The sequence below is a fragment of the Trachurus trachurus genome (genome assembly GCF_905171665.1).
Source record: "Trachurus trachurus genome assembly, chromosome: 21".
NCBI lineage: Eukaryota > Metazoa > Chordata > Actinopteri > Carangiformes > Carangidae > Trachurus > Trachurus trachurus.
The window spans coordinates 447513-584134 of NC_139899.1; the positions used below are offsets into that span (position 1 = coordinate 447513).

Below are 136622 nucleotides of genomic sequence, written 5' to 3' on the forward strand. Positions count from 1 at the left end.
AAAACAAAAAGGGATTATTCACCAGAAATCATGACTCCAAATGGATGCTAACAGTGTCCATGTGTAGACAATGCGTGGATGTGATGGTGATTACCACTGTATTCCATCAGAGCTGAATTTACAGTACAATACAAGCAATGCTATGCCTTCAGGGCAGGATGGAGGATATTACTGGAAGGTGACAAGATGGGTGTGGCTAGCTGGTTAGCATGCTGACTTCAGTAGAAGAAAAGACAGCTCTTGGTGAATAAACAATTCTGTGATGCTGAAATGGCAATGTTCCCTTTTGTTTTTTCAAGGTTTAATGTGACAGATTTCTTTTTTGACATAATTTTTTTGTTGCCTAGTTGATTAAAGGAAAAAAAAGAAAAAACTGTCTCCTTACTGTGTCAGAGGCGAATTTCAAGTCATGGGAAAATACTTGATGTGTGAACATCATTGGCTGAGTATGAAAATCAAACAGCCCGAAGCACTTTTGTAAAAGATATGACAGCAGTTAATGAGTGAAAACACAACTGGGCAAGCCGAGGACACACAAGTTTGTTTTACTGGTTTTCTCATGACCATCTGACTACAAAGGTCTCTCATCTGTTCGGTATCCAAGTGCATCATCAATGCCTTTCAACCAAGGCGATTGGTGCTTCAGCTGTACAAATAAAAATAAGCATGCTCCATGCTGGCCTAATGTGTTTGAGTTCTCGTATGTTTGTGGTCTGACACCTGTATGGAGTGAGATAAGGGTCAGAAAAGCAGTTTAATCATAGGAACGCTGCCTGGTTCCTGGATGTGAATATCTCCTTGTGATTCATTTTTTTTAAGTGATAGAGGGAAATGATGTGGCACCTATGATGAAAGCTTAAATACAATTGCTTGAATGTTTAACAGTCTTTTCAAGGCGAGCCAGCTCTTGGTTTTATCTGCAGAACAATAAGCAGCCAGGCAGCGTTTGACTTTGAAAATAATGAAATAAATCATTCCTCCTAGCTACAGCGATAGGGCTGAATTGTAAATTGGTGGCTGCACACAGATGATTGTGTGTACGTGCAGCTGTGGCTCAAAATGGGATAATGTGAGACTGAGGCAAAGTTTCAAATGTCAGTTCAATTGAGCCATATAATGTAGTTAGGGGTTACACTGAGAGGTCAGGGAGATGAGGCTATCTATAGCAGTATGGCCATCTGGAAGATATGATAAGGGTAAATTCTTTGGTAACCTCGCTTTACCCCTTTGTACAGTAGAGTGTCCCCTCTTTGAAGCACTGTTTAAGGGCCCTGCAAGGCATGAATGTTTTTAATAACTATAACTCCCATCAGAGGAATATGTGCATGCTTGTTTCTCATCATTTAGACCACTCTCTGATAAACCATGAGGTACTGTGTGCAGATTGTTGATTCATACAGTCACGTAGGTCTCCAGTCACTAAAAAAAAACATGTCAAACGATCCCAGCTTGTGAACCTCACGATTATTTATGTTGTATTCTTAATTTCCTGAACTGACCCAGGTTATTCTGACAGATATTCCAATGCCTCTTTCTTTTGAGGACACCGTTTATGGGTAATCCCTAAGTACCTGAGAGAGGCCGGCAGGAAAGGTAAATAAGCGCGAATAGAGGACTGCACAATTTTTATTACACAAATAACAGTAAATGAATATTTCATTTTCCAGTTAAAGGAAAACATTACTCTGGTTCCCATCTGAGACATTAAACAGAGAGTGCTGACAGATCAACAGGCTAGAAGGCCAACGGGATGTTTCAATAGCTGCATCCCTTGTGCATTCCTGACACGGAACAGAGACAAGAAATATTACAGGGTGGCATTTTTTTTAAAGAATTGGAATCAAAAATAATAAGGGGCAACAACAATTAGATAGTTTGGACCAGAACACAAATGCTTAACAATGAGATGATGTGCTGTTTCAGATTCTCACAGTTTACTGTAATGTAGGTGAAAATTAGACTGCACAGCTGTTCTCCTCAAGTTGTTTTACTGCTCAATTCATCATCTGTATGCACTCTCAGTCTGTATGTTTACTCTGCTGAGCACATCCAATCAAGATGATGACCCCTGCATCATCTTTTTATTTTAGTTATGATCTAAGGATGATGCCTGAGAACCGGAAAGACTGTTGACAGCTAACATCCATTTTAAACAACACACAAAAAAGCAACATTGGCCCACAAAGCAGCATCTGGCAGCAAAACCTAATCAACATGTATGACCTGACTGATCTTAAAATGTTTGTGGGGTGGGGTGGGGGCTATGTATTATGAGATAGATAGATAGATAGATAGATAGATAGATAGATAGATAGATAGATAGATAGATAGATAGATAGATAGATAGATAGATAGATAGATAGATAGATAGTTAATGTTTCACTTGACAAACACTTGGAGATGACACGCCTGTCTAAAGAAAAAGCAGAGGCCTCATCTTGAATAAAGAGCACGAGCAGAATAAGTGAATTTAACTTACTAGGATGGAGAAAATAACAACACTTGACATGATCCCTTAAGGGAGCTGAATGAGGTGGATAAAAGAAGAAGAAAAAGAAGTGTGTACTTTGTAATATTCCCCTTCCCAAACATTTAGCTCCCCAAAGACAAGAGGTGATGTGCACTGTTGGCCTGGCTGCAGCTCTCATTTCACAATCTGACTCCCCCCTCTCCTGTCTGGTATCATCACTGAAACACTTGGGTGTAGAAATGGTTGCTCTTATGTAAGTCTAATGTTAGCCAATGGTGCATGTTCATAAAGCATGTCAGCCTCCCAGTGATCTCATTCAGCCCCGCTCAGGGTCAGACTGACCATCGGGCACACAGTGGGCCCTCACAAAAACCCATGAAGTGTTAAACTGACCCCAAGTCTGTAGGTTGAATCTCTGCAGTCCAAAGCTGGTGCTCCCAGCCCTGCCCTCAATACAAAATCAATACAGCCAGTAACTGTCCTCTTTTGCAAAACAACAACTTTGGTGAAATTACAGACCATTTCAAATGGAAAATATACAGAAACAGCATTAGGTGAGGCAGTAAATAGGCACTGATATGCTGACTACACAGTAGGAAATTTTGCAACATCAGATTTTCTCCTCTCGCCTCTGTCTCTGTCACCTCCCCCCTCCCCCCTCCGGTGACAATGCCATCTCCCAGACTGAACTGTACCACTGTTATCTCTAGGCAGCAGGGGGTTGTTTGAGAGGAAGAAAAAAAAGGAGATACACTCCGAGTATGAGCAAAGCTCAAGTTGAGCATGTTTTACTGCCCCTTGGCTCTTTTTGTTTCCCTGCCAAAGCCAATTTTTCTTTTGGAATAGCCACCACTGTCTTGCAGGAGCCCCCGTGGATGCGAGACATAATGCAGCAATCAGCACGATGAAGAGATGTTCAGCTTTGTCACAAAAGGCCGTCTGAATTAAATAAAGCAGAAAATACCAGAGCTGAAACCTCTTTCTGTCCCATGTGTGCCGCACGCTGTTAATCTGCCATGTTCACACATTCATCAACACAACTGCCACTTGCAGACATTCAAGCTCCACACAAATGGCTCAGATGTGATATTGTAATTGTTGGATTTGCGTCAGCTGTCTTCCACACTTAATGTTCCGACTGATGAGAATCCACTAATGGTGATTTTAAGATCATTTTACATAATTAGTTCTGACCTGGATTCTCCAAGGCCATCCCTCAGTGTGGCACTGCTACTGCAGCACTGTGTCTTCATGACAGTCATCAGTATAATCCACAAGCTCTGTATGACATCATGGAAGATCTCTGCGGTTATTGGATTTGAAGATCTTTATGTTGCCCAATATTTTTTGACCTTTCCTATATTTTCCATAAATAAATTAGTGGTTCTGAGAGCCAAAAAATCATCACAATATCTCCTCTCTGGAGATCTATTAACAGGACAGTGTCAGCCAATCAGAGAGAGGCTCTGAGCCTTTGTTCTCTTCAGATCTTTATGTTTCAGGAATAATAGCAACCATTCACAAAATAATGAGAAGTTAAAGGGACAACAAGGAGTTTCTATTTGGTTATAAAAAAGTCTCACGTTAATGTGGATGAATCTACGTTACCACTTGTTAATGGGCCCATTTTAGATAAATATATGGTTTTGTCTCTATGGTTATTTTGTTATTATTAGTGGTGGCGGAAATGCTGGGCGAGCCGACCAGCGTTTCTTTACTTTTGGTTTCGTGGAGTCATGAGAATAACGCCGCCGAATCGCCGTTTATGGTGGGAACTACGACGGTATGTGATCGTCTTCCAACCTCTGACTTTAATTCTTGATGAATGAAAACATGAGTCTGTCTTGCGCCGGTCAAAGAATTTCACGGTGCGCGGAGGCTCATAAATCGCTTTTCCAAAACTCCTCGTTGTCCCTTTAATAACATAGACACATAGTTTTGAGTGACCTCAGAGGTTCTGAGTGAATGAGGATATTCAGTGCATGAGGGCACAATTGTCATTTGGAATATCAACTTTTCACATGAAAAAACAAACAGTAGATGCATAACCTAAATGTAACATTTTCAAACCAAACTCAGGGTAACATCATTCTTAATTCCATTGTCTGAACACAAGAAGAAAAAAAAAATATATATATATATAGGAGAAGACAAAATGAGCATAATCAAACCAAAATCAGGGATTGGGCTATAAATTGTGAAAGTCAGAGTTCAGAGACAGGATGCCAGGCAGCATAGCAGACAGAGCACAGTTGAACAGCTGGAGCCATTGACTAACTAGAAGTGCAAATACAACCTTGAAACCAAACCGGGGAAGGACTAGGTTATATATACACACAGAAGACTGACTGGGTGATGAAACACAGGTAACAAACTAGACTGAAAACTGGCAAGAAATACAAAGGCAGGTGTGATGGGGCGGCTCCGTCACGGACAGCGCACAGCGTGGAGAGACACACGCAAACACACAAACACACACGCCACACTCTCTTCTATTTTCATTCTACACTGATAATGAATCTCGCCAACAAACCGCTTTTCCCTCCCACGCGCGGCCAAGGCTGCACACCTGGTAGCCCGACTCATTTATGCAAACATTGAAACTGATGTTCACTTACCTGTATTCCAGTTGTCTGAGCGTCCGGCCAAACACCGAAAATCTCGCGTGTTTTTTTTTTTTTTGTGCCAGTGTGTCATGTGACCGGTATTCCTATTTTTTTTTCTTACTTGAAATTAATGTGTATCAGGAGGAAAACCCCGCCTGCAATTGATGGAAATATGACTTTGTGAATTAATTTATGAAGGCCAATTAAGTCCGGATTTTTTAATATATATTGATTGTTACTTCTGGGTAAATATCAGGCAAAGTGGGAGGAGCCATACCTGGCTGCAGAGGAGGAACCAAATGCCCCCTGAAGAGATAGTAAAGAACTCTTTTTCTTTTCTTTAATGTTGTTTGTACATCATTAAAGGACCCCATGGCCCTGACAAGAAAATCAACATTTAACACATGAAACAGGAAAAAACACAAAGTCCAGACACAATGTCACAGTAAAAGTCTCTATGTGTAAGTAGTTAGATGCTGCAGGCAGATGGTGAAGTAATAAATAAACTGGGTGACAATACCATCCACAGGGCATGAGGGGTCACTGATGGTTTGATGTGGATCATCCTCTCAGTCATCAGATATCATCCTAGTTTATCACCTGTGGGAGATTTTGGAAGTGTTGAGCACCAATATTCAAAACTTTATGAAAAACATAAAATTAGGGGATGTGTTCATCCCTCCAATAGAATTCAAAGAGGTTTGTTGGTTGTAGGCTATGGTTGATTTATGATAAGTTAGACCATATGCTGATCACTAATATAAAGTGTAAGAATGCATGTCTGAGCAGCAAATCTCCTCAGGTACAGTTTGGCCAAAAGTTTGAGTTTGAGTTTTTGTCTCGTATTTAAAAGAAACCCCAAAAAACACACAATTCCCCTAAGAGACTACTATGGGAGTACCACCACAATACATTAGTACAACTCATTAGCAACTCCTCAGAGCAGCACAAATAAACAGTCTCATTGTGGTTTACATACTTTCATCTGACTGAGTCTTTTTTGATTTCTGTTTGTTTCACATGAAAAAAAGCTTTCCGTTTATAAGTATTGTGAAATATGGTATTCATATCCCCTCATGTAAGCAGTTAGTAACCGTCTTTAATGCGAAGCGGTACCCTTTGCCCTTAATATTGTGCAGGCCACTCAGAGCCTGTAGTGTAATAGATTCCCTCCTCAACCACCCTCCAAAATAAAAACCAAAGGCCTCACAGGAAGCAGCAGGACAAAGGTTCAGGCAACACATGTGAGCAGGTCATCAGTTGTCCTGGAGTCCACCTGTGCTCCAGGCTGTCGAGGCTCCACGCGTTGACATTTACTTTTCATTCTGTTTATTTGTTTTCCATTTTCAGAAAATGAGTGAGAATGATGTAAAACCTGATATATCAGCACTTGCAATAATAATGTTATCCTGCTATAGACTCACAGTGCAGGAGCTTTCTCTGGAAAAAAGAAAGAAAAGAGAAAATGAAAAGAATGAAAGAATGTCATGTCACATCTTCTCATAACCCTAATGGCTTCTGATGTTTCAGCCAGCTGCATATGCATTAGTTATGGTATTTTCCTATATGGCTTTGTTTTTTCCCATGTAATGCATACTTTTTTCCCCCATCTGTGAGAATTTTCTGGGATAACATCTGGCATTCATTTTCTGGAGTTTCCAAGACAGGTCCAGCTTCCCTTTTCTGTATACATGTAGATGAGGGATAATTCTCATGAGAAAGATCACATTGTAAAAGATAGAACTGTCTGGTTGCTATGAGATGGTGTGGGAATTGTGTCTGACATACACACACTGTGTATTTTTACTTTGTGATATCATACGAGATGTCTTATGATTTCAGCAAACATTCAGTCACAGTTGATGGTCTCTGAGCTGAGCGGAAAGAATGAGTTTGCAAGAAAGTGAATAAATGTTTTTTTTCAGAGAGTGAGATGAAAGAATTGCCACCACTGACATGTAAGTGCATTAATATGGTATATTGGAACCAGAAGCCAATAGCTTAGCTTTGCACAAAACCTTGAAACAAATGGGAACAGCTATTAAAGCTCCACCCAAAGGACAATAAACCAGCACTTCTGTATTTCTAAAGCTTATCTCCATCTGCACTTTATATTTTGTTATATCACACCCAAAAAAAAAGAAGAAGCTATTTTACAAAAGGATATGTGTCAGAGTATATCCAGGATGCTAACTAACAGCCATGTTAGTTGGCAAACTCTTTTGTTCACTCTCAGGAAGGTTCTTTAACCATTATAATTTCTTATTGCATTTAATGGCAACACAAAGTCCTAGGAGATATGGCTCATTAACTAATATTGATCTAAAGTTTAATTTTACTTTAAATGCTTTTAGGAATTTAAGTCTAAGATTGAATCATTATGAGGGATGTGCTGTCAAGCAGTAATGAGCTAATCTTCTTAATAATTCATGTAATTGAAGAAAAACCACATGTCTGTTCTCCAGCCTGTTTGAGAAAATATTGCCTTGCCAGTCAGCCAGCAGACTAAGACTTCCTTCCTCTATCGACTATCTTCCCTTTCTTCAGCCAGACTGATGGCGTCTGCAACGTATGTCCACAGTGTGGTTTTGATTAGCCATCTTCAAAGTGAAAGCATTCTGGAGTTCCGTCTGGGAGCTGACACGGTCTTACTGGCATCCCCAGAAAAAAAAAAAAAACTAAACCTTTGACCATTTCCTTCTTTCCCCCCATTTCCTGTGTTCTCGAAAGCACTGAGTGTGGGTCTTCAGTGCCTCCAACCCCATTTCCGATTTTAAGTCTCTCTCTCTCTGACTCCCACACACACACTTTTGCTGAAGGAGAGGATAAAAACAGAACAGGAAGGACTTTACCTTCCACACTTTCTATTTCTATTGTTCTGTCTTGTTTTCTCTTTTGCCTGGTCAGAGACAGACTGGTTTATTCATAATGCAAGCTGCACCTTGAGAACTCACAGTACCTCTGTCTGCTCTTTCTTTAGAATAAGCAGAAAGAACAGATGTGTTTAAATGGGTTAGTAAATCTAGGAAAGACTATTTTTGCAATTAAAGGAGAATTGCCTTTTTTTTAACAATCTGGACCTTATTTCTAGCATAAAATATAATAATTTACTCACCCAGATAACTTTGGTATCATTACAAGTCGTTCTGACGAAATTAGATCCAGCCAAGAGCCGCGTATATCCATATAATGCGAGTCTACAGGGCAGCGCAATGCAAATGATACGCTAGTGCTATTCCCCTCTGAGTCCGGGGTTAGCTGTTATCAACATCCGGGGTCTTTAGGTTGACCTATTGACCTCTGACCTGGATGATGTCATCTCCGACCGCTGCCTGGCTCATTCCAATAATAATCATTCCGCTTCTGCATTCAAGTCCATTTTTATCTCAACTAGCCGGAGCTTTAGTGAGTCCAGGTTGAGGAGAGGAAGCCTGTGGAAGCTGAACTTCATCCAGCTGCTCATTTTGTTCTGAAGTTGGAAACATGCAGAAACGAACCGTAGCATTAGCGGTAGCAACAAGCCGCGCGGCGCTCAGAGATGATGTCATCCAGGTCAGAGGTTCGTAGGTCAACCTACAGACCCCGGATGTTGATAACAGGTCACCCCGGACTCAGAGGGGAATAGCACTAGCGTATCATAACTAAATATTGGTGAAATGAAGGAGTTTTGCAGCGGATAATGTGTTATTTAGAGGCTACATTCCGCTGTCCTTAGACTTGCATAATACGCGGTTCTTGGCTGGATCTAATTTCATCGGAACAACTTGTAATGACAACCTGGGGCTATAGTTTCCTAATGTAGTAGTTCAGTCTCCCCCCGCATGGCCACGGCAGCATATAATGTGAGCCGACCGATCTTCCCTGTTTAGGCTGTTTACATCCCTCAAAGCTGCACATTTTTTCCACAGACAGCATCAGATGGCTATTCAAACATAAACCCAGGGGTTTGTTTACTTGAAGCAAGCAGACATGTTTGTGAACAAAACTATAGAAATTCTCGTGGAGTCTCGTGAGAACTTGCCAAGTTGACGGCTAATTTACAGGTCATCTGAAGCTCTCCTGTTTGTTTTATCAACAAAGGAATATCAGATATTGTTTATTCTGCCTGAGCGTGTCAACTTGATTCTCGCGCAAGACATTCTATTAGCTTTCTATTGTCCTTTAATACTCTGAAGTCCTGGAGAAAATTCTGTTGAAATGTTGTTGGGGACCACAAGTCATATTGTATTTTACCAATGAGTGTCTAAACATAATGTTTCATAATCCCACATGGATATTTTTGGCAGTTAAAGCTTCTTGCGTGCTCGGCCGACCAGTGGAAACAGGTTTCTTCCGAGCATGGCCAAAGTAAGTGTCTATGTTTTCAGTCATGTTTTCCCTCCAGAGCTGAAAAGTTATATTTAGGGTCCGGGCAGCACAGCTGCCAGGACACTATTGTATTCCTAGGAATTCTTCTTCTTCTTCTTCCAAGGAAGTCATACTTCTCATGGGCGAAAACTCACCAAAGTTCACAGAAACATCCAACCCCATGCCAGATTCACTCAACTCCAAGGACATGTGCCCCCCCCTCCTAGGGGGGGCACAATAAGCGTTTAAATTTAAAAACTTAAAAAAATTCCTACCAAACCAACGGTAGATGCTACAGTTTTGAAACTTCACCACAATGTAGCCTCAATACTGCTGAAACTTTTGTCCACTTAAACTTATTACAAATTATGAAGTCCATCACTCTGTTTTTTTCAATAACTGTAAAACTTTTAAAATGTATCTCCTCCCACAATTTTTGCTCAATTGACACCAAACTTGCTACAGAGCATCTCCAGACCGTCCTCCACAAAACTTGTTTCTCAGATTTTTGATTAAGCAAAAATTGAGCCAACAGTGCATAAAAACGTTTGACTGTAAACAGTACTGTAAACATATACCATCAAATTCTTGCTAAATACATTTTCAAACTTCCTGAAAAAAAATGACAATATTTTAGAGTCATGTTTGATGAAGTTTATCAAATATCAGAATTTTTATTCAAAAACTGAATTTTTGAGAACATTTTGAATTCTGCTCTCATGGGAACAACTGCAGTCAATGTGAGTGTGGAATTTTTAAACATCAGATTTTCTCTTATGAAGCAAAACACTTATCATTAAAAACAAATCCCCAACATTTCCATGCTGTCAAGATGCAATTTATGTATTATCAGACTTTTGTTTAGATGACTGAATTTCTGACATTTTCACCTTTTCACCACAACAGCTGCCCGGGCACTGACTCACCTGAGTGGATAAATGAAGCTACACAGCAGGTCTCACTACCAGCCAATTAGCTCAGCGAGTTAGGAGCTGGTTCTTGGTGTCAGTGGCTGTGCGTTCGAGACCCAGCAAGGGTGATGATGATGATGACAGATCAAAATGTCAGTTGTCCTCAACACGAAACACAAGACAATTGTCCTAATGGTGGCATCACAGCAAGCTTCTAAATTTAAAAATCCAAATAGCTTGGACTGGACCATGTGCGAAGGCTCCTAACATCTTAGAGTCACAGTAGATGTTTAACAAATACATATCATTACCTCAAAAACTGATTTTTCTTTTTACTGTGGTTTCAAATCTGCCTACACGACAGTGAATGGCTTACTCAATTTGTGAAGCCACTGTTGAACTGCCACTTGTCAATTAGCTCAGTGCGATAGACAACGGTCTTTGGTTCTCGAGGTTGTGGGTTCAATCCTCAACTAATGCAAATTGGACATTATAAGACTAACTGTCTTGTCTTCCTATTCTCCTGTTTGTTGCTCAGAATTGCCTAAATTTGCCCAAAAGTAGCCCGGACCCGACCCATCGCTGCGCAGCAGCTATAATTTAGGTTTAGGTTTTCCGTTCTCCGTTCCCAAATATTCCCATTAACATCTGTGTTTTTTAGCGAGAAGCAAACGCACCTGTTGGTGTCCAGTGTGAATCTGAGGAAGCTGCGGATATGAACAGAGGGTGATAACACATATAACGAGAGAGACAGTGGCTTCCTCTTCGATGTTTCCTAAAACCCTGAAAGACTCTTCCTCTGGGAAAAAAAACCCAACGCTGTCTATTTTTGACGACTGGTGTCATCAAAACATAATGAAATCAGAGCAGGCTGAGTGAGAGAAGTGCCAGTTTGGCTTTGTGAGATAAATGAGGATGGACAAATGGAAGCCACAGCACTGTGAAAAGTGCACTCATTATGCTCCATTTCATTTGATCATTTTTAAGTCTGATCTCTAGTACAACAATTTTTCTCAGTTACTGTGCTCCAAAGGTAAAATGTAATTTCCTATCTCTATGATTATTATATTGACCAAAATGTATATAGGCTACTTTCTCACGCCAAGCAAATAACTTCTGCATCAGAATTATGCATGCACTTTGCACTATATGTGAATGAATATCCTATTTCATTTTAATTATTGACATATTCATATTCCATTAAGTGAAATGTGATTTCTGTGTTCTTCTGTATGCATTGTCAGTTTTAATTTAAAGCTGATGTAAACTGAGTCAGAACAACGTGATGCAACATCACTCATCTTAAAAAAGGATCCATTCATTATTTCAGATGTTCAAATTAGTTGTGATGGCTCAACAAACCAGCAACAGCTGTAAGAATAGCTGGAGCTCTTCATAGTACAGTTTTGACACGTGTCTTAAATCACTATGAGAGGTCACTGCTGCATGAGAAGTGCGATGAGCCAAGCACAAACATCTGGGGGCCTCACAGCTCTGGGGTCAGAGGTCACAGAGTCTACAGCCCAGCACAAAGCTGTGTGGAGTACAGCTGTCTCAAGACCACAAAGAAGATACAATAGATTAAAGATGTGGGTGCCCCATATGCCATAGGCCATTTGCTGCATGTCATTCTCCCTCTCTCTGTCTCCCCATTTCCTGTCTCTCTACAGATGTCCTGTCAATAAAAAGGCCTAAAAGACTGTTAGGAAGACCACGATTACGGCTGGACAGTACAGCAGAAGAATACCACCACACATCATGTAGCAACAACAACCCAATGATCACAAAGTGGCGCCTTATATAGGATGTCTCGCTAATGAGAGAGAACCCATTCACCATGCTGACATGCTCTCCTTCTTCTGACAAACACTTCTTATTTATCGTTATCTTCCTGCTATATACACGTACATTTATTTACAAACACAACCTCATCCCCAAGTCCAGCACATTACAATAATAAAATACACCATCTTCCAACACCCCCACTAATTACTACTTGGGTGCCCCCGGAACTATAAATATGGGTGTCTGTTTCCTAGGGAAGCCTTTTGCCCGAGACAAAGAGACTGGTGAGTACGCACACACACTTTACCATTCCCAATATACTAACACACAATATTCAATTGTCACGTCAACTTAGCGTTCAATTACCACACAAATGCACATTAAATCTCATGTCCCTCTTTTGCAGGTGGAACCATGTGGCCATCACAGCATCTACCAGCACAGATAAGATTTAAAAGGACAATAAATATAGAAACCATCAATAAAACTATATGCATATCAAATGTGCAAATATGCAATGTGCAAACTGTGCGAATCCAATAAAGTGCAACTGCTTCATAAAAATGCCTGTACAATTATTAAAGTGCATGTATCCTGGTTAAAGTGCATGGTGCCATATTCCCCCAACCTCATCTCAAGCTCCAGGGAACAAAGTCCTCTTTGTTACAAAGACAAAAAAAAAACAAAAAAAAAACAATACAATTCCATGGAGATCTGCACAGTATTTTTCAAAAGCACAGCAAAAAGAAAGTTATTGGGCTCTGACAGTAAAGATTTTGGGGCCAGACAACTGCAAGTTGGTGGACAGACATTTTCAACCGACCTGAAATTTTCCTGTTACTCTGAAAAAAGGGGAAAGAAAATGTACTTCATTGCCAGAGATTCCACAGAATAAGTAGAAATGAGAACTAAAATACTGAATCCTGAAACTCCCAGACCATTGGTGAAGGGCTGCAAAGATTGCAAGTGAGGATGATTGAGCCTCTCATGGTTTCAGCCTCAAAGTATTTTGCACAAGCTGCAGACACGAGACTGATAAGCAATGGGTCGCAGCTGCAGAAAGTATGTTGCACAACCAGTGTCAAACTGTGTCTTTATTACCCAAGAGACAAACACAAATTTGTAGCTTATACTTAAGGCATCAGTTTTCATTCAGACACTGCTTACACTAAACGAGCATTGATGGCAGCGGTGCAAAGGTCACAGTAACAACTGAGGGGGAATCCAGATCGTGATCAAAACAACCAAAAGGAAGACGGGTCGTCTGACAGTCGTGGTTCAGACAAGATAGACGGGGGTGGGGGGGTGGGGTGGGGGGGGGGGGAGATGGGTCAAGCAATGGATGAGGGAGTTCACGCTGTGGGTACACACCCAGCAGACAGCAGACGTCAGCGTGACGTCAGAAAGACGCTAGGCTCTGTCAATGTTCAATTCTGGTTGGAAATGAAAATGGAGTTGATGTTAAAACCCAGCCCTCATTAGCGTTGTGGTTGTTGAGCAGGCGCGGGGCTTTTTGCTCATGAGTAGAAGGTCAGTGCGTTATGTGTTAAGATGTTGTTGGCACAGGATGCTTGGCAGATGTTGGATTTTGGTTACTTAACAACACAACAAGGCGAGATCAACAAAATATCAACGTCAGCTGTCGTCATGTGTTCGACAACAAATCGACATTGGCACTGGATGTTGTCCTTGACGCTGAATTTTGATACTGGGTGTCACAACATATATTCAGTTTAAACTTTAAGTATTTGAACTAACACCGTGTATTTAATCAGCCTTAATCCACAACACATTTTGTTCTTCACTGGTTGTCATTAGTCCTTACATCATAGACAGGGCAGATGTAGAAATGGTGAGTGTGTTGACATTGCGAGTCTCGAGACAGAAGATTAGGGGAAATCATTAGAGTCTAAGTCACTACCACTCTGTCACTGCTTTTATGCTTCGCCAGAAAATAAAAACGAGAGCTGCGAGACACGGGATGAGAAATGTGAGAACCATTAACCGCGATGAGCAGCCTACATCTTTGACTGGTGACTAATTCTTTTTTTTTATGGACTGGTTTCAAGGTAAAATGGAAAGATGCAGAAAGTTGTTGAGTGAATACAGACGCTCAGAGCTGGTCTGGAGTCTGGACACAGACTGTACGTTATGCAATACCTCTCTCACAGGAAGACGCTTAATGTCCCGTCGAGTGGGAATTCCTGTACGAGAAAGATGACCCTAACAAATGGCCTGCTATCCCTCTGTCAGCGCTTTTCTCCACCGTCTCTTCTTTTTTTTTTACATGAACACATAACTTTGGTGCATGTTGCAGCTGTGGCACGGATGCATTTCCCACATCTGTGTGCTGTTACACACATCCACAGCATTAGCCGGATTAACACTGACCCACTTTCCCTGGTATAACACATTTCAGGGGAATTTTAACACAAACACACCTAATCAACAAGGCAGGTTTAGATTTAATGTAAAATGATAATAATAATAATAATAATAATTATAAAGGGGTTAGGGTCAGAAAAAACAAATGTATCATTATTATTATTATTTTTGTTAGTTTTTGTTAGTTAGTGTAGGAAGTGGTGGAGGTTTTGCCGTATTTCAACTGCATTTGATTTAGTTTGTGTGAATATTAATGTTTAAAGAATAATAGTATGAGTTAAAGTCTTATAATATTCCCAGTTACAATACTTCATAGTTATTAGGTAATATAATTATGCTTGACAAGAAAAAAAAAAAAAATATATATAGTATATATATAGCACTGTGCTATTCTCAGTTTCCCATTAATCCATCCAACTGCTTATTATCTGTGCATGGTTGCAGGGGGCTGGAGCCGATCGCAGCTGACATATAGGCTAATGTCAGGGTACGCAGGTCGCCAGTCTATCACAGGGTCGACATATAGAGATAAATCACATTACATATGGGCCATTTAGAATCACAGGTCAACCTGGTGTGCATTGTGTTAGGACTGTGGGAGGAAGCTGGAGAACGAAGAGCAAGAACATGCAAACCATTCAGGAGCCTAAAAGAGTATTTATGAATCACCACCAGCACCATCACTATGTGCTGGCCCACACAGAGTAACACTCCAGCTCCCCCCGGCTTGTACTTGTGGTTTCACTGAAACAGGAAGCCCACTTAAAAAAACATGGATTAACCCCATCACAGTTGATATCAGAAGGGATCTGTTTTTTTTTGCCAATGCAATAAATGCTACATAGTTTAGACTATTTAGATTTTTACAATAGCTTGACTGTTTTCTATGTGACACAGCAAGCAGAGGTTTTGGCTCTGGCTAATCTTGACCTCAGTGAAACATTCCCTTCTCTCTGTATCTCTTGGTTTGATGTAGCTCCACCTTATCCTTCCTGCTCGTCCTACCAAGCACCTTCAGGACACATAATGTTCTCATCTTCACTCACCGCACCCACATTTCACAGCCAAAGTGTTTTCATATTTCAAGAGCTTTTGTATAGTTCAGAGTTTCAATAGTAGACACCTGAATAAGTAACTTGAAGCCAGTGAGACGCCTGCACACTATCTTGCATACTGATTTCTTTATTGTTTATAATGTTTCAGTCTGTCTGGCCTTGATCAAGTGCATGGGCAGCATCACAACACTTCCATATAAACTCCACCTCATGCCAGAAAACAATGAGCAACTGGAGGGAAAAACCAAAAGGGGATTCATAAAGAGACAGTGACTTCACCTTTGACTGTGAATTCAGTCTAAGCCGGACCTCCGGGACCTTCTTTTTTTTTTTTTTTTTTTGTCGGCACCGATGAAGAAGAGGTGCAGACGAGGCAAACAGACACTGAAGACAAAGACAACGCCCATGGACATAATGTTATTCAAGGACACGGTCATAAATATTTCAGATAAATAATTCTTCAGACATAATTATCTCCTTTGTCTACAGGTATGTCTTTGTATCTGGTGCTTACAGTGGATCTGTTTAGATGTTGTAGATGAATTAAAAGATTTATTTCCCTATCACACATTAATCTCACTATTCAAAACCACAGAGGACTTAATCTGGTCCTGTGAAAATTCTTCAGTGAATAGAACTGTAGAATTCCAGAGCAAAAGATCACATAAATATTTTTAATTTTAAAGGGGAATTGCCGTTTTTTTTTATAATCTGGACCTTATTTCTAGCATAAAATATGATTATTTACTCACCCAGATAACTTTGGTGTCATTACAAGTCGTTCCGACGAAATTAGATACAGCCGAGAGCCGCGTATATCCATATAATTTGAGTCTACAGGGCAGCAGAATGCAATAACACATCTGCTGCAAAACTCGTTCATTTCACCAATATTTTGTTATGATAAGCTAGTGCAATTCCCCTCTGAGTCCGGGGTTAGTTGTTATCAACATCCAAGGTCGACCTACTAACCTCTGACCTGGTGATGTCATCTCTGAGCGCCACACGCGCAGCTTGTTTACCTGAAAGTTGCTACTGCTAATACTATGGTTCATTTCTGCATGTTTCTGACTTTTCAGAACAACATGAGCAGCACTAGCGTATCATAACAAAAATACTGGTGAGTTTCGCGGCAGATAAAGTGTTATTTAGAGGCTGCATTCCGCTGTCCTTAGACTCGCATTATATATGGATATACACAGCTCTCGGCTGGAGCTAATTCGGTCGGAACGACTTGTAATGATACCAAAATTATCTGGGTGAGTAAATTATTGTATAGAAATAAGGTCCAGATTGTAAAAAAAAAAATGTCCCCTTGAAGATAATGTGATGAGACCTGCTGATCCACACTTCCTGGATGATGCTAGGGATACAAGGTTGTATCCAGTCATCTGAATGGAAGACGGGATATATGAGGCAGCTTGTATCGATGGAAATGATCACACTCAGACCATGTACTTGATGGCAGCTGGACAGAGTAAAAACTCATGATCAATAAATATTTCAGAAGAGAGCCAGAAAGTTTGTGTTTGATTTCTAGTTCAGCTCATAATTCTTTGATTTCCTCTGACACAGGACCTTGAGAGGGCGCGGGGAGAAAGGCCATCATTTCGGATTTATGGAGTACTGGAAGAGAACGGACATCAATTAATTATGTGAAACTTTTTCTGAAAGCCAGATTTATCCATTCTTTTGTTCCCACTGTTCTACTGTAAAAATGTGACAGAGCTTCAAATAGCAGCGGGTCCTCGGTGCTGTTCTCATTCCTGATTATCATTTTGTTTTCTCGTGTAACTTAAATTTAGAACATGCCAGCTGGGCACATGCAGACTGGGTGACATAGTATGGGTAAAATAGGCAGTGCACCAGGTGGTGATTAAAATGACTTGTAGAACAGGGGCAACATGAAATCCTGCTAAATGGGGCCACACACTGACAAATATACTACACAAGGATGGATCAAAGAGGCAGTGTAATATCTATTAACTGACGTCATGGTGATACATAGCACACCCAAACTTTGGTCAAATTAAAACTCATGCATAAATTAAGAAAATAAAAACAGCATTAAGGTGATGTTTTCATGCAAACAAATACCCCAAATTAACCTAAGTATCTACAACAATCTGTAAATAACCATGAGACTGCATGATGTGCGAGTGAGAGACCCACACCGAGCACATCATTTCTCAGATTAAATATTGAGGCCGTCAAATCAAGAGTACCACTATATCATAATCACAGACGCAGGAAACAGATTGTGACACAAACAATGAAGCTGACTAGAAATCTTATCATTGCCATCATTTGTGACAGAAAAAGGCATGAATAGGCTCTTTGTTTTGTGTCCCATTCTGCTGCCTTGACCTCTATTTGTATTAGCATTGTCTGATTTGCATTTGTCAACATTAGCCTACTATGGTAAATATTTTTCTTATTAGCTATACATTTGAATGTGTGGATGAAAAAGAGGTGGCCTATAAAAAGAATTATCACCCAACTATTAGGGAGCAGTCTAGCATCTTTCAGTCCTTTGTTTCCTCATTTGGTTCTTGCTGCTCCACGGACATGGGTGACTGTACGTTACAGTAAAGAAAAATAAAATAATTGTAATAATAATATGCCGAGATGTATAAAAAAAATAGCCTACTTCAGTTGTCATTACAGAAAATAAATGCTATAAAAAAGTGATCTAGATTAATTCTGCTATTGTTTATAGCTTCTACTAGCTTCACACAAGAGGTCAGATACAATTAAAATATGTTTGAGTCAACACAATGAAACAATAGTGAGGAAAGACCTTGTGCACGATTTATGTTGGGATTAGCTTCATACAAACAAAACTTTTACCAGAAGATAGCATGGGAATGTTGTGATTTGTGTGGTCAGTCCAACTTCAGCTAGGGGAGTGCTACTATAACAAATGAATGTTTTTCCAAATCAAAATATAGAAACATTAAAGAGGCACTATGCAAGAATTGCATCTTAATTTAAAGCAGAAGTAAGTGGTCCGGTCGTTTTCGCTAATGCTGCGTTCCAGGCAGGCTTTTGAAATCGTAAATTACAGCTTCAAGTCACAACTTACGACTTTGTAGCGTTCCAGGCAACCCACTCGTGTTTCTCCGACCTGTTTTACCTGTGAAAGTCACTATAACGGCCACTCGTAACTTCCGACCGGTGAACTCGTACCAGATCGAACTGGTACGACTTCACGGAAAAATACGAGTTTCCTTGAACGCACCATAACAGTCCTCGTCCCTACGTCGCCACATTCACGGCGTCCCTTGGCTGCACACACAGCCCTGCATGCCGTTCTCTCTCCTCATTGGATAAAAACTGTAGGATACGATAAATGTTTTCTCCTCGACTCAGAGCAGAGCAGAGGGACTGACAGACCCGTGTTTCAGACCAAACACTCTATGTAAGTGATTGCTGTCGGAAGATATAACTATTTAAGACTTATATTAACACAAATATATCACTTACTTCTGCTTTAAGTTTCAGAGTAAATGTGATGGTTAAATGACTTGATAGGGGGAGAATGGAGGCTCTCTGCCTTCCACTTAGTGTCTCTTGGCCGAAAATCAACCTTGCATCACCCGGTGACCCGGTGTCCCAGATCTCGTCTCATGAGGCACATGAACTGCTTTACGGCACTATGACACAAACTCGCCTGGTAATATGTAATCTCTTGGTAATGTTACCCACCTCAGTAGACATCGCTTGACTCCTCGCCGGCTTCACTGAAAAGTGACCAAAACAGCAAAAAATCGACTAAATAAACTAAATACACTAAATGTCGGCCTCTTTTGGTGCCCCCTGATGGCAAAGAAGCTCAAAGCAGCTGCTTAATTCCTCAGTGCCCTGGGCCAGCTATGTAGTCAAAGAACTTCCTTTTTAAGTTCAACAGCAGTGTAATATGAGGAGGCAGATGGTTAAACTCCAGATGAGCCTGACTGTAGCCTCAGGTCCTCTGGCAGAGTTTTTATTAGTTTTCTGGATGGAGATTAAAGACAAATGATCTGGCCTTTCCCATTAGGGCTCGTCAATCTTAAAACAACTTGCATGAGAGGTTCAGTCAGGCTAAATTTGTTACTGTGCCCTTGACTTATTAGATTTTAGTTTTATGGCCTGCGTTTTGTCACATCCTTTCTACGGTAATTTAGTTTTTTTTTTCCTCAACCATGTCCTTATTGCTTTAGTGTGTTTAATTTTCTACTGTTTGTGAAGACCACTGTCTGTTTTGTAAAGCGCTATGAAAGTGGAGACAATTATGATGACTAAGTCTGTGATTATAAGTTGCAAATGTATGAAAATATTCATAAAACACAGCATTAGTAAGCCACTGGAGAAGCAATGTTTCAGCAGGGAGCGGCATCAAAACAGTTGAACTGTTCCACGATAATGACGTACAGCTCATTATTCCTCTTGTCAAAATATTAATGGTCTAATATGCATCATGTCTTGGATACCGACGCTTGAAGCGAGAGACAAGTCAATGTTTACCAATCATGTCATGTTGATTGCTCATGTCAAAGACCAAAAATCAAGTGGTCTGACTCTCTTTATGCACATGGGCATTCAATGTGCATGAGCAGCGAGTGGAGGTGGCTGGACTATTCCTGAAACCCATCAAAACCTGTGTGTTGAGCACTTGAAATCGTGGGTGTTTGCTGTTGCCTTGTTTCCATAATGTAGAAGTGTGAGAGCAAATTCTATTTTTCTATGAGTTGACTGTCACTTGAAGTGGGCTCACAGGTCGCGTTAGTCATCCTGATGAGTCATTCATGCTGCAGTGCTGGAACAAACGGGACAAGAACTCTGCGTCAGATACAGTTTTATTTCTGCCAACAGTATCAAGTTTTGATGTCGTCTAACATTCAGAGGCTCGAAAAGATACAGTCAGTGCAACGCTTTCATTGGGCTGATATTCTATATCTGACAAACGTTGAAAGGAAAATCCAAAGGTAAATGTTACCATTACCTTTTTTTTGGAGCTTTCAATCTACATAGTCTTCATGGTATACTGTAGAGTTGCCATGGAGCTGTAACTGCTGAGATTCAGATGTTATAATTTCATCTGTAGGACCATTGGGATCATTTCAGCGGGCCTCTGTCCACTGATTAGTGTGGTGGATTCAGAAAGTGGACCTTCAGTTGGGGTTGCTGTGTCAAACCATCAACTCCAGCAACATAAATGAATTTCAATGTATGACAAGCCTAATACTTGTTGTAATCTAATAACCAGTATTGATTATGTCATAGTTTGTACATTTGTCAACCTCAGACTCATACAGATGTGTTCTCATAATTACATTTATTCCTAAACTAAATTAAATGTTTCAAACTGACTTAGGATCAAAGCTGCTTTGGCAGTAAGAAGTACTACAGGGCTTTATAAAGTAAAAAAAAAAAAAAGAGTCCACAATGCACTTCAAAAGTCAACACAGGGCTATAATAGGTTATCCTGAGTTGTTGATAACTGAAAGTCTATTTTCTGTGATATTTGTCTATTTTTTGTCTATAACAAAATTGGCGCTAGATACATTTTCTTTCTTGTAACTCCACAGTTCTGGTCATTAACAGATAAAAAATGGATGATTGTTTGTCGACGCTTTTAGTCACAGATGGTAAGCATAATATAAGTTTGTTTCCAAAGCGCCTCGGTCCAACTTCTTGTCTGAGGTATTAAGCAACACTGAAATTAATTTATTTTGTCTTTTGCTGAAAGCATGAATTCAATATCACTTCCTTAATTGCATTCAATTATGGGCAAAGGGCAAACGAGGGAGAGGAGTTTTTGTAAACAGTCCATCCTGTGTTTACAGAGAAGTCTTATCTGGGGATGTGCAGGAGATTAAACCAAAGGAAGATGTAGTCTGTTTAGACGAGGAGAAGGAAAAGGCAATTCAACACACTAAATAAGTTGTCACGTCCGTCAATGACATATAAACTATAGTGGCGTACGGTCGGGGCAAGCAAGGCAAGTAGCGCTTGAAAAAAGAAAGAAAAAAGGAATACTACCAAAGTGAAAGCAATATCTCTCCATACATCTGATTTACACAGCCATCTGTCTCGTACAGGAGCTCATATTGCTGCTTGTGAGTGCTGCCTCTGTTGACCGGAGTGTGCTACTCTCTGTCTGACAGTCCTGGGATTTCTTTCTCTCTTTTTTTTAAAGTATATTTTGGGTGCTTTTTTTGCCTTTAATTGAAAGGCCTGTTGAGAGAGACAGGAAATGAGGAGGCAGAGAGAGGGGGAACAACATGCAGCAAACAGCCACCCGTTACAGGACTCGAACCGGGCCGGCCGCAGAGAGGACTGTAGCCTCTGCAGTCACAAAGGCCACCCGCTCAAGCCACTGAGCTGAACGGCACCCCAGTCAGTATTTGGATTTCTGACGGGTGATGGCCTATAGCTGGTTACCATAGCTACAGACGAGTGTGCTCGGTCTAGTTGTGGTCAGCATAGAATAACTGTTCTCAGGTCAGTTAGGATATGCATGCATTACTGCACATGTGCAGATGTGTGGAAACTGTGCTTACTTCAACAATGGTCCTTTCTCAGATAGTGGTGCGTTAGTCCTGATTTTAGTCTGGTGTGTTAAGACTTAATTTATTCAGTTTAAATATTTAAGCAATATATCACGACAGGCCGTGGTATCTCATTATACCACGGCTAAGGGTCGTTCTTCAGCCCAACGCAAATAAGACGGTTACCAATAATGGCAATATGAAAGTATGCAATCAATTTAATGTAGTTTTTATTCAACCAGAAATACATTATCCAATAAAATAGCCCCACTGTCAAATAAACAGTCCCATCTCGCCGGACGTTAGCTCCAAGTTAGCTCTGCATGCAATCAGATTGCTGGATTTCTCCTTTCCGTTTGTACCATGTAATATAATTCTTAGCATTTTGATGAAGTTTTGCAGTTACCATATTTATTTGCTTCCAATGCAGTAAACCTGAAGATGTCCAGGCAGAGGAAAGCAAGATGTAGGAGAGAGACCCTGGGCTTAGGAGGAAAGACAGGAAGCACACAATGAAATTGTGTCTTTTAGTGTGGATGGTTTATCAAACAACTTAATCACACATGATTTTCTGGTTGTGGGGTGGAGGTCTTTCTCTGTGAAAGTCACTGCACACCAATGATGTAAAACCTGGTTTTTAAAACAATCATGAGGTCAGGGGTAAACATTATCTTTCTTCATTTATTTTATTGTTTCTTGACTACAATGATATAATACATTGTATTAAGCCTGAAGCTTCTCATATTATGACAATGGTTTCCAAGCTGTAGGTCAGACAGTGGGTCACAGGATGATAAATAATAGAGGAAGACAAAACATAACGGCAGTGGATAATGTTTGATTGATTAGTCTTTATTTCAAACATATTAAAAAAGTCCCATATTTAAGTCATAAACAAAGAATGCTTGAAAAGGAGCAGGAGGAAGCCAATGTTTGTTTATAATTTCTGGTCTTCCTTAATCTTGGCTTTAATTTCTTGTGAAATGCTGCAGGTCTCCTCGGTCACAACTGTTGACATTACTGTCTGGTTCAAGTGTTTGGAGCTCACAGACTAACCGCGAAAAGTACAGGTTCAGTTCAATGGTTTATGTCCTGCACAAACCTTTGTGGTAATATTTGGCTTTTTGGTGTTTATGACACATTGTGCACTGTAACATACATTTAAAAAACTAAACATCTCTAGAAAAGGTGGGTGTTTTTGTTACTTTTAGATACAATGCTTATATCACTAATTCTCTGCTTTACTGGAATGTTAATTGAAGATCTGAAAGGATTGTCATTGCCCTTAACCCTGTAACTTTAACTTTGACGTTCAGTTGCAGTGATAGTCCCAGAAACAGTTCTTGTCTTCTGAAAAGCAAAGGCGAATATCACACTTGCTGCATTGTGTGTTGGTGTACCCTTTACTGCAATGTCTGCAACGTCCTCTCTTTGTCTTCTTTGGGAAATGTCCAATTTGGTCCTTGCATACATCCACTGGGGGGTGTACACGTGCTCTCTTGGGCGGGGCACCGTTTCCACTCCCGTCACCTGAGGATGGTCTCTTCTGAGCAGTCAAAGGACCTGCTGTCACTGGGCTGGGGAAAGATGCTGTGCCCACCTGATGAGAAGAGAATCAATATATTAATTAATATCCATGTCAAAAATACATTAGGATACAATTCAAAGATATTACCAACATTTAAAAGGTTTAAAAAATGACAAATGTAATGTAAAGTAAATTCTTACCATAATGAGAGAAGACGCTAGCTGTGCCTGGAACTGTCTCAGGTTCAGTATCTCCTCCTTTGACATTTTGAGAGCTTGGCAATCCCGCTTGTAGAGGAGCCAGGCGTTGACCACGGCGAGGGTGATGGTGTGCCAGAAGACGTGCATGTACCAGCGGTAGGATTTCAGGGGCATCTTGTATTTGGCTGTAAGCGAGTCCAGCAAAGCTGCACCTCCTATGTGTTTGTTGTAGATATCCAGAATGTAAGGCCTTTCAACTGTAATGGTTTTGGTGGCTTTATCCCAGTGTTCAACCACCTCCACAGTTTCTGGTCCAGCGAAGGATGACACAAGTGTGACCACACTCTTGCCATACAATCTGACAGCACAGATGTTGTGGTTCCCCTCCACTCTGTAGTCAAGGCATCCTAAACCCTTCTTCTTGAAGCTTGCCTCCCCTTCAAGGCCACAGGTGGGTAGGTGTTTCTGCCTGGCTGTTCCCACATAATAGATTCCACAGTCAAGAAGCTTCTCTACCAATGGAACGGAGGTGAAGTAGTCATCTGCATAGATCTTGTAGTTCAGACCTTCTGGAAGTGTGGAGGCAAGCTTCATCACAACATCCCCTGCAAATCCAAGCTCAGATTTGACTGGTTTTCTTTTGTTGCTCCCTTGAGACACATCAAAGTCAAACATCATGCCAGAGATTCCAGTTCTCACCCATATTTTGAACCCCCATGGGCGCGGCTTGCCATGCATATATTGCTTGATTCCGCTGAGTCTCCCCTTGAAAGGAATCAGGATCTCATCCACAGAGTTGTGCTCTTCTGGTACCACCTGCAGACAGTTCTCTCTGAATGAATCGAGCCATGGTCTGAGTTTCCAGAGTTTGTCCTTCTTTTCAGTCTCTGACACAGTCAAGTTGTTTACGAAATGTAATGTCCTGGACAGAGCCTGGAATCTGTTGCGTGACATCACATCAGCAACAGGGGGGTGCCGTGTGTCCGTCTCCCAATACATACCGGTTCCAGGCATTTGTACGAGGCCCATCTTCAGGTACATGCCCAGAATTTTCTCAATTTCCTTTGGATTAGTGTTTACAGATGTCCGATTCCTTTCAATGCTGTACTCATTTGTGTTTGTTGTCAGAGCTTGAATCATTTCTTTGGACACAAACTTCCGGAAGTATTCCAGTGGTGTGCGGGGGGAAATTACATCTTCTGTGAGAGCTGGACCATGAAAATCAGTATTTGGACTGATAAAATCTTTTTTTTCCCATCGATACCTGTCATGGAGCATGGTGTGTTCCATTAGTTCAGACTTCGCTGTTTGCACGGCCATGTCCACACTGGTCGGGCTATCAGTGAGTTGTTGGTTTTCTGCTTCTGACTTAATATCCACACTGGCCGTGCAATAAGTGAGTTGTTGATTTTCTTGTCCACAGGCATCATCTGACTCCTCATCGCTTACATCAGTGTCATCTAAGTCCACATCGCTCTCTCCATCGTGGACAAAAGCAATCACATCCTGCACATCGTATCGAGGATCTCTCCTTGCTGGTGGCATTTCTGAAATGGAAAAAAGAACAAAAAAACAATTAAAACAAATGTATACAAAGCACAAAAGCTCATTAGATTCTAGATAACCTGCACAAAAAGAAGGGGCTGTAGCAAAACCAATTCCAATAGAAAGTGTTTACATTCCACTAAAATAGCCTGTTCACACTATACTGTCTGGCCAACCTATTACCAGTGCCCTTATGGTACAGGAGGAGGCTGAAAAAATAAGTGTTGAGAAGACTCTCCACCATGTGAAGGAGGTAGTGATAACCGTGTTAAGCAGGTATGTGCTTTCCAGAATGGTGTTGTAAACATTCATTAAAATACTGTAAATGGTCCAGAACAGTTGCTATGAACTTTACTTGACATAATAAATAGCTATAGCTAATAACTCTGGTGGTGTGGTGTGTTACAGCTAAATCTAGTTATCTAAAGTATTGGAAAACAATAACTATATTCATATACTATCCTGATTAATTGATTAGTTGCTTTTATTAAAGTGCCCTCACTCAAATTTGGTCATGTACAAGTATTTCTTGTCATGCTTCATTGTCTATACATTATGTTGAGCTGTACTGTCTTTCTAAGATACAATTAGTGTTTGTTCAGATAATTGTACTATTGTTTTCCATACTTTAGCCAACTAGCCAAAGTTCTGATTGCATGCAGACTCATTATGTGCATGTAATCTTGTCCAAACTTAACTTATTCCACACTATTCCACTACTTTGTTGTATATTGTATATCGTTTAGTAGTGGTGTTATTAAGAGCTTGTGTGTTTATGTACATCAACGGGGCTAGTTGACAAAATATCCGCGCGCAGATAGTGGGCCGGTCTGGACCAAAAAGTCCAGGGCCAAATTTCTGTCCCAGTCCACCCCTGGGTTACGGTGACAGACATCCTATACCGGCTGAGCTGAGGAAGCCGCCCCGAGGCTGCAGAGCAGGAGCTAATAGTCGGGGAGCCACAGGCTCAAAAATGGGTTGAACCTGACATCGTCCGTTATACTTTTTATTTGTGTTTTTTCTGGTAACTTTGACACTAAGGAACAATAATTGAGGGGTCTGCTCTGCCGGAAATATCGCGAAAAAAAATTGTGGCCATTTCACTGTATGCACCCTTTATTTTTCGACAGGAAATTGTAAAAAATGATTTTTTTCTTCAAATCCTCAGTAGCCTGGGTAGGCTGTCAATGAATGCATTTCAGATACACAGAACACATGTGGTGACAACATCCACTGAAAAAATAACTCTTAAAACACATTTCTACATGATTTTGTATCAATTTTATGGAAAAAAATTAGGCGTTTTCTCACTTTTTCCCAATATTTTCATCTTTACTTCATTGGCAATCAACTATGGGTCCAGGTTATGACATCAGTCAATGTGTCATCATTTTCAGCAAACAGTATACTCATTCCAGTGAAAAAATTATAAAAATCCAACCAAAATCATTGGTTCTATGATAATTTCACTACTAGCTGGCGATCAACAGGCTCAGAGCCTCAATAGAATTTTAGGCTAGGCCTACTCTCGAAATTCCAAAAGACAAACTGGATGTTTAGCATCATGGTACACTCACAAACACCAGCTTAGTATTTGAATGAGTTTGAAACAACCAACAGTTACCAGTGTTTCTAGTTTAGCTGTTAATTGAAATTCAACTCCCGTGGGAAACCCCCTAAATAAAGTAGTTGGGGTACGTGTAACCAGACTTTCAAAAATTCCGAAATTTTTAATTTGGCCCTAAGTAACTTGTGAGGGGTCAAACTAGGGGTTTTTCACGATTCTGAGTTGATTGCAAGCATTAGCTTTTCATCCAAAACACTCCTTGGTGTAAAAAAAAAACAGCCACACCCACTTTTCCTGTTCATCGGAAAGGAACAACCCCCTCCCCCCACCAATAGAATGTATTAGAAGTTATTCCTTAGCATGACACAGGTTGTCTGTCACATATCACTACTAAATACTCAATATAATATAACTTATATTCTACCCTTTCTTCTTTGTAGGACATTATACAGACCCTCCAGGATTTTGCAATGTCGCAAAATTTATTAAAATATTACAATAGGCTAAATGTAATTTATTACATTCGGGAGCAAAAGTGGAACGAAAAGTGAACGAAAGAGAAAAGACACTGGACATGCACCGGATTTCGCATACCAGCAAAAACTGAAACAAGTTTGCTAGAAATGAAGAGAGGACAAGCACAAAAAACACACAGTGCTGTCAGGTACCAGCTTTTGTTGTGGGGTGTATACATCTTTGCATCAACTAATAGAGTGCTAAAGATTTTGTAATCTAAGTAATATTATTAACCTTACTTTAATGTTATGAGTTAAAAACTCATAACATGTGTGCTGATGTATGTTGAGCACTGTACAGATATCTCCAGAACCCTCAACCTCAACCCTCAAGTTTGTGTTTGTCCTGTTTGGAAAACAAATTTGATTGGTCGTTATTGAGCGGGCGGGATATTCAATGTTTGGGGCGAGACCGAGCTCGGTGTGTGTGTGTTGTCTCAGACGTTTGATTGACGGATAATGGATCCAATATCAGTGGCTGATGAATTGTGAGCAGCGTGACGCATAATCCTTGCGTCTGCGTTATCCAATGCGGAAAAAAACTACCACACTTTAATCCCAGATTTACTCAAAAATAGAATTTTGCACAAAGTGTGAGTAAGGGAGGATCAGAAAGTGGAATAGATTTAGTGATGAGGAAAGTCACTGTCAGCTACACATCTTGCAGGCACTACACAAACTTTATTTTGTAATGTAAACAGTGACATGCCAGGTAGAACAACTGTAAAACACCTGGGGCTGGCAATCCAGTAAAGAGCAACATTGACTCCTGACATATGAGCAGCACGCATGTCCAGAACAGGAATATGATTTTGAACAGCTAGCATACAATCTTCTCAATAAAAATAAAATATGAATATAATGAATGAAAATAATATTAACTACGTTCTTTCATTAATGATGCCTTCAAGCAAAATGAGAATATCAGATATGATAAAGCTGGTGAAACCTTATTGTGATTCCAGAAAAAGATATTATTATTAAAATAAGGTGATGTTACAATGGTGTTAAAAATAAACAATAACACAGATGCACCGTGCCGTGTCACAGCCTCTCGCCGCGAAATGTGATGGTCTCTGGGCCAAAGCAGGTCAGGAACACCGGCCCCACCGGTGGTCGCGGTCCTTCTGTGGTACGGGTCGGTGGTGCCGGCCTGCTTTGGCCCAGAGACCATCACATTTTACCGCGGGAGGACACTGTGTTGCTCGAGATGAAGACCGGGCAGGACTGTCGGCTGAGAGCTTACTGTTTCGGCTCCGAGCTGCTGGAGCAGTGGCGTGCACAGACTTTTTGAAAGGCAGGGGCGAAAAGGAAAAAAAAGGGCACATATTAGCGCATCCTCACCACTGAAGAAGGCACTTTAGCACACGTTTTGGCTCCTAGAGGGCACTTTAGCACACGTTTTGGCTCCTAGAGGGTACTTTAGCACACGTTTTGCCCCCTATGAGGGCACTTTAGCACACGTTTTGGCTTCCATGAGGGCACTTTAGCACACGTTTTGGCTCCTAGAGGGTACTTTAGCACACGTTTTGCCCCCCATGAGGGCACTTTAGCACACGTTTTGCCCCCCATGAGGGCACTTTAGCACACGTTTTGCCCCCCATGAGGGCACTTTAGCACGCGTTTTGGCTCCCAAGAGGACACTTCAGCACACGTTTTGGCTCCTAGAGGGCACTTTAGCACCCGTTTTGGCTCCTAGAGGGCACTTAAGTGTGCGTTTTTGGCTCCCAAGAGGGCACTTTAGCACACGTTTTGGCTCCTAGAGGGCACTTTAGCACCCGTTTTGGCTCCTAGAGGGCACTTAAGTGTGCGTTTTTGGCTCCCAAGAGGGCACTTAAGCACACGTTTTGCACACATCCTCTCTAAGACCATGCATAGGCCTTAGCCATAGCTAGATAGCTATTGGGCAGTCAGCGAGCATTTAAGAAAATGAAATGATCATCAGATGCAGTTTGAGGTGTGTACCACATACATAGAGTTGGCTAATGAGCCATGATATTTACTGTTAGCCAACTAACAATTAAGCTAAGTTGACAATAGGTTTCTTATGCATGTTATCAATGTAGTGGCATGAAAAACGTCAAGTTCTTCAAAAAAGATGTAGATAATATTAATGTATCAGACGTAAAAAGTTGTATATTGTCAACCAACTAACTACCACTAAGCAACATTTAGGCCTATTTACCATGGCAAATAATAAAAAAAAAAGAAACCAATAAAGCAACTTTTTAATTTACATGTACAGTATACCCAGCAGTGAGAAGGGTATGTGTGTGTGCATTTCAGCTTTTACTGGTATGTGAAATCTGGTGTGCAGCCAGTGTTTTTTTTCTCTCTCACACTCCCAATCCGCATAATAGCTTAATATATGAAAACAATAATTAAAAATTATTATTAATTAAAAAAAAAAAATCACATAGCTATTGACAACATCATTAATTCCTGTGACCATAACTAGCCACAGTGGTCTATGATAGCAAATTTGCAGAGAGGTTGTGGTGATAAATTGCGTGGCGGATGAGAATACATGAGGACTGGTTGAATTTGCGTTAATAGTTGCAATTAAAACATTGTAAAATCCTGGAGGGTCCTACCAAGAAAAAGGGGTGGAATATAAGTTATATTATATTGAGTATTTAGTAGTGATATGTGACAGACAACCTGTGTCATGCTACGGAATAACTTCTAATACATTCTATTGGTGGGGGGAGGGGGTTGTTCCTTTCCGATGAACAGGAAAAGTGGGTGTGGCTGTTTTTTTTTACACCAAGGAGTGTTTTGGATGAAAAGCTAATGCTTGCAATCAACTCAGAATCGTGAAAAACCCCTAGTTTGACCCCTCACAAGTTACTTAAGGCCAAATTAAAAATTTCGGAATTTTTGAAAGTCTGGTTACACGTACCCCAACTACTTTATTTAGGGAGTTTCCCACGGGAGTTGAATTTCAATTAACAGCTAAACTAGAAACACTGGTAACTGTTGGTTGTTTCAAACTCATTCAAATACTAAGCTGGTGTTTGTGAGTGTACCATGATGCTAAACATCCAGTTTGTCTTTTGGAATTTCGAGAGTAGGCCTAGCCTAAAATTCTATTGAGGCTCTGAGCCTGTTGATCGCCAGCTAGTAGTGAAATTATCATAGAACCAATGATTTTGGTTGGATTTTTATAATTTTTTCACTGGAATGAGTATACTGTTTGCTGAAAATGATGACACATTGACTGATGTCATAACCTGGACCCATAGTTGATTGCCAATGAAGTAAAGATGAAAATATTGGGAAAAAGTGAGAAAACGCCTAATTTTTTTCCATAAAATTGATACAAAATCATGTAGAAATGTGTTTTAAGAGTTATTTTTTCAGTGGATGTTGTCACCACATGTGTTCTGTGTATCTGAAATGCATTCATTGACAGCCTACCCAGGCTACTGAGGATTTGAAGAAAAAAATCATTTTTTACAATTTCCTGTCGAAAAATAAAGGGTGCATACAGTGAAATGGCCACAATTTTTTTTCGCGATATTTCCGGCAGAGCAGACCCCTCAATTATTGTTCCTTAGTGTCAAAGTTACCAGAAAAAACACAAATAAAAAGTATAACGGACGATGTCAGGTTCAACCCATTTCCTTGAGCTTTTGAGCCTGTGGCTCCCCGACTATAAGCTAAATTAAGTTAAGCTAACGGCTAGGAGGTGGAGGTATCCTTTCCTGCCTATAATCCTTATTGGAAACGTAAACTCGCTCGCTACTCAACAAGTGTGACGAGCTGCTGACACTGACGAGGAACCAGAGACTCTGCAGGGAGTGTAGTTTCATTTTGCTTCACCGAGACGTGGCTGAATGACACCGTGCCTGACTCATGTGTGAACTTACCCAACTCCTCCATTGCTCGTGCGGACAGTCAGGGAAGCCAACGCGACCGGGTAAGAGCAGAGGTAGAGGATTATTCTATCTATCCTGTTCGTAAACAATAGATTGTGTCGTCCTGGGCATATTACGGTGAAGGAGATCTGCTGTCAGGATACTGAACTTCTGGCAGTCCCACGAAAGTTCTCGCACATCGTCGCCATTATTGTTTACACCCCACCGCGGGCAGCAGCGGAAGTGGCGTCATCCATGACGCTGTCGCTAGGATACAGACCCAGCAGCACCCTAACCTTTTCATTGCGGAGGATTTTTAACAATATTACGCTTTCCTCTCACCTGACTGGTTTTGTTCAGTGTGTGGATGAGGGAAAATAAGACACTCGACCTGTTTTATGGGAATGCCAAGGGGGCCTACGCCATTCAGAGATCCTTTGTCCCCAGTGCAATAACTGTTCAACTTGATAGGCTAGTGTGGCTGTTGTTACTTAGCCTAGATCTGTTAGGCCTACTTGTCTTTTAAATTTCCATTGAATAACAACGATTCTAACTTGGCTATTTTGACTACCATACTCAGCCAATGTTGTAACAGTAGGCTACAACAATTATAAAACAAACTCTAAATACAATTTGGTGGATGTCTATCACGATGACTAGCCTACACATTACACACTGCCTTAAAATAAAATAAAAAATACTATATATTCAAGGCATTTTACTTACTTCAATCTGATGAATCCAGTCCAATAAATCAGAGTGATGTTGCTTGACCAAAGATTTGGAGGTTGTGTGACTTCTTGAGGGTGGGCCGTATATGTAGGTGGGCCCATACACAAATAGGCTACGATCCAATAGCATTGAGAGACTGAACAATAGGACCTAATGGTTATGTTAATGTGGTTGAACAAAGGAGAAAAAAAGTTGTATTTCTGCAACTGTGGGTCTTACTGGGTTAATAATGTACCACAGCTGGAGCTCCTTGACTTTCATCTAGAAAGCTATGTTGTCTTGAGAGGTGATTGGTAACCTACAACTGCATCTGCCTTGTTGCTCACAGAAATTTGAGCACTACTGCATGCATCTTATAGGCCTAGTTGAAAACAAGGTTGAAATAGTTCCTGGTCTTCATCTTATAGGCCTACACATATCCAGCTGTGCATGATGTAGGATTGCCTTTAATAATAATAATAATAATAATAATAATCATAATTTTATTTATAGCCTATAGCACTTTTCAAAGTGCTTTACAGATAAAACACCAAAGAAAAGAGAACAAAAGAGGAAGGAAAAACCCCATGCAAACCCCCCTCCCTCTAAGGTCACAACCCACAATCATTCAAAAATCCAGTCAGTGGCACTGTGCCCACAAAGACAGTAAACAAATTCATAGGCTATAGCTACAAAAGTAAAATACAAATGAATTTATAAATAAATACAAATGCTCTTGCGGGGCACATAACATGTTAAAATAATAAAACAAGATCGGGAAATAGTTAAAAATACGCTATCCTATAAAAGTTGGTTTAGTATTAATTTTATTGATGAAAAAAGTAAGACATTTTTCAGTCAGCTGGAGATGAAGCAGCTACAGTTGTTTGTGGAGGATTAACCAGGTTATTAATAGTATTGAACAGAGCACGCAACTTGCAATCAGATTGGTAGAGATGAGCTGTGAAAAATATTGGCTTTGAGCTTCTTTTACTTTGTAGAGTTGTAATGGGTATCTTAATGACACCCAATGTATTCTTTACTCTTCATACTTGCTGCTTATGCTTTGCTCTTAACAAATAAAATCTCTTGAACCCCACTCAAATACTGCCCCCTGTACCTGTGTATCTTCTAGTTTAGTGCAGAGCTTCAGCATTCATCAGCATGACTCGTATGACTAACTGAAGATAACAACCAGGATGGAACAAATTGATCGTGCCATTTCCAATCAGCTGATAATTTACTGAGAGCTTCCTTCAATTATTTTTGCCATATGGCTCTGACTGTGGTGGGTAGGCTATAGGGTTTCAAGACAACAACTGCAATTTAATATATAGGCTAGTCAATAAAGTTTTTCTGACTGAAGAGGCAACTGCATAAAGGATACATATTATGCCCCCTTTCCACAGATTAAAATACCCTAACGATCAAACATCACAGCTCTTTTCATCCGCTCAAAACAGCCCTGTTCAGAACGGCTGGTTTCAGTCCCTGTCCCTTTAAATGCAAACGGCCAATGCTCACCCCGCCCGGTCCCCTGTAACGGCCACTACTGACAGGTAGACCTATTATGCAAATTTGAAAACTAATGACATTGTTGTATGACAACTGAGGGAATAACTCGTAAAACTACATGGATTTCAACCTCAAGAGCCTGCAAATTACAGCCAAATATAGGCTATGTTAAAGGGACAACGAGGAGTTTTGGAAAAGCGAAGCGTTTTCACACTACATTTATGAGCCTCCGCGCGCACCGTAAAATTCTTTTGACCGGCGCAAGACGGACTCATGTTTTCATTCATCAAGAATTAAAGTCAGAGGTTCAAAGAGGTTCACATACCACCGTAGTTCCGACCATAAACGGCGATTCAGCTGCGTTATTCTCATGACTCGTTGCGAAACCGAAAGTAAAAAACGCTGGTCGGCTCGACCAGCATTTCCACCACCACTAATAATAACAAAATAACGATAGAGACAGAACGATATATTTATCGAAAATGGGCCCATTAACAAGTGTGGGTAGCGGAGATTCATCCACATTAACGTGAGACTTTTTATAACCGAATAGAAACTCCTCGTTGTCCCTTTAAAGAGGCTTCAAAAAGTGATATTGTCCCCTCTAATACTGTGTAGTGCTGTTGACAGGTCAATCAGGACATCTACTGTGACATTGAGGCAACCAGACCGCAGAAACATTTGAACAAAAAGGTAACTTGTAAGTTTTGCTTTTCTTAATGTGTTGTTTTTCCTGAAGCTGCCAGTGGACTACACCCTTTACCGTGGTATGGGTGACATTTGGGTGGAGAAACACATCCATCTTTGCCACTACATGCAAAGAAAAGCACACACACTTCAAGTCAGTGCGGTTTCTCACAATCGCAGGAAGACTCCTTAGTGCTCTGCCCCTCTCAGTGGTGAACAACTTGAGCAGACATTTCCTCATATGATAGCAGAGCTCCACTCCGCAGTTCGTCTTGTTAGCAGATGTCCCGAGCAGTCGGCTCCACAAACAAGCTACCTCTTTCCCTTTTCTCCAATTAACAGAAGCGAGCTATGTAAACTGTTGAACATTCCAGCAGCACTTGCTGAATGACAAACTTCACTGGGGGGGGGAAACATGTTTTGTCTTCTTGACCCAAGACAAAGAAATAGCTGAAAAACAAATTAACAAATTATGGACAGTTCATTCTAAGCGACGCCCTCAGTAGAATATGCATACAGTGATTTACCACTAAAGAATGGAGATGCACACATCACATTGGTTTCATCAACTCCATTGTAAAGGTTTTTGTTGCAGCAAACACATTATGCATAATATCAACCAATTCTAGGGCTGTATCCAATTGAGGAGCCTGCACTGTGACTCTGGCTGTCTGTTTTGGAGACTCTTAGAATAAAAACATTAAATGTGGATATGTTTTCTCCCAAGATAAATTGCATGTTTGGTAATTAAAGCAAACGATGTTGTCAGAGAACCAGAAAACATACACCTACACTTTTAAATGGAAGCACTGGGTTAATGGACAACAAATCATACAACTGCTAAAAACAGTAAAAGGGTCTTAAAACCTACAGTTTTGGGCGAAAAAAACAAAACAAAACATAAAAACACACAAAAAAATCAGACAAACCACCCTGTATTGTTTGTTGGCAGATCTTTAATTGGTTAAGATTGGTCTCATTTGGGTTTAGCCTTTTGACTCCCACAGACCACAGCCATAGACTTTATTCTCCAAAGGATGCAGCTATTTGGTAGATTGGTGTTGCTACAGTCTGCAGGTTATCAAGAGTATTGAAATTCAATCAAATACATATGCCAACCTGCTGGTGGCCCTATTCACCTGGCAGAGTGGGGTAGAGCACTAAATCTACGTATTAGGATACATTCTTCTGGAATCATTAACATGGACTGAGATTGTGCCAGTTTATCAAATGGATGTTGATAGATAAAGTCACAAAAGCATCCTCTGGGAATGTTACACAATTTCATGTCAGTATATAGACAGGTTTCTTGTGTCCAAACAATACAACCAGGGGGCAAAAGACTGCTTCGGAGTGAACTGATATCAATGTAGATGCCGTATTGTTTGTAAGTTCTCCCTGACTCAATTGCAAAAGAAAATGTCATTTCATCGAAAAACCTCTTTGTCTTTCATTGCATCACAAACCAGAAAAGCACTTGATGAAATGTCCACGAATTTCACTCAACTTAGCAGGTTGTGATGGTTGTTTTGGATGTCTATAAAATCTAATCAAATCAAGTCAATCAAGCCAACGTCATACTAGGGAACAAAGGCCAAGGAGAAGAGGTGGGTTTTAGGAAGAGATTTAAAAACCGGCAGAGAAGAGGCCAGTCTAATGTTTTGAGGGAGATCCTTCCATAGTTTTGGAGCTGCAACAGCAAATGCACGGTCCCCTGTTATTAAATGACCTATATAATATTCCCAGTGATGAATGGATTTCAGATATGTCCAAATGACCTGACATTTACAGTTATCTCATAGAGAAGCCCAGTGAGGCCACTTCATGTGCATATAAATATTTATGTGGAAAACTTTTATTTATATTATTTATAAACTATTATTTAGTTAAATGACACGGGTGCTGCACAGACTCTCACCCCCTTTAGGTCCTTCGGGACCCCAGTCTGCCCTTTTAATGGCCTGGAGTCATAATCTTCTTCTTTTGGCAAACGGATGAGATCCCTCGGGATAATTTCCATCCATCCTTTTGCCGGTTTGTGTAGTTAACAGCACAACAACTCCTTTGCTGCTCGACTCCACTTGTAAACAACGAGAAGTGTCCCGCTTTCTGTCCCCTGGATGCACGCGCATATCTCCGCGGGCGTTGCACAGAAACCCGTCTACAGTAAAACCAACAATTACATTTGTGAGTGACATTTTTTGGACATGTTTAAATACTCCTGATTGGGCACAAACAGCTGCTTTGCAGGTGATTTTGCTTCTTACAGTGGAACTACTGCTGATCCAGTTGGTGTCAGTTGAGCTGCTGACCTCTTCCGGCTTCCAGGAGACATATTTAGCAAAGAGTTAAATCCCCAAACCTCTGGTGTCAAATCCAAGGGCACAGGAAGTATGACTGTTATAGCACACAGTGGGTGTATGCATGTTTCCATGGACACAAACACACAACACGCATTGATTGCAAAAATCACACAGCATGTGGATCTGTAGGAGTGAAACACGTCAGACCCTTTTCAGTGTGGGTTGCACTATAGGCTACACACTCTTCACAACATGCACCCACAACACTGCATTCATACAAAATATTTAGCATCACACACATATACAAAAGTACAAACACACGTAAAAAAGCCCTGTCACGGCTTATTCTATTCTCACTCTCAGCGGTGTCTGTGCCCCTGTTACAACACACCTGTCATCAAACTCTCCAGCGTCAGCTGCCAAACACATTCTGGCTGATGGGCATTAGCTGTTTCGTGGAAGCACTTCAAGCTGGATATAGATTCACAGACACAGTATAAAGCTGCCAATTGACAGATAAAAAAAAAAATATGGATGCATGTTCAGATGAAAGTATAGTACGATGGTGCTTGTGTGCATAGGCAAGGCAATCTCTTGTTTTCTCACTTCTATTTATATCAGTAAGTTTATCAGCTGGTTCATTAGTGTAATACTTATACTTACCTTTTTTTATATTTGGTTAACCAGCACTTAGAATACAGTTTATCTTTTACTGATCACTGTACTGTATGCACGTGCAGGGCCGTTGCTAGGAATTCTGGGCCCCCTCAAAGAATACTAAAGTGGGCCCCTGCCCCCTGACTTTTCCACTTTTTTTTCTTAGACTACATATGTATTATAATTTTTTATTTAGCCTACTTTGTTTTGATGCTACTGCAGCATTACTACGAGTATTAGTCAGGGTCTAAGCAGAATAATTCATTCATACAAAGATTAGACTACTGGGCGCTGGGCCCCTAGAATTATCATCACATTTCTCCCCTATTCAACGGCCCTGTGCACGAGGCTCCACTACTGTACCAACACCATCCTCCTAAAAAATAATAAGCCCTCTGCTGCATGTTTGATCACCTACTGTCCCTCTCAGTCAACCAATCCTCCTCTGACAAAAGAATCCGGGTCAAATTACTTCTTACCGACCAAACACCTCTCAGTAACATGTCCTCTTCTTTCCTTACTGGTCTTCTCTATCTACGGGGTCACATTAGCTCACTCTGACCTGCAGCAGCCATTAGACCTGCTTTTTCCACTCCACAACTTTACTGTGACTCTGTGCCCTGACTTCCTGACTTCACAGGTATTTCTCAGTGAATTAGACATAACTAGTATCTATATTTCCACAACTTTGTCTCACATTCAATTTTAAATAAGTGTCAATAATCAAGGGTTAAAGTAAGACAAAAAACAAACAAACAAACAAAAAAAACACCCCACATCAAAGTTTCATGTCTCATAAACAGAAGTCCCCTGGGTGTTCCCCCAGGTATTTACAAAAGCTCTACATACAGCCATGCAAGCAATAGGAAGACGAGCCAGGGGGAGAAGCCACAGCTCGACCCTCAGATATCTGCACCTGTCCACACTGTCATCCCTAAGGAGGCCCCTGCTGGGAAGTCACAGGGTATAAACAGGAGTTTGTGGGGGGGTCAGAAAATGATGTGGGGGGTCAGAAAATGATGAGATAAAGAGGAAGCAGAGAAAGAGTGCTGGGAAGAGGTCAGACAGAGTCAGGCAAAATTCCCTGTTACGTCATGCTGCTCTGGTAATGAGACAGCCTCTTTTTTTTGTTTTTTAATCAGTCCTTTACTGTGGTGAACACTAGCTGCTTTGGATTGAAGCGTGTTTGTTTGTTGTTGTTTTTTTGGTTCAGTGGGATAAACATTTTTTGGTTTAGGCAAGAGCATCATTTCCATAAAATGACCAAAGCACTCACATAACCCAGAGCAAATGTTCCCATGTGCAAATCCTCACTAGTGCTTTAACCAGTGGGAATCCACCAGCAGATTACGCAGATACTTTGGGTTTGGACATTAGGTCATAAGTGTTGCTTGATTGTAGTGACGTGTTTCATAAACATTTGGGACAAGGTACAATTAATGTTAAATGGCAGTGATCACAGCCAGCCAGTTGCGTCACAGACCCAGATGAACTGAAGTAACACAAACTGATCCAACAGAGATCTTAAAGCCCCAAGAAAGAGTCTGCAGTTCACTCCTAGTTTGCAAAAGAAAAGCTATAAAGAGATGGGAAACTAGCACTTAAATATACACTACTCACAAAAAAGTTAGGGTTTTTTGACAAGAATATCCCTATAAAAAGTGAATGCTACAGTGATATTCTATCATGAAAGCAGGCCTTTTAAGTAGAAGGATGCAATGGTCATTTCTTTATCTCAAACAAAAGCTAACAACAGTGGTGGTTATAGCACAACAAACATCTCAATGTCTCAATAACTTGATCAGTTTGATCAAAGTGTTGTCTTGGTCTCATGATGTCAACATGTGAACATGGTGGAGAGGAGAGGGAGAGAGAAGAGGACTGTCTACAAATTGTCATTGAACCAGAACATTTAGTGGTTCAATAACAACTGAACCACTAAATCAGACGGTGCTTGTAATTTTTTGTGGTTAATCACCTTGTTAGAGAACAGCATTTTATTCAGTACTGAAACATTGAACAATTGGACATGTGCATTCAAAAGTTTAGAGAAGGTTCAATTAAGTTAACCTGTAAAGGTTAGAGTGCATTTTAGGTGCATTCTGAAATTTTATCCAAAAGCCAAACATCTCTAACTTTTTGTGGGTAGTATACATATTTTTTAATACACAAGCACAAGTAGAGATGAGCCCATGCCCAAATCTCATAAACAATAGGTCATGTTATGTCCTCAAAGGGACTCAACATGAAGGATAATGCTACCTTTCCATACCAATAGGAAACAGTCCCATGAGATTCAATCACATCACTCCAATGCTTATATCCCTACTGGCTCCATGTTAGTTTTCAGGTTGATAACAAAAAAGTCATGTTGACTTTGAATGCATCAAATAAACACTTATATCTCAGATTTATTGACATGTTCCCACCAAGGCTAAGGTTTTCACTAATTGTTGACCAAAACAGAGCAGGCAGTTGGAAGGTTGTGAACAGACCGGGGGATCGAACTAGCAGAGTATAGGATAGCTTCCAGGAGCACTCACAGTGATGAGGTGTTTTAGGCACTGGGCTCTCAATGTCGCAGAAACAAGGGCTCACCAACCAGGAGGACAGATGAAACTTGAGGGTCAGGGACAGAAGGCTGTTGGGTTTGCCGGGGCAGAGATGAGGAGAAGTGGTCTAGGGCAAGCCGAGGCAGAACCGGGGGATCGGTCTGAGTGCTGGAAGGTCTGACATAGGTTGAGACAATCTGGTAAAGAGGGCGTGGACTGGAGCTGATTATCTGCTGGTTTAATTACAGATGAGGTGCAGGTGGGAACAACAGGTGGAATTCACTCATTTATTGTTTTATCCCTACTCTGCCCTACAAAGGCAAAGTGCAGTATCTGAAATGCCAAACTGAGAAAAACAGCTTTTTGTGTTTTTCATTGTCAAGTTTAAGCATCATTAATCATAATTATGAATAACTACCAAGTCTATAATTGATTAGAAAAAGGTGGACTGAATTAAATGTATTTAGTAGTTCGTCTTTCTGACCAATTTTGACCGTTTTATGGAAGATACTGCACTTTTGCCTTGGTTTTGGTTCAGATACTGCGCTTTGCTTTGCTCAAGTGGAATTATAGAATGTAGGGAGTACAGTAGTCTTTGCAGATTCTGCAAGAAAAAAGAAAAAGAAAAAACAAAATATGCAGATAGCTACTGCACTTTGCCTTTGTAGGGCAGTATTATCCTTACATTTCCTATTGTCAGGTCTTTGAAGGACCGGAATGAAGCTGGCAGTGCTCTGCTGGTCTGTTGCCACCATGAATTTGAAACTCTGCATGAATGAATGAACGTGGGGAAGGCTGAATGGGGAAGGAAACAGAAAACAGGAATCTAAAATATTCCAATGCATTGTCAAAGTGTGGATTAATGCTGAATCTACAAAACACTAGAGAAGTGAAAATGTGAGCATGACATTTAGTATAGTGCTTAGCTTCGCCAATTCTGTGCACATTTTGTTGTTATAAATTTACTTACTAACTAACTCAGTCATGAAAATGTAGCCTCCTTTGTGGAGGAAATAAACGTGTATTGTTAGGTTGGAGCTGACTAAAGTGTTGGTCTGTAAAGCAAAGCAGGGGAACGTTGATGAATTTCACACAAAAGTTCTTGCAATATCAATTCGACCTGTAAATGTATCGAAAAACAAATTCATATTCCTTAAATTGCACAACTTTCACTGAACGTCCAAGTAAACATGTAAAGAACAAGATGATCCTGATAAAAAACCCAATCCATGTAGTAACAATTAGGCCTGGTTCCCCGACTCTAATCTGCTTCGTGCTCAGGCAACATTCTTTAAAATCCTGCTTTGTCCGCTTGGACATGGCAATTTCCGAGATCCCCCCAAAGGTAAACAGTCTCACTCAGCGTCTTTCTGTTGAAGCTGGCTGCACTCCTCCATATAAACAACAGCAGCTATCAGTTCGAGACAGACTAAATGTTTTCATTAAGCTGTGGGCCTCCCCTTGTCCCCATTTCCTCTGCTGTCATGGAGGGGTAAGCTACAGGATGACGGTGATTAGATAGCAACAAGCACACACATTGGCGCCTTCTCATCCTTCCTTGATGTGGTGCAGTGGAAGGTTGGGTCTATATTGTCATGATGTAATTAATCAAACTTGTCACTTATCACTGCGCTACCGAGTGAGGGAGGAACTTTCATCCTCAGCGTGTAGCTCAGGCAGTTTTGCTGTAACCACACAGTGTGAGGAATGCAACAGCTCCAGTGGCTACAGTGCATTAGAGTCTAATTAAGTAGGCCTACTGGCAGCTGCACAAGTCTCGTCTTTCCCTTGTAGAACACTCATCCTGATTTCCATTGAGCCGTTTACAGAATAACTTTCTCCGTCTGGATCTACTTGACTCGCTGAGGATCCTGGTTTAGAAAAGTTCAGTTTGAACCGATGATCTTCTGTTGTCAAATGAAAATATCTGGTTGTGAGGAAAGAAAATGGGTCAAGACAATCTGCATATCTTTGTCGTATCTCCCTCGATTAGTTGACAGCATCACACGAATAGACTATAAGGTGTAATGTGACAAGAATGCAGCTCAACAAAGCAGCAATGATGTATACTGCATCACCGTTGGCAAATTATACAATCACAACGGCTGGCTTTTGGAGACGAAAGAGAAGCCAGCACAGTGCGAGTGTGTGCTTCAGTGAACTGAAGTGTTACAGACTTTACAGTATCTTGCATGGAAGCTGCAGTGGAGTAGAAAGTACAATATTTATTTCTGAAATGTAGTGGAATTAAATGTAAATAATGTGGAACGATGAAGTAGCACAAACTGGAAATACTCAAGTAAACTGTGAAGTTAAAGGGATAGTTCAACATTTTGGCAAATTGGCCCATCGGCAGAGTTGTTTTTGAGGTAAATTCATGCAAAACCGCTGATGCGTTTTTTCCTGTCTGGGGCTGTTTTTTTGGCAAGCAGTCTCTGCATTTACCTCGGAAACAACTCTGTTCCATTATTATCCCATAGCGTGGTGAATGTGCAGGTCACAACTTGTCCACCAGAGTGTTTTGGAGTTGTTGGATTGTGTTTTTGATGAGTTTGAAAGCAAGAAATCCCATAAGCCTCCGTAGCGTAGCTCTGAGCAGCTCTCTGCTCCGCCGTTCTAAAAATAGATTGCACCGACAATTAAAGGTAACAAGCCTACTCCTGGATTATGGCAATGGGCCAATTTGCCAAAATGTTGACCTATCCCTTTAAGTACAAGCACCTCCATGTATGGAGTAAAGCTGTAGCATCTTGTATTGTTCAATTAATCAACAAAAACTACTGAAAAGGGGGGCAAACTTTGCATATAGGCAAATATCAATAAGGTGAATATGCCAACTGTGCCCCATACACATATAAAACATGTTAAACTCAAAATAAACACAACAAATAACTCTCCATTGTATCAGTGCTCATGACTGAGCACCTAGATACATCAACATACAGTGCAACATTAACAACCTGACTGAAGTCCAAGTCTCCTGGCTCTTGAAAGAAATATCTGTCTCTAGCCGTTAATTGCTTCACTGTTTCCAGCAGCTAGTTGCTATTTTCCATCTGGGTCTTCAGCAGGGAGTGTTCACTGGGTTTTTCGAGGGCCCACTGAGGCTGAAAATGAGACAGAGCAGAGATCAGAGCAGTGTGAGCGAACCAAAAAAAGTCAAGCTAACCCACCAGATAATGAGCTGAAACTCACTATTGAGCCACTGGGCTGCAGAGTCAGGTGATAATTCTCTGTTCATCGGTTCATCACCGATGAACTGAGCAGCTTCTTTCACAGCCTCATTGTTTCCATATTGAAATATTGATTTTAGCTGTTTTAAATATCTTGGCCAAAATCAGCTTTGACGTCAGTGTTGTAGTGTTCTTTAAAGGAACACTACAAAATGTCATGTTTAACTCTACAGCACATGTCGGAATATACATATCTGGTGCTGTAATTCAGTCTAGAAAATGTTGATACATCTTCTCGTGAAAAATTCTACTTCACTCTAGTCTGAAAATGTAAATAAGGGAACAATGTAGTATCTCCTGTGTTGCACTTTGTGCAGTGAACAAATGTATCACTGCTTTTGAGGCTAAGTGCAGGCGACAGCGCCCTAAAGCAGCTTCTCCTCGCTATTTACCAGGCAGTGGTGTGCAGCCTTACTTATTCAGGTCACGTAAGAGGGAGACAAGTCACCAGCAGCAGAGAAAAAGACATGAAATGTCTGTTCACATAGAACTAGAGGAAACGTGTGCCTTAACCTTTTTCATCACTGAATGAAATCTTTCATTTTTAAAGGCTTTCACAAGGTGGCATGTTGTGACTTATAACTAAGCTTCTCCTACCACACGCTGGGTCATAAGAAATTCCGTATGTCAGCTCAGGCTGGTCGGAGGCAGTGGAGCGGCAGTAAATGAGCGGCACAGGGAGTTATAATTGGACAAAGTAGCGTACAGTCCAGGCTGGTGGTGAAAACATGTCTACATCCTTGTGTTGTTCCATGGTTAGAGAGTTGTGAATGAACTTTTGAACTTATCTGAGCGCGGTTCGGAATGACATTATGAATGCATTCTTGTGGCGAGAGATAACCCGACATCAAATAGGAGCTCTGCTTTCCATGTTGTGGTGGATTTCTTTGGTTTCAAAGCAGATGCTGAGAGAAAACAACAATTACAACAGATCATCAGGTCTTTTTGTGAATGAGCACAGTTTCTGACAGCTTCAGTGATCTGCTACTGGTGAATAATCTCAGCATCTCAGCATCTCTGCACTGATGTAATCTCATGAATAATAAACACTAATACACTAATAAAACTCCATTAAGACAGAATTCTTGAAATCTGCATTCATAATGCATCATTTGAGAGCAGCATCTTATTACACCACTAGTACTGGTGAATTGTAAATATTGTTAATCTAATTAAAATAACATACAGCAAGAGAAAATTCCGTGAGGCACTCTGTTTTCTGTTATTATTCAGGATAATGATGGCTGAGAAAGACAAGACTGTTAAGTTCATCACATATTCCATAAAAGAAATCACAAGGGAGACTTTAACTCAAACAGTAAGTAGGAAAAGCATTCACTAAATCTCACATGCAGTATTTATCTCGTGCTGTGATGGGATTTTAGTCTAGTCTTTCATTTATTTATGTATGCGAGCAGGGAAATGCTGCACTTAGTCATGACCCAAATATACAGCAACACAGTTCACAGTAATACTGTAACAGATTATCACCCATCAATAACATAGTCCTTAAAAATTCAAGGTATGATGGGTTGGTCATTATAGAACTGAAAGGTTCAATAAAAGGAATCGAGGGGCTGAATGACACAGAGACAAAGCTTGTTTGTTCCTTCTGTGGAGACTCTTTGCCAACATAGCAGACGTTCCTCATTCCGACGGCTCACCACTGAGCCACAGGTGTCAGATCACTTCCACAAGTGTCTTGCTAAAGATTTGGCATGGGAGTGGCTTGAACACTAAACTCATGAAGTGATATAATAAAAAAAGAGACATTGTATGTAAATATATAATGTATATGTATAAGTATATATATGTTTTTTTTTTTTTTTACATCCAAAGAATAAAAACACCACAAGTTACATTCAAACAGCAGTGTAAAGTCAATGTGTCAAGACTACCAAAGTTAAATACAGTACAGTATAAACAAAAATGTCAGACATTGTCCTTAATGCTTAAGTCAGGCTTTACAACATTACACCAAAGCGTCACTGGGCTCTTCACAAAACCCTTTGGAGAATCACACGTGAAAAATGATTCACATATTGATACACATAACATAAAGATACACAGGAGTTATTACATTTGCCAAAACTCTCCACACATTGTGGTGACATGACCGTGTCTTCAATAATTATCATGATGCATCGCTGCACAGTAAATTACTTTGATTTATGGTGCTGTCATGGTGCTGTCGCTGCACATTAATCACTTGCTGCAAAGCAGTACTTGACAGCCATTAAGTGTAGGCGGTACAGTTTGATTAAACCGAGGACCCGAGCTGCTGATCCAAGATTAAAAATTAAAAAAAAGTACTGACTGTATTTGTGATGGTGCAGCTTGATACTACTGTGAATCAAGTGACTGGCAGCAAAGTTTGATGCCTGTTCTGTGCATAAGTGCTAGAAGTTCTCACTGCTGATTTATAGATTGTTGAGAAAATGAATATGTACAGAGGTTATCATGAAAAAGTGAATCTACATGATAACTGTCTGATTTTAGTCTGTGTGTCTGAAACCACCAGTTGATCATCCACTTCAAACTTCACAAAAGTGTGGAAGCAGGATGCACATACTTGTTGTCAGTTCTCTCAAATGACATACAGTAGCAAAGAACACATGCCCATTGTGAGTCTTTACATAACCAGACTTGCACTACATCTTCATGAAACATATTTATGTCTGAGTGGTGATAACATGGCATAAGCAACTCACACAGAAGGTAGTGATACTTTCCTTTCTTCACTTTCAAATACAGGCAAAATAGAAAGATGACAAAATATAGATGAAGACAAAGAATACAGACAGACAAATACAGTAGCTTGTTGAAAGCTGTCAGTAACCCCCGGCCTGTTTCCCACCCCTCCCTTTTTGAAAAACACAAGTAGAACAAACAGATTCTTTATCAGCGTCCAACACACTGTCACATACGATGGTCGCTTCATGGATGAATGCTCTTGAGTATGACCTACTCATAAATACTGTATATATATAAATCATGCGCGCACACATCCACACACTCGCATCTTCAGAAATGATAGATTTACAAAATTATTTACACCATTCACGTTCCCAGCATTGTGGACAATGTGATAAGGATGTTTGTAAGGAAAAAAAAAGGAGAAAAAAAAGGGTTTGAATGGATGAAATGACAACATTACTTAATTGACCAGTTCTGGATACAGTCTGCTTTAGCCAAATGCTTTACACATAAAAAAGTTTTTGCATTATGTTTTTGCACAGCTTCTTGTCAGACATGATAATCACATCACATGCACTTCTGAATAAGGCTGTGTTCAGACTAACATTAGCACTATGTGGAAAAAAATGCAGCTCTCATTCATTTAAATGAGGTCAAAGCACTGTTGTGCGGGGGCTGCCCAAGTAGAACACTGGTGGTAAAAAAAAATTAAAATAACATGTGAAATTTATAAGTGCCCTGCTGTCTCCTACTGTTACACAAAGATAAGAAGTTGGTTCATCGAGATAAACAATTGGTTGCGGGAACTTTCCAGTCAGTTTCCATTAGACTGTTGCCAAGGGCACAACAAGATGACACAATGAAAAGAATGTCAGTCCAAACTCAAATAAATAAAGATTACATGAAAAGAGATGACAGTCTCCTCATCAACACTGGAGTGGAAGCCCCACTGCTTCAGATGAAGTCACTCACTAATTATGTTTCCATTGTAGTTTACTTTTATTGATATACCAACATTTCAAAACCAAGCATAAACACTATTTTTCTTTTGTGTTCAAAATGAAAATGACCATTCATTGTATCCATACTTGTCTTTAAGGGTCTTAACTGGCTAGTCACACTGTAAAAAACTGAATAATAAAATCAGCTTCAGGCCAACCCTATCTCGTTAACACTCTTAAATGCGAAATTTGACTGAAACAACAAATACATGACAATCTAGCATGAACATAAACCCTCGATTTTGCCAGTCATTGCTTGCTTTGACTGAAACAGAACTACAGACTTGTCCCTTGTTTCAATACGAATGAGCTAATAAAAAAAAAAAAATCAAAAGGAAATAGTACGGCAAATGTCATCTTCTCACAAGAGCCAGAATCAACCCTCAAGAAGCCCCCTGCACTTATTTTTTTTTCAACACAGTGCTGCTTTTGGTCTGAACACCCAGTCATGTGTACATCTCAACTATATCTAAGTAATTTGAGAGGAATAAGGCTAAAGACAGTAGTGAATGGGAATGTGATGTGTTTATGTTCAAACGAGCCAGGTCTTTAAACTTAACTGTTACATTCAAGTATAATGAGCAGATATGGAGCACATGCGATTTCATGATGGCTTCTTGGTGATATTGTTGTTTTGACAAGTCACAGTACAAAACCTACCATGTAGTTTAAAGGATACACATGTCAGTAAGGATCACTTACAGTAAACACAAGCTCAAACATTAGCATTAGCAACAACAAATCTCTAAAATGAAGCGTGCAAGCTAACGGTATGACTCATACCACCATCTGCATTAACTGCACACACAGAAACAAACACAGAAACAAACAAGAAATGCTTTTTAAGTCTATGTGAAGCTGGCAACAAGTCATATTGGTATTAAATTGACAGATTTAGAGAAAATCTAACGCCAACTTTAATAAATACTGAGTGGTATTTATTCTATTTTCAATCAATAAACAAGAATATATTCAGATAAATTAAGTTTAGCATATTGAAATATATGATATAGCATTAATATATTATTATGCACCTGTTACATGTCCTGACTCTGTTCTGATTCTGTAATGACAATAAAAAAATAAATGAAGCAGGCAGGATCTCTTGGTTTGGCACGAACCATGTCGAAAGATTTTTTTTTCTTTTTCTTTTTTTTACAGTGTAACCAAAGGCTTTTTGTGCACAACATGACTCCAGAATGAAAGTCAAGCAGTTAATAATCATCATTTTAAAAACATTTTTTGTCCGGCAAAAGATTGCGACAATACTGTGATTATCAGAATGCATCTTAGTCCAAGTGAAGCAGTTCAGTTGCAAATTGTAGACAAAAGACAGCGCAGCAACAGTTGTACGGAGCCCATCTTACAGTACTGGGTATGTAACCTAGAGGTGACAGTTTCCTTTAGGTGACAGCTTGGGGTCACCTTTCCCTGTTGTTTCCTCTGACATTGTGTGTTTAGGAAGAGGCAAGTTTACCTAGTTGCCACGGAGCTCCAAACACGCTGCAGTTTTTAGGGCTGGGATGGGGCTGGGATGGATACGAGTTTGAGAGCACTGCTGCTGTCAGGCAAAGGGGTTGTCTGATTTTAAGATAGAGACATCCGTGTCGTAGCCCTTGCCATTCATATGTTCTGTGTGGCTGTCGATGCTGTAGCAGCCCTGTACCTCTGTGATGGAGGAAGCTGTGTAGGAGGCTGAGCGCAGGGCGTCTGAGTTGTTTCCTACACCACTGCCAAACTGGATATTATACTGGTTCCAGTGCCTCCTCAGAACTGCTTGGACCTGAAGCAGAGAAAACCACATTCAGAGTAAGACTACATAGGAATCCCTAGTGCAACTGCAATTTGTGCATTGGAAATAGAGTTCCATACAGACTTTTTTTTCCTTCTTAGAGTAAAGTGAGATAATGTCTGGGACAGGATCAAACTTTATCTTAAAACTAAATAAAGGCAGCTGGAATTAAAAAGAGATCCCCATCAACACCTTCAAGATCGTTGACATGCTGGATCACTTTGTTCAAGCTTTACACAAACAGAAATGTAAAAAAAAAAACTCTGTGGTTTTAGAGGGATTTGGGTAGTGTAACTATTTCTTCACAGTTATTTCACCCGCCCAATACATCTGTGCAGTGTCTCGGCTGGTTGCCTGACAACTTTAGTTAGTGATAGCAGGAAAACATGAACTCAGCGGTGAACAACAGCCAAGTAAAATGTTGAGCTTTATCCAGAGCCAGGTTAGCCATCCCCCCCCGTTTCCAGTCTTAACGCTAAGCTACGCTAAAAGCAGCGTGTCTCCAGTTCTGTAATTAACACACAGACAGGACAATTTGCCTCGGTTGCCCTCTCTATTCCTTAATGTAATATCAGTCTTACGGCTGCCTATGTGTTAAAACATGGAGCTCAAACCGAGCCGACTAGCATCAAGTTAAGATCAGGCAGTTGTTTTAATAATAAGCTAATTGGTTTTATGTGCTGAGAGGAACATATTCATTTAACACAGACACCACAAATTAAGAGAATATAATAATAATCATAATAATAATAATTCTATTAGAGCACCTTTCAAAACAAGGTTACAATGTGCTTGACGATAAAAATGATCAGTGCAAATAAAATACGGTACATAACAATAAAATAACAATGAAATCCAGGAATAACGAATACAAAACTAAAAGAGTTGCAACAGTAAGAAAACAGAATCAGTTAAAAAGGCCAGATGATAAAAATGATATCAATGATAATAGAATATTATTTTTTTTCAGATAAAAGCTAATGCTATGCTAATGATGACTAAAAACAGCATGACTTCAGCTGGACAGAAAATGTACATCTTCTCACAAAACTCTTGAAAAGAGGCATCAAACCTAGTGCCTGATAGAAGTGTACATTTAAAATATTTCTCCAATTGTTCTCAGTCAAGAATAATGACAATTTCATGATTGAGCTTGACACTTTTGGCCTCCTGTTATTTGAGGCAAGAGGTTCCAAACATCATTTAATTCTTGCTAGCTAGTTACTCAGTAATCTTGTAAAATATTCACTTTAGGCTGAATACAAGCTATTTTGTATGCAAGTCAATTGTCTGCATAATTGATACCAATCAGCTGTTTAGACAGTGGCAGCTTGCGGTCAGTAAATAATGTTTCTCCTGTAAAGTCCTGTGGGGAATGTGCCTGTCAAGATAGCAGCCTATTACTCCACCATCCTGCTCCAATGGTAATCATAGGAAGTTCCTTCGCCTACAAAGGGGGAATGTGGATATGTGGGCGTATGTGTATGCAGGTCTAAAAATAACAAAGAAAAGGGCATGACCCCATCTTACTTCTCCGTTGAAAAAGCAGAAGATGGTGGCCACCAGCAGACCCTGGAATGAAGAAAAAAAATCATCATATAAAAAAAATATAACATGTTCCTTAGTGGTCTTTGGTACATTATATCTTAAAGTCTAAGATGATGAAGCTGGAAATATAAAAGGTCAAACTGAATACATTTTGAGAGCTGATTCAGCCTGTTGCTCAAGCACAGGATGATCTTGCTAGCCTCCAACTGATGTTTAGCCCCTTTCAGCTCAGATAATTCATGCCTTCCTTCCTGCTGGTCTTATGGACTACAACATAAACAGAGTCTAAAACTGTTGTGTTTGGCTTCTGAAACCTCAGAAAATATATCCAGGCAACAGTTCATTTGGTAGATGTTGCTACATTGGTCGAGGGAGACACAAAATGTAATCAAGTTTCATAATAAATGATCTACATATTACAAAGACAACAGCACACTGGCACATTGGAATATATGCAACAACAGCAACAACAACAGAAGCTGGTATCCATTACTTAGTCATATCTGAAACACAGTGCATAGTTCAGGCATGCTTTTACCTGGAATCATCATCTTACCTGGTAATGCATTAGTATGTGCATGATGTAGTCGTATATTTCTGAGGAGACCCGTCCCTGTGGCTTGTAGGGAAGCAGGACGTACTGAATCCCCAGGAGAGGAACCAGAATCAGGGTGGCTCTCACTGCTTTCATGTAGAGACTCGACTCTGCCTGATGGGTCACCTTCAGTTTGGTGATGAGCACTCGCACAATGTTCAGTAGAAAGAATAAATTGACCTGGGGAGATACATGGAGATAACATCAATACAAAAACAAATACATGCTAATTTAAAATCATGCATGAAGCGATGAAAAAAACAAGACAGTAAGGGATTAGGTTTTTTTCTTTGCAATTACAACAAACTGAATATTTCAGTCACATAGGAACCCCCTGACTGTTACTTTTAAAAATGTAACAAAAAAATGAAATAGTACAAAATTCAGAATCTAAACAGGACTCTGTGATTAAGGTTTAGTCATTGATGAGCAAAACTACACCAAGGCCTTTCTGTGTAAAAAAAACCTTAGCAGACCATTGTAAATGCTGTTTGAGGTTGAATCATTTAGTCCTAAGAGAGCCTTGAGGGACCAGATTTCTTTGAAGCATGCTTGCCTGTGCTGATTAGGTGAATTCCTAGAATGAAACATGGGCCTGTGGGACCTGGGCAGATACTCAGAGGGGCAGATGCATTGATTTCACAAGATAAACACAATTATGCATGCTATGAAACTGTGTCCTGCTTTCAGGCCCCCCACAGTGTCCACTCAGAAGAAGACAAAAGCAGCTTATTGCACAATAAAAACGGTGCACAGAGTTAAATATGGAACAAATCAGCTGGTTAATCTTAGCAAATCAATATTGCTGTGATTTGCATAGCCTGTAATTGGTTCTTACCACAAGAGCAGCGCAAATGGGACCATGGATGATGTAGAGTAGTGATGTATTGGAGCTGATCCAACAGCTACAGTGAAGCAGAGGACAAAAGAGAGTTTACACAACAGTGTCAATGAATCACATGACAGCTGACCCATGATGCAGATCAATGGGTGTCCTGAGAAATTAATCTGCATGAACAGCTTGAGAGTATTCATGAGAGAAGCTATCTGCCAGGTTGGATGTGTTGTGCAAGATGCACACAAACAAGCAGCATATTTTTTTTCTTTCTTTCAATTTTTTTACGCAATCTTTACCATATTTAGGCCTAGTTAGCTGAAACCTATTTATTCTCAGTTGAGACAGAAGTGGATGGTATAAATATGTCTTCTGTATAAACTGTGAGTAAACTGCACCCATTACATTGTTGGTTAAGCCAAGATAAGATCATCAGTTAGGGAAAACTGAATTTACTGTCATAGCAAACAAGATAAGGTAACAAACTAAAGAGTTTGTAAAGTGGCTTCAGCTGGGAACACACTGAATAAACTCTTATTGTCCAATTAGCAAACAAGCCAAGCTACGGAAACACTTTCTTTCTTGGATAAAATGGTGTGTGGTGAAGAACAAATTAACATGGAATTCACAAACAAGCTAAGAAGAAAACAGAGCATTTTGGAGGACAAAGGAGTGCAACTTAATGGAGTGAGCCTACTTTTATACATTTTTAACATCATCTTATATATATTTTCATTAGATTGTGAGAGGCAGTATTACACTAATGGTGCTTACTTGTCATTGTAGTAGTAACTTCGTGCAACGGCATGTATGCAGGCTGGAATGAGAGGAAAGCCTACAAAAAAAATAAATAAAAAAGACATATAAACAGTTAGAATACAAGGGACAAGATCTTGCAACCTGAAAATGTTACGTAGCTTTGACTCTGATCAATCAGTTTCATTCTATATGATGATAACAGCTTATTACAATTAAAGAACATGGTAGCTAGCTTGACATTATCTCCTACATACCCCAGCCTAGAAGATAGTACCACATTAGATGTTGCTTCTCAGCAAACACAGCCACCACGATGAGAGTGTGAAGGTATATTCCCTCACACAGCATCCAGAAATAATTGCAGCCAAACAGGTACAGATGAATGAACACGGAAACTTTACAGCTCATCTGAGGGAGAAACATATGATGAATGTAAATAGTGACTATTGAAACTTTGCAACAGCAACATGATTGAATGACAAATATAAAATGATTAGAGTAATTAATAATAATAATAACAAAACTACAAATAAATACATAAACTCACTGGATTTCTCTGCACCAGCTCCTGGTTGTTTGCCACTGCTGTCAACCAGATGATGGTGATCACAGAGTTGAGAACAAATGACAGGAAAAGGTTTTTGTGAAGTGTGATCCTTTGGCAACTTAGACTCCTGCAAGGAGAAATATTAAACAACAACATTAAACCACCATTCTAGTGATTAATGAATGGAGAGATGATAATTATCTTGTTATAAATTATGTTCAGATGATATTTGTTTGCTCACTTGAAATGGAAGAATATTGCAAGGGAGATGAAAAGAGAGATCAATGACAGCCCATGACCAATGAGGGCTAAGTACAAAAGATTCATTGCCGTCTGAAAGGAAACAAGAGAAAAGAAATAAGATCATCTGGATCTCCAACTCATGTTATGAGACAGTATTCACTTGATTTTTTACGATGATGTTTCAATACAGTTAATTGTTTTTATAAATTGACTCATATCCTCATTTCCTGTTACCATAAATCACTAAATGTTAAGATGACGTCAACTCGTGGAAAAGCTTATTCTCAGTAAAGTCTCAAGTGGAAAACAATTATCTAAGAGATGCTGTTATCCTTCTTGTGTATTCATGGTCCCCAGAGGATGCTGTAATTCTAGCGACCCTGCAACCGCTGACCCAGCACCCATCCCAGTGGCAAGCTTTTCCCACTGATCTAAACTTCGATCCCTTCTGAGTCTGCCTATATACTGAAGGTCAAAACTAGCCATGATTTAGTTCTTCTATTTTTTAAACCCTATAGAGTGACCCACCACTCTGCCTTCATTGGTGTGTTCGTTGCAGCGGGTGTAGTTGGTCCATGTGCGATTGCTCTCAGGATGCAAGAACCAATGACCACCGTCAGTGCAAATCTTCGTAACCATCTCTGCAAGTAAAAACGATAGTAGATATGAGACAGAACACCTCACTAATACAAAGGCAGTTTTGACATTGTATGTAGATTTGAAGCCATGAGCTCTAAGAATATTTCTGCCTTTCAGCTGAATCTTAAAGAACATTTCTTGGTATCATATATTTGTAGCAATAAACATAGGCCCAGACATGCACTTTGGGGTGCCCCTTTATCTCAAGTGGAATGAATCATAAAAACAGGCTAAACAAGAGATATGAAGGGACACTCCACAATATTACACATGAAGACAAGTTTATTAGTCACAGAGTAGACCAACTACTGTAATTTTACCCAAAATCGATAATTCACCAATTTTCTATTCACCATCATGTCAAGGAGAACTTTCTGAGTTATCAAAACACTTTTGGGGTTCCAGGGGGGGTCTGGCTGGCAATGGATTTTCATATAATGGCGGCGGATAGAGCTCACTTTTGAATCATCCAAAAACACACACTACAAAACATCCAAATACCTCCATACTGCTCGTCCGTACTGACCCAAGCATCCTGTTCTTCCACGTCTACATACATCCAATGGTTTTACAACGACGAACAAACGTCTTGCAGCAAATCTTGCGCCGCCCTTATATGAAAATCCATTGCCAGCCGGACCCTTACCCCGGAACTCCTTTTTGATAACACTGATGATACCATGGAAATTTTGCAAGCTGCAAATCTATAACTTCAATTTTCCATAAGAAACCAAAGGTGCAAATTTGATCCACATTAGGGAGTTGATCAGGATAGCGCTGCCTCTGCTGCCTGATTTTGCTAAACTCATGACTGAACATGTTTGACAGATTTTAAACCACAGATCTCACCTGAGGGATCAAAATCCTGGAAGTAGTCTGGGCAGTGCTGCTCTGAGATAACTCCTGCAGTAGTGTCGTCCCAACACAGCCACCCATCCCAAGTACGATTACACATGGGCTCTACAATCAAACAGAGGGTTAGGGGTCACCATTATATTGATCAAATGATGTGTGGCATTTTCTAATTAATGACAAACAGTACAAACTTTAACAGTTCATTGTTTAAGTGCTATGGAGTTCAATCAATCGATCAGTTTTGAAGACCATATTGTCACATTTGTCATTGCATACTATCAAAAAGGTATTTTATACAACTGAACATTAAATATATAAAACACTATCAACAGGATTCTACCAGAGGTGTTTCTCCTATATGTGTTTCTCTATGTCTTTTCCAGAGGCTTTCCCCTGTCATTCAATCCAGACACCAGTGAAGTTCCGTAACATGAAGGCCTTCAGCACCTACCTTGTCTGCCATGGGTGTTATCCTTCATTATCTTTTGATAGCACTCAAACTGTGCAGTTACTATCTGGTTCCTGGTCACTCCTATGTCATGGTAGACATTGGTTGGATGCTGGTGTTGGGTTTCATTGACCTCCAAGCTTGCCTTCACAAAAAACTGCAAGGAAAGAGAGAAAATATATAGCCTTTTCAAAATATGAGTTATTACTTTAAAGAGGCCCTTAGTATTTTGGCAGGGTATTTAATTTATATTCTCTTTTCTTTACATCTAAGTTACCTAATGACATTAGTATTTTTAATGTGTGGTATTTTAAGTTGCAATATTTAAAGCCCAGATTGTTACAGACTAAAAATAAAAGTCAGGATTAACTGTGCAAGAATGTAAGAAATGAAAAATAAGCAGCTGCAGCAGCAGAGGAAAAATCTGGTGATTTAAAGCACCACCCGCTGACCACGAGTAGTGTGCCAAATCAAACACACTTGCCCGTTTGCATGAACAGGTGCAATCTGGACCTGGCAAAATACTTAAAGCTAATATGCCGATGGTGAATATTTCCCTCAGTGGTACACAATGACACAGAAGCAGAGCAGTTATTATATGTTTCAGTGAAATGAGTGGAACAGTTGGATGAAGAGCAGGCTGTGGAAGATTTTGCAGTGCACAAGCCTCACAGGCTGAAGTTAATACAGGTGAATGTAACAAGCTACTGATTGTTGCAACAACTTCTTTGTTGCCAACCAACGCAGAGTTTTGTCTGTGATCATCGGCTGCAACTGCTGTGGAGTTTATGAAGTGACAGCTGTTTGATTCATGAAGCTTAACATTGCTAAATAAAGTCTTTGAACACGCTGCATGGTGTGATAATTACAAGTTGTACGCACAGCCTGCAAAGTGCCTCACTGGAGTTTATCCATATAGCTTTCGTGCGGCTTTCATACAAGACTGGTGTAAATGCATAGTTTTATCATTTATTATTGTTAATAGTAATTTATTTTTACTTGAGAAAAGAAATGTGACTTTTAGATGAGTACAATCTCCTGGTAGCCTACAGTGTCTACCTCTGGTGAGAACAGACAGAAAAGAATCTCTGCAGTATCTTAAGTGCAAGCTTGTGTCTGACTTCAATTTTTATTCTGACTCAGTGGGGATGTGTTAAAGTAAGACAGTCCTCACATCCCATTTTGAGTGCCTGGAAAGGGAGTCTAACATACACAAGCTTCCATTAAATCCATTTGTGCTTCATGGAAAATATGACATCTATGCAGAGCCATTGCCAACCAGATGTGTCCAGCTTTTTTTTTTTTTTTTTTTTTTTTTACAACACAGCAGATACCAACCTGAAGGAGCTTTTTTTATCCCTTAGAAATCATCCAGCATAGACTGAAAACCAGTCAGAGATGGTCATAGCTAGTGGCAGCAAACTGCAATAATTATGTTCCATGTACTGGTAGATTATTGTGAGCTGTGACACTGCAGCTCACTTCCAAAAAAACGAAAAAAAGACAAAAGAAAAGAAAAGAAACAAAAAACTCCTGTGCACCATCTACCATGTTTGATTTCTCCACACATTCAGATATTCTATTTTACCATTGTGTCTAAAAGTTGTCCTACCTTTGTAAGGTTACACAGCAGGACAAGGACCACCAGCCAGCTCTGCCCCATGCTGTCCATCCTCCCTTTGGCCATGTCAGAGCTTGGTGATGATTTCCCAGCTGCAGATCTGGAATGGAGAACATATATAAATTGAAATCATTTGGAAAAAGAACTACACAGGTCTTTGTGTCGCTTTGTTTTACAAGTGACTTAAATGTTCTGAAAAAATGCTGCCTTGAAGCGAAGCACACATGTAAAGATTCATTTACAACAACTTACACAGATCATTGACAGGTCTGTTCTTCACTGGACTAACACATTTTAAAATGTAGTTAAAATAGTATATTCAATTTAAGTAGCCTTCAGTGTCAAAGGATATACCAAATAACTGAATGAGTACATGTGATGGACAACACATAGACATAATGTGAGAGTCATGTCTCAAGTGAATTGCCCTCTTGGGGACTAACAAAGTTGTCTAAGTATCTGAGTATGTCGCAAACAGCTTAAACTCAACCTAGAGGTCTTGACATTAATTTAACATTTTCTGGCTGTTTATTTATTTTGTTTTATAATGATTCTAAATGTCAAATATGACCAAAATTGTCTTTATGGGAACATCAACAAAAAGTAAACAAATCAGTTGCCATTATTCTGTCATCAGCTACAAAAAAAGTCAGCTCAGAGGTGAATGTGCCCCCAAAGAGCAGTGTTTTGGCTGGATGCTGCAAAGACAACACAGCTAACAAAAATATCTTCCAAGAAGGTTCTGGTTCCCTGATAGAGGTCATGTAAGCACAGCTGAAACTCATGGCCTCACTGCTGCTGCTGTGCAATTTGGGAACCGCATCTCCTCTGCACTCTTCCACAGTTTGTCAAATGTGACAGTAGTTTTATATTAGTAAGCTTGTGTGTGTGCGTTAACACATTTTCATTTTTAAAAGGGTGACGATGGTGTCTCATCACAGCACAGCAGAATCCCAGAAAGTTGTTTGCGGCAAAGCTGCGGGCCACTGGGGGCTCACATCACGGCTGCTGCATAGCAGATGAGACAGAATTCAAATGGAGACATCCCCCAGGTTGTACAAATCTGCTTTTCAAAACAGGGGCTGTGCTAATGCTCAGATAGCTTTACTTCAAGCCTCTCTGCCTGCTCTGATATTTCATTATCAAAGAGGCTCTCTGTGTTCCTAATAGTCCAAACATGCGATGCCCAGGTGATGGCTCTCGTCCTGCTTTTTTTAACGTGTTATTTGTGCCATTAATTTAATATCACATGCGCCCAGAGTTCCATGCTGTCACCTAAACCGCTGGGCTAGGTTCATGTGGCAGCGTTGCTTTAGGCATGAAACTGTAACAAGGAGCTGAGGAATAAAAAGAATCAGGAGGGATGAGAGAGAACCTGAGTCCTGGTTGACATACATGGAGGTACACGGCACGCAGGAGTGGGTTACATCTCCTTCAAAAGCGAAATCTAATAACATTGTTCATACCCCGAAGGAACTGGGTCATCACTTGTATTTGTAACAGATGAAGTCTAATTAAATGTGCTGGAATGGAACAGCTAAACCAACACTGCAACGGGAGGTAGGGGAAAAAGTAATATATGAGGCCAATACTTACAAGATACAGGGCCTTTAATTGTAGGTACACAGTTTACTTTCTATCACTGATGATACATTCACAAGTCATAACTAAGTAGAGGTAATGTTTTGGGGCTCATCAATTTGAATCAAATTGAACCAGTGTCTCATTCAATCAATCAACAATAAAACTGTTGTAAAACAAATCTGTTGTGTGTTCTGTTTTTTTTTTCAACCAGGGAGTTGGAAGACAAATCAGAGTAACTCACCAGGATTGCTTCAGATTGCTTGATTGCTTCATGTCATACATGCCAATGCAAATAAGAGAGGGACCTATGCTGTTCATTCATGATCTAGGACACTTAAAAATTAATTTCTCAATAACCGCGACAAAGTGGAATTTCTGTTTTGATGTAATTGGTCCACTATGCCATATGTATTCACCTCTAAAAAGTTTAAAGGTTTCATGTTGTATTTTTTTTTTTTTTTTTACATATTGGGTCAGTGTCCAAAATCAGTACTGTGAAATAATTAAAGCCTCAGTCTGCAGTGAAATACACACAGCCTGCATTAAGTAACTGAGTCTTAAAATGAGCTGTCAGGACTTCTGCCACTTTGTGATGTCACAACTATACAGCCACTGCTCTCATTACCACAACCTGGTACACTCAAATCCACCATCTAACCTTACAGGTTTTGTTTTCAATGAGTGCTCACCTGAAATGTGTTTTATTCCATCACTTTAAACAGTCAGCCAATCAGAAGAGGACTGGTTTCCATCAAGTATTTTTTTTTCTTAATACTGAATTGTCCATTTGTGATCATTTCACACTGTGACAATGTTCCTCCCACCCTCATGATCTGCTGGTGTACACCTGTCCTCCACTGCTTGTAAACCTGGAAATCTGACCTACTTTTTTTGTAATATTACTTTTAATGCAGCTTGAAGTAGCATCAACGCCAAAGCAAGCTTGAAAATGAAGGATCCTCCAAATAAAGGAGGAGGTAGAGCACGGGGCCCGGGGCACCAGTCAGAATATCACTGAGGGATTTGACCCATTTGGTTCCCACAAGCCTCCCTGTAGCTCAGTCACCAGAAGGATTGGCCCAGCGCCTCCATAAGTCTGTTCTGAGTTAAAGCAGCAGTACACTGGGGAGAGGAAGGGAGGGGGAGGGGCTCTCTGAGAGTGGGGCCTGTAAAATATTATGATGATGTGCAAATTAGAAACAGGCAGGAAAAGATCAGCTGCTCTGTCACACGTGCATAAAGGCAAACACACAATAACGCGCATATGCACACATGCAAACACACTCACGCACATGCACGCAGCTCTTCTTTGCCAAGTTCCCCGGGTGTTTCTTGGCAAGAGCTGTGCTTCATACATTAGCAGAGCGATACAGGGGATATATCTTGTCAGATAGCCGCCTATCTGAGATAGAGAACAGGCGGCAGAGAACGCTTTCCCAATAGCTGCTTGAATGCAGCCTATCGCCACAGTAGTTGTGATGTCTCTCAGACTGTTTTCTTTGGCTGTTGCTTCTTTTTTAAAGGGCCATAGTGGAGTTTTGTACAGAGCCCTTGCCGTGAATGTCCAACAATACTTTTTGATCAATTTTGCTAACCTTACAGGTTTATAATATATTTATATATTTATAATGGAGAAACAAGCCCAGTTTTGATGAGAAAATGCTGCTGTCAAGTGGCAAGCAACCTAGCACAATCAAGCCTGCAGTCACTTGAAGAAAACTGGGACATATTTTTCTTTTGTCTTTCCTTATTAAACCCAAATGATGGAGGGCATTACACAATACACATACAATATAGTGTTTTAAATTCTGTGTCCATAACTTGCTTTCTTCTTGGTATGTTCACAGACAGTGAGATATCCAGGTAGACCATGTTCACACTTTTACATTAGAAAGTGTTTTGAAATGAAATCAAAGAAATGTGGATATAGCCTGTGTCCAGTTAGATACGTTATAAATGAGGAGCAGCAAAAAGAGTTTAAATGCAGAATGTAACAGTACAACTACAACTGCTAACACAACAAGGTCAGTAACTTGTGCAATTTGGTCATGTTGCGTTCACCACTGGTGAACTAGTGACTGACAGGATCCAGTCAATGTCATTGTTGCCCATTCAGACTGATCAGCCCTAGAGCTAAAACAAAACAAAAACTAGCCACAGCATTTCCAAAAGGCTCAGTTTTCAGGAATGGAAAGCATGAGCCAGCGCATGCATTCTGAAATTTTGATTAAAATGTAGCAGTTAGGACGGAGCCTTCATTATACATGTGATGTTTCTTCCCTTAAAGCTTGATTTTAATGTGTTCAGGCGGCAACAGAAATCTGAAATCAGCTCACAGATATGAAACTGCTAATATGATGATATAATGATAACTTGTTGCTAATGCTTGATCAACCAAATACCAGTTTCAGCACCGTCATGCAACCAGATTTTACATTCCTGCCTGAAGTTCAAACTTCACTGGTTGGGGCACCCGCACCGTATAGCTCACTGGGTTGAGGAGGCGCCCCATATGCAGAGGCTACAGTCCTGGCTGCAGCCGCCCCCGGTTCTAATCCCCTGGTGGCCCTTTGCTGCATGTCACCCCCCACACCCCTTCATTTCCTGTCTCTCTCTACTAGTACTATCCTATAAATTAAAGGCAAAAGCCTCCAAAAGATACTTTAAAAAATAAGAAATAAAATACCCTCACTGATTGGGTTTCCATTGACTCCTTATTTGTATATGTCCAAAAATAGTCCAGTCAAGCTTTTTTCAGTATTTCTGAAAATAAGTTATGTAATACTGTATTTCTGTGTGTTATTTTCATCTGCAGGTCAAATTTCAAATTGCAATTGTCACTTGTGTCAAAAGACAAGAGGTAATCATAGATATTTTCTCAAGATATAAAGTCTCTTTGATGTTGAAAGTGATGCTGAAATGCTCTGCTGCCCTTGTGCGGCTGCAGTCAATGGGGAGGTCACTGATCTTCATTTCCACCACTGATCGCTATTTACAGAGAAATATTTGTGTAGCTCTGACTGTCAATCATGTTAAAACTAATTGATTCTGTAGAAGCCATGTCATTCACAGCCCACAGCAACATGTTCCACACACTTAGTGTGTCTTTGACCTGCATGTATTGGCAGCAACAAGATACAAGACAGAGAGGAAGAAAGCAAAGATAAATAATATAAACTGTGTACTTCATTCATAGATCAAACAAACACATTTCTTGCTAATTGCAGCCACAAAGCGAAGAGAGCAACCGTCACAGATGCGCAACACTTGATTATTGATTTGTTTGGGTCAACTTAAACCAACCACAGACCGGTGCACACTGTGGGTGGTCCGCTATTATCTGTAGTACCTCAGAGTGTTCCACACAAGTGGTTAGTCATGTACACTTTGCACAAGAGCTGACATCACCTATTACATCCGCCAGCATGCAGAGAGATACCTAGGAGAAAAAAAACAGCCTATGCATAACAGCTGTGGTCTTCTCAGCACTGTGCCAGAGCTCCGGCTGTACTTATCAACTCCCACTGTCCCCGCAGAGATGTTGTGCTGAGCTGTAAACATCCTTTTGCCCTCACAGGATGTTTGCCGCCCCATACCACAAGTTCCAATCTGTGGCATTCGGATGTCCATTAGGCTGGTGCAGGCCTATAACATCATTACTGCCTTGTTCTATAGCAGGATGTAGGATTAACTAGAGAGAGAGAGGCCATGAGAATTGATGAAGTCTTCACATGCACAAGCACAACAATCAATATGCGAGCTGTGCACTTGTTTTGCAGCGTCTGTTTTCACTATTCATGTTCTACAGCACAATCCTGATTCTTCAAGGACGTTTTAAACAATGTATTTTTTCTTTGAGGATTGTAATACACACTAAATACTAAATATTCATGGTTCATAAGGTTGTAATGGTAGCAGAGTACTCCAGCAGTTAAACAAAAGCCATGAAGAATCCTTTGTCAAGCTTTCTAGTCATCTTTTAAAAAAAAAAATCAGTTTCATATCATTCGTGTAAAATTTCATTTAAGTTACATTTATTTGATCATATAGTATATTTCAGGGTAAAGTAAATCTTAAAATAGCCTACCCCCATTCCAAGCAGGCTATCTCAGATAATAGTGTGCTCAAGAGCGAGTGAGTGCGACACTTATACTGGCCGCGAGGAATTAAACTTGTAGCTAACACCTTTGAAGGGGAACTATGCAAGTCTGTTTGCTTTTCCGCTGGTTTGGTTACACTGCTCTCAGCCATGTGCATTTGTTTACAACAAAGCCGGCGAAAAATCAATAAAGGGAGCGGCGACCGAGTAACTACACTGATGTTGCAAGGTTGATTTTCAGCCGTGAGACGCCAGGTGAATGCAGAGAGCTACAGTACCATTTCCACTCGTAACAAGTCACAAGTCATGTAGTTAACTATCACAATTACTCCAGAGCTTTTTAATTAAGGTAAAAATGTAGCATAGCCACGGGAGAAATGCTGCTTAGTTCCTCTTTAAGTCTAGCGTCAGTGGGTCAGGCTGATGAATGAATGGTCACCATCTCACCACAATGCTGAGCCTGGTCACACTATATATCTTTAATGAAGCTGCTGAGAAATGTTACATAACAACTTAGCAAAAGAACATGTTCCTATGTTAGAAAAAAAAAGATCAGCTGGAGAAAATGTGCTGATTGAAGCATTTACACCACCCCTCTGGCAGCACCACAACACTCCCGCAGAGATATTTCAACATACTCTGTATACACTACGTGTGTTGTGTTCCATCTATGAATTTCTGAGTGCAAAGTCATTTCCAATAACTCAGGCTGGAAACAGATGGACCGTTTCCAAACCTCTGAAAAACACGGGTTGTGATAAGTATATTATGAAATGTGAACATAGTAACACTGCTCCACTCTCAGTCAGCATGCTGCGTATTACGAGGTGTTTCATTAGAGACGCTGAAGAGCCCGGTGTGGCTTTTCATGCAGCACGTGCAACACGTGGCCATGGTCCATGTCTTTATCAGCTGTGCTTCTGTTACCTCAACATCAAACACGTTTTGTTGGGAAACAGCTGAAGGAGCACAGGTGTTAGTGCAGCTCATCGCTCCACACTAATGCAAAACATAATACCCTGCACCCAATTAACTGTCTGCACATACATCACATCACAGCAGAAGAGCCTCTATGCATTTGTATGTAATGTATTCTTGGCTTCTTATAATCTTTTTACTGTTTTTTCATGTGTAGATACACATGGTCTGATAAAATAAAACAAATATAGGACATTGATATGATTGATTTTATTTAACAAAATTTATAGTCTTTTTTTCAAATGTAATTTATTTCTAGTAGAAAATAAATCCTTGATAACCACCAAAGTCCGACTCCTCTGAGAGATTCCTATGAGCAAGACCAAAATAGACTTTTGGGAAGACTTTTCCCATGATTCCAAACAAAGGTTTCTGAATTAAACTTGAAATATCTCAGTCACTGATGTTACCAAGCCCAAGATGTGAGAGAGAGAGAAAAAAAAAAACTCATGCAAGCCTCCAAGTTGCCAAGGGCATCGCCAGATGTCAGGGAAAACAATAACAATCCGACACAGATGTGAAGGAGGAGTTGGCTTTGTTGCATGAAAAGACCACCTCAACTCTCAGTCCACCCACCCCGACTGATGCAATGTTCTTTGCATTAACATGGCAACAGGGAGCTTGTCTTCTTCCACTGGTCTTGTCTTGCAGTGCACAGATGCCTGAGTATTCATGTCATTGCACTTACGCCCTCGCTGCCATCATGCCAGCCTTGTCGGGGCGAGCACATGGTTCTACTTAATGACTGGGAAGAAGGAAACACTTCAGTCTAATACTAATGGTGCTCATGGGGAAAAGCAGGCTCCACATCACTGGGGCCCTGGAGGCTGTGTGGTCCAAGGACAGATGACACATCTGACCTGCCCACGGAATTATAAATACTGAAAGACTCTGTCCAACACGATCTTCATCTTGGGACCAGGCTTAGCACCAGTGCAGGAATTTACAGTAAATGCATGATTTATGGGCTGGGATGTAGTCTGGAGTTAGGCAGAATCACATGCTACAGTATCAGTGTTGCATCTGGTAAAAAGTTGGATTATGAATACTACAGAAATTTTCCTCTTCCTTCTTCTACTGTAGTGGTTTTCTTTGCAATTGCTGTTGACATTGTTGTTCACCACTGCTTATTTCCCCAAATCGTGATGCATTCACATGCAGTTTGTTTTTTGTTGTCCTTACAAAGCCTGGTACTGTATTCCCCCTCCCTTTCAACCCATTTCAGTATCTAAATCTGAGAACACATTGGATGCGTGGCATGTGAAATCACTCCTCATTATAGATTCTTTTTTTTGTTGTTGTTCATTTTTGACAGGAAACATCAGTCAAATGCCATCTCCACTGGCATCTGCTACAGCACTGATGTCTGTGACACTTTCCGATTCAACCTGATGTCGTATCCACATCAGATCAGCAGCATTACACAAAACTGATACCTCTGTGTTCTGTTTTTTTTTCTTTTTCTTTTTCCTTTTCGCTTGGAGCAGCACTGAGCCGCATGAAAGATTCACAAGAGACTGAATCTCTACATCATGTGATGTATCGGCAAGGCGTGAGCCAGTGTGTGCACTCTAATCCATTAATTTGTGCACTGAAATGAAGATCATCACATCCCGCAGCCACCACACTCACATCAAGTGTGTTCCCGCCCTGACCACTGAGAAAATATCTTAAACATGGAAGTAGAAATTAGAGTAGAAATTCACCACTATACTGTAGTGACCAAAAAAATGACCAGTACCAACTGGTAACCATCATCACTTTGCCTGAAACTGTTTCTGCCAGACTGTTAGCTAGACTCTTGTATTTCGCTTATTCATTAAGTTAATATTTTGGCAGCTGTGCACAGATTCACAGATTAGTCCACAAGGAGTTCCTGCCAAGTCTGGTAGTAATTAGGACAGCACAGTATAAAAAAGGAGAGGTGTTGCTGAAAACCCATCACTGATGAACTGGGTGCTCTAAATAGCTGGCACCATAAGGTTTGCTCCACAATGTGTTTTCACATCCTTTTTTGTCACATACTGAATTTTGCAAGAGGAGCAAAAAATATAATCTAACTCCAATTCAAGGCATCCATTGAAAAAAAAAAAATAAATCAGCAACACAGGTGTATCTTACTGTGCTGAATGTCAAGTGTCAGCTAGCTGACAGGTTACTGCAAGCTTCTCAAACACCACGAAACAGGCAATAAAGTCCCAATGATGTCAAATATTCAGTGCCTGAAATCCTCAGTAAGTGCGAGAGTCACACAAAAATCCACAGTTACTTCATGTTTCCATGGGAACGGTTTGAAAACCTGCCAAACACAGCAGCATTACCACAGAGGAACAGTGGGCATCTCACAGATAGAGAGATGTTATTGTATCAGGAGGACGGCGGCCCTGCTCTCCACACTGGTCAGAGTCTGACCTCTGCAGTGAGGACTGTTCTTTCATGAACATCCCATCATCAACACTGACGAAAAGGAGACAAATAATGGATCACACTTTGTTTTTCATCCCATACATTATCTTCCTTACTTGATGAGTTTTTGACAAGCATTCAATGAAGACTTGAAACCACTCTCACGATAGTATGATGACATTTCACAGGTATTGATCGCAATAGCATTGAATTAAGCAACATTACCAGAGAGGGTGTGCCTTTACATCATTTGAACACACCAGTGATGTGGTCAGTAAACAATTTTTTTCCACAGACAGTGTCAGATGGCTACACAAACATGCACCAAGAAGTTTGTTTACTTCAAGCAAGTTAAGAGTTGATATTCCTGTGTTCATGACACAAACGGGAGCTTCCGACTGCACGTGAACACACCGAGCGCCTCAACTTGGGTCTCGCGCGAGACCTTGAATTAGATCTAGTTTTACAAACATGTCGGCTTGCTTGAAGTAAATAAACTTCTGGGTGCATGTTTGAGTCGCCATCTGACGCTGTCTGTGGCTTTGAGGGATGGAAACAGCCTAAGCAGCAGAACTTCCATCCGCTCCCATTCATCGCTGCCGTGGCGATGCGGGGACAGACACAACTACCGCAAAACAGGAGAAATTAAACTGAAAATCTTCAGATTCCTTCTTTTAGACCTAAAATGTTAGGAACATACAGCCCCGAGTTGAATTTGCCCGAAATTGTCCTTTAAGCACCACCTTGTCTGCTGCGTTGGAGGACTTCTCTCCCTCACCTTCACACACACCTGTAGCCCGGTGATGAGATGAATGAAAACAGTTTTGGAGTGAGCCCATGCTGACTGTTTGAGCCGAGAGCTGGAGATAGCAGTTATGCGTATGGGGGAGAGATGCAGATTCATCCCCAAGACGCCGGAGCTAAAGCTCCACAGAATTAGCATAAGCACACAAACACACTGTCGGCAGAACTAGAGTGTTAGAGCTCATAGGTTGGGACGGTGACTGGCAGGATTTATATTTCAGGGGAGGGAAGAAAAACTAAAGAAACAATTTTAACTGGATGTAAAATTAGGACTGCACTCCAGTGCAGGATGACTCATCAAACGTCTTAAATTGTTTTGCATTAGGAGAAAATACAGATTTTAGATACAGGATTAAAAGATATCTTTATGATAGAACTGATTATTTTCCCCTTTGTTCTTGCATCAGTAATCTTCTCACTTTGATGATGAAATGATGACCTTCATCGAAGTGATCTGTCAGTGTTACCCATGTAATTTAAGATATCCTTTGAGATGTACTTTTAATACTACAAGCAACTAAGCCTGGCACACATCTGTGCAAAAGTGAATATGTGTATTCCCCAAAATGTCAGACCACCAAACACTGATGAACAAGCTGCCATTAGCCGCTGAGAGGATAGCATTACAGCTCCCACTTGAATATGAAATGTCACCGTGCCAAGCCATCATTATTAAACATGACACAAACATCACAAACACTATGACTGTCTTCACATCTAAAAAAGGTGACACCAGAGGAAACCATCCCATTCTGGAGGCCTGGAGTCTACGCAAAGGAAAAAATAGCATAAATGCTCCAGTTAAAAATAAACCGGGCACTCCATCGTGCATCGCACCTGCATAGCTGCTGGTAATTCTCCTTGTCTTTAGTGTAAGTGTTCTGATGTAGCTCGAGGGCTTCCCGGTTGTGTTTAAAATAGTCTAGCCTGCTGAGCATGTGTTCTCTGTTTAACCTGAGGCATACAGTACAGTCTGGTGGGAAATAGTGGCTAATTCTACCAATTTTTTCCACTACACGGAGCCGCATTTTCACAGGTCACTAGTTTTTCTCTGTCAAGTGCTTTACATCCACTGACAGGCTGGAAGCTTTACACAAAGCTTTCTTAGCTGGGTCTTTTCCTCTCTGTGTGATATATCTGCATCATATCCTGGCTGCTGCTTTTCACATATTTTCGTCTCATGGCTGTGTTTGTTGCAGCGATTAACAGTCATTAAACTGGCACTCAGCCGAAAGGGGATTTTCAGGCCAAAATCTGTCCTGCGAGATGAGTGTTTACATGCCTTGTGTGGGTTTTATCTGGGGGAATGGGGAAATGGTGTCTTATGGCTCTGAATTGCATCAATGATGCTCCGACTTTATCATCAGCTGTTTCTCTTCTGGTTGTGTTTGGGAAACATTATGAACCTGCAAAGACGCCTTGTGGGATCCCTCTACAAGTTAGTCAAGAACCACCCACTAATTCTCCCTGTGTTCAGTGTCATTCTATCCATCTGAACACTACCAAAGCTCCATGTCTCACTCACATTCTGCCTTGGTAAGGCACTTTCCAATTCCCAAGGGAAGACATGTGACATACTTTGCTACGGACAAAAAAATGAACATGAATGAGCAGCAAGTGGTAAGTAAGCCATAATAGTGCCACTAATGCATTACATGCTTAGGGTGGGAAAATAAAATCAAAATCAAAAAAGTTCATTGCATGTACCTATGTTTGTGCACAGGGATTTCATTTCATTTATTAGTTTATTTCATAGGGACAGTGCACCACTAATCAACAGAGTTAAAAGAAATGCTTGAAAAAGGGATGCTTGAAAAAAAAATCTCAACATCACATACTGTATCTCTAAAGCTTTCATTGGAGTCTGTCAACATCAGCGGTGACCACAGGGTCTTCCAGGACTGGTGTGTGTGTGGTTCCCTACTGGTATTGCCACGACAGAAATAACCCTGGAGCTCGGTCAAATTCACAGCTGTTTTAAGACGGCCCTAAGGAAGCCAAGGAAAATCCTCCATGTGCCTGCTGTGGGCCCTAGACTTGACCTCCAAGGGAGCTATTCACGTCACTACTAGCAGGCTCAAGTTGCTCCGTATGCCAACGAGTTAGTGTTACAAAAACATTTAACTGCTTACATGTGTGAGCTGCTATGAAAATAATATATAAGGAGGATCAGAATTTTGGCTCAGGGAAAAAAAAAACCTGATTTTTTTTATTTTCAGAATATCCCTTACAGAAAAACCACATGAACTTCACGTGATTTTTCCACATGGGAAAATTTTGCACATGGGAATCATGTTATTTGCACATGGGAAACATGTGGTTTTGTCCCAATGGTACGTGAATCACATGTGAATTCCGATGTGAACACATTATCCACATGTGGATCACATGTGTTAGCATGTAGTACACATGTGGAAAATTGGTTCACATGGGAATTCACATAAAATTGGGACAAAACCACATGTTTCCCATGTGCAAAATTTTCACATGTGAAGTTAAGGGATTTTCTGATTATTCGCTATATTTAACCATCATTCTCAGCCAGGCCACCACTCACAGCAGCAGGCATTCCTGTAGCGAACAGAATGAACAAAATGGCAGAAAAATAAGACGAAGCTTCCAGGTGGGATTATAGCAGGAATGTAAAACAGCTTTTTTACTAAACCGATTCAAACAAAGGCCGGAAAGAGAACAGTGGGGCCACCTAGATATTAGAAGAAAAAAAAAAAGCCTCACATAATTATCAAACGCTATGGGATACTGAAGTGATAAGGGGCCCATTTACAGTCAAAAATCATGTCAAGGTGATTGGCTGTGTTATCACGCAGAGTCTATGTCACTGATGTGCAAAAGGCCTGTATAGGTAAATATTATGAACGCTCTGTTTACTGCAGCAGCTGGGGGAGGTGTGTCAGCGCGCACCGACAGCAGCCAGCACGATCAGCACCAACGTGGGAGCTATAAAAAAAGTAAGGAAAGTTGCACTGTGGCCTACATGTCATTAACAGACAGTGCTTTAGTATCTAAAACAAAATTAATCTGGATATTAAGTGTTGCTGGAGCTACCCATTAAATGGAAAATACAGCTTTGTGCTCGAGGGTGTCTGGTTTAATAAAACAATAATGCCAGTATCCATACAGATAATGCTAGGAGCTGTGATAATGATCACTATAAACAACACGGACAATAACACACTGTGTTTTTAAAAAGGGAACTAAGCAAATTGGGACTTTTATTAACCTTGGAAACCAATTAACTGCACTAACACAGAGCGGATTTTTGGCACAGCTCACGGCCGCCCATGGGTTTAACAATAATAATAGTCACATTTTCACAGTAGAGTAAGTTAGCTAATTGGAGATCCAACAGAAATGTTTGCAGCGGACATTTGCTCACAGCAGCAGAAAATGCAGAGTGGGAGATTGGGTTCAAAGCAGTGTGTGCTGGCTGGAGAGAGGGAGCTGTTCAAAGCCAGACTTCTCTGCACTTACTGTTACAAATGATTCATTAATGCACCGTGCAGTAACCCCCCTACCCCCCAAGAGTAGAGTATGGTAATTCTATGTAATGGGACAGTGAGACCTTAGATGATTGTGGCTCAATAGTCTTTTGTGACTAATGATTGCACAGTACTGCATGTTCACCTTTAGAGGACAAACAGACACAGCTTCCCAGGGACTATTTCCTCTATTCCATATGCCAGAAGCCCCCTCCCACACAGTAAATCAGGAAGCTTGTGTCACTGACGGTTTGTTTAGCTCACACAAACATGGAACACCCTTAGAAACCGGCCGCACAGCCTCTTTCCACTGTCCTCTTCTATCCTCCACTGCAGCTCACACTCCACACTCCCAACCTCTGCACCCAGACGCTGCTGCTACTGAAGGCATGAAGCCACGAGGAGCGTCACCGGGCACCCGGTGTACTGAAATTAAAAACTGCATGGGAGAAAAAAAAAAAAAAAAACGGACCCTTCATAATGCATGAGTGGAAAAATTAACCTCAAAAGGTTTCACATCCACGAAACTGAATCCAGAACGAGAGGGGAACACTGGGACCGGTGCACACATACATCATTGTTTCTTTTGTGTAATACGATAACCTCTGCCTGAGGTAAGCAGAAAGGAGGGAAAAAAAGCACAATGTATACTTGGGTTGTTGATTTGATCTGAGCTGAAATACAATAAAGGTTCAACTTGAATGTGTTTGCAGGACAGCATGAGATGCTTGAAGAGTATGAAATTGGTTTAAGGGGATGGGCAAAGCAGAGCGCTCGCAGTGTCCACAAGAGGACGGAGAACACAGCGATCAATAAGAGGCGCAGGGGCCCGGTGCGGCCAGGTGATTTATGAGGGGTTAAGTTTCATGAGCATCGTCATTACTCTTGTCACTGCGAATCTGGTGGTCTTTGCACTCATCAGTGTGGGTTGCCAGGAAGGTAGTGGCTCACAATACCTTTGGTTTATCTCGCATGTATTGGCCTACGCTGTCACCACAGCCATTTTAATGTGACACCAGCTAGAAAGGAAATCACTTGGCTGCTTGACTGTATAAAGACCTGACTCCACTGAACTGGATCAGCTGTGAGGTTCCCCTGTTCCAGCCTCTTAAATGCTGTGGGGAACAAACCCACCATGCCATGGTGATAGCCAGGGCTTTGGGAGCTATGCCGCCATCACCTTTGTCTCAGCCATTTTAATAGCTGTTTTCTGGACTCAGCCACTGAACCCTCAGCATGACAGTTGAGGGGTTTGAATGCCATGGTTGCATGACATTCCTGATCAGCTGATGTATTCAGTCTGGGGCCTGGGCGCTTGGAAGATATGAGATCCACAGACAGACTGACAGTGCTGCCAACGGGCAGCTTTGATGTGTCTGCGCTGACCAACGTGTCCCAAGAGTCGACATGCACGGACAGCGTAGTAAGAACCTGGTTTTATCAAGCTGACTATGTGGTATTATTTACAATCATTTCATCTTTGTGTTCTGTGATCAAAGGTTTGCAAAATGATTCATATTTACCTCCATGAACCATTAGGAGTCAGTAAATAAGGAGTGTCATTCACATTGCGTGGGGAGCGTTTTAGGGATCAGAAACACAATTTAGGTTAACAAGATGAAAATCTGAGAGGCCACATTAAGAATAAGAAGATCAGTTTGAACAGCATTAAAGGGGAGTGTGTGAAGAAAAGATAATCTGACTAAATTACAGTTTCAGTTTATTTCACATCAGATTTGTGTGTGCAAGGCACAATGTGATATGTTTGTCACCAGCATTTGTAAAGGCAATGGCTGTGGGTCAGTTTGTCTGAAATTGCCAAGCAACAATCAACCAAATCTGATAATACCACAACCTATTTTCTGCTTATACTGTGTACAATTTGCTTTGCACAGATATTGTGGAAGGCCATTGTAAAATGTGGACAAAGTTGCTTTCAATTAAGTTGTTTGAACATATCAATTTGGAAAGAAAAAGAAAATAGCACATAATCTTTAGGCTTGGCTACATGTTTGTTTTTTTTCTTTCTTTTCCACATATAACGGACTCTGTAAACACTTCATGGCGTGATTAGAGCAGTTTCGACACAAATGTTCAGAAACTCTGCTGTGAGTAACCTGGGAGTTACCTCCGCTCTGTCACTATAGAGTACACAGCGACCGTCGTCATCATCCCCTCCTCCTACACATAATCACCACCACCACCACCACCATCATCATCATCATCATCACAATCATCATCATCCCTTTCGCTTTTACCGTTCAGCCCACAAACTTCCAGCATGTCCAAATCTGCCGCTTATGTAACCATGCAGATGGTTTAGCAACCAGTGACCAGCGCTCACATCAAAGCCTCATGCGCTGAATGGAGCTGAATCACTGCTGATTCCCAGTCCAATCAGTCTGACACAGGCGCCGGGCTTTTCATCCCTTCGTGTATACTTTAGTGGCTATTCAATCTATAGAATGGATGTCAGCTCTGGTAGACTGAGCAACAAGCCCTTGGATGTATAGTCAACCGGACGAATGGGCCATGCATGCACACGATGATAGAATCGATCCTCTAAATCAGCGGTGTTAATAGGCTATCATCTGTGCGTTTGAAAGCTCCTGTGTAGCTCCAACAACCATTAAAGCCTTTTTTTTCTTTTTACGCATTTCAATAAAGCGTGAACACTGCAGGCTGAGTAAACCCTCGGTGCATCACTCGGTCGTGAGTAAACCCTGCAGAAAGAGACGCGCCAGCCTCTATCTCATGAGAATGATTAATTCATGTATGGGATCTAAATGTCCATGCAGTACAGAGATTGCTGCTTCATATCCACAATTTCTCTTTAACAGAAGGACAACGCAGATTAAATGGACCCAGTCACGGATGCTCACTCTGGTGTTGAGACGTTAATGGATTTGGGGATATAAACAGCAGATTCCGCGGATGTACATTCCACGGCTCGGTAATCCACGCAGATTCAGAGGAAATGACCTCGATACACTCACACAAACACAGATACACGTTGCACGATGATGAACAAAATGCACCGTCAACTCTCAACTGCTTCTCTCCGATACTGCTGCAGCTCGCACTGCCCGAGACGGCATGGTAGTAAAACACAACCGCACAAAGCGCACAGCACCGCAACCGCACCGCACACTCAATCCACGCACTCCGTGTCAGCGTGTCCTACCAGAGGAGAAGCTCCAACAGCAGCGCCGCCGGGTTGAACTGGAATAAACTCTCAAGGCAGTCCCCCCAAAGTGTCTTCAGTCCTCCTCGGCTTCGGCGCGACGCACCACACAGAGCAGATCCCCGCCGCTCAATGAGCGCAGCTCACAGTGCTGTCAAGTTGATGTAGGCAACCCACTACTTCCTGTTACATCACGCTGTAGCCTACAGCTGAGGACCTGGGAGCTGTGGAGCTGTGGAGCCGTGGCCGCTTCCACACACATACACACACTGCTTTGCCTCGCACAACTCCCACACTCTGACAGATAGCTACACACTTGTGAGTGAAGCTACACTTTGTATTGTTTAATGTGCTGTACAGAGAGGCATCCACTGCCCCCTCTCCTCAGACAGGAGTCGCTGCGCCCTGGGCAATGCCTTGCTCATTGGCACGTCAAGAAGGAAACAGTTGAACTATGCAGTTGATGTCTGGCTGTTGGGACACATAATAATGAAGTCCGAGGAAACACTGAATCTCCACAAAATAAATCATTGACAAAATAAATTAGTATAATAGGTTTTAATTGTTGGCATTTGCCATTGATTTGGACTTTTATTTGGGGATTCTTCTTCCTAATAAATGCAAATACAACATTCCCTCGGTCTGGCTCTCCACCACTTTTTGAAGAAATATATTGTACTTCAATCTCTGGATTTCTCCATATAGGAGCCAAAAGTGAAAAGTGTTTTTTTTTAAGTTTGAAAAGGACCTTGATTTTGTTCAATGTATTCAAAACAATGAAATCATTTTTGAACCTCCTGTTTTGCTTTTTTATGATTCACAAAGGGGCAGACCTTCAATGTCAGCATACCACAGTTTCTAGATTCAATATCAATCCACACATTAGTTACGTCTGGTTTACCCATTCATATATGCAGTATACCTCAATTATGATGCCCAGTAATAAAAGCATAGTTTGGGACCCCCAGACCACTATTATCTTTATTTCTCTGCTGCCTGCCTATTTTCATTCTGACCCTTTTGTACTTGTACTACAATCTCTAAAGGCTCATTCACCATTTACTGTTATCCATCTCTGTGTGCTTTATTAACCAACATGCTGATCTGCTAATGTAATGCTTTCTCCATAACAATTCAATTCTGGTGGAGAGATATGCATTTCCGTTCCCTGATCAAAATTAAAGTGGGCAATTACTTATAATAATTATACTGCAGGTCCAAAATGCTATGCAAATTATCATGCATAAAGTGTTTTTTGTGTACTAGTTAAATGTACTTAGTGAATTTGCCATTCCTGACTGCAGTGGCAGCCCTGTAGCCAAAGATCAACATTGATAAGTTTCAATGACTTTGCATTAACCTTCAATGGACTGTGTAGAGTCTTTTTAATAACAATAAAGGAGACTCAGCTATGTCTATTGTTGTTAGTTTCTTTTTCCAAATGTATTTTTCTGTTTGTCTGGATTGTTTTACTGAATCACTCTGTAACTGTTCAGCACAAAAGTCTGCTGGGGAGTCAGAACAGATAAAATATAGAGAAAGGAAGGCAAGCAACAGTTGAACTTTATTATATAAAATCTGCCACAAAACAATACAGTAAAGAAAATACTGTTAAGGGGACACGGCAAAAAAATTACCTTACACAACACTGCCCCCTTGTGTCGTTCCTCAACATCAGCAAAACCACAACAGTGATTTATAAATCTGCATAACATTGATTGAAAAGAAAAGAAGAAAAAAAAGCTCATGTTTGATTGGACAAATATAAAGCAGTCATTACCTTGTTCACATTGATTTATAGCTCCGTGCACATGGTCTATGTGATTAATGAGTTTGCGTGAGAACGTTCGTGTTGTCATTGATCCTGGAACAAGGATGGTCTATACCACTTTAATCTGCTGATGCTGTTCCACACATTGGCAAACAACAGTGAAGCTTTACCAAAACCAAAGGTATCACTGTCACTGGCACTGTCACTGTATATTCACAGAAAGTATGATATAAAAGAAGTCATTTTGTTGTTGAACAAAAATCATAGTATGTTTTTGGGTGATTTTCTTAAAGTTACAGTAAAAAGTTTATATCAGTATGTTCATTACAGAGATTTGAAAAAGAACAATTTATATTTGTATAGAAAAAAAAAACTCTTTATGCAAATCACTACTGCCATATATTAGACATCAGCAAAACAGACAGCATGTTTTTGTCAATTACATATTTTATATAATGTGATAAAGATTCAGTCACTACGGAGTTACTTCAGGTACACTAGAAGCTGTTTGTACATGACAGCTGTTGCACTACAAAACAACAGTATGAGTACAGCTAAGAAGAAAATATGGACATAAATACAGGCGACTCCACGGTGCAGCAGTGCAGGATGTAATGCAGAACCAGGTGTTCAGGCTCTGCGAAGAACAATGTTGTCTATGTTTTTCTTCCTTATTCTGATCATCACCTTCCCATGAGCTGCAGCACAACAGAGCAACAAAGACATCACATGAAATTCATGGTTTTTCTATTGACGGTTTTCTTAAAGATGACAAACCACAAATCAAATCTTACAATGAGAAACAATTACACAATCACATTTTCACAAGAACTTTCCTAAAATATCAACATGCATTTAAGAGGCATTTCTTCGTACCGCTTTTGCTCCTGATGCACTTCCTATAACAGTGTTTCCGTGATGTGAAGTTATTCCCGTTTCCTCCACATCCGCTGTAGTGAAACACTTGGCATCTCTTGGTCTTGGGGTTGTAGGCAAATCGCTTCTCTGCACCGTCACATGTCCCTCTGTCTATAGGACTGAAACACCCGTCCTTCGGTTCCAACTCTGAAAATGAAGGAAAGAGACAGAAAATATGAAAGCTTTATAACGGGGCTACAGCAGTGTTTTTCAATCTTGGGGTCGGGACCCCATGTGGGGTCGCCTGGAATTCAAATGGGGTCACCTGAAATGTCTAGTAATTGAAAAAAAAAAAAAAATACTGATAAAAATATTTTTTAACAAATTATTATTTTTTTTGAAATTATGATTAAAAACACCACGCACACACAATCTTAAACAACTATATTCTATCTTTCACTTTCTCCAATATAAATCGAGTTTAAATAAAATGCAGCATATAGAAATATCTGATTGACGGCTGCAATCACGTGACTGGACATAATCGCGTGGTCGCCAGAAATTTGGGATGTCAAAATGGGGTCATGAGCAAAAAAAAGGTTGGGAACCACTGGGCTACAGCTAATGATTGTTTGCATTGTCAATCAGTCTTTAGTCAGGACCCAAAATGACCTATAATCATCATGTATGCATTCCTTTAGATTATATACACAAAGAGATAAGGGGCAACTAGTTTGTATTGCATTTTAATAGCAGGGTCAGGAGGAGGCCAGGGGATGAAAACGATGCTTATTAGCATTTCATCAACATCTCCTTGGCTTTTAACTCCATGTGGGTTCATACACTCACAAATTAAGCTTCAGTCTGACTGGACTTTGTCCAGTGTCTGCAGGCGCTCAGACTTTAATTGACAGATCTTAAAAGTAAGAGCTGTTATAATGGCTCCCCACAGGCCTGTGTAAGCTAACCTCTTTATTCAGTAGCTCTCGTCCTGATGTGAGACAGACATAGAGCTGGTTAGCAGCCATGAGTGTTCTTTCATACAAGTCATTCACATTGATTTTCATCAAACACAAATCAGTCATTATGGATCCAGATGTCCCACATCATCAATATGTAATTTGTTGGAGTCAACTGGGGTCAATTAAAAGCATAAGGAAATTTAAGGAATTGATTAATTGTGTCAAAGTAATCAATAAGCATTGATGCTATTAATAAATCACTTACATCAACAATAAGGAAATGCACATCGGGTTGATGTTGTTTTATTATGAATATCTACACAATATTTCAATATACTTTATATCAGGGTCCAGTATCATCCCAGGATCATAATATATTGGACTTTATTATTAATAATATAAAGTAGGTCTAAGTTCTATATTAATACTGCAGAGGAATAAAACCCTCTGTCAAGAGAGAAAGGCTCAGAAACTGTTTTGTATTCACAACTAAACATTCCCTGCTCTGAGTTATGCCCCAAACCCCCCCACCTAGACCCACAGTCTAACCCTGCTGAATTTGGTTTCTCTGACTGTTTACCTAAAACCTACTCTTGTTTTATTAGATCTGTAATAATTCAGATCCTCTCTCTGATTGGCTGACACTGACCTGATGTTCCCAGAGCTCCAGAGAGAAGCCTGGGAGAGGATATGGTTTCGGGGGTTTTAAACGGTAGAAAAGTGTAAAATATGGAACTTTTGTTCTGCAGTGACGTGGGATTTATGAGGACTAATACGTAAATATAAAACTACATAATAGAGAAAGTCACAAAAGCAAAAGCCTAAAAATAAAGAAAGTAACTTTTTTTTATTGTTTATATTGCTACTCAGTGTAAATCTGTGGCCTATTTTAAAAGTTCATTCTGAATCACTGGTCATTTTCTCATAATGTTTAATGCAGAGGTTGGTTCACATTCATCTATTTACACCCAGGGTTCTCCCATTGTCAGTGAGTGCACATGACCATATCACCACAAGATGTCAGTCTTTGGTTTCACATCTGCTCTGTAGACTGACCTCAAGCTTTACGATGCTTCTAGAAAACTCAGTCTTCAGCTTTTGTGACTTTGAAATTCAAATACTGTTTTTAGCTCAGTGATGAAAAACAAACAAACTGATGGATCAGTAACAGTTATTATCAGTTGTTAGTTATTCTCAATCTCTACATTAGTATGATTGAAGATCTGAATAATTTGTTGTTAGTTGTGTGAACATCATAACATCATTGTTTCTGTGCCATGTTTGAGAAATACACACAACCTCAGTGAATAAATAAAGATAAAAGATTGATAATGTGGCAAAGCTTGTGGTGCCAACTCATCCTGAATCCTTACTCTCTTGATATTTTCTGACAAGAGTTAAATTGAACTTTTAAAATGATAACCCTTGGAGAGAGCAGAGGGAGACGAGCCTCAGCCGTCCAACTGCAGCACAAAGGAGCCTTGGAACACAACAAACGTGATGTATGTTCCCTCACTGCTGATACACAAAAAAATTAGTAGGTGGGAATATGTGACAAATGGTTTGTGGGAAGGAGACACTGATGCACTTTGTTTCTGCCCATTGCCTTTTTCGACAGAATCAATTTTGTAAGCTATCCACCATCTATGCATCACTGCACACTGGCTTTTTTTTTTTTAGAGAAAAGATTATTGGCAGCTCAAACTCGTTTAATAAATGGACGGGATCTGCTTACATTGAGGTTTCAGCATATTTCAGAATCCAGCATCTGTTTCATTGATTTAATTTTGCTTTACATCAGTTAATCTGTGTCATATTTCTAGTACTTTGATTACTATAATAAACTCTAATAGGCTGCACACAGTGCTTGTGGCTGTGTCTTACCATAGGCCAGCTTCAGTCTTTTCTATTCTCTTGTAAAAACAGCCCTCCCATGGTTTGGTCACCTCAAGTTACGCATGTGAATCTAACTGTGGAAGGCAGGTAAATTCACTAACTAACTATAGCTGGCTATGGCTGAGGGTGCGGCTGGTGTGTGTCTGTGTGATGGCTCAGCCTCTGACTGACCAGAAAACTCACCAAAACTCTTCAGTTTTTGTTTTAGCTGAAACATTTTTCAACCACACAGAAGTGTTCTCAGTTTAGATCGAAGCAACTTGAGTGATCCACATGCATTTGTGGTGACTTCATATGCGATTAGCTGGTGAACTATACCTTTAGAATCTAAATGTCTCACCTGTTATCTCTTGGTTGGAGTCGTTCAGTTGCACTTGAGGCTCGCTTACAGTCAGTTCCCCTGAGAGACAAACACAACAACACATCAGTCACTTACTGGATTGTTCAGCATGTTGGGATTTAAAGCTTTTTCCCTCTTTCCCAGAGGGAGGTGAGAACCCTGTCATGTGTGTAAGTACGGAACAGGGACGCCATGATGTGGAAATTTTCCCGTTGGGTAATAAACTCGTGTGGTGTTTGCGATTACACAGTATTTTTTACAAGAAAAGACGTGCCTGCTCAGTACTGTAGATTAGAAGTGTCACCTCCAGATGCTGCCAGCTTCATCAGATAAACTTTTCAGATTGCCTCATGAATGTTATCAGGTTCCCTTCTTTTGGCACTGGGTTTGAATCCGTAATACTGCCAAATAGGTGCTTTTGCTTTTGGCTTTGACACCAAACTCTCTGCTATTGCCTTGTCAGTCAACTCTCCTTAGTGCAACTTTGAGCATATTGAAGAATACAACTTAAAAATCTTTGGGTACATGGATGAGGAACTTAGTCTTAGCAACTGCATTGAACTCATCACCGAATATGAATTTTGGCATCTCAAAAAACACAGCGCTGGCAAAAGACCTTGTGTCTAACCAAAACTTATTCATGGCTTTATCGCCTACTTTCAGAGTCGGTTTTTGGAATGCTCTCCTCACTGGTTAAGCAAATACAATCATTAGACAGCTACAGCTCATTCAGATGCTGCTCTTGTTTTAACTTAAATTAAGAAAAATGTGCATATTACTTTAGTCACATTCAAACTTATTGTCTTTAACTTAAGTTTTAAGTCTTACTCATTGGTCTTGTCCCGAACTATATTTCTGAAATGTTTGATCTGAGCCTTATCAGTCTCTAAGATCTGCAGGAGCTAGTAAAACAATTATTTGTCCAGATAATCCTTCAGTGTGTTGTGTTTTTCCTCTCCTCATCAGTCAGAGTCAGATCCTCCCTGATGTGGAATCATAGGGATGGGAAGCGCCATCTACTGGAATGTTTACATATTTGGGACTGAAGTGTGTGAGCTGCACTTGTATCATCTCTCACACATATAGTTTTTCTCTTTTATGTCTTTCACTGCATAATAGGTCACACACCAGGAAAGCCAACTGACAGCTTCTATCACCCTCCACATTTGTTTTTCTCTTCTTCTTTTCTTTTGTTGCAGACTGTCTTACAGCTGGCTAGCCGTTTCACTCTCCTTCAGTCATGCTACGCTAGGCTAATCACCTCCGGCTCAGACTTAGGCCTACCACACAGACATGAGTCATATCTATCTTTTTATTTCACTCTTGACAAGAGGGAGGATAATTGAAAAATGTTGAATTTTTACAAACGTTTGCCTAGTTGCAAGAAAGTGATATTGAAGTCATGCTAGTTGCTGTTTGACAGATGGACATAGCCAATGTAGATGTGTCTTGAGTTACTACATTCAGACTTACCTGTTAGTATGGTCGGCTGCACAGCCTCAAATCTTTCTGCAGACTGTGTGTAGACCTCTGGAGCCTTAGTGGGTTTTACTTTATGGAGAAAAAAAAAATGTTATGAACTTCCAGGGTCATAGTTAAAGGTAGTCTAATATCATGAGTAACAGCTGAGCCTGATGGTCTGAAAACAGATATCTATGAATGAAACTGAGAGTCAACAATACATTACACAATAAAAAGAAAAATCAAATCATGCAAACTTTTCCGATTGATTTTTCTACAACATCGCTGTCGGCAGAATTGGTCATGGTTGAGCAATTTGCTTGTTATTTTCTCAGAAAATTTCAATATCTAAATGACTTCTAAGTTGTGCCAATTGAGTCTGCTTTGGTTGACTTTAAACGATTTAAATGCTAAATCAAGGGGGAATGTGATTTCATGGTCAGCAAAAAAATCATCAAAAAGTTAATTTTCCGAGGTAGAACTATTTTGATTATGTCACCACTCTGAAATGAGTTTTCATTTGTTGTGCAGCAACTGTGATCTGTTGTGACTGGGCCGTCTGTATATAAAGTATATAAATGACACTCTGCACTGCATAGTGCCGCGAGATAAGGACGGGGAAGTAATTATTTCTGTTTAGTCAAATTACAGACCATACAGTGATGAGATATGAGTGGGATCAACTGTAATTACAAACGTAGTGTCAGGTTGCTGTACATCCACCACCCTGTACATCGAAGTTTTCTCCCCCACTGAACCATGATGTCTCTCCAGGAGTGGGTGGTGGTGGTGATAATGGAGGCTTGCCAAGAGCATTAGCTCATAATTGCATTCCCAAAACAAAGTTATTATACAAATTGATCAGTGCTTCTACATCCTCCCGTAACTTTAGAATCACATTCACGCATGAGCGCGACTTTGACTGAGTTTGTGGTCTGCAAAGTGCCCTGCTGATTTCTGATTTCTCCATGTGCATTACTTTCGGCACATTTGCATCAGCTTTTTTCATTTATTTATTATTTGGTAACACTCCAAAAATGAGTAACAGCTCAACACAATAACCCTCTAGGTTTTAATATGTGGCTTCGGACCAAACAATGCTGCTTCCATGGCGGCTTGGGCGTTAGCCAGCCTCTCCAGAGAAAATGCACAGTACTTAAACCTGGGCCTACCTGGGTTCTGACATTTTGCCTGGCACTGTTCCAGGCTCCTGAAGTTGTTGGCATTGCCGAAGCAGCCGCCATAAAAGAAAGCCCTGCACTGCTGAGTCGCGGTGTCGAAGAAGTAGCGCTTCACCAACCCTCGACAGGGACCCGGAGCCTCGGCCAGATGACATGGGTTTTTATCCTCTAGAAAAGGAGGAGAGGAAGAGAAATATGCAGTATATACATGAGACCAAGGAAAGACTCCATTACAACATTTAATTATTGAGTCTGTTGCTTAATGAGGAATCGTAAGTGTGTGTTTCTTTACAGTGCGTGACAGTCAGCAGTTTTTACTGAAATGTAAAATTCATGACTTTTACTCTGCAGTTATTGAACATAAAGATTCAGCTTTCCTTTACTGTGGGCTTGTTTGACTAACACAGAAAGACAGAATGATACAGAAGCGCCGAAATGACGTCTATACAGTCGACATTACTGAGCATCATCTTCATTTTGTTTGCATTTACAACAGTTTAGCCTCCTTGTTTTTCCTCCCTTTCTCCATGTAGTTCAGGACAGACTGTGAGATCATCTTTAAAGTAAAATGAAAACAAAACTGCAAGAAGAACAGGATGTACTTCCCTGCCTCAATGGGAATTTAAATTTTGCAGTGAAGGAATCTTAGTTAAAATACGAAATATGTTGCAACTGCAAAGCCAGATGTAGATGTTATGCTCAGATACAGTGCATATGATGCAAGGCCTTGAATGACGGATTTGAAAGCAGAACGCAGATTACGATCCAGTCCATTGCAACACAAAATTCAAAAACAAAGGCAGGGAAGATGTTTCTATTTGAAGCCTGTGCAGCAGCCGGTGCGATAAATGAGCTGCAGGCCATCGCCTTCTCAATCACCATCCCCAAGTTGGTCTTCTTTCTGTTTCCAGAGGTCATGTGACATTTCCACCCCAGTCAGGTTTTCAGACCCACCTCCCCCTCTCCTACTCCCTTCCCCCCAAAATTTCCACTTTCAGCAAGAAACCTCCCGATATTGCCTTGTCCCCAGTGAACCGTATCTGCTCCTCTGCCATGTCTGTACTTTCTCTCCTGTCATATCTTCTCTACCTGTTAGCTCAGCTTCCACCCCCTCTAGTTCACTTCTCAACATTTATCGCATATTTTATCACCCCTGGGTCTCGGAGCATTGGGATCCGGGCCCAGCGCTTCTAAAGTGACAACTGATGCTCATCTTACATTCTGCACCTTATCGCTGTTGTAGCTGTGTAACAGCATGGATTTGTTTCCTGTTTGTTGACCTTTAAACCAACCTCTGTGCTTCTGAAAGTTTTCAGTTTTAAAAAGGTATTTGTACATCAGCTCAGAATGCAATGCATACATTGAGATGTGTTCATTTGAAGAGTCGCTTTCTGTGTTGTGGACATTAGGACATGTATCAAGTTATAGAGTTAATTAAAATCAGATATTTTAATTAAAAAAAAAATCTAATCGATCAATTATCTGTGACAGTTTGAGAGGAATGTATTAGTTACACAACTTCTGGTCATACAAGTCTATCAAACCATTGGGTCTTCAGTTGTGACATACATAATACAAGTATACTCAGACTGGACAAATGTAAAACAACAATGTATAATCTAAGTTAGGGATAGGGCTGGTTTTAAATGGGTTATAGCTTCATTACAAATCTGGCAAATCATAGGTTCCTCATCTAATAAGAGGACAGATCATATTTTTTAAGTAGCACTTTGTTGGACAAACTGGTATAGTATTTTGGAAATGAGCTAAGAAGTTCATCCTGAAACAGCTCCAGAGGGTTTTGGCTGCTGCTCGAACAGAATCAAACACAGCAAAAAAAAGTCATCAAGATTTATTTTTTAAACAAAATTCTATCTGAGTTCTCTCTTACCAAAGGTTTGATAAGATTTTAAATGCAAACACCTAGCTGAGCCAAACTATTGCGAGGCTATTTAACCCTTCATGTTTAAATGAACAAACAGAGTAAACTACGAGACAGCAAACTATGGCTATACCATTGGTGCTGCAAAGCTAACATGCAGAGGGAAGAGCCAGAGAACCAGGTGTAGACAGTACCACTCTGCTGCTACCACAGCTAGCATCACACCAACAACTCCAGACAGGACAAATTAAGTAACAAACATCCATTCACATGTACTGTTATTCAAATGAATCAGTTGAACATAAGTGACACCAGTGATTGATATCTAACAAGTTGGTATTAACAATCACAACCATCAGCTTACTACTATTGGACATCTATCCAACATAGTCGCACAATCCTCCCATGCACTCATGATGTCACCAGTCTGTGGGTCTTAAATCTAGATCAATCCCATTCAGAACTGCATATGGCAGCGATGGAACAGTAGTAGATTATTCCTTCTCCTCCCTTTGGTAATCCTAAACACGGCACTATCCATTAGCATGTACCAGATTTACTGTTACTTGTTCCCAACTGTCTTGTTTCCCTCATCACTCCTCTCTATAGGCTGGACTATTGCTGTGTCACTCAGTCTCAGCCAATGTTTATTCAATGCAAATGCTGAGACTCCTTACGGAAAAACTGCCCCCGACGGTAACGCGCATCAGTGGTTTTGCATGAATTTACCTCGAAATCAACTCTGTCTGGTAACGTTCCATTATTATCTCATAGCGTGGTGAATGTGCAGGTCACAACTTGTCCACAACAGTGTTTTGGAGTTGTTGGATTGTGTATTTGATGAGTTTGATGAGGGAAACCAAGAAATCCCATTAGCCTCCGTAGCGTAGCTCTGAGCAGCTCGTGGCTCTGCTCTGCCGTTCTAAAAATAACTTGCACTGACAATTAAAGGTAACAGACCTACTGCTATGACTATAGGGATTATGACAATGGGCCAATTTGCCAAAATGTTGAACTATCCCTTTAAACTCACAGGCATGTGACTGTAGTACATTAACCACACCAGTATGAGAGTTAGTAAAGTAGTTTAAAACTATAATCCTTCTCATATAAGACATTGAGCTATGTTGAGTTTACATAAGATGGAGACAATTAGCTGACCAGACTGTGACTTGCTGGTTAACAAGCTGATAAAACAAAATCAGTCACACTTGCAGGAGGCCAAATTAGAAATCCCTAAAGAAAATTGACTTGTGTGTAAATAAATGCTGCTGCTAAGTGTTTGCACCCGCTGCGTCCCTGGCTGCACCCGAGGACTTCCGAGATAAGAGGACGTCTTGCTCCGGCTCCACATTCTGTTTGTTTTATCGGTTTAGTCCTTTCATAAGGAGGGCTGGCCATGATTAAAATGCTATCATTGTAACATCTAAATACATTTTATGAGGTGACTTTGACTTAAAAGCATGGGGAAGGAGATGTGTCAGAGGCTAGTCGAGCACTCTCTCAAGAGCACTGATGCACTGATGAATAATTCAGAAACAAAATTCTCTATTAAAGCCCTGAAGGTGGAACAGGTGATTTGTGTTTTGAGGAGAATTATGGGTCAGCCTCTTTTCTCTAGGTGTGAATCATACGGTCCACCATTTCAGAGGGTTTTGGCTGCTCTCCAAAGGGGAACCTCAATTTTTCAGTAAAGGAGTCCAACCTTTCTTACGTGTGCAGAGGATTGTTAAAGTTGTTCTTACTTGTGACTGAAGAAAAAGAATACCACATTCTCAGGTTTGCTTTCATATCTCAGGCCCGTTGAGCAGCAATACCTTGAAAGATGAGAGCGATGAGATTTTTTTGACCAGTGCACAATGAATCCATTGAAAACAAACAATGTTTAGACTACACCCTGCCTGCCTTATCTCTGCTCAGCTGCCCTCCTCACGGCTTCGCCTCTATCTCCACTTTCCTTCAATATACAGTATTGCAACATATCTTTTTAAAGGGTTTTGGTTATTCCAGCTCTAAATGTGCTGACACAGTCCACGGACAACAAAAAAAGACACCCAAAGTAATGGAGTAGAAATCTGAACAAAATAAATGAACCCAGGCATAGAGAACAACAGCGGCCACTGGATGGTGACAGACATAATCCAATCCCACAGACAAGACACTGACCTCAGCAGCAATGTCAGCCAAACAATGTTCCAAACAATTACTATTGCAATGTTATTGTTTGCATATTGTAAAGTGCTACATAAATCTAGTTTGTGGGATTTAAGCCGCAATGTCACTGGGAGTTACAGGTCCACGCTTTGATGGCTGAGCTCTCAGGCAGGAACTGTGTGCGTGTTATCTCAGCGGAGAAATTAGATGTCAGAAATCATCTGCATAAATGGTAAATGGAATCATACTCATCTGTAATAGGACTGCTACTAACAATCATTTTCTAGATTAAGCCTGATGACAATATGGTCTATTATATTGTAAAATAGAGAACACTGCCATGGCAATTCCCTCATGTACATTTCTTTTAATGTTGTTTTGACCAGTTAATAGCTGTAAAGTAGAAAATGCATGCACATACTGTATGCACATACAGACATTGTGCAACATCCAGTAACATCATATTGTGCTGCTGTTAGTTTTTCCATCAATTTCCATCTGCTTCTTTTTTTGTTTTGTTTTGCTTTTTTGTTTTAGCAAATGTAAATGTTGATGCTCACTGACTGAGTATAAGACCTAAGGACAAAAAAAAAAAGTTTATCTATCTATCACAGAGAAACATTGAGTTTGTGTCTCTGACCTCTTCAAGCCAAGCTATAAAAAGGAACCCAGACCAAAAGAAGAGTTTAGGGCATAATGGCTGAGTCATTGTGGTTTCAGTAAAACATCGGGGTTAGAAAGTGAAAGCCGTGGCTAAGCTGCAAAGACACACACAAAAAAAAGAAAGAAAGAAAGAAAGAAAGAAAGGATCCCAGACAGACAGTAAGCCAGAATGTTCCTCCTATTGGGTTGTGACCTTTACAAGAACGGTCTTGTTAAGCTGCCCATGGCTTCTGTGTTAACCACTTGTAAGAAACATGAGAAGACACAGCTAACTGATCGCTGAGTCATTTAAAAATGAATGTGTCTGCCCACACTTCTTGTGCTTTTCATGGGAGTTTTAATATCTCCTGTGGCCTACAGGATGGGTGAAATGACAGGCAGTGTACGAAAACCACATTAACCCATGGGGGCAGCTCCCTGTAAGTTAGAAGTGTTGTGACATTTTCAAATGTCCAGAGCTGTTAAATACAATCCCTCCTGGAAAAGTCCAACCTCAACTATATAGCACTACTATAGCAACACTGAACCATGTGAACCATGGAATTAAGGCTAAGATTTCATGAACATATTCTTTCCAAGCGACATTAAACATTATAGTGTAAAAGCAGGATTTGGAACACTAACACTAGCTTGCTACAGCATACTCAAAACTTCTCATGGGTGGCTTTAATCAGTAGTAATTTAGTTTCATTTTAAATTAATTCATAAATGCTTTGGACTTAATAAGCCAGTCAGGATCAATATGACATTAATTTAGCTGCAGGCGATCTAATTTTATTAGGTATTAATGGCTTCATTTGTTTGCAGTGATCAAAGCCATGTCCGCTGTTTGTAGAATTACACCCACGTCTCTATTCCATATTGCAAACTATTGTACTGTATATGAAGCACATTATTTCACAATTTTTTCACTGGCACTGCAGTTTAAAGGTGGAAAAATATCTCACTGCACACTATTACATGTATTGCAGCTCTATGACATTCACACTGGACTTAGCGGTTTAAGGCTGCACCGCTGAGACAAATATTAAATATTCTAATTATGCTGTGCAAAAACTATAGCCATCTATTTCCTAACACTGTAATCATATTTGGTATCTTTAGAAACTTTTAGAGCGTAACCTTAATCAGTTGGGTCGGTGTGTACTTTTAGACTTTACAATAAAAAAACAGTTATACAATATGCAGCTTTAGAGAGTCACTAAACTTTACAAAAAAAAAACATATACAAACCTACACTGATTGGGTTTCCTACAGTTTCCTACAAGTACACCCACAAATTATGCAAGAACTGTCCCTGCCAGTATATTCAAAAATGTGAACAAAGAATACAACCACTAAAGACACACAACGTCTAGGACTATGGGGACAGTGCTTACCAACAGTACAGTGTTGTAAACAAACATATCCAGCCATGAGCAGCTATTGTTGGGCTCTCTGCGTCTCTGCTGGAGAGACAGCGAGTCTGGTGGAGCTTCAACCGTCACTAGAAGCACATTTTTGTCCCGTTGGGAGTGCTCGTGTTTGGGTATACCTGTGTTGTGGCTGGGTTAGCATCATTTCTAAGATCCTTTCCCAATGTGCTTGGGTATGTGCCAGTTTATCACAGTTAAGTTAACATGCTGTTCTCAGGCCCGAAATATCTTACTCTGAATATAGCACAGTCATCAACAGCTCTGTGTGCTGTGTTTGCCTCCACGGAGGAGAAATACTGTATATCTCTCTGCAGATGCTTGTGAAGGCAGCGACTTAACCATTTGAACAGTCACTTATGGAAATCTAAAATTGAACTCACTTCCATGAATATTTTGGTATAAACTAGCTGCATAAATGAAAACTTACTTTCTAAAGAAAAAAAGTAAGTAGGAGCTGGTCAGCTCTGGTGTGGCAACTGCACTTGCTCCATATTTTTTCGGTGTTAAAGCCCCAGTATGTAACTTATTTGGCTTTTTATTAGCAAAAATCAATTATTGCAGTCAGCAAACCAACCGGATGAAATTTTACTTGACGAGAGAAAGGCGGTAAAACGTGGGTCAGGTAAACAATACGACATCACCATGACAACATATTGTCACGCCTGTATTGTTTTGCCTCGTGCTGGCGGACCACTTGTTTGTTTGAAATCTGACGTCTGCCCGATTTCATGTGAATGCAACATCAAGAATACGTTCCGATATGTCACCGCACCACTAGATGGGGATAATTTCTACACATTATACCTTTAACTACATAGTGGAAATCTGCATTGATGTCATAGCAACAGGGAGCAGTTTATTTCTTCTTCTATCATAGTTTTGACTTTGGCTAGAAAAAAACAAAAACAAAGTTGCCACCCTGCACAGGGTAAATAGGATAAACTCATGGAAGTGTGATTCAATTTAGATAAAAGCAAATAGCTAGCAGAATGTGTTACACTATATGGTAACATGCATTTTTTTGGTCCAATAAAAACCAATAATAATGATGGTAGAGAAAGTGCCCTTTAAATGTCACGTCTAGTTTTATAGCTTCTATATGACATATTCCTTACCATGAACAAGCTGCATGTTTCCTACACAGTGAGACTTTGCACACAGACCAGTTTTAACAGCTGCCACTGTGCCGATATGCCACCTTCACATTTCTGTCCCAGCAGTTTTATGAAATTTGTCTTCCCAGTGCAGACTTGTTTGTATGATGATTGTGCATCTCCTTTATATACAACCATGACTGCAGGATATAAATTCATTTATGATCCTTTTATCTGATTGTTTAATGCATCCTGTGCCATGCGATATGAGGGTGAAGGTTACTGCCAGTGGGGGAAAAAAAAACAAAAAAACGTTGTCACACCACACCACACCACCGAGTAACACTCCATCTAAATACTTTGATAGATTTGTCACAACCATGCACGCACAATCATACTTCATTTTGTGCAGACAAGTCTGGGTACTGAAGATGGAGTAAGAGATTCTAATCTCCTGCACATGCAAACACTGGCTTCCTTTTCTGTGTGTGTACTGGAAAAAAAACAATTGTTCCTCCACAGTTCTGTCTGCATAAATGGGATATAAACAAAGTGGCTCAGACCAACAATTGTAGCTAATCAGCAACAGTGGGCATTTGTGCCTGTGCATAGAACAAGGGAATACAAATGGGCAAGGGGATAGTGGGGAGTGAGAGACAGTAAATCTGAAATTTTCCTGATTAAAAATTACAAAAAGGGAAACAATCTGTCTACCCTTCTCTCACTGCTTGACTCAGTGGAGTTTGAATAGAATAGATCTGGCAAGTACAGTACATGCAGTAATATCTTCCAGCTACACCATGATGACACATGACACATGTATTAACCATTCAGGGTCGTTTTCCTAATGGGTGACTTTTCTTTTGCAGGAACACCGTGATCATATTCCCACAGCTGTTAGCATTCCAATACAACCACTGGAGCAGGTTGAGTTAAGAGCCTTGTTCAAATAAGGCACCAAATGGCTGTGGAACAAGCAACGAGGAGCCAGTTAAAGGGATAGTTCAACATTTTGGCAAATTGGCCCATTTCCATAATCCCTGTAGTCATAGCAGTAGGTTCGTTACCGTTTGTCTGTGCGAGCTAAAAATAGCTTGCACCGACAATTAGAGGTAACAAACTTACTCCTAAAACTATAGGAATTATGGCAATGGGCCAATTTGCCAAAATGTTGAACTATCCCTTCAAAGTCAGAAAAAAATAAATATGAGCTGATCAGGCAAGAGGCAAAGCGGGAAGAGAGAGTACAGTCAGACTGACAAAGAAATTCAGTCCTGGATTCAGTCGCTTTTGTTCCTTTTCCACTAGCGTGACTCGACTCGCCACGGCTCCACTCGTTTTTTTTTTTTTTTTTTTTGCTTTTCTACTAGCACCTAGTACCTGGTACACTTTTGGTAACACCTCAGCTTGGGCAATACTAAATCGTGACGTCAACCGACTGCCTTCCACTGATTGGCCAGAGCTTTGTCACTAGAAGAGTTGGCGAGCGTGACGTCCAACACAAGAATCAACCCCGCTAATTAAAAAAAAAACCACACTGACATGAGCGCCCACTGATCCGTACCGAGACTGTTGTTATTGTTTCACCTGAGTTAAATGACTGACGTGTGGAAAACCACACCGTTGGTCTGTAATCGTGGTACGGACAAGTAAGATTGTAGCTGACGAGAGGATCGAAAAAAGAGAGCAAGACGACACGACGCGGGCCACGTTGAGGTGGAATTATGAAGTACTGGAAAAGGACCTACACCGAGTCGCGTCAAGCCGAGTAGAGCTGTATCTGTGTAGTGGAAAAGAGCCATTTGATTGGCCTACACCCTGAATGACAGGCAGTCAGGCAAAGAGACTGTAGCTGGTAAAACCTCAGCATATGTTGTCCCATGTACTAATGTTTTTGATAGCTAACATCAACTAAGAAGTAGCTAGGCGGTAATGGTGTCACACTATGTTAGCTAACTCTATAGTTTGTCAAGATTATGTTGTTGGTGTAATGTTAGCTGTAGCAGCAACAACATAAGTATTTATCACAGTCTACTGCTGGTTTGCTGGAGTTGGGAAACATCTTCTCTCTACATATTTGCTTTGTGTCTTTGAATCAATACTAAGTAGCAACTCTTGATACTTTTTACTTAGTTGTGCTTTGGATGCAGTGTGTGTAAACAGCAGAGTACATTTCATTTATTTGAAGATGAACTTGGATATTTGGGTTTGTGCCATATAAAATGCCCTTGATTTTACCATTGTGTCATTGCCTTTAAAATGAGTGTACCATGTACTGATGGGAAGTGTTCCTGAAGAGGCACTGATGGGAGGTGCGTGTTTATTCTGCTGCCGTCTTTGACTATCCACAGTTTTTCTTCAGCAGAGCTTACACCACCTGTTTCTGGCGGCTGTTATGACAGCTTTACATACTGCACACAGCTGTTATGCAAGAGAAAAAGGTGTTTCTCTGTCCTTCTCACGTGTCCTTTTGTGGACATAGTTTTTATTTATTGTCCCGTCCTCCCCCCCCACCTCCCCGCACAATGTCCCACTCACCTGAAGAGCATTTGAATGAAGATGGTAAGTTTTACAGTGGATAAACTAAACTTCCAAGTGTTAAAAGGTTTGATTGCTTTTCAAGAGCAGCAGTGTTATGATTTATGACACCGATATCACACAGACATTTTATTCCTGCACTGTCAAGACTTCACTTTCTTGTTGCAGGTTTAACTTGGCAAAGATGAATTCATTTTCTAACACAGTTAAGTTATATTTATCCACCAGCTGTTAGTCATCTCCTCAGAATACTCCTTTTTATAAAACATGATGACATTTCAAAACTGCGTATCATGCAGTTTTGTAAATTAGCTTTTGTGTGTGTGTTTGTGTGTGTGTATCCCTTTACCCCAGTCACGCCACACCAAAAGAAAGAAAAAAACTTTCCATACAACATGCTTGAACTTGTAGCATTCAGCTCAGTTCTGCGTGAAGGAGAAGGGATGATGGTCGTTGAGTAAATCTTTCCATTTATCAGCAAGAAAGTGGAATGGAAATAGCACATGTTCATATCCCTGCCCCTTTTATAATTTACTGATCTCTGACAGTTGGTGTAAAATAGCTGCTGCATATTTGACTGTGATTCGCAGTAACTGACATGAGTGTTTTTAACCCAACAAATCAACAAAACAGACATATGGAAGTACATTCCAAATGCAATCCAATCTCTGTGTGTGTGGCAGGGGTATGAAGCGGTGTTGTAGAGCGGTGTTACAGAAAATAAACAGAATCCATGCAAATGTCTAGATGTTGTCATCTGCATTTGGAACTCATCACTTACCTGGGAACAGTGCCACACAGAACCTATTCTCTCCTTCCCTCCACAATCCAGTGGGGAAAACTATTCACAGCTACATTTTTCATGTCATTCCAATTGCACTACAGAAAAATATCCCCTAATCAGGACCTTTTAGAGCAGGTCTTAGTTGAATGCTCACTCTTTTCTGTATTATTCAAGGAGCACAAACACATTCATAGACAGACTAATCTTGACAAACACATACAGAAAACATGCACACACTACTGATGTAAACACAGGCAGCCGTCCTTGTGTTATGTTTACTGTTCTAACTTGACTTTTTGATACACCCTCCCTCCCTCCTTAGTTCTATGTTTGCATACTTGGCTCATGAAATATTTTACAGTGATAGCTTTTATCTAATCTAACACCATAATAAAACATGATATAGCCTGTACTTAAAGCGATTGCCACCTGTTTGCTGATGGTGACCATATGCTGATACGGGTGGATTCTGTTTCACCCTGAAGTTTTCAAACCACGTCACCAGCTGTGTCCGCAACCTCAATACCTGACTTCTGATAACACCTCTGTCTTCTTCACCAAAAATCAACAATTCACCAATTTTCTACTCACCGTCATGCCAAGAAAGGGTTTGGATAACTTTCAGATCGAAATGGTGGCAGATAGAGTTAGCTTTAAAATCGTCCAAAACACACACTATGAAACATCCAAATACCTCCACACTGCTCGTCCTACTGACCCCAAGTATCCTTAATTTGATCTCTGCTTTTAGCCTTGTTGTAGCTCCCAGTGGCTGCGCAAGATTTTCTGCGAGAAGAGAGCATGCATCAACAGAGCTACTGGGAACTACTCTGCCCTACAAAGGCAAAGTGCAGTATCTGTAAAAATGTCAAACTGAGAAAAACTGATTTTTGTGTTTTTCATTGTCAGGTTTAAGCATCAAATTATGAATAACTACTAATAGTTGTTAGACCATCTGTCAAGATTGTTTAACTGTTATAAGTCTATAATTGATTAGATAAAGGTGGACTGAATTGAATGTATTTTGTAGTTTGTCTTTCTGACCAATTTTGACCATTTTATGGCAGATACTGCACTTTGCCTTGGTTTTGGTGCAGATACGACACTTTGCCTTGGTTTTACTCCAGTGGAATTATAGAATGTAGGGAATACAGTTGCAGATACTGCACTTTGCCCTGGTTTCACAGTGCTTTTTTTTGGATGGACAGCAAAATAAAAAGCCCAATAACTTTTAAATTTTTTTAGCAGTACCAAATATCAAATTCTACCAGATAGAAGAGAATATACCACACCGACCCCCCCTGGAACTCCAAAAGTGTTTTGATAACTCTGAAATTTCTCTAACCCTTCCTTGGCATGACGGTGAGTAGAACATTGGTGAGTTATTGATTTTGGGTAAAGAATCCCTTTAACAGTTCTACAGTAAGCTCTTCAACAGAGCTGAAAGCCACTGTTTACATTTTAAAGCTTAATCCTTGGGCTCTGTCAGCAGCTTTGTCTGTTGAATGAACTTTTGGATGAGTTGGGTCATGACAGATGCACCCATCCGAGCCTTTGTTACATAAGAAGGGAGGGTCATAACTGAAGAAACCTTCAAATTTGGACAGGTTGATCGTGTAATGAGACTGGCCTTCAAAAACATCCTTCAAAGAATGTGGTCCTGAGTTTGGACACAGCTTGTGAGTTACAGTGGTCATCTTATTGTAAATATGCCTGTACACGACTTTATCTACAGTATATCTAACTACAAGGTCACCGTATAAAGCTATAGCCAAAAAACACAAGATCACCATTTTAACAGTTTTCTCAAGGCCACATTCATCCGGTGTCTCTCAAGTTTGCTGCATTTTGTTTATTAACATTTTATGTGAAATGATGGATAATACAAGGAGAGTTACAAACATTTAAACTCAACTATTAGTCCAGAGATGTCAGACAGACTGCCCCACCACACAGAGGAATTGAGAAATCCTACTATTCAGAGTTTGATCACTTATTACATATGATCAATCAATTCACCTTAAGTTTGTTATCAATTCAGTTTGTGTGGCACATACATTATACAGTACTGACTGCCTCTCCTAAAAGTGGCCATTTCATTTATTTACCAGATGCCTTCGGGGAAGCTGCTGAGAATTAATGTTCTGGCAATGTTCCATTTCAGCTGCATACCAACAAAATGACTTTGTAATAGGATTTTATGCCCAAGGTGGCAATAAAGTCTAATGAGGAACAGTTCGCAAAAGCAAAACTGAAGCTTCGCCAACAAAAACGTTATAATACAAAGCTATAATACGTCATTGTCTGGTGTAATGTGAGAATAGGAATTGTTCTTTTGTATCCCTCTGTATCACCGTCGCTTTAAGTAAAGACGGTTAAAGCTGTGTGTCTTTGTCGGACTTACCTGAGACGACGCATGTTTCCTCACAAGCTTCGAAGGTCTCAAAGTTGTTGGGGTTCCCCCCGCAGCCTCCGTACTCAAACAGCTCGCAGCTTCCCGTCTCGACGTTAAAGAAGAATCTATCCTTAATGGCCTTGCAAGGCCCTGAGTCGTCCTTGAAGGCACACAGCTCGTTGAAGATGAAGGGCTCGGGAGGTGCTCCATCTGCTGAGGTGGGGTAGAAAGACAACTTTTAGTACTGTGGATCCTGTGGCGCTCTACGCTGAGGAATTTTTCCCTGCTGGTCGGGAGAGAAATTAGGTCATAGCATCAAATTCTAACCTCGGGCTTTCAGATAAGGTAAAGTTGCATGCTGGTATAATTTCAAAAAGGCATCATATAAATGGTTTGACAGCTTACTGTCTTTATACTGGGTTTCAGCGGGAGGCCGCGTGGAGGATTGTTAACAGCAGAGAATGATGCGTGGGCTGTCTGTTGAATAATTAAAAAATATGCAGACGCCATAAAAGTCAAAAATGCCACTCAAACACTATGTTTTATACTTTATATAATACGCCCTCTGGTACGGGCACAGGTCCACAGGTGTTTTTTGTTGCACCTGCACTGAGAGCATCTAAATCTCCCAAGTACATAAAAGCAGACACAGGCAGGTGGTAGCTGGCAGGAGGAACATTGAGCGAAAGCAGTGGAAATTCCACCGCAGCACAGCAGCGGTTTGCAGTTGCACTGCAGCAGATCAGGCAAACTGAGAAACACACTCGTCTGAGTGTGTTTTAAAGGAGACATATTATGCCCCCTTTCCACAAATTAAAATAGTCCCCAGGTGTCTTAAAGACATGTCTGTGACATGCTGTGGTCAAAATACCTCAAGGATCAAACATCACAGCTCTTTTCATCCTCTCAAAACAGCCCTGTTCAGAACGGCTGGTTTCAGTGTCTGTCCCTTTAAATGCAAATGAACCACTGCTTGCCCCGCCCCTTCTACCTGTCCCAGGTAGGGGTGGTATTATGCAAATTAAAATCCTTACATCACTGGAAGACAATTGAGGGAACAGCTCGTAAAACCACCTGGATTTCAACCTAGGGAGTCTGCACATTACAGATTATTTTGTCAATTCTCACATTTTGGGGGCCAGAAGACAAGACAAACACCCAAATATATGTTAAAGAGCCTTCAAAAAGTGATATTTCCATAATATGTCCCTTTAAAGCAGAAGTAAGTGATCCGGTGGTTTTGGCTAACTTCCTGTCAGCAGATGGAGTTAGCAGTCCCCGCCCTCGTCCCTACGTCACCACATTCACGCGCATCCCTTGGCTGCACACACAGAGAGGACCGCCCCTTTATGCCGTTCTCTCTCCTCATTGGATAAAGGTTATAGGATACAAGGAAAGTTTTCTCCTCGGCTTACAGCAGAGCAGAGTGACTGACAGACCCGTGTTTCAGACCAAACACTCTATAAAATTGATTGCCGTCGGAAGATATAACTATTTAAGACTTATATTAACACAAACATTCCGCCTACTTCTGCTTCAAACAATCTGCCCTATTGTGAGAGAGCATGTTTGATAGCTAAGAGTACAGTGAATATTGTGTCGGACAGAGACCGAGGTCACACTATTCGTAACTGTCGAGATCAGATACTGTTGTGAACAGTTAACTCTGCGCAGACATACTTCCTCATGTTCATTATCATTCATGAGGACTGGGTCTGTCAGAGCCAGGAAAGAGGTGACATGAAACCCTCTGTGCTCTGCTAACCGCTGTTGTCAATGTTAATTCACTATCTCAGTGTGCTGCTGGGAAATGGCTGTCTCTGGCCCTCATCCCTGCTGTTTTTAGGTCAGGTCTCTGTTATGTCTGGCTGTAGCCACGCAGTTACTTCAAAAACCCACTGAGAAGACGGGGGACGTCTGTCCAAAGCCATTTGCAGATGGTCAGAGCTTAAGTGACAGTGTTTAAATATGTCTTTCTGCCATGTACATGCTAATATTTAATAACCCCAGTGGTGCTGTGTCTTTTCAAACTCAAAGTATTTGTTACTTTTATAACCAGATCATGTCCAGTGTTGTGTGTGAATCATATTTTCATGGAAGGGTCAAGATCAGGATAGTCATAATGTTACTTGTGTGAATGGATACTGTATTGCAAACAAACACATCAGGCTATAACTCAAAGGAGGTTAAATCGAAAGCAACTGGACTTAGTTATTTGTCTAGGAAGACGTTTCACCTCTCATCCAAGAGGCTTCATCAGTTCATGTAGCAGCTGACCAGGCTGGGACTGGTCCAACTATCTGGTGTGGAGACCCAGGTATTTAACCTCTTGTGGGGGCGTTCACAAGACCGATGATGTCACTGGTTCCCTTTTGAACTCTGTCGTCAAGAGGTTAAATACCTGGGTCTCCACACCAGATAGTTGGACCAGTCCCAGCCTGGTCAGATGCTACATGAACTGATGAAGCCTCTTGGATGAGAGGTGAAACGTCTTCCTAGACAAATAACTAAGTCCAGTTGCTTTTGATTTAACCTCCTTTGAGATACTATGACCTGGACAAATGAGAATATGCACAGGCTTATCAGGCAATAACTGTTAACAGATTATAATATCAACCATCATCCATCAACCCTAACCACCTCATGAAATTCACATGTGTAAAATTCTGCAGCACATGAGAAACATGTGATTTTGGCCCAATTTTATGTGAATTCCCATGTGAACCCATTTCCCACATGTGGAAAACATGTTACCACATGTGCTCAACATGTGCAACCATGTAGAGCACATGTGTAAAACATGTTACCACGTGGAAAATGGGTTTGCATGTGATTCACATAAAATTGGGCCAAAATCACGTGTTTCCCATGTGCAAATGTTTTCACATGTGAATGTCCATGTGTTTTTTTCTGTAAGGGATAATACTACATATCACAGCTGCAGATTTGACACAGCTACATACATGACTGCTGTGTAACTTGACTGTTATCAGCCACCACTTCCACCAAAACCTATGTACAGTTTCTGGAGCTAATGCCATCTGGCTGATATATCTCTCTGTCTTTTTTTTTTCTTTTTATCCCAGACAGCATTGAAAACAAACATTAAATTCCCTTTCCAGTTAGGTACAAAGTTCCATCAAAACACAGCCTGTAATGGGAACCACACTGCCCTGTCCTATCAGCATAGCAGTCAGCAAACAGTCCCTCTGCCAGACAAGGTAATGAGGGCAGCAGCTCAGCACTACACCCCGCCCTCCTCCTTCAACCCATCCAATTCTAATTTATAACCAGCGATTGGGGGACACAAATCAAATACTCCCAATCTTTCCTTCCCTCCATTCGACCTGAACCATTGCTACAGCGTGTGGGAGTTGGTGTGAGGGCAGTGGAGGCTTCCCTGCAGAGCCTTGTGGTGTTTTTTTTAATTTTTTTATTTCTATTTACATTCTTCTTGTTGTGGCTGATAAGCAGAATCAGTCTGGGTCATCTAGCAGGGGAGAAATTAAGACATCAACACTGGTGATGTGTGTTTCTGTCAGGTACCCGGTCCCCTTTGGCCATTTAAAACACCTCACAGCAGCAGACAGTATTTCACCCCCTTTGTCAATAAACCATCATTAACATGTGGAGTTTTAACCATTTGTAATCTGAGTATGTGATGCTTGTGGAAAGCCTTTTCTTTTCTTTTTTTACTCTGGCCTGTGCACATTTTCATGATATTCATACATCTTTATTATTATTATTACAAATAAAAGTCTATTGAAGAAAATATGACAAGAATTGTATTTGCAGAAATAAGGTGAAATAGTTTTCAACAAGTGCTACCCCAGTCTGTTGAAAAACAAAAGCAGCAGGACCACAACTCTCCCTATCCATTTATTTAATATTTGAGAACAGTATTACTTGATGCTGTTAGGTCTGGCTAACTGAGAATCCAATACCATATTTTCTTTCAATATCAATTTCATTCAAGTGGCAAACTCTGAGGCTAAAATTGAAAATGCCAACTCATTTACAACACATTTCATCACTGAGGCTTTGCCAAGTCTTTGTATGCAGTTGATTCATTTAACCAAGATTACAGTACATGCCAGTATGGATTTTTGTTTAATGCAATTATTGTAAATAAACAGCCAATCACAAGCATTTTTAATCCTTGGTCCAAGCATGCTGCACGATTTGGCATGTGCAATAGGTTGACTGGCAACCGTTAATGGTCTGTAGTATGAATGTGGGTGTGTGTGCATTGTTCATCTCTGTAGGCCTAGACTTGACTGGCAACCTGTCGCGGGTGTACCCCACCCTGGCCCTATGTCAGCTGGTATGGCTCCAGCCCTTCCCCCTGTGACCCTGCAGCATGGCGATGGATGGATTATTTATGAAAAAAAAGAATAAACTCATCCTTCCTATTTTCTTTTTTTTTTTTTTTTGGACAAAACGCAGACTGTCTGGGCTCTGATACTTAGTTCCACTATTCCCCTCACTGCTACATGTCTGCTCATTATTGAGCCTTACTGAAAAAAAAAAAAAACTGAAATAATGACGAGTTGAGAATGTTTGCTCTGTCTTTGTCACTGGATGCTTCAAGCTACCATGGCTGCAACAGAACTATTCCTTCTGGGGAAGAAGAAGAAAACACAGAGACGTGGTGCAGACTGGTCTTTGTGAGAGACAGTCTCCTCCAAATAACAATGTTCAATAAGACGGAACTTGGCCGCCCAAGGAGAGGGGAGGAAAACTGGATTTTCCTATTGATTTCTGCTGTTCTTGTCTGAGACAGACCAAAGTACAATAAGCAGTGTGTTCTTCAATCACTCATGTCCAATATCCACACAGAGCTATTGTGGGGCAGGCCAAAAGAAACAGAGCAGAAGACAATGTTGAGAAGCAAATTAAAACATTTTCTCTGCAAGGAAACCAGCAAAACTCCTTGGAGAAGAGAGACATGAAGAGAAAGAAAAGCACATGTTTCCACACAGCCACATGTATTTAAATAAAGTTGCCCCACAGTACATCAACAACTCTGGACAGTCACAAGCTCACATGTATTTGGGTAATTGATAGCCTAGCACATGCTGATCAGGTGTTGCACCTTGTGTGTCCCACAGTGGGACACTTTGGATTTGTAAAAGTCAACACTTCCTCCAGGATTTTCATATTAAAAGTCCTACACCCATGCCTTTGTAGGGAGGTTTCCAATGCCAAAAAACACCTTAGTGTTGAATGTTGTAATGGAAGCATCAACATCAATTGGGATTTTATGACTGGAGTTAATTTGAGAAGAAATATCAGATACGTTTCTGTTAAAATTATGGAATTAGTGCTGATGTAATAAATTTACCATGTAAGCTTTTGAAGTAGAATATTAAAGTACTTGTTTATGTGATTGATGTTCATTTCTTCCTGCTGGCTATGAAAAAATGGCCATTATTTGATCAAAATTTACCACAGTTGCTTCAGTGATTACACATTAAAACAACAGGAATGAACAACATAAGCCATTATTTAGCTTTACTGCTTTGGTTTGTTTCTAAGACTCTTGCAGGCAAACGTTCTACATGAGGGCTTTAGGAAGCACTTATGTGATGAGCAGTACAAGTATATATTTTTGTTCAAACAAATAATTAATTCATTATACACCATGAGTTTGCAGTTTGCACTGGAAATGAATTATTGAAGAGAGGGGGATTTGCACCCCATTTGCATCAGGCTTAATGCAAACAACCTTTATGACAAATCCACAAATCCAACTCAAAGCTCCAGATCAGTCACAAGGAATCCTCCACAGTGTTTAACAGATACCAAGTAAATATACTCTGACTCACACAATGCATTAACAAAACCCCTGGAAGCCAACCAACGAATGAGCCAGTTCCTTGAAATATCATGCTGAATATATAAGGAAACAGATTTTAGACACGTCAGATTTCCACTGGCATCTGTTCAACAACAGGCTCAGCTTGACCAAGATTTTTACACACAATCTCTCTCTCTCACACACACACACACACACACACACACTTGGATAAAGATCTGAGTTGCTCAACATGTGCACTACGCCAAGCACCTCTGTAATTCCCAATATGGGCAGGTTGAGCTGCTTGGAGGCCCAGTCCCAGCTTGTGTAGTGTACCAGAGGATTATCCTGTACCTTCATTTCTGGGTCCTCTAGCAAAGAGGGCTTAAACACCAATTGTGCAGCTGCCACAGAGCAGCCCTTTATTGATAAGTAAGTAGAAGACAAAAAGATGGCGGGGTTGTGACCCATTTGGAGTCAGACACACAGCAGGGCTCCCAGTGGTTTTGTTATCTAATGTATCTATAAAGATATCTGCTGCCAAATTGAGTACTTGGTATCATTTAAGTGCAAAACAACACTTAAGGATCTAAGTATAATTCAATGATGCTTCCCTGCAGAGCTAAACAACTTATTGTGTCTGATTATGTACTAATGCAAAGCAGAATAATTACAGCAATTAAAATAATGGTGGGACGGAAGTCATGGTGTTTGAATGGCTTGGAGGGGGCTTTTATTTTCTTTCATGAAAGATAAAAGTTGAAATAAAACATACTTCCTTAATCAAAAGACAAATGAGGAAGTCCAGTACAGAATTACATCAATATATCAATATATGACTGCAGGTATTTGAACTGGTGATGAAGGAGAAACATCAGGAGAGGAGGCAACAACGAGCAGCAGCCCCCTCCTCTGTACCAGCCTCCACATCAGGCCTAACAGCTGGAGAGACTGCCTCTCCAGAGAGGACGCAGCCCTAACGAAAACTGATACGATCCATCTTCAGCCCTGATGAACAGACGCCCGCTCCGCATTAAAGATGTCATGAAAACCGATACTTTGGTACAAGGTCGGTGCCAAAATTCTGAAAATTCAGCAAGCATCGGTGCAGCAACAGGTCTGTCACAACCAAGACTGATGTATGGACATGTTTTGTATGTGACAGTCTTCTCTACATACACTGCCCTCTCTGCTCTCCTGTCATCAGCTGTGTAGCATCACCCATCATGTCTCTCCTCCATCCTGTCCGCCCAATCACAGCAAACTGTGACACCCGTTCTCTCTCTCCTGCTGTCAGCTCGTTTCAGACAGAGTGCTGCAAACCTCCTCCAGCACCTTCACCGTCAGCTTCACACCACTGCCCTGCTCGTGCCCTTATAAGCCTTTTTCAGGCCTCTCGTCCTGACCACCACCAGTGTATAAACCTGGGGAGGGGGAATTTACACATTCTAGTTCTGTACACATAATAAAGCTTTGTTCATACCGAGTCCTTCCCCGCATAAATAATGTACTAGATGACAAAATCAGTTTTTCAGTGTATTTCAAATGAAAGGAGGAAACGCCTCAAACTTATCTGAGCAGCTCAAACACGAAAAACTGGATCTATACACCGAATTAAGGATGTTATGCCACTGTGGCGGTTTTCAGAAAAACCCAAAATACAGATCAAGACTCTGAAAGGTTGAGCAAAGAAATTACTTTTTAACTTACGGAGAACATAAAGAACATGCAGGAGCACACAGGCAACACGGAGCAGGGACCCAGATAAACTAGCAAAGGACCACTAGAAATACAGTACATCTGAGTGCTGAAAGCAGCTGCTTATGAGAAAACACTGAGGTAATATACAAGCAGTAGAAACAAGACACGGGTAAGGCAATCAACACATGAGGTAATCACAGGAGGAAGACAAGACATGGAACTTCAAAATAAAACAGGAACAAGAGACAAACTAATACTAGGGTGTTACTTTGTTCCATAGGGCCAGGTATAGGTTTGGATAGCTTTTTCCCCCCTCTTTATCAATGAAATCATAATTTAAAGACTGCATTTTATATTTACTTGGGTTATCTTTGTGAAATATTAAAATTTGTTTGATGATCTTAAACATTTAACTGTGACAAATATACATACATCTGAAAGGGGGGAAATACTTTTTCACAGCACTGGAAATGTTGTGGCAAAGTTCAATTCCACCACATTGGCCTAACATTCACAAAGCTAGGTTATCAGTGAATTAATATTTTCACACTATCAGTCTGTCACTTTGTTATTATAGAACAGGGCTGCTATAAGAAGGTGTGTTCATGTGTGTGTGGACACACTGGGTGAAGCAGCCTCTTTTTCTCAGTGTTGTGTTAGTCAGCGGTATTATGTCAGGGCTGTTCAGCTATGACGTCACTGATATCGTAAAAAAAAAAAAATCTGATGTGAACAGTACTTTAAGATAAACTAAGGTGAACTCATTCAATAGTCAAGTTAGTCACTCCAGCTGGAACATTCATTTCTTTAGTGAGTCACTCGGCTAAATGGTTAATGAAGCAAAGAGTACAAATTCCATTAAATAAGATCAATGGAAGATTGCAACACTTGGCCAAAAGGAATATGCGTGTGCTTTGTTGAAGAAAGCAACAGGGTGCATCCACAGTGCCAGTGTAGATAGGCCCACAATGCACTGCAAGAAAGGCTGTCAGTGCTTATCAAAGCCAAGCCCTGACGCCAGTGGACAAAAGGCTGAGGGTGAATCACAGCCTGTCTCTAAGTTTTACAGCTAAACTCAAAGCAAATGAGGCCACGCTCCATATACTGTACGTGTCTGTGCATCTGACATGACAAGTATTTTATTTGTCTTTTTATAGGTTTCAAGGTAAACTTTATACATTTTCAAGAGTCTTAACAAGCTCCAGGTACATAAGGGTACTGGCCTTAAGAAGACAACTTCTCTTTTTCAAGAAAAAGCAGTGCTGCACTTCATCTGAACACTAGACAGATATAACAGATAGGGTGTACATTTTAAATTTCAATAGAACAAGTTCAAATCTATTGTAGCCTACTTGTCCAAAATGAGCCTATAACCAAAGAGTGCAGCATTATGCGTTATTTATAGCCTTAATGTTACTATGGGTGAATAGTTTCAATATGTTCAGCTATACTGCTGCATCAAAACTACAGCTTATCAGCAGCAAAAGTGTGCAGCAAGTTTCTGATATGTTGATGTCATATGTTTGGCAACTTTTTAACACAGAGACAATATTTCCCAGCAAACATTAACTGGACATTTTATCTGTCCACCAACCGAGTCCTGAAGAGAAATGATCATGGCCACATCACTTGGTATTCTCGGATGAGCTATGCAAGGACAATGTTTGTCCCTGCCTCTCAAACAATACAGGAGCCCAGCCCACTGGTGGCCCACTGGCTAAAACCAGCCCTGCAGATTACTTTGACACTATTCTATTATGTGTTAAAGGAGACATATTATGCTCCTTTTCCACAAATTAAAATAGTTCCCAGGTGTCTTAAAGACATGTCTGTGACATGCTTTGGTCAAAATCCCCCAAGGATCAAACATCACAGCTCTTTTCATCCTCTCAAAACAGCCCTGTTCAGAACGGCTGGTTTCAGAGCCTGTCCCTTTAAATGCAAATGAGCCACTGCTCACCCCGCCCCTTCTACTAGTACCAGTACTAACAGGTGGAATGATGCAAATTCTAAAACTAATGCCATCATTGAATGACAGCTAAGGGAACAGCTTGTAAAGCCACATGGATTTCAACCTCGGCAGCATGAAAATTCCAGATATTTTTTTTTGTCAATTCCCACATTTTGAGGGCCAGAAGCCAAGCCAAACACCCAAATATTAAGATTCTTCAAAAAGTGATATTTCCCCAATATGTCCCCTTTAAAATAGCCTAAATCATTATTTGAACAGCAACACTTAAGGAATTACATCCTCTTTAGATTATTTTCCTTTTGATGTGACATGCACTGGCAAGTCTTACAGTAAGTACCCATGGGGGAAATATGTTCATGTGAGGTCATTTATCTCTACATGTCAGATAGACTAGTGAACTGTCCCCACATGACATTTATTTCAAGCTATTATTAGCTAAAACATTTCAACAAGATTAACTATATTTTATGGGATTAAAATGTCAAATTGTAGGATTGTCATCAAATGATCATTCAGAGAAAGTCAACATCTCAACCAAGTCAACAAAGAAAGCTGTAACTGATGTGTGTCTCTAAATAGGTTGAAATAAAAGGAGTCCAGGTCTCATTTTACAAGGCTTAAATTGAGTGTGACAAGAACTACTTAATGTGCATGATCTAAGGCTCTTGACAGGAAAGCAAGTAGTAGGGCAGATCAATAATAGCAAATCTGAGAAAGAGTGTGTGTGGGGGCAACTGGGAAGAAACAGTAAGAGTAACAGTGATCCCCACAGATCACCTCAGATGCAGCTCATTAAAGCAATAGACTCTGGCCTCAGTGCAGCTCCGGTGAAATGACCTCATCCCTGCGGCAATCCTTCAGACAGTGTGAGCGTACTTCCTATGGCACTGCATGCTGGGAGATCAAAGAGGGCTTGGAGCACGTTCCAAAGCACTTTCTCCATCAGATCAAAAGGAGTCCCACTAAAACACGGACACGTTTGCGCCTCCAGTAGGAATCTGTTGCCGTTTCTGCAAACAATAAACGCTCTCAGAGCCCTCATTGTGTGGTTGTGAAACATCCTGGGGGCTATACCCTACAGCCTGAGAGAGTAGAGAACCTACTCATGTTTGATCAGCAACAAGCCTGGTCCTGTACAGATCGGTACATTATACATGACTCGTGGAGAAACAGGCACAATCTTATTAAAAGGATCATAATATATCTCGTACCACATAGCCAACAAAAACCCCATATGCATTGCTTTCTTGGTGTGCTTCCTCCTTTGCTCTAACAAGAAACACTGCAGGGAAACCTTCTTAATTATCTAAAAGGCTTGTGAGAGCCATGCATTTTTAATCAGAGCCTGTGTGTTGGTATGGCAGGTGGCGAGGGAGGAGGGATGCAACGAGCAAGTTAATTGTCATTCCACAACTCGAAAGCTTTTGTCGACCCATTTGTCCGTGCCAGGACAGATTAAACATTCATCTCTGCTTGCCTTTTCCACCCACAACCACTGAGGTGAACCTATTATTTGTGATGCTCTTTCAGACAGATAAAGATACAACTGTCTGTCTTTCTGCTTTTTTTTTTTTTTTCCATGGCTTCAATTCCTTCCGCCCGTCCGTCCAGCAAGTGCAACTATTCTCAGACATCAGCTCAGCGGTGGAAGCTTCCACTCCTCCCGCCCTCCCCATTATCTCTTCATGCTGATATCTAAGTTGAGCTCCAACCTGTTTCCCCTATAGGTCTTGATAACGAAACAATAGTGGGAACCAGAAATCCGTCTCGCACCGGTGATTTCCGCCAAATCCGCGCTCTGACATTTGCAAAAGTACGAGCACCGCCGAACCGAGCAATCCCGCTCAATGCCAATTAGAGTCTGTCTCGACCGGTTCTGAGCCAATCAATTGGACAAAGTGTGTTTCCCCGTGCTGCACTCTGATGGGCATGTGAATGTGAGCACACAGGTCGGTGACAGGAGATCCTCAAACCACTCAGGACTTTGCGACCCATCAAGCGTGCAGATGTGGGATAAAAGAAAACAGTCGTCTGGCCTTTTTTTTTTGGTTTTGTTTTGTTTTAAATTGTCAGGAAGTGGCACGTTTCTCAGTCCAGGAGGAGCATAATTATGGCAAATGGCCATGTGGACATATGATGTGTAGACACCGAGTGAACTTGCCATAAGCTGCACGGGCCTGTAGGGGAGACGGTGCAACGGCAGCCATCTGCCAAATGGAGGAAGTACAAAACAAGTGAATTATTCATCACACCTCTCACAATAACAACCAAATGAATCACAACTATGGAGGTGTTCAAACCAGTTACAGAAAATGTTCAAACATGAAAAAAGACGAAATCAAAGGCTTCCACTACAAAGAGCACTAGCATGTTACAGTGTGATTAGATGGTGTGTTTGAAGTGAAACACGGGCTCCAGCCAACTTTAATTAAGACAATCCTTATATTAACATGAAATCCTACTACATCATCACGTCTACAAGTCTAATCTCTGCAGACAATGGACAGTAACAAATGGTGAATACTGTATAAGGCTTGAGGCTTGAATTTTACTGATTAGAAATAATATAATGTAGTTTCAATGCTAGAAATTGTCTCCTGTGTCTTTTTGTTCTAAATAGCAGGGGATTTTTGGGATTCGGAATAATTAATGACATATTTAGCAATATAGGCCAGTTAAGTTCTCTTATCACACATAAGCCAGACCTATTTTTAATGACTAAAAGTAGTGCAAAAGTAGTAGAGGAGGAAAAAGAACAGAGAAATACATCCACAGTTGGATCCAGTCCCTGGCCAGCTGGGCTACATTGAACAGGGATAGAATATTTAACAACTACTTTAAACACAAGCAATATATTCTGTGACAGTTTCGGTAATGTTTAAGTCACTCCATTATTTCCTGCGCTAAATTGTGGCAGTAAAAAAGACAAGAATATGACCTGGCATCTGGCCTATCCCATCATTTGTCTACCACATTTTCTCAAAACTGGAGGATCTGCCAAGCCTGCACTTGTTCCACCCCCATGTATCATTTTACTGTTGTGGCATGAGGAGCTTCCAGATTGGTCATGCCCACATTGACTCCCTCCAAAAGATGAGGGTTCAGATGCAGCCGTGGGGACATGCTGGGCTTTTTGGCCAAGACTTGTGTGTTTGTAAACCAGGCAGGGAAGAGCACAACGGAAAATAATTTGTCATAGCAAGAAGTCACATCTCACACCTGCCTTGTCTTTGAAGATCCTGTGAGGCAAATTAACAAATGTGTTTACAAAAATATAATACAGTATATTCCAAAAAACCTTCCTTAAAACATGTCAATATGGAATGGTTTTCCTGCTCATTCTCCAGTTACTGCTAGTCAGAAGTGTGTCTTCTGCCGAGCCAGCAGTGTTTTTAAAACAGAGGAAAGACGACTGGCTACTTTTTCACGTTTCTTGTTTAAAACCTTACTTTATGTATTTTGCAATATTTCTATTTATTCAAATTTGGCATGGTTTTTAATAACCTTTTTTCTGAGTTGCGAAAAAACAAACACAAAACTTGCTTGTTTTTCTCCATTACAGAAACTTTAATGTAAACTAAATGATATCTGACATTTTGTCATTGTCCCCTGAGGAAACATGTAATGACTGTCATTTAATTGTAGATGAGCTCCAATTAGAATAAGCCAATTTGGGGGCATACAACATTTACCAGTTACCAAGACGATAAATAAGTATATGTAACTACTGTATATACTATATAGACATGCATCTGCGCTAATACACAGATCCATTCCCAATCCATTTGCAAACATTTGCATTCTTGCCATTGAAGACATAATGCACCACCCCCGAGGCCACATTATCTGGCCATTATAATGCAGCTTGACTACGTAAGTGTACTGAAACTCAGCACATAATGTTTTGCCAGAAGGCGAAATACTGTTCATAAAGCACCTGGATGATGGGTGGCTGAGCTGTGCCCCTGACCCTTCTGATGACAATGTTATGCAATATGTTGATACAATACTGCATTCATTTCTGTTTAACATCTTTAGTATCCATAATCTGCCAGTCACAACAGCAAATGTAATAGACACACAGTGTTACTCCACAGATCAGTTGTTTGGGTGAGACGGAGCGAGGTACAAGCGTGTAGGAATACAATAGTTTAACAGTTGGGAAATGTTGTTTTAAAGGCAGATTCTGTGTGCATGGATTTTTGCGGATGTCTCAGTTCAGAGCAACACATCACTTGGCTTTTGTGCTGGTGCTCCCAGCTGCTTGCCCTAACTGGGAATGTGCCAACTCAAATCTACTGCAGCTAATCCACCTACAACTGATAACACTGTCAAATCCCTTTAAGATCTAGACATCTGATGAGCAAAAGCCGATTAATCTGATTAAGATATGGAAAGAAAATGTAAAATACGTATCTCAAAAAAATGTGTCTCAACACTAGAATTTTTTGTAAATAACTTTGTTTACACAGAAACTACAGGTAATGTGCTGTTTGCCAAGCAGGAAATTAAATTTGCTCAGAATATTAGAAAAGGGCAACATTATAGCAGGTCAATAAGTCCTTCAGAAACACAATAGCACCACAGGTTTCTGAACAACAGTCCCTGAGAGCATTGAGCACATTATAATAACCTGCACAACACAGTCCCAGTCCCAAACTCAAATTATTCATCTTCACTATTCTACCAACAATGAAGCAGCAGGCTTTGAATCAACATCCACCTCCACCGCCCAAGAAGGAACAAAAAACAAAACTGGTGTTAAACATTCAAATATTTTATGTAACTATCAAGTCCTGGAAAAAAAAAAAAAAGTAATATGATTCAAGACTTGTCCAAACGGATCCTAATCGCATTTTAACTACTTTTGATATCATGTGAATCTTATTGTAATTAATTAGTTTTAAACTCATCTTATGAATTGTTCTAAAAAAAAACATTATATTTTTACCCTCATCACAGACCTGTATTTTTTTTATTACCAACTATGAACTCACTGTGGTTGGAGACCTGTAGCAGACTACTATGGCTATGGCTCTTGTGCATCTGTGTGTATTTATTCTGCTTACCACCTGCTGGAGAAGCACCTCCGTATAGCTTTCTCTCAACCCTTCAATATCCTCCACATGAAATTTGTCCAAGCACTGACGTATGTGGTCCCATCAGCCCCCACCGTCCCCTCAGTGAAGAGATCTATCCAAAAGCCGCAATGTAATTTGAACACTGGAAGCCGTCATTTGTCAAACCCTGAATGGACCTTAAAGACTGTAAAGAGTGCAGCCATGAATGTTTGTGACTCAGACTCCTCTGGTTTGATGGGGATCTGATTACACAGCTGAATCAATGGGACAGACAGAAAGCGAGAGCAAGAGGCTCATTCCCCGTCTGTGCAAATGTCATTCTCAACCGATTGTACTGTAGATGCACTCCAGATTAGATGAGAGGATCGATGCGGCGGCCCTATTCTGCAGAGCGGGTTATCATTTAGACAGTACAAATGAGAAAAAAAGGGGAATGCTTCTTTTATTGGCAATAGGTGAGTGTCACAGAGACTGAAAGTTTAGTCTGAAAGCACGTTTTCTTTCTCTGTGAAGGATGAACCCTGCTGCTGCTGCTGCTGCTGCTGGGATCGTATCCGATTCCACATGGAAGTTCATCTGAGTTCACACTTTTTTTTGTTCCATCTCCAAAATCAGCACCATCTACGTCTGTCCTGTCTGACATGGTCACCGTGATCCTGTCATTATTGCAGACTTATCAATTGTTGATTTACTCTTTAAACAATGAGTGTGTGTTCAGACATAAACGGATTTTAGAGACGGCACAATGGCAAACAAAGTCAAAGGAAAGACACGATTGGATTAGAAACTGGGATCACCAAAGTCATTGGGATTCATCCGCTGGTAATTGTACCGGCCTGTGTAAATCTGTCCTGTTGATGTCCAGATATTTCACAAGATCTGTGAGACTTTTCAGAGCGTCATGCTTTTGGTGCTGTGGGTCAGGTCAGGACATTTTTGGGAAAACCACACCTCATTTTCAAATATGATGACATCATAATGAGTTATAATGACCAACAGTCTGACATGTCTTAGCTTCCTCTCTTGTTTTGCAATATAAATTCATTCATAGAGTTTGAGAATGAGGTATCACTCGATTGAACTGCTGCTTTACTCTTTCTCTTTAATGGTGCATTATTCAGGTGGAGGTGAGGCGCTACAATTATCATAGAACAGAGCATTACAATGTACAATTTTAACTCAAAGCATGAAAAGACTCAATAACCTCAATTACACAGTAGGGGATCTAAGAAAGTGAGTATTCAAATATATTCTATTATTTTTCATATTAACTATTCAGCTTCCTTGGAAACCTCACCCTACTGTTATTATTTCTAAATCTGGGTCACAAAGAGGTTAAACCACATGTCATGAGAAGGTTTCATAGTTTTATTGCACAAGGATGCGAGTCATCGGCCAGTTGCCCCATTTCCAACTGACAAAGAAACAGCCTGCTGCCATGATCATTCTTTTCATGTTTTTGTTTTTGTTTTTTCACAAGGTTGTCAGGCTAATCTGTTCAAAGGTCTCGTGCTCTGATGAAAGCAAGATAGCTGAAAACATGGTGTACCCTGTACCGAACAAGAGCTGTGCCATGTGCGCTGGACCTTCACTGAACCCAACACTGCTCTGCACCAAGTTAGTAGTTTTGGGACTGAAAGTTAAGAAAGACAGATCTGAAGACATCATCCATCGACATGCAGCCATAACGCAGCAGAAGTAAGAAGTAAGTCTCTTCAGCTAAAAAGATGAGATTACTGTAATTGAGCCTAATTGTGTCATTTTGTTCACTCAAGCTTTTTGCAAAAGCTCAATTTCAATGATTGTTGACATCTAGCAGTCAAAAACAAGACATGCAGCATCCACTCCCACCTTGTCTAGGCTGGCTCAGAGTGAAGAATCATCTCTTGTTCACTGAGTCCTACTTTAGCAAGTCCAGACTGAATCCACCTCTCTCTCTTTTCTTCCCTAAACCTTTTGTACACTCTGGTCTCATCGGTAGCTGTGGTTGAGTGAAAAGCTTTCAATTAGTCTGCACAACGTCTTGCGAGGGGAGACAGGTTTGAGGTTTTTTTTTTCTACTATATAATTTCAGGAAAAAATGCTATTATATCAAAGTTCTAGGTATTCAGCATTTTTCCCCCCAAACAACCTACATTCAATAACTCATCATGATTTTCACACTATTTCAGAAAGAGAGAAAGAGAGAGAGAGAGAGAGAGAGAGAGAGAGAGAGAGAGAGAGAGAGAGAGAGAGAGAGAGAGAAAGGCTGGACTCATCCTAGAGTTGGTCAGGCACAACACTAAGCATGAAGGGTCATTGGTCATGAATGTGACCAGTAACCCAGAGGTCATTGGGAAATCCCATTAAACTGCATCTAACAGGCCCTGTTCATCGCCTGGGCAATACCTACAACACGTCTGCCCGTCCTGGGTGAGGGATCCCTCCTCTGTTGCTCACCCTGAGGTTTCTCCAATTTTTCCCTGTTTAAACGGGTTTTTCTGGAGTTTTTCCTCAGTCGATGTGAGGGTCTACGGGCAGAGGATGTTGTTATGATGGCGTGTAAAGCCTTTTGAGACAAACTGTTTGTAAAAACGGGCTTTACAAATAAAATTGCCTTGCCTTGCCTACCTGGGGTCAACCGTCATTCCAACATCCCACCAGTCCGACAAAAGCCTCTAACTGTCTAAATGGCAACACTTAATTTTCTATCAAATGCCCCATCATTCGGACAATTCTTGCCTCCTATGGTCAAAATGACTGTATTTTTTTCTTTTTTAAATCATCCTGCCTTTCTGACAATTCCTTTAATAGCGTTTTTTTCCCCAAAAGAGTTTGCACTGGTTGGGCTTAAGCAATGATGAAAGGAGTTGGTTAAGTTTAATAAAAAGACCAGGTAGAGGCTAGACAGGATAGATAGATAGAGAGAGTCCAGGAGGTCGTCACCTGAGTAACGCACATTTCCTTGTATTGAAAGTCGGAATGGTGGGACGATGGCATGTCGGAATAGCGGTATGTCGGAATGGTGGTATGTCGGATTGGTGGGATGTCAGAATGACAGCATGTAACCCACAATACCATATCCATGGTGAAGTTTAATGGTGGCACCATCAAGTAGAGAGGTCCTCAAAGACCTGAAACTGCAATGATGCTCCATGTTTCAGGATGACATTGACCTGAAGCCTGAAGAGACCTGAAGATGGCAGCTCACAGATGCTTCCCATGCAATCTGATGGAGCTAAGAACATGTGCCCAATTCCAGGTGTGCAGAACCTGTAGAGACTTGCCCAAGAAAACTTAAAGTGGTGCTTTTACAAAGTGCCTGTATAGTTTTTTGTATATGAGATACTTCAGTGTTTTGAATTTAAATAAACTCGAAAACATTTCTAAAAACATGTTTTCATGTTGTCTCATGATGTGATATTGATTCTAGATTGTTGCAAAAACAAGAGGAACTTTGTCAATTTTCAGATAAGTCAACAACACCCTAATGTGTGTAAAAAGTCAGGGGGTCTGAAAACAACTTTCTGTTGGGACTTCATGTTTCCATGTAGACATCTGTACATTGCTCATTTCCAGTGTGACTAATAATAACTGTTATCTCCAACAAGTTCAGTGTCCTATAAGACACAACACTTCCTGAAACTCCCCCCCTCTAAATAAACCCCCCTCACAATGATCGGCACTGCGACTCATGCAGGAAACAATAACAGAGCCTTATCCATCTGCAGATGGCCAGTTGAACTCTGCCACTGAAACTTTCCAGGCTCGGAAAAGATATACCACTATCTCTTAAAACAAAGCAAAGGGAGTGAGTCATGAGGGCATGAGCACCACAGAACTAATTGGTTTCCTTGTTGGTGTCATTCACCCTCTGTACAAAATATGAAATATTCATCCAATTATGTGTCAACATTTAAGAGATTATAGCTTCCTGTAAGCTACAGACAGACTAATAATGAATCCCCAGCTGCAGACTCTGCTGTCCACACACTGCCATACACACACACACACACACACACACACACACACTAGTAGTGTCAAAACTGGACCACGTCTGTGAGTCTCTATTTTTTCTTCTTATTTGGCCATGTTGTGATGATATCTCATGCCAAAACAAAAGGAAAAATACAGCGTGTAGTGTTTCCATCAGGAAACACTGGCAATAGAAAGAGAAAGAGAACTGCAGTAGTTTTATTTAAATATCCTAACATTAAAATGTCACCTTTGCCAATGGTGAGATACAACATGCAGGCCTATCACTAACAGTTGTCTCTAGTATCTATTATTATTAATAATAATTTAAGATGCACAATTAATTGAAATAACAATATGATGCAACATCCAGATCACATGAGCTGTAATTTTATTGTTTTTTGGTAAAGGTGAAGGTCACAAAACTCAATAAATGAAGCATGGTGGTGAAAGATACTGGTACAATCCCCAACAAAATATTTTTGTTTATAATTATCGGTGCAATTGCAATTACAATTTCTGCCAAAGTAATTGCATTACCATTACTGTTATCATTATGCATATTATTAATAAATAAATCATTCAAACAGTAGCAGAAGTCTGATTTGGATTAACCATCAAACAGTCAGTTGAGTTCGCTTCAGTTTACAATGATACAAAACAGTCTCTTTTAAAACCTACCATGTGTTACTTTCAACTTTAAAGTATAAACTTACTTCACCTCAGATCAGTAGAACCCCTGAATGTCAATAGAATAAATCAATGTTTAGTGTTGCGAAAGGCAGCTACTTAGACCGGGTGTTTGTTGCTCTGAAACCACAGGATTCCAGCTGTAACACAACAGTGCGGTACTTGTTTTTTGTCCACTTAGTGTAGCGACATACTGAGGTGATGCGAGTGAGCTCAGCTATCTCCTTCTGCTAGAGAGCAAATAAGATGGCAAAGAGATTTCTCGCTCGTCGGTTTCGGAAACAAGTCGGCCTTCACACTCCCCTGCTGTAACTGCAGAAAGAGAGGATCAAGAAAAAAAGAAGCCTAACCTAACTATCTTATCAAGTCAGTGGGGAAATGGCTGAGGAGACAGTATCTGCTCTCTAAATACGAGAGCCAAGTGAGTATCCTTTTTCCAATTCCTACAGGTGACAGTGCACAGCACATGGATGAACTTGTGGCCGGGGCTCAGCACATTTATCATCTCTCCAGCTGTGTTAAGCTCAAGTGGACAGCCACTTTCTCTCACACATATCTCCACCATTGCAACTAGTGAGCTTTTTTCCCCCCTCTGTGAGTTAAAGTTTTGATGCTCAGAGGCAATTTCCCTGGAGTAAAGTTCCCTGTTCAAGGATATGTGCTCTACACAACATGAATGAAATGTGCCTCAGCTAATTGTTTACTATATACAGTATTCTTCTGAGAACCACTTGGAGTGAACTGAACACAGTCTCTCTTCTGTATTCTTGCCTTTGTTCCATTCCTCCCACTCACGCCTGAGAAATCACACTCATCTTGCCCGTCGTGTTGTACACCAAGTATCTTTTATCTTATTTTCTGCAGCAGATGCATCAGCAGGAACTTTTGAACTCTAATATGAACAAAAATCGCAAACTGTCCCTAATCTATTGCATAATTCAAGTCATAATGAGTTCACGACTCCCACTCAGCTGTGAAGCATCTCTTTATCCTATTGTGTATAATACGCAGCAGTGGTTCAGATATTATATATTAACTAAGCATGGATATATAGTCACTCTAGATTTTTAAAGTGGTGTCAGAAAAAGACACTTGATAAATAGACAACCAGTGCACTAGCTGGATGCTTCACCTTCAGTGGGATTGAACCCTCTGACCCTTTGAGAAGTCGGTGCCTGACAGTGATGCTGTGTTTGGAGCAAGCTGGGAATGTCAGAACTAGGTCACATGCACCAATAGGATTCAATCAAGCCTGTTTTTCCATTTCCAAGCAATGTCACCTTTGGAAATTTATGCTGACACCCAAGGCAGCAATGATCAAGAAGCTGAACAATGCATTACGCCACAGATTATGAATTCCTTGCTGTCACTATGACTCGTCCAGCTAACTTCCTCTACTGATGACTACAGTATTGAGGAATCCACACATCTTACTTTCAACACCACAAAACAAAACAGATGTGCTGGGACTATAGGTTTGGGCTGATGTTACCAAAAAAAGACTTGTTTCCATTACGCAAAATTTATCAAATATTTGCTTTGATGACACTGTTGAGTATTGCTATGATGGTGTGAGATGTAATAAATAAACTAATATTGCATGTAATAATGCAATATTGCATTATTACATGCAATATTAGGGCCTTTTTCAAGGAAATGCATGCATGCTACATCTACAGAAATGAAGTGCAGAGCTGTTTTTCGAGCCTTTTGGTTCAAGTACAAGTCAAGTGTCACCTCTTTAGACTAAGTCCAAGTTCAGTTTCAAGTATCTATCGAGTAAGAGGGCTTTCCCATGTCAAATCTCAAATCTTCAAGTCCACTCTACACTCTACTCAGCACCTTGCAAGTAATGACTCATAGTGTCTGAGTGTTAATTCCTTAGCACATAGAGCAGTAAAGGGAACATTAAAGGCAAATATTTAAGTAGCTGTATCTAATGCAAAAAGGAGAGTTTCTCTGCGTTTCATTTGAATAATTGCCTGCAACAGTTAAGTGAGAGTTGAAATGAAACAGTAGAGCAGCGTGTTGCAGGGGGTCTGAAAACTGAACACAAAGGCAGTTCCTGCTGATAAATGAGTAAACAGATGTTAAGTAAACAAATTTGTGTCTTTCTTAATGCTCTTATGCAAGAAAAACATTCATATTTCAATATCAACTGTTGCACCAGAACATTAAAACAAATGCATGTCATTCATCACATGCTGACACTAACAACAGGTGGCTTTACAATAAACAACTTTGCACCAATGCATCAGCTGAACATCAGTATCGGCCGATATTCGCCTCATTGACTTCCATCTGCCATCAGAAGATACTGATGGCAGTGGCCGATGTTTATGTTACAGTATGTAGCTTGTTATTGTGCTGACTCAGAGGAGAAACTGTTTTTTAAATAAACAGAGAAAAAAACCTTGGTACCAGCATCAGCCATTGGCCAAATTGTTATTTTAAACATCAGTACAGTATCAGCCAGGAATCTCACAATCAGTACATCCCTAATAACTACCACCACTAACTGCAGTAATCCTCTTAAACCAAGGTTCCATTATGACAGAGAGAGGAAGAATGGCATTTCTTTACTGCATAAACTCAGTTATCACACTTTAAATGTCATAGAAATATGTCAGAAATGCTGCAAAAATTGCTCTGTGTTTTCTTAGAAATTGAAATTATGGATCGAAAGTCAGCCTAACCTTGAGTCATTTTGTGTTGTGGCCGAGTTTGAGAGAGGGACGAAAAGTCTTTGTGGATTTTGAAAGGTGTGGTCTTTCAACACATTTGGTGTGAGGGCAATGAAAGTGATCCACGATAAGTCCACACTGACTAGGAAGAGTGTTGTCAAAGCAAACTTAGTATAATGAAATGTGAGAAATTTAACAGTGACAACCAAAATAATGAACATACTGTAATAATAGTTCAGTTAAAACAGCCACAATTTCATTTTAGAACAATACTTTTTCTAAAGGTTTTGAGAGTTGTAAATGTAAACGATTCCCCTTTTTCCTAAATACGACCATGCAGCAACAGCCCAAAGGACACCCGAGGGTCCTACTTTGAGAACCACTGCCACAGAGCACTGTGCAGTCTCTTATTTGGAGTCCCTTTAGTCTGGTGCCAGAAGCCGCAGCTGTATGTATGAAACTCTGAATATCCCTTTTATGTTATTAATTATTCATGACTGGCCTCCAAGAGTCACCGCTTCACACTGTATAGCAATTTTGATATTTGTAGGTCAACAAGTCAAGTCTCACAGAGTGAAGTCTGCAGTTTTCGTTAAATGGAATTGCGACTTGTCGGGCGTCAAAAAACACTGTCAAAAGTGTAGGCGTGACAAACAAAAACTCTGAATTTATACTTTTTTTTTAAGAGTCTTAATTAAAACTGGATCAAAACAACAAGAATCAACAAATACCATGCACCACAGGCAGAACGTCAACACAAATACACAGTGGGAGTTGGTACAGGAAACAGACTGAGAATTGTGAGCTGCATCATTCAGGGAAAATGACATCCAGCTACGTTTAGGTAACTATGCTTTAGTCCTGGAGTGGCCCCTGGATAAAGCTGCTGCTCTGCTGCTGTGAATTACTTCTGGGTGATAGTCCAGAAAACATTAGGCTACACCCTAATAAATGGAAGGCAGCAAAGTGTGTACACTTTGCAGTTATAGGTGTATTCATCTAATGGCGAGATGGTTTTCAGTGACAGATTAGGTCAGTGCTTTTCTGAAGTCTACCGCTTATTGCAAACGCTAATTAAGACGGCACATGCTTCCCAGTTTCCTCCCTTTCTATGGCCCAAGGCTCGCTAATAAAAGGACTACTTCAAACAGCAAGTGAGCATCTAATTAAATTTCTCCACAAATTAATGAGACACAGTGTTTACGCCTCTGCAAGACAATTAGCGAAGCAACCAGAACTGTGCACCAATGATACTGATGTTAAGTTTCAAAGAGGCTCAGTCAGTCCCTCACTGCTGCAGCTCTCCAGAGCACCTCCATGATATGCAAATAATAACAGCGGCTAATGTTCCTCTATGAGCAAAACCTTGTTGAAGGCCAGTGTAGTGTAAACGTCCCACACTGCCTCACTGTATTTATCTAAAGCTTGTTTTCTCTTATCTCCGATGGGTGACAAATATAATTGCAAAATGTTAATGTGTTTTTGTAATACCGCCCACAGGCTCAATTTTTCTCTGGCTCAGCACATTTTGTCCTCGTGTGCTACTGTGCTTTCAGGTTCAAACGATAAACCTGCTTTATTTGCAAAGTGTTAAACCGTCAATAAATGTCAGCCGATGGCTCATGGGTAATCTGCACTGTCTTTTTTTCTGATGCAAAGATGTTAAATGCTTGTTTACAAAAAGGGTACGGTGGCCCTCAGAGTTCAGTGCACTGCAATTTAAGAAAACAGATGCAGAGACACAAACATCACAACACAACACATGCAGATAAACATGCTGCAAATGAAGCTTTTCCCCACACGGCGTAGGGGTGTGGGGTAAGTCCCAGCCAGATTCATCATCCTGGAAACACTTGTTTTCTCTTGTTGAATGATCTCTTGGGAGATTCTGCAAAATCCACCCAGAAAGACGTGTGGGGATCAAACCTAGAACCTTCCTGCTTAGAGGTGACAACACTAACCACCGCTCCAATGTGGCGCACTGCCAATCAAGATTGTCATTTAGACACAGCGTCTGCATTACACAGGGTCTCCACCAGAGAGCACTACTTACGTTCCAAGCTTTATGCATCATAGAAGAAGAAAACAGCATAACTAACAAAACAAAGGAACCAATCTACAGAATCTGCATCAATCATCTAGGAAAGTGGTTCCCAAAGTGGGGTCCGGGGACCCCCAGGGGTCCTTGAGCGGGTTCAAGGGGGTCCCCAACTTTTTCTTGAAAGTTTTCCATTGTTTTGCAGAAATATTGTATTTTTTTCCAGAGATTTCTCTAAATTTTTCAAAAAAAAAAAAAAAATCACACCACTGGCCCTAATTTGAACGTACATTGACTCAAAAAAGTAACGTTATTCAGTCTAAGAACAAATATTTTTGTATTTCTGGGGGTTAGTGGTCTAATTTGTGTCAGTTTAGGGGGGTCATTCATGTAAAAAAGTTTGAGAACCACTGATTTAGGAAACACTTAAAACTCCCAAATATCATATTATCAACAATGAGCAGGAGCTACGAGCAATATTCAATGACTTGACCTGAGTTTATGTTTCTTTAGACAAGTTAGATGCAGCCTTTACTTAACAGGGTAAAATACTGGCTCTCCTCCACCCTTCAATTTTTTAATTCTGACAAATTATCACAAGTCCTACACATAAACAAATTAGGCCTACAGTACAGCTGCTTGTGCCACTCCTTTTTAACTGTGGTCTGAGCCTGAAGTTAAATAAAAGGAAAAAAGGAATGAGTCATGTTACGTTGTTATCTGCTCAGGAGTATTTTTCTAGGTTAAAATCTAAAGACTTAGAAAAACAGAGAACATAACACATGTTTTCATATCCTCCCACTTTGATTCTTGAGATGCCTTGTGGAGCTGTGGGGCAGCTCCAAACTGTTGATACAGAGCAGAGCAAACAGTTTGACACATTACAGCAACACCAGCTTCCCTGCACTGGCTCCCAATGTCTTTCTGAATTCAATTCCAAACACTGCTGCATATACAGACACCTGATCTAGGAGCTGTATAACTAAACTTCTTAGCTTCTTGTAAACTACTCCATATTACCACCATCATTACATGTCCCAGGCTCTCTGTGGTAATTAACATAATTGTTAATAAAGACAGGAATGCTGGATGGTTTCTGACCTTTGGATGGATAGTTACAGATCTGCAGTGCATGGGTCCTTGAACGCATCATGAGTCAAACACAATGCACCAAGTGGGAAGATCCAGTGGAGTGATAACTCGCCCCTCTGGCCCAGAGCCAAATGTAACCCCAGGGCCCAATTAGAGTTTAAAGTTTAAGTGGCCCTGGCTGAGGTGACAATAAGCATGAAGGGCAATCCAACCATTGTTAGTAGGCCACTTAATGTTAATGTACTTGCTGTATTCACTCTTATACAATGGGAATTTTGACATTAAAAGGCCCGTAGGATAAAGTTTTGAAACTGGGAACTCCTGTATATCCATATGTAAGACATATCTATCTGCTTTCCATTATAAATACTGTATTACTGACTCTAAATGCTTCCATACTTGGAAATGAGACAAAAAGCAGCTGTGAACACACAGAGAAGAGAGGAGTGACCATACTGGACGACAGTGAAAGCTGCGGTTCATTGGCAGACCTCCTCCAGCTCTCTGTGTGACCTAACACTATTAGAACGACCTTTCTGTTCTTTCCTCTCAGCTGCATAGTTTTCATCAGTGAAGCCAGAGTGGCTCAGTGTTTGCCCTCAGAGATGCATGTAGGGAGGGAGGGAGGGAGAAGTATTACAGCTTTCCCTCCACTGTGGACCAGAGCTGCCTCTGCCAAGACCTTTGCAGCTTGCTTGCCTGTGTGACACCCAATCCCAGCAGTCTCATTACCGCCTGCAGGCTGTGGTTACTACATGACAGGACAGGAGGAGGTGCCAGGAGGTTCAGGTGTGGGTCGCTGCCGGTATGAGAACTGTTGTCGATCTGGACTTTGGCCCTGGATGACGCCACATATCTCACTCACAGTAATCAGGACAAGAGCCCCACAACACAACAAAACAAAGCCAGTAGTAGCCTACATCAGCTGTGGTCTTGATACAGAGAGGGGGTTCAGTAAAATGACTGGTGAAAGTAAGAGAGCTTGTATTATCAGTCCGTGGGATGTTACACATAATCATCACACACTGAGCTAAACTGAAAGATCTAGTAGTCAACTTTATTCTTTTATGACTTCAGTCAATTTAACGAGTCTCCCTGAAGCGCAATTATTCCGCTTGAAAAACTGTTCAATAGTATACATTATACAGTGAAAATAACCCGCAAAATAAAATGCTGCCTTCAAACACAAATAAACCGAAGCTTTTATCTATAATAGTGTGGATATGTCCAAAGATTGGACTCAGTTCAGCTTTACGCACGAGTTTCTGGGGGGGAGAAAACTTTGCCCTCCCGCCGACAGTTCCGACGGAGCGTCAGAGCGCACACTGAAAATAACATCACACACATTTCTTTATTTGTTCATCTTACCGTGTCTGTGTCTTCTGCTGGAGCCGAAACGGGCGACACAGGAGAGAGAGACGGCGCACCAGAGCCACCACATGTGTGACAGAGCCATACTGCTGAACGGAGGACCTGACCGCGCTGGATGTAAAGTTAAGAGTGAAACTTCATCAAGTTGAAGGGCTTAAGTTACTTGTCCGCGTGCGCGCGCGCGTGTGTATTTGTGTGAGTGTATGTGTGTGGGCTACGTACTTCCGTTTGATAACACTGCCGATGAAATATAAATTTCCAAGTAATTTCCTGGAGAAACTTAAAAATACCCGTCTGAGTCAGAAGTCTTACTATGGAATTAAACGGAAACAAACACAAAAAAAAGATAATACCAGTATACATAGTGCCATGTAGTTTTGGAGATTGGCATATTAATAATAATGATAACAATAATAATAATAGTAATAATAATAATAACCACCAAGACTCTAGGTAACACTTTACAATAAGGGTCCCTTAATTAACCCTTACATACTGTTTAAATTTGATACCTTCACAGTATGGTTCGGGTCAATTTTGACCCGGCCCAAGAATTCCCTCATAGTAAGTGTCTATATTGAATTTTAAACTACAGATCTATTTAGAATGTTTAAATAGCCTATGACACATAAATTAATGTATGATTAAGTGTTAAAAAAAATTCTGAGAGCAGGGAGAGTGCATTTTTTAAGTTTTACAACACTCGTTTTTGGAGAAAAACTTCTACTATTACACAGTATTACATCCTGTTCTACATAAGACATAAACACATAAAAGCCACAATGATTTAAATATATTTCATTGAATTTTAAAATGGCATGAACATTGTGGAACTGTTGGAATTCATAATATGACCATGTTTAACCATTGCAACCATTACGTGCTATATGTTATAAGGTAGATGCTATATCATAAGAAATCATAATTATCAATATTAATTCAACATTTACCACTTAGAACACAAAAACATTAAATAATAAAATGCTTATTATAAAAAAAATGTGCTCTCCCTGCTTTATATATAATATGGTTTTCTTCAGCATTGTCTTCCTGCTCTGACACATCCTCCACCAAATCACTATCAACCTCCTCCTTTTGGAAGATCAGATAAAGGGCCTGTTGTACCAAGTCTTGCTGCCATGATGTCAGTCACTGAAATGGCAGCTCAGGAACCTCTATGTCATGACCCCCCACCACCACCCTCCCAACGCAATTGATTCAAATTTGTTACTTTATAGATTATTTTATTACACTGCAGGTGCAGGTGCTTGCAGGTGCAGATCTCCTGTCTGTGTCAAGGCACCCCTTGACCTCAGATGACCTCTGTTCCCTTTGTGCACCATACTGTATGATCACCACTATGCTGTTTTACTATTTCACTGTTTCGAGGTTTCCCCATGCCCCCTCAAAGACCAGCAGGTGTCTGTCTCTGTGGGAACCTGGGCAAATGTGGTGGGAACACAGGCTGTTCTCGTGACAGTGTCGAAGTCCCCCTTGAACTCTGTTTCTGTCACCACTGTCCCATAAATTATACACACAAACATGGCCTGTACAGTATCACAGTTTCAAGATTCCCTAAATCCACAATTTTCCTTGATTTGACCCACACTGGTGGATCTAAAATCCATCTAAACAGATACGGGTCAAATTTGACCCGAAACAGCCTCAGTGTATAAAAATTTGTAGCATCTGTTCAAAAGTATACAATTTAAAAATATTTTCATTTTTGTGTATTTTGGGTCACTTTAGGAAAAGTCATAAAATTTCAGCCTAAAAGAATGATGTTTAGGGTATTTTTTCTGCTGTCAAATGTCAAAACGGGTCAAATTTGACCCGAACAGTATGTAAGGGTTAACATTAGTTAGTAGGCCTACGTTATTAAGCATTAATATATAAACTAATGTGTTAATTAATGCAGAGTAATGCATACCTACCTAATGATAAATAATTGCATTATTCAACTTTTATTATTACTTAATACTTTATTAACTAACTTTGAGTAGTAAACATTAATTAACTGCTTATAGGCTACATTAATTAATGTGTTTCCTAATCCTAAGTAATACATAATGATTGTTAATATATCTGTAAACAGTTAATGCTTAATAATGTACTAACTAACATTAATTAAGGGACACTTATTGTAAAGTGTTACCAGAGTCTATCTACAGCTAATTGAACTTGTGTTTAGGAGACACACAACCTCTCAACCTCTCAAGCCCTGTCTCTCTGTCTCTCTCTCCATCTTTCTGTTTTGAGCTGATGAACTGTAGCAGGGTGAGCTCCAGGTTGCATCTTTTCAACCTCTTGACAACACTTTAATCCACAGCAATTCATCTCACGCTGATGAGAATTTTTCATCTGCAGCCCATTACCCGGACCCAGCTGTCTGTTTCATTCAGGAAACTCGTACCTGAGTAATGGGCTTTGGAGAGGGTTTGAAACGCCTCACACTGCCCCCCAGGCCTCTCCTGGTGACACACAGTGTAATTTAGCTTCATGTTGGCACATACATACTGGAATTATAGTCTGCCAGCACCTTTGCATCACACACTTTCATAACTTGAATGATTCCATTACACCGAGTTAAATACCATATTGGATTTATGTACAACACACTTTGTTCAAAAGAGAAGGCTGCACCGCTGCCAAGGCTGAGATTTGATACACAGTTGGGGGTCAGGCAGAATAAAAAATCCATGCTTTCACTGTCATGTGTGGGAGTGATGAGTTCTAGTCAGAGTTTAGAAACCTGTCACCTGTTGTGGATGATGTAAAGCCCTTTTATTCAAATCTGTGGTTTCAGGATTCATAAATACATTTTAATTGTCAGGTGTTAAGATGAAAACAAGGTTTTGGGGGTGCTCAGTCAGGTGGTTAAGAGCATGTAGCCTACCATGTTGAAAATGGCCAATGCAGTGGTTGCCAGATCAGTTCCTGACTGTGCCAATTGGTACTGCTTACCCTTCCCCCTGTCTCTCTCCCCACTTCCCCCACTTTTTTGGGCAAAAAGTCCCCAAAAATTATCTTTAAAAAACAATCATGAAAGCAAGGTTTTTACTGGCGCAGCAGCCACAGTAACTGTGTTCAAAGCTTCCAGCTTCCGGAAGACAATTCATTTTCAATGAGAGCCCGGCGACCTGAGCAACCAAAGCGTCAACAGCCGTCACCGCGCTTCCAAAGCTTCCTAAGTGTCACCAGACGAGAAGTCGTGCCTTGGTTATCTTTAGGGTAATTAGGTATGATCGGCGGCAACCTGTCAGAATAGAGATGTCTTTTGGCTCCCTTTTCTTCTTTTTTTTTTCCTTTGGCTCCCCAATGACCAGCGCGATCTGAAGCACACCCTCAAGCGTTTTTGACGCTTTGGAAGCTTTTGGTGTGAATGCACAGTAAGCTGGGCAACTTGAAATCCACATGGCCATACAGTGACAATTGTGACACAATTTGAACCTCATCATCTTAATGATACAGTGCACAATGGACATTGTAGTAGAGGTTCTGGTCCAGACAAAGGGAAAGTAATACTGATTTGCTAGCAGAGAGTGATGAGATGAGCTGTGGCTAATTGGAAACAGATGTGGGTGAGGAAAGACAGAAAGTGTGATGATGAACAGAGTATCAATGTCAAAATGAACAAATAGCTCTTTAAGACAAACGCAGTGTACTGTAACATACTTGTTAGATTTTCTTAACTTTGGACAGAGCTTGGGTATTTACCTCAGTTTCCAAAATGGTTTTAAACAGCAGCTTCATCTTTAGAGTTATGGCATGAAAATATTAAAGGTTGAATATGGAAAATGCTCATTAAAAGCTATATTTTGCAGCTATGAGGGAATACAAGTATTGCTTTTCCATAAAAAATTATATTTAGTCTGAATAAAATAATTGAAGAACTTTTGACGGGTTCGACAAAAGGGGACAGCTCTCCATTCCAAAACACCGCTGTTCCGAACGTCCCCCCGAAATACCGCTGTTCTGAACCCCCCCTGCAGCTGTCCATGGTGCTGAACCGGGTGACGCTGTTTATGCATGCTGCTCAGGGACTGGGCAGATCTGTCCCACTTGCCTTGTCCCCCACTCCGTTGTGGGAGATCTCCCACAGAGTAAAAGAAATAATGCAGCCGCCGCCTGCTGAAAGCAGACCGGGGGAGAAAAAAAGAAATTTCTTTGCTCTGATGCTTTGGTTGGGTTTAGGCAATGAAGAAAGGAGTTGGTTAAGTTTAGTAAAAAAAGACAAGGTAGAGGCTAGACAGGCTAAAAAGGATCAGTGCGCAGCCTCCGTTTCCTTTCTGATTGCATCCGTCTGTCCGTTCAGAGTGTGTGTGTGTGTGTGTGTGTGTGTGTGTGTGTGTGTGTGTAGGTTTTGGAATGGAGGGTTTTCCCTTTTCGGAATAGCGGGGTCTTTAGAAAATATAGGAAACCCCGCTATTACGAAGAATGGAAGTCTATTTTTGGAAAGGCAGGTTGTAACCTTGACAATGACTTCCTGTTGCCTCGTACCAGCCAGTAGTATTGGGGTCACTTCTCCGCTGTTTTGCTAACCCTCCTCCGGGTCATGTGCATATGTTTTCCACAAAGCCTTTTATAATCAATCAGTGGATCGATGGATTATCATATACATGTTACAATGTGTGTATTTGTGCAGTCTTATCTGTAATAAACAGGAGATTGCGGTTCACGGGCCACGTTTGTGTCGCGGATTCACAGTGCCACCGAGACAAGAGCTGTGACACCACGCCACAGTGTGGAAGCGAGCCTCCATTCTCCCTGTAACAAGTTACAAGTCATTTATCTAACATCGCAATTAGTCCAAATGAAGGTAAAAATGAAACATACTGTACGGTAAAAATCCTGCTTAGTTCTTCTCCTCTCCTCTGATCAGCAACAGTGTGTTATACTTAGCAACGGCCTTGCAACCTACTGCAGGAATTATTCTTATGTTGTTGCAGTTCCTATCTTGATCAATAGATGGTGTTATTCTGCTCATTCTCCGTATACTGTAAATACAGGTAAACATAAACTAAGGATTTGACTCTTCGATAACATGACCGACAAGCCTGGTCACTTGAATCATGTTTGTATTCCTTAAAGGTAGCCTATAATGTAGGAATTCCCCCCATCTAGCGGTGCGGTTGCATATCAGAATGTATTCTTGATGTTGCATTCACATGAAATCGGGCAGACGTCAGACAGACAACAGACGCTGCATGTAACAGGATAAACAAGCCTCTATGTAAACACAAGGCAAAACAATACAGGCGTGACAATATGTTGTCATGGTGATGTCGTATTGTTTACCTGACCCACGTTTTACCGTCTTTGTCTCGTTGAGTAAAATGACATCGGTTGGTTTGCCGACGGCCGTTTGCCTGACTGCACCTGAATGCAACATCAGTGCCTCCGTCCTTCCTCACACTACACAGTGGTGACAGTTTTAACAGGCCGAGCCGACAGCTCCGCTGAGTTTCCGTGGTTACCTATGATCACGCTGCCACTGAACATAAAAAATGGTGATGCAACATGGCCGCCTCAGTTCAGTGCGTTGCCCACGTACATTATGTATTTGTAACGACTTGTAACAACTCATTCTAAGGTACCAGAAAGCTTTCATTTGTATGCTGGTGTGATTCGACTTCAGTGAAATATGTATTTATGAAAGCAATATTTGATTTTTACTGGGGCATTAAAGTGCTATCAATGAAGGACAAAGATATCGTTGGCCACACTCTGGTCTTTTGAGCTGCTAAGACAAGCTGTCCTCCCAGTCAGTCTGACAGGGGGGGGGGGGTCCTGGATCAGTTCCCCAGAACAGCTGGGAAAATCTGTGCAGGGAAGGCTAATATTTGTTTCCACTCCCAGGAGGGATGCTGAGGTACCATCAAGCCAGCCTCCTCAACCACAACTGCTCTCTTGGAGCTCATAAACTGCCAGAAACAGCAGACTGTGGTCAGTTCCCAGGAGGAAGAATGACTGTGTGGAACTTTATGATGATGCAGAGCAGGAAAAGGGCAAAGACGCTTAGTCCACCTTCCTTTGGCAAATAAAGGTTTGCAATAAAGCAATGAAATGTGTGATATCTCTCTTAATATATCTATAAAATAATTGAGTTGCTCTCATTTGGATGTTGAGTCAGTTAATTCACACTAACCTCCCTGAGTAAACTATGACAATATCACTATGCATGGTTTAATATCAACCTGAACAGTCCTTTCAGAAAGTGTGTCATTGTTAATAAACGTTTGGTATTATGAGGTGTGCAATGCTGTATTCAAATGGGTTTAAATCAGAAACAGCAGCTGTTTCATGTGAATTATATTCATTTGCAGGTATTACACAATAGCAATTTAGGTGAAAATGAATCTAAATTGAGGTTTAATGGTGATGAGCTCCAACAAACTCCATCTACACTACCTGCTCATCACAAACAGCTGACACCTGGGGAACACAGCAGTAGATTAGCAATCATGTTTCCTTCTAGAGTTGGAGGAGACCAAAAACAGAGCTTAAAATGACATCATCGTTTCACATGGATAGAAACATATAGTATGCCAACGATGCTCCATGTCTGCTCGATGTGACCATAGACAGCTGTCTGCCAATGACAATTTGTTGTCAGGTTAGTGACTCTACCCTCAATAAACCAAAACATTAATTGAATAGAATTGTTGTCTTTCTATACTCTATAAAATAGTGGTGGTGGCTTAACTTTTAACACACAACTCACAGATAATATACTGTAGATACTATAATATATAGTGAGAATTATCATAAAATGTGAATAAATGCACAATAAAATGACATTTGGTCTTGATTTGTGATAACACTCAATTTTAATATTCCTGAAATTAAATAAACCTCAGGCAGAAATACGTCACACCACAAGAAGATTTGTCCCCGTCTAGAGAAAACGAGACTGAATCACTTTGCAGCACACCACAGCCCACAGTCCTGTGGCTTTGTCAGTCTGTGTGTTTGTGTCTGAGTGTGCATGCTCGGTTGTACATTTGTTCATATGTGTGAGATGTCAGTGGACAAGAATGTGGCCGTCTGTGAGACTAATCATGCAGAACTATTACTCACTATGTTCAGGGAAAGTGCGCCTCTGTGGTCCCCCCACCTTCTGAGTTGGAAAGTTCCAAAGTGGAGGGAGACAGAGTAAAAGTCACATGGGCAAATCCGCAGAAAAGCTCTGATGGAATTTCCTGTGTGGTCATTTTCCCACGATATCGTGACCTCAATATTTCTCACTCAAAGTAATGTGTTAGGGCAGATGACTCCTGACACTTTATGACTTGGAGCAGATGAAACAATGTTTATCCTTTGTCTTCATGTGACTGGTAATGAGAAATGGGAGTATCTGTCTCCAGAAAATATTAGGAATGCAAAGGGAATGAGAAACTATGGTTAATCAGAAGAAATGTTGAATCGGTTTCCCATATGTTTATAAAAAGGAATGATAAATTAATAGGACAGAATATTTAGGATTTGATATTAACTAGCTTATTCAGAGTGACATAATATTGTTGTTGTTTTTTTATGTTGTTGTGTTTGTGTTGTGCTCTTTTTTTGTAGTGTATTCTAGCTAACAAATGGTAATTGTAAAACCCAAAACATGCATAAAATATCTCCTGGAGAAAAAAACTGAACTGTGAGTTCCTGTTGGTAGCACAACAATTAAAAGTGAAGCAATACTTTAATGTCTTTTACTATGGTGGTTCCCAAGTGCAATATAAGATCACAAGATAAACCTCAGGGTCCTGAGATGATGGTCAATTCAGGTTTAGGGGGGAAGAAAAAAAAAATCTTCTGAATTACTGCATGTTTTTATCCACTCAAGTGCAGTTGGTGGCCATTAAGGGAGCTTTTTGTAAGACTTGCAGTAGCTATATTGTTAGCCTCAGCACAGCTGTTTCTTAAAGTAAAAGTTGTGCGTTCAGCATGAATCCTAATCCCTTTATTCACACGCAGCTGTCTGCAGAGGTGGGAAGAAGCACCAACAAGCTAGCCCCAGCTCCAGTCTCATTATATTCTGATGGCAACTCACTGTTGCCGCCAATGTGCTCCACATCTGCTCAGAAGATGTAATAGAATGGCTTGCTTCACTTACTTCCAGCAACAAGTGACTTTCACCAGCAAAACCTTCAAATAAAACCACCAAAACTGCCATTGCTATTATTTAACTTTCCAAAAGGTGTGGTGCAGCCAGGTCAGCATGGTGGTGGCACTGACAATGGCCAAACACCTCCCCCTTGTGGTGAATTAGCCAGTAAATCAAGTCAAAGTGCAGGTAATCCTGCTCAATTATTACTCTACAAGTTTTTCACTCAGAGTTAAAGTACTCACTTGCCTTTAAAAATTACTCGAGAATTCAAAAGTGCATAATTTACAGCAACACACTGTTAAATTGTTAACATAGAATCTAATGACTCTGAAACAACATACTGATTGTATAATGTTAAAAAACAAGTTTGTAGAATATGCTTTCTATTAAATGATCCTATTTCTGTTTTTGCAAACATTTAAAACATGTGAGCTTAAGATAAGGTCATGTTTATTTTAGTGAAGACTCTTCTGCCTCAACTTTATCTAACACTGCCAGGTTCAAACATGACTGTGTGGGAGTTGGCTGTGGTTGCTTTTCTCCAGTTATGAAAACACCGAATGGTGTTTTTCATGTTCAAAATAGAATAAATTTAATTTCAGGGTTAAAAGCTCAGCTACAAAATAATGACTACTTCATAGAAATGTAGGGAGGTCAAAGTCTCTTTTTAGTATAGTGGAGTAAAAATCATGCATTTTCTATAGAAAAAAAAAACATTCATAAGGACAGATAACTCCCAAACCCTCCCCACCAACACCCTCATTACATGCAATTCTGCAAACAGGAGTACACCCAGCAGCCATCACTCTCTGTCCTACTGCAGCTCTACCCAAAAGACTTGGATTAAACCCTGCTCAAGACCACTTCATTCTGCTATGCCCTGTTTTGCTCAGATAACACTTGCAGTCCTTTTGCTCCATTAGAAATCCTCCACTGCAGCCAAACGTGCTTCAAGCTGTATTGGAAGGAAGTTTAAAAGTTGCCGGACGGTGCTAAAGGATGATTTAGAAAATAAATAAATAAAAAAGAGTAATGATGCTTTCACAAATGTTCAACTTAAAAAAATGCTGGTCTTTTATAAAGTTAAACAAAACAACCAATGATTTACATAATACTCCACAGTGAGTTAACCCTCAGATCAATAATTAATTTAATGAGTCAGCAGAAGTCTTTGTTTGACAAAGGATGGTCCTTGAGTATAGACTCTGAGTGTGTGGGTTGAAATCTGTGGCCACTTGTAAATCAGAGCGTGAGTCACAGCTACAACACCTGCTGCTTTTAATGTGAACCTCTCCCACTGGGTTCTGTACCAACCTGGTTCATTTCATTATCTGTCTCAACATAATCTCGTCTTGGAGCCTAAGGGCCAGTAAATAAGTAGTTCTCTTTGATGTAAAATGATGCCATTATTATAGTCCAAACAATTTATACCATCCACCACACAGCGCTGCAAAATGTCCCCTAACGGTTTGTGTTTTCCATTCCTGGCAAAGCGAGGGGGACATTATACAAAAGCTCTCCCACCTGGAGCTGCAGCACAAGCTACTGTTGCTTTGCCATGAGAAGGAAATAGCAATGCATCACAGTGTACATTACTGTTTATAGCCCAGTGCCTTCATTCCCCGAGCACCCAGCTTACATTAATCTCAAGTCTCAGTTAGATGCTTTAATTGAATCTTCAGGAGGTGAGGAGTCACTTATCAAATCTGGAGGGAGAAATGCTAATATCACATCCCCACTCCTGAATATACAAAGAAAAAAAAGCACATTGATGCTTGCCGTGCTAAATATCACAGGTTAGTGTCAGAATCAATTGAAGAGCACTGATGTATGAGGACATTTTAATTGGATTTCCCTTCTTCTCTACAATTAAAGGGAGACTTTGTTTTTTTTCAACCTGGGCCCTGTTTTCATATGTTTTTCTGTATACAGTATGTGAGTGATGGATAATACTTTTATTGAGGTGGCTGCAGTATTGAGCCGGGCAGGCAGCCTGCAGCCCAGCTAACGCTCTTCAACCAGGCAAGTGGCTCCCGCCAAAGTTCGCCCTATAAACCTGCATTTTTTTCACACTGACAGGCTCAGATAGTTACAATGAGTGTCCGACAACATTCTAGAAAGGAGAAATGAACGTATGTCTCTACCTTTAGCTGGAGGTCGCCGTTTGTTGTGAGCTGTGTCCAAATCTCACCACGCTAGAAATCTCGTTCTGAAATCTCGCGATAACTCGCTGCAAATCACCGGTGGGGAATACTGTTACCTGACTGAGGTGAAGAGAGACGACCAGAGAATTTACAAATACCGGCAGCCACACGCTGGGAAATGCTAGATGATTGACTACCCAAAATAACCAATAAAACACAGCCCAGTCCTCTTAAAGAGATAGTTAAACATTTTGGCAAATTGGCCCATTGCCATAACCCCTATAGTCATAGCAGTAGGTTCGTTACCTTTAATTGTCAGTGCAAGCTATTTTTAGAACGGCGGCGCAGAGCCGCAAGCTGCTCAGGGCTCCACTACAGAGGCTAATGGGATTTATTGGTTTCCCTCATCAAACTCATCAAATAAACAATCCAACAACACCACAACGCTCTGGTGGACAAGTTGTGACCTGCACATTCACCACGCTAGGAGATAATAACACAACGTTACAAGACAGAGTTGTTTTTGAGGCAAATGCAGAGACTGCAGACCGGGAACGTGCATCAGCGGTTTTACATGAATTTACCTCGAAAACAATTTGTTAATTTTTTTGAGCTTACAATGCTTTCTGGATTTGAGTGTATGCCATGTTTCAGTACATCATGCAGGTCTTTGTACATGAGGCCACTGGGCTCTTCACCCTCTCATCACCATGTTATTCTGCTCTCTGTTCCTACTGTACCAGTACCGGTGCTGTGCTGGATCTTGCCACTCTCCTGCTCAACACCAGCTGTCTTCCTCCTCTCCTCAGTTGAACAGTAGGAAATAAAGACCTTTTTTTAAATCCATCCTTTGACCTCTGTCTGAATCTACTCTGGGGTCTAAACCAAATTCAATATTAAATTTAATACGGATGTTAATACCAGGTCTAGACAGGGCCAATGTCTGTATGTGTGCATGTGTGTGAGAGAGAGAAAGATAAAGTCTGGCTTAGGCTGGTATCAACTGCTTGCAATATTTTGTGAGAAACCGGTTATTATAAAATAAAATAAAAACTTCTGATTTCCTTAGCAATATATACGTACTCACTGGTCTTATTCTTCATCATTGAGACATTATCTTCTGACAGCTATTTTCCTGAAATTACTTCGTACAAGTAAAACAATGTACAATTATTTTAAATTTACACTATTAATGCATGTATCGTCGATAAAATCATTATGTCCTTTTTTTCCACTTGTCTCTTCCTCTTTTCTTCTGGTGGAAGTCTCATCGTCAGTTTGGGCTAATGAAGTGTAGTTATAATCCTCACAATCTTTCTCATTTTCTAGAAAGTTAAATGGATTCAAAAGTAGTAGAACTGTAGACGTCATTCTGTGATATTTATATTAGATAATAACTTTGGTTTGTGTAGGATTGTGTGTGTGTGTCAAATGATGGATGCTCTTAACTTGCTAGCTAGTAGAAACTTTGCATACCTCCAATCTGCAGATAAAGGCCAGTAAAGATACTTCACAGATCTGCCTCATCAAATGCATTTTTGTTTAATACACTACCATTGCTCTCGCCCGAAGTCAGCTGAGGTAGGCTCCAGCTCACCCGTGACCCTAGTGCAGGATAAGCGGTATAGAAAATGAATGAATGAACACTACCATTGCAAATGCAATTCTATGTTTTTTGTCCATTGTCTGGTGTTGAAATCCCCTCAAAGTGTAATTACTGTTTATGCATATGCACCTGCACAGAGGGACATACACACAGTACATGCAGTCAAGTAATACAAGTATCAGGGATCTTGAAGGATTTCAAAGGCTTCCCCACAAATTAGCCCCAAATAAAAGCCTGGGAAGGTCTGGCTCTGTTTACTTAGGCGCAATACATCGATGCATTTAACTTGATTTTGGCTCATCTTGACCATCAAGATGAGCAGACACAGTCTCAGATGCTACTACAATGTGGCCAAAGCCTCAAAGTCTGGTGAGGACTGAAACTAATATATTATGTATATTGATACACATATACACATTCAGAAAATTCATGAATATTTTATGTATGGCGAGGACCGAGTTTATGCCATTCATAAGAAAATGGAAAAAAAAACAACAACAACAACAAAAACATTTATAATATTTCTTTGGCAATATTTAAAAGAGCATTTTTGTGTGTCTAACGGACTCAGGTGGAATGCAAAATGAAGGGCGCCCTTTATGGGTAAAAAAAAAACCCTGTTACACTGTGCTGTCCCTGCTTCAAAGCGAGGAATTGACTGGCTGCCTCAGTCTGAACAGTGATCAAACACCTTCTTAAACTCCCCCATGAATAAAGGAAATGATCTGAAGAAAACAGGGCATCCCTCCCACAGAGCTGTAGCCTAATCTTAAAGCCCTCCCATAACCTGATAATATTTGGGATTTTAGCTTTATTGCTCAGTGGCAAGGCACCGGGGGTGGATGAAATCAGCCCTGAGTACCTCAAGTCTCTGGATGTGGCGGGGCTGTCGTGGCTGACACGCCTCTGCAGCATCGCGTGGCAGTCGGGGACAGTGCCTCTGGACTGGCAGACCGGGGTGGTGGTCCCTCTCTTCAAAAAGGGGGACCGGAGGGTGTGTTCCAACTACCGGGGGATCACACTCCTCAGCCTCCCGGGGAAAGTCTATTCCAGGGTGCTGGAGAGGAGAATTCGGCCAATAGTCGAACCTCGGATTCAGGAGGAACAATGCGGTTTTCGTCCTGGCCGTGGAACACTGGACCAGCTCTACACCCTCCGCAGGGTGCTCGAGGGCACATGGGAGTTTGCCCAACCAGTCCACATGTGTTTTGTGGACTTGGAGAAGGCTTTCGACCGTGTCCCACGTGGCATCCTGTGGGAGGTGCTCCGAGAGTATGGGGTCGGAGGCCCTCTGCTGAGGCTGTACGGTCCCTGTATGACCGGAGCAGGAGCTTGGTTCGCATTGCCGGCAGTAAGTCAGACCTGTTCCCAGTGCGTGTTGGACTCCGGCAGGGCTGCCCTTTGTCACCGGTTCTGTTCATTATTTTTATGGAGAGAATTTCTAGGTGCAGCCAAGGGCCGGAGGGGGTACGGTTCGGGAGCCACTCGATTTCATCTCTGCTTTTTGCAGATGATGTGGTCTTGTTGGCTCCCTCGAGCCAGGACCTTCAGCATGCACTGGGGCGGTTTGCAGCTGAGTGTGAAGCAGCTGGGATGAGAATCAGCACCTCTAAGTCCGAGGCCATGGTTCTCGACCGGAAAAGGGTGGCTTGCACCCTCCAGGTCGGGGGAGAGTTCCTGCCTCAGGTGGAGAAGTTTAAGTATCTTGGGGTCTTGTTCACGAGTGAGGGGAGAATGGAGCGCGAGATTGACAGGCGGATCGGTGCGGCGGCCGCAGTAATGCGATCATTGTATCGGTCCGTCGTGGTGAAGAAGGAGCTGAGCCGAAAGGCAAAGCTCTCGATTTACCGGTCGATCTACGTTCCCACCCTCACCTATGGTCGGCTGGCCTGGGAACGCCTTGGGGTCCCCCCGGAAGAGCTGGAGGAAGTGTCCGGGGAGAGGGAAGTCTGGGGATCCTTGCTCCGACTGCTGCCCCCGCGACCCGACCCTGGATAATGCAGCGGACAATGGATGGATGGATGGATGGATGGATGCTAGAGAATGTTATAGTAGTGGCTTGTGCCCTAAAACCAGGGAAAACTGCAGCAAACCAGGCTTACATTCTCTGGACTCATCAGAGAAAAGCTCAGGGTCAGCATGGGAGAGGCTGTAGCTGGTGGGGTGCTGGCCGGGAGACTGTTAAGCGGTGAGCTGAGAAAGTTGGACTGTGAGCACAGAGAGTTGGCTACTGAAATGATTTACTTGCCCAGAGAGAACAGCAGGATGTTGACAGAGCAGATCCAGGTAGGCAGCGAGCCTGTGCAGGTGAGCAGAGGAGTCTGTAAAGCTGCTGCTACAGTCTGGCAGAGAAGCCACCATGAGCCCGGGGTTTAAACGCTGTGGCTTGATGAGCTGATTGGAGCCAGATGTGTCACCTGCTGCAGCTGCCAGCTCCCTGGATCCGCCCCCAGAGGAGAGGGAGCAAGGGGGACACAGCAGAGAAAAGTGATGCGTATTATAATCATACATGCTCAAACTGAAATGTACTGAATAGAAAGGCAAGGCAAGGCAATTTTATTTGTATAGCCCGTTTTTACAAACAGTTTGTCTCAAAGGGCTTTACATGGCATCGTAACAACATCCTCTGTCCTTAGACCCTCACATTGACTGAGGAAAAACTCCATAGAAAACCCTTTTAACAAGGAAAAATCGGAGAAACCTCAGGGTGAGCAACAGAGGAGGGATCCCTCACCCAGGACGGACAGACGTGCAATAGATGTTGTTACAGAAAGGCATTGTTGCTCTAATGATTTGTAAAATATGTTTCTTACATATACTATATATATTTTTTCTATATATTTTTTTTTCTTGTTTGTTTTTTATACTTGTAATCAACTCCTCATTGTCTTTGTTTCTGAATATAGGCATATGCAATTGTAAGTAAGAACTCAGTCATGTGTTTGTTGTTATGGTACCTTAGTGCATAGTGATGAAAATTTATCCTCTGACTGAAACCGTATGTGATAATTTGAATAAGTAGTTGTTCTTTTCTTTTTCTTTTTTACTTTATCACATTGTCTGATTCTGTAATATGTTTTTTGTTGTCTGTCGGACAAAAAAAGAAAAAAAAGAAAGGCATTGTTGAAGCAAGAATAGCTGAAAGACACACACACGCACACACACACACACACACACTGACTGATACATCTACTGTATTAGGGTATAGTACAGGTATAGTAACTTCCTCCAGCTGAACAGCAATAAAACGGAAGTACTCCTCATTGGCAGCCCTCATCAGGTCCACTCTTCACCCATATCCCAACTTACCTTCGATGGCCAGGTCATCCCTCTTTCCCCCTCAGCAACAAACCTGTGGGTTCGGTTTCACACCCACCTGACCTTCAATGACCATATAAAACACCTGTGCAAGACCTCATTTTACCAACTCTGTCTCATAACGTTCCGCTATGATCTCATAGGTAGCTCTGAGCAGCTCACGGCTCTGCTCCGCCGTTCTAAAAATAGCTTGCACCGACAATTAAAGGTAACAAACCTACTCCTAAAACTATAGGGATTATGGCAATGGGCCAATCTGCCAAAAATATTGAACTATCCCTTTCAACCAAACATGACATAAATGACTATAGTCCTAACCTAATCACATTACTACAAGCTAACTTCATTCACTTCTGAATGACTGACTGCCTGATAACTTTACTGCAGATAACTTGATACATTTTCACATTTTCGAATGGTGAATGATGGAGGACAGAGAGGGACAGCTATGAAATTTTAAACACAATCAGTACATCTGCTGTATTTGTAAACACTGTTTTACTTTTTGGCATTTTAGTAATCGTTCTACTCCAGAATCCTTCCCCATTGCAAGTTACTGTACACAAACACCTCCTT

The 136622-nt window shown here is 40.7% G+C and overlaps 3 protein-coding genes across 4 annotated transcripts; all 3 read right to left on the reverse strand.

Moving 5' to 3' along the window:
- Window positions 1-23049: 23049 nt before the first annotated feature.
- LOC311004944 (piggyBac transposable element-derived protein 3-like) lies at window positions 23050-31540 on the reverse strand. The gene is made up of 3 exons (XM_083997182.1): window positions 31320-31540; window positions 23821-25367; window positions 23050-23692 (listed from the first exon to the last, which is right to left on the reverse strand). Exons 1-3 carry the CDS (start codon window positions 31330-31332, stop codon window positions 23405-23407), a joined length of 1848 nt encoding a protein of 615 aa, XP_083853308.1. The 5' UTR covers window positions 31333-31540; the 3' UTR covers window positions 23050-23404.
- A 15561-nt stretch (window positions 31541-47101) lies between these two features.
- calcrla (calcitonin receptor-like a) lies at window positions 47102-73225 on the reverse strand. Its single transcript, XM_083997183.1, has 13 exons — window positions 73101-73225; window positions 56537-56645; window positions 54928-55081; window positions 54471-54581; window positions 53511-53623; window positions 52981-53072; window positions 52740-52866; window positions 52447-52600; window positions 52208-52268; window positions 51437-51503; window positions 50560-50778; window positions 49986-50027; window positions 47102-48446 (listed from the first exon to the last, which is right to left on the reverse strand). The coding sequence occupies exons 2-13, from the start codon at window positions 56609-56611 to the stop codon at window positions 48228-48230; spliced, it is 1434 nt and encodes a 477-aa protein (XP_083853309.1). The 5' UTR covers window positions 56612-56645; window positions 73101-73225; the 3' UTR covers window positions 47102-48227.
- Window positions 73226-74645: 1420 nt separating this feature from the next.
- On the reverse strand, window positions 74646-121080 carry tfpia (tissue factor pathway inhibitor a). Of its 2 annotated transcripts, none has more exons than XM_083997189.1 (7): window positions 120875-121080; window positions 94504-94707; window positions 81561-81737; window positions 80401-80478; window positions 78928-78987; window positions 75748-75936; window positions 74646-75569 (listed from the first exon to the last, which is right to left on the reverse strand). In XM_083997189.1, exons 1-7 carry the CDS (start codon window positions 120960-120962, stop codon window positions 75502-75504), a joined length of 864 nt encoding a protein of 287 aa, XP_083853315.1. In that variant the 5' UTR covers window positions 120963-121080; the 3' UTR covers window positions 74646-75501. The 2 variants fall into 2 exon arrangements, with proteins under 2 accessions (XP_083853315.1, XP_083853316.1); XM_083997190.1 differs by having other exon boundaries at window positions 94504-94704; window positions 120875-121066.
- Window positions 121081-136622: the final 15542 nt, after the last annotated feature.

What these genes read in the sequence shown, in the direction of transcription:
- tfpia (XM_083997189.1), bottom strand. Translation starts at nt 120,962, where the DNA reads ATGGCTCTGTCACACATGTGGTGGCTCTGGTGCGCCGTCTCTCTCTCC. An exon ending in GGCAAAATGTCAGAACCCAG is followed by an intron (nt 80,479 to 81,560) that starts GTAGGCCCAGGT and finishes TTCTCCATAAAG; the next exon opens with TAAAACCCACTAAGGCTCCA. An exon ending in GCAGCCGACCATACTAACAG is followed by an intron (nt 78,988 to 80,400) that starts GTAAGTCTGAAT and finishes TTTGTCTCTCAG; the next exon opens with GGGAACTGACTGTAAGCGAG.
- LOC311004944 (XM_083997182.1), bottom strand. An exon ending in TAGCGTCTTCTCTCATTATG is followed by an intron (nt 23,693 to 23,820) that starts GTAAGAATTTAC and finishes TCTTCTCATCAG; the next exon opens with GTGGGCACAGCATCTTTCCC.
- calcrla (XM_083997183.1), bottom strand. Translation starts at nt 56,611, where the DNA reads ATGGCCAAAGGGAGGATGGACAGCATGGGGCAGAGCTGGCTGGTGGTC. An exon ending in TAACACCCATGGCAGACAAG is followed by an intron (nt 54,582 to 54,927) that starts GTAGGTGCTGAA and finishes GTTTGATTGTAG; the next exon opens with AGCCCATGTGTAATCGTACT. An exon ending in AGTTACTACTACAATGACAA is followed by an intron (nt 51,504 to 52,207) that starts GTAAGCACCATT and finishes GCTTCACTGTAG; the next exon opens with CTGTTGGATCAGCTCCAATA.